The sequence below is a fragment of the Perca flavescens genome, chromosome 12 (genome assembly GCF_004354835.1).
Source record: "Perca flavescens isolate YP-PL-M2 chromosome 12, PFLA_1.0, whole genome shotgun sequence".
In the NCBI taxonomy this organism is placed as follows: Eukaryota; Metazoa; Chordata; class Actinopteri; order Perciformes; family Percidae; genus Perca; species Perca flavescens.
The window spans coordinates 23,359,695-23,469,998 of NC_041342.1; the positions used below are offsets into that span (position 1 = coordinate 23,359,695).

Genomic DNA, 110,304 nt, shown 5'->3' on the forward strand with positions numbered 1-110,304 from the left:
AAACTATGCTACCAACCACCTTTAACATATAGGCCTACTATTGTCATTTCCAAAGTAAACTTTACAAATGCATGGCACATTCATTTTATTTTATGTGGTTTTGCTTTTAAACGGAGAAACCAGAGAGCAGACGAGTCATTTTGCCAGTGCATGACAGAAGTAAAAGAACTCTGGCAGATTCAAACTTTTGTCCACAGAGGGCAGTGCATAACAAGCATATAGCCTACTGTAGTTGCAAATGGCAACATGGGAGCTTGTACATGGGAGTGTATGTAGCTGGTTCAGGAGTTTTTCCACCAATAGGCTATAGGATGTGGGGTCAGAACACAAACACTGGACGCGTGTTTACAGGTACAGAGGCACTATTGCTCACTGACCCCAAAATCTTATTCATCGGTCAGCCAAAATGCAGGTGAAGTGTGTATGTGCATGTGCATGTGTGTGCAGTAAACAAGAAATACAAGCCCAAATCCAAACTCCAAGAGTAATGTGAAATAGCACCTAACCTTAACTTAGCAACTAACCTTCAGTAGGTTAACAGTGAGTGAGCTTTCACACATGCTGAAGACAAATCTCCCACCAACAAGACCGGCTAAAGTTTTCTTTAAAGAAATAAAAAAAAAATTGTATTAGCTAACTAACTAGCGTTACGAGACCCAGCAACGTCAATACAGCTTAATTGCTAACTAACATTTAACAACAACAACATTTAGCCAAAACTCAAATTAGCATATAGGCTACCACACAACAGTCTCTATTAACAGTTAATTTAACAGTACACTACTTTCGGTCAACTCTGCATACAGTAGCTACGTCTTTGTCATGGTGGTTAAATGGCTCATTGATGAGCACACTCAAGCCTTTTTCTACAGCATCACAGGTGCGCCATTTGTGTGACAGATAACATCGGAGTAAAGAACGACCTGTGAAAACTTGCACTTTTTAAGCAAATTTTAGCTAGGCTGCTCCATGTGTACTGGATTTCATGACCTTGTGGAGCAATGGAGCACATGTTTAATGTAAAGTGACCAGATTTCTGAGACAAAATCCAGGGACATTTCAGCTCAGAAGCGTAAATACTCCAAAACAGGTAATGTTTTTATTTTTGTAAAACTTAAAACGGGGACACTGCCCCAGGGGCTACACTGGGGAACAAGCCCCCCTTAGGGATATGGGCATGCTCCCCTGTAAGAACATTTTGTCTATTTTAACATTTTAATGCATCAATCTGGTGCACTTTGAAAAGAAATTCAGAGGTTAGACTTGATTATTCTTATCTATGGATGGAAATATTTGTGCTGTACTACTACTACTACAACTATTTTGCACGTCAGAATTATAACCACGCACACACAGGTGGAAAGGTTTTTTCTTCCTATTTTTGCATTGTCACTAGGAAGCATACCAGTAGAAATACATAAGTAAGTATGTATCTTTGGCTGAGTCTCTACCTGTCAGAGGAAGAGCAGGAGTGCGGTTGTGAAAAAGTTGGTAATTTCATGGTGCAGATTTAACACTTGCACTGCATGCACTATATCCCTGTCACGTTCTCATTAGGGGTTGAGCCCCCCTAAAGGTTTGATCCTAGAATCGCCCCTGCTGCTACTTCATAAGTACTCCACTACACCTCAGAGGGAAATGTTGTAATGTTTACTGCACTACATTTATCTGACAGATTTTGCTTTATTGCTTCACGCTGAGCTTGTTTCTGCAACAGCTCATTTAGTATCGGATACCGGGGACATTTCCGGGGACAGCTCCAGCCGGGGACAGCTCACGAAACCGGGGACGTCTGGTCACCCTAGTTTTATGTCGCCACCTGTGGATGAATCTGAATATGTAGGTAGGTAAGGTAAGCTTAATGCCTCCACACAAATGTCTCAAGTTTCGGTGAAGTTGTACATGGGCTACAGTCTGTGGTGCAAACCGAAAGGTCAGTGGCACTCTTCATATCTGTGAAGCCTCCAGTTCAGTGGCTCACATATTTTTAGTTCAGTATCCTTCCTGTATTTAGCAATAATGTTGTTAGATACAATTTGGTGCCCCCATGTAGCCAATTGAGACCGTGATTTGTTATAAATAACCTAATAACCTAATGGAACCTGTTTTACATAAAAACCCAAAGCAAAATTGTATACATTTCATACATATTACAGGCATTAACAGGCATCTCACTGTATGTGGAGAAGATACTAAACACTAAATACATGTAGTAGTCACCATTATATCACTTTTTCACTCTTATCAGCGGAGTGTACACACACACATTGAATAAGAGTGAATATTTTTTTAATTGAATTGGAAACCAAATTAAGCCTACGACACAATTTCTTTTTATTGAGAACTTAAACAACGTCCACATTTTTAAGCAGATAACAAAAATATTTCACAACTTTAAACCTTGATTACTGTTTGTAATGACCACTGTGATCATAAAGGGCTCTATCATAACTACATTAATCTGCTTTATGAATATATTTCTGTTGCCATAATAGATCTTATTTACAATAGTTATAAAATAGTATTTAAAAAAAAGGTTTTAATAATGTGAAAACATATAGACTTGCAATAACCTCAGTACAATGCAAATGATTATATGTTTTATCTCATTCACTTTCTCTTGCGTGTAAACAGCCGTTTCTCTCTGTCTGTGTCTTCTTTAGATGCTGCCTTGGCTCGCCCTGCCCAGTCTTACGTCATAGGTGACCATGTGGAAGTTGTCCCAAGCGTACAGCTTCCTCTGAGCATGGTTGTAGTCCACCATGCTGTTGTAACGGTACTTGTTCTTGAAGGGCACAGCAACAGCCCCCCCCATGCCGGTGGCCGTGTCAAACACGTAGTTGATGGTGGTGTTGGGTGCAGTGTAGCTGGCTACTGTGTAAAGGCGTCCACACATCATGAAAGCATTGGCCACTGTGTTCTTCCTGATGTTGGTCTCCCAGCTCCTCTTCACAACCAGGCTCTCGGGGTCCAGCTGGGAAATCACAATTGCACCCTTTGCCTTGCTTGTGCTGTAGATAGCCCACAGGCCCTGTTCGTCCGCCGCCAGGTCGATGTCAGTGTAACCGCCCCAGGAGTAAGGGTGCTGGCCATGGAAGCCAGCGTGAGGCAGCTCCACGCGTGACGCCAGGCTCTCAGACGTCAGGTCATAACGGATCAGGGTGCGACTGCGTTTGCGCTGGTAGTAAAGGGAGCCACGGAACATGGTCGCCCCTGTGCTCTCCATAGGCTCTGGCAAGACCATGACCTTCATAGGGAAGCCTTGGGATAATTGATCCATGTCTTCATAGGCGAAGAGCTGACGGACATCTTTACCAACTGTGTCGATACGCCACACAGTCTCGTTTGTGTAAAGAAGGCCCTGAGGCTCGGGATCCTGCAGCCACACTCCATACTTCCCTGTAATGCTGTCAGCCTTCCTGTGCAACACAGGATCTCCCACTGACTGCAGCGCTTCACAGCCTGTTGAAAAAAAACATCATGGTATTTATTCACAATGCCTCCAATGACATTCATTTGCACCAACACTCCACCTCTAAGCCATTTTGAGCAGCTACATTGGCATCAGTAAAACTCCAAATTTATCTGTGAAGTTGTGATTTCCTTCAGGAATGAGGCGGGATGCTGCAACCTCCGTAAGCTCAGCCTTCATCTCCTGGTATGCACCTTTCCCCAAATCATATGCAGGGTCTGGGAGAGACAGAGTGAAGGAGAAATATGTGTGTGCTGGCTCGGAAGGAATTTTAAGTAGAACATGGCAACAAAATGACAATCTATGAGTAGTAATCTACAGTTAAACCATAGACCAGAGACAACATCAAAGTCTAAGTGTCTCATTTATTGGCCTCAGAGCACAGTAGGTTCCCCCTATAACCCTGCTGTTGTTCTCCTGAAAATGATCACGCACAAAAAAACAGAAATGCATGAGTGACAAAGCCATAAAAGTAGAGTCTTTGTAATAAATTCCAATCCCTTTACTCAACCTGGGATAGCTAACTGTAACCTGACCTGTTGCCCTGGGAGACTTTTCATAGCCTATAAGTCAACCACAAAGACATATATTAGAAAAACTAAAACACAGAAGAGCAGCCAAATATCTTTGTTTTCCGATCAGGAGCTTGTTGAATGCCAAAACACATTCACATTCTGATTTGTGTGTGTTTTCCCTTTACTTGCTGATGTACATACCACTTGCAGGTCTGTTTTCATACTGAGTCCCCCCTGAGGTGTGTGTCTGCTGGCAGGGTTTCTGCCTGAGGCTCTCTGCCTCCTGGCTCAGCTCGGCCAGCCTCCTCTGCAGCTCCTGGACCTGCCCGTTCAGACGCTCCTTGTCCTGCTGCAGCTGGTTTTTTTCCCTTGTTACCTGGGAGTAATCTTCCGGGAAACCCTCTTCACCGTTAGCCCTCACCCCACTCCCGGCACTCCCGGCACCGCCATCCACTCCTGCTATCAGACGGCTGACTAAAGCCTCGAGCAGGGTGAGTCGGGACAAGACTCCATCCATCTCTGGTTTCATGCTGCTTCCGGAGCAGCTGGACTCCTCTGGACTGGCCACGGTGAAGGTGTAGTGGCAGCGCCCGCCGTGGTCATTGGATCGGCGGAGGACGGCTCGGTCTTGGGCCTGGCTTTGGCTGGGCAGACTTAAGCAGGACAGACAGAGGAGAGACACCTGGAGCCACATTCTGGAGGGTCAGACTGAGTAAATGATCTTGTGGTTTAGGGAAATTTTGCAGGGATGCAACTGTTTATCCTCCTCTTTTCAGTGCACACTGTCTCCACTTAATTTATATTTTTTCTTTCTTTCTTTCTTTCTTTCTTTGGCTGGTCTCTTCTCACCTGAGTAGCAGTTCGGTGTCTGAATCTCAGCAATGCTGAGAGTAGGATATTTATACCAATAACTGTCAGCGAGTGGGAGGAGATGAGGGCAAGGAGGGAAACAGGCAGGGGTGTGTGGAGTGTGTGTGTGTGTGTGTGTGTGTGTGTGTGTGTGTGTGTGTGTGTGTGTGTGTGTGTGTGTGTGTGTGTGTGTGTGTGTGTAACGGCCCACGTGTGTCTTCTTTTTGGTGGTAGCGGGGTGAGGTGCGCTGAAAGTGACAAACAATGTGAAAATCACTCAGTATCAGTGGAAAAGTACACATTCTGATGTTTTTTCCTGTAGATAATTATTTCATTGTGTCTCTGCACGTTGTTTTGACTTGACAGCATCTCTTTATGTGTCTACTGGCTGTCAGCTGCAGAGCTGTTTACTTCCTCCTTAACTGATAGTTTTGCTATTAAACCACCATGTTTCCACATTTACCGTGAATTCAGTTTATGACCTGGGTACGGGGTGAAATTTGGGCTCGAGGGGAAGTGTGTAGAAGTCTGGGAATCTGAAGCCACCATTCGCCTACCAGGCTCAAGAGCAAGGCAACTCCTTCAGAGGACACTGGTACTCATCTCTCCTCTCCACAGCTGGTCTGGATGTCTGGAACAGGAGGATAGGCTGGCAGTCTGGCTAGGAATGGAGACGCGGTGTTGTTACTCTTCCTTACTTCTTACCAAACCCAAATAAACCCCACGTTGACATCCCCACATGGGGATACTTACTACATTGTGCACTATGTTTACTGTTGGCCATTTTATTTGAGTGTCCATAGTCTGAGAGTGTAAACGTATCCACTATAGAGTGCCTTCAAAAGTTCCATAATAGAATGAGAAAAAGTTGTGTCCATGGCACGTACACTACTTGCTGCAAACAATCCCATAATGCAATACGACAAATTTTAAAGATGCAAAAATGAATTACATTTATAGGGAGTAGTAAATAAGTGAATGAGAGAGTGATTTCGGACACAGCCATGCCAGTGGCTAGCACCAGACATAGTGGTGCTTTGAGGTGAATGGTAACAATGGCATGGCAACATGCTAACATTGACAATGCTAACATACTGATGTTAAGCAGGCACAATGTTTAGCCTACCATGTTCACTCTCTTAGCTTAGCATGTTAGCAACAATAATAAGCTAGCAAGCAACTAATTAGCACTAAACACAAAGTGCAGCTGAGGCTGAGGTGATTAGTTTTTTAGGTATTTAGTCATAAGCCAAAGTATTAGACAAACAAATCATGAATGTCTTGACAAAGTTTTGTGCCAATCCATCAAGTAGATGTTGCAGTATTTCTCAGGATAAATAAAAACGGCTGGTGGCGCTACAAGAAAAGTCAGGTGCTCATCAAAGTCATTAGGATTCCTTTTCTGGGCTCCATGGATATCTATACCACATTTCATGGAAATTGATCAGATGGTTCTCGAGACATTTCACTAAAAAACAGAAATGTCATGGAAAGGTCATGGTATCAACACAGAGTCAGTAGGCTTCATCTTCTAGCGACCATGAATGTCTGAATAAAATGTCATAGCAACTCATCCAGTAGTTGTTGAGATATTTCAGTCTGGACCAAAGTGGTGGACTGATTGTCTGACAGACATTACCAACCCTAGAGCCGCTAGCATAAAAGCCATGGCTTTTTATTAGACTGGACACATTGTAGTGAAAACTAACCCTTTTTATAATAAAAAAAACCCACACCCTTAGACTTTCTTTTATCTATTTACAGGAGGCATCTGGCCCACCTGTGTTCCAGCTGTCTCCATGGGATACATCTGGGACTTTTAGTCTGGTTCTGTGCTGAACAGAGGGCAAAAAGCAAAAACATCACCACTGGAGTCCCACACAAGCGTATCCATTGTAAGTGTGCAAAAAGCATTATTCTGGTCTCTGAGGGGGTACATTTAACAACTGGTCTCCACTGTTCTTTTCATCTGTCTTTTTTCTTAATCAACATGCTGTAATAAAATGAACCACCAGCAATGAACAAGTTAACTCTGAAAAGCAGCTTGCAGCACACATCTATGTTTGGTTTCACAAGATCTCCCTGCTGCCTAGTTAACCAGTCCCTTTTACTGCCTGTGGAACCGGTGAGGTGTGTTTATGTAACATAACGACTCAGACAACCTGTATAAAGAGAAAAGGGGGATCACAACATGCACACAACCTCTTCCACAGGGGTTCTCTATCTTTGTAACAGACACATTCCTTTTCTTTCTCATCTCTCAAGCCTTGATTGTAACTAGTGATGGCGAGATGAGGCCTCATGAAGCATTGAAGCAAAAGCGTTCATTTCTTGAGGCTTCATTTGCTCACAATAAGACCTGTTGGTCAAAGAGTGTAAAACAGGCAGATATATTACAGATGGTATCAGAGACATTTTTTGACTGTATTTTGCGCCAGTAAAGAATTAGAAATAACGATGAAGAAAAAATGTATTTCCACGTAATCCATAATGGATTTTCTTGTGGTGTACTATAATTAATATAACTGTATAATAAACAGATTTCCTTGGGAGGAAAGCGGCTATCAAACGTGTGTAGATCAATCCTTTTGGCCGTAATATAATGATAGCAGGAGGGGCAATTTTAGTAGGCTATTCTAAAACTGGAAAGTGGCAGTGGTTTAACCGGGCAGAGGGCAGTGAATGTGCTCGTGTAGATCATGGATTTATAATAAAACCGCGTAGATTCGAAGCACTTCCTAAACCATTCACGTAGTATGGACGGGCAGCGAAGCTCCGGATGTCATCAATGATATAATTTGTCTAAATGGATGCAAGCCTTGATACGCGCTTCACGGAAAGAATTTCGGGATTTCTTGACACACGCTTTAAAGCCCTTGGCACAGAAAGTAACATCACTAATTGTAACCCTTCAGATTTATCTTGGGGCCCCTTTGGAGGCCCTGACCCCCAGGTTGGGAACCACTGTTACAATGCATTTCCCGCTGTTAGTTAATAAAAATGATGAATAACAAACAAGCATTATAATCAGATGGCGAAATGAGAGAAATATAGTTGACATCACAGTTATTTTTGCAGTTATTTTAAAACCCATTTCAGAGGACAATCCCAAAATTCTTGGCAGTTTTAGATTTTCACTGTTTAATTCTGAAGGGACATTTTACTGCAGCATTAATTTGAATATGAATTGCATGTATTATGCAACAGGAAACAGGGAGGAGGGGGACATTGGCATCACACCGAAGGAAAACAAAACAGATGAGAGAAACAGCGTGATTGCTGAATCATGTGACGTGTGGAAAATAAAATGCTCACCACCAGAGTTGTTGACACAGCAGCCTCTACAATCTGATCAGTGAATTATAAGAAGTCAGGCAGAATGGATTTTATAGAGCAGGAAAGTGGGCTCGGTAGCTGTTAAGCTAACGTGCCAGTTCTCTCACTCTGAGTCGTTGAGACATTGACAACATAAGTTTCCATTGGCTGATGAATAACAAATTTACCCTCACAGAACAATCACTGGCCCGCCAGACGTGCATTTACAGGTGTGAGGTGTTGCAGAACATGCGTTTACATGGGTGCCAGTCTGGCTTGCTTTCGAGTTTGTGGTAGAAATTCTAATACCTAGGTGAGATCTGAAATAAGGCTTCAGTCAACAAAGTCTTTTAAGAGTTTATTTCTTGCAAGAAAGGTTCAATACATCACAGTACAAGCCCTTGAACACAACCTCCTACCTCAACCTATTGGTGACATTTTAACAACGCGCCTCAGTGCTCAGAGTAGAACCTCAGAGCTTGAGCCTGAAGTGAACTTTATGAGACACAATGGAAAACAGAGTCTTTGCACGTGTTTTGAACGGCCGAAGCTCAAGTCATGTCATTGTGTTTGATTCTTAGTAAGCAACTGGTGGCGTAGAAGGAAAATGAGTGTTTATAGTTCCGTCGTGTTCACTGAGTGGGCCCGCAGGGGGTCAGTGTGAAGTGTTTCTTAAAAAAGCATTACAAATGGCGTGCTGTCTGCTGTGACTGTGAGGGTATAATCACAGTGGATCACACGCCCCACACACACGAAACCCTCTTCGGCAGCTCAATACAGGTGTTACACCAGAGGTTCTCATTACTGATACAGACATGGCACCAGAGTGTCCTTTGTGAAAACGTAGACAGTTGCACTTACAGGCAGATCAGATGCAACTGACAACACAGTAGTGATGCAGAGAGCTGTAACAATTCCAAATTTTTCTGTTCAATTAATTGTCTCAGAAATAATTGCGATGAACAATATAATTGTCTCTTTCAGTCAAATAAAAAAAAACAACATTTATTTATGTATTACTTTTGCAAACAAATTCAAGTTTTGAATGAATCCCAGAATATACAGTATTTTTTGGTTATATCACTGTTATGTGACCCAGATAATATAATAACACAAGGACACAGGCTATGAAGTAACCCCAGCCTCTTTATTATCATAAAACATATCTTTTTCATAAATGAACATAAATCTATCAACAGTCATACCCCTTAGGATCTTAGCTCATGTTAGCAATTAATTGCGGTTCAACAAAGAAACGGCAATTATGTAAAAAGAAAAAAAGTAGGTCTTTCCAAGGAGTCCTCTTCCTCATGGTAAGTGATGTGGTTCTTAAAGATCTCATGGAAAGTTGAATTTGATTGAACAGGCAGAAAGGTGATATCGTTTTTGACAATTTCATTGGCTACTAGGGCCGCATTAAATCACCATTGGATGCACTGTTTTCCAGGATGTAGCAGCTTTCCAAATTCAAGTGCTCATTTCATATTTTTCAAAATATGTCTGCAGCAAAACTTGGTGATAGAAGTGATATTAGCCACCATAGCTGGGCAGACAAATAAAGCCGTACCACTCAGAGATATTCAAGAAAGAAGATACTTTGCACTGATCTGAAGTATAACAAGACTCAGAGACTACAGCCATGCTAGCCAAGAGGTTTCAAGAGATGAAAGCTAAGGTCAACATGCTAGCAACGTGTGTTATCATGCTAACATTTAGTAAATAGCACAAAAACAAAAAGACAGCTGAGGCTGATGGGAATGTCATTAGTTTTACAAATTTTGTAAATAATAGTACTGGACACTGGACTATGAATGTCTGTACAAAATAAAAATTGCAATCTGTCCAATAGATGTTACGTAAAACATTTCAGTCTGGACCAAGTAACATTCCATCCCTAGAGCCACGCCGCGAACATGGCTAAAAACATCGTAAGAAGTACTACAAGTACAAGTTAGCAGCAAATACGTCATCAGATGCCAAAGGTAAATGTTAAATAGGCAAAGCGTGTACAGTCAGATGTTTTAAGATTCAAATATGACAAACATAATTGATGTTCAGCTGAGAAAGCTAATATTATATATCTTTATCCTCTAAGTATTGCCTTGTAAATTGTCCACAGCTAATGTTTGTGTCTGTCTTTTGTGACATTGCGTCATCTAAATACACATTGTAAAAATCATGGAACTCCTGCTCATGATAATTCCAGTAATATTTGTCATAGCATCACCCTCCAGACATGTTGGTTTTTTATAAGTATGGGTTTACAGGATTCCTGTGGTTCTAATACACACATTCAATAGTTTCAGTAAATTCCTCTTTTTCTAACAACACAAACTGTCGTTCCATCTGTGTGTGTGTGTGTGTGTGTGTGTGTGTGTGTGTGTGTGTGTGTGTGTGTGTGTGTGTGTGTGTGTGTGTGTGTGTGTGTGTGTGTGTTGTGCAGAATGTGACAGGGCTGTTTAAAGGTGTGCGTTACATAATGGGGCCCACTGTTTTTCCCCTACTGATGACAGTTTAACAACAGGGCCTTATTTCCACTGTGATGCAAGTCAGGCTAAGATTTAGCAACTATGTCACCAAACTAGCTAAAAAGAGGACGATGAAGAAAAAAGTGAGTCCGATCATTAAAATATCTCCCTCACAAACAGTTGAGCCATGAAGACAACTACCGGTCTGTTTTCATCTTTTAATTACAGGAGCTCATATATTTCTCCTCAGCGGCCCTATAATCTCATTTGAGAAAGTAAGAAAGAGGTCAAGTGAATTCCTTCCCTATAAAAAGATTCAAATCTAAGGCTTTATGAAATTCAACATTGTTGTGTCTGTGGGACTGTCTGTGACTTCTTGATGGGCTCTGACCATATTTGCAACAGCAGCTCATGTTCTGGTACTGCTCATACCGGACACTGTAAGGTCATTTAGTGGACTCGGACATGGTGAGCAGCAAACTGGACCATCCTGTCCAAACACAGGGCTGCAATGAAGCATGGGTAATGGATTATTCAGGGCAATGATGGAGTGGCGCAGGGAGACCAACATGTTGATAACTACTCTATCTGGTTTCCCTTTGACCTGATGCCAATAATTTGTTTTCCATTAGCATTCCACCATTTGTCTCAAAACACACATGCACACATACACACCCGCAGGCACGGTGTTCATTTTTAACCTTAATCCATCCTGCTGATGAAACCTACAGTATACTGTACTGTACGTCTGTAATACTGTTGGATCCACTGTACTTTACAGTACACAAAGTCATGTAAACCTGATAAAGGACTTTAACGCTGAAATAATTTATTCACAATTACGGGGAAGACCCAGGACTAGGTGGAGGGATTATATCTCCAACCTGGCCTGGGAACGCCTCGGGATCAACCCAGTCGGAGCTGGTTAATGTTGCTCGGGAAAGGGAAGTTTGGGGTCCCCTGCTGGAGCTGCTCCCCCCGCGACCCGATACCGGATAAGCGGACGAAGATGGATGGATGGATGGACAAACAATCATAGGTTAAAAGCATGTCATGTTTTTAAAGCAACATGAGACAACTAATACATTCTAAATGTTTTGTGCATTTGGGTCCACATAGGCATCAGTTCAAAAAACTGCAATATTATTTTATATGCCAATGAAAACCAACTGAATGAGATATGAAACACAGACTGTTATACATGTGTTATTCTGGTATAGTCCAGTACACTAGTTTAGTGGTGTGCATAGTTGTGGAAAGTACCTAAGCTCAAATACTCCAATACTGTACTTAAGTACATTCATGAGTTACTTACACTTTTCTTAAGTATTTCTATTTTATGCTACTTTATATATCTACTCAACCCCATTTCAGAGGGAGAAATTTTACATATTAAATGATGCTAAGATATGATGCATTGGTTCACATAGATTTAACTACCCCACAGTCTGAAGTAGTTCAAATTAGTTCTAAATCAACAAGACAACCACCGTTGACGTTAAAATGCAGTCAAGATAATCAAATATAAAATGTAACATTGAAAGCATAATGAGTATTTTTTATTCTTGATCATCATCTTGATCATTGTATATTTCTCTGGTAACACCTCTGTATTTTTACAGTAAGGAAGATTTTGAATACAGGACTTGTAATGGAGTATTTTTTACTTGTATGCTACTCTGTTTTACACCTGTTACATGACATGTAGTATGATATATGATCTATAATATAATACTATACTATAGATTATAAACTTTATCGCTTTATAATACACTGTATAGAAATGCAGTACAGGCCTTTACCATATCTAGCATTAGCATATAATGCATTACATGTAGTGCATTGTCTTCTACATATATGATATTGTGTATAATATTAACCATTCTATGGGCGTCCCTAGAATAGTTAGCCCCCTGAAAACAGTTCTGACACAGTAAATAAGTATAATTCCTGGAATGACCTGGGGACCCTGTCCAGCTCTGAATCATCCAGGATCTCAATCTCAACGGTGTCCCTGCTGTTGTTGGACAGGTCACTGTTGAAGTGACTGCCAGGTCCCGGTCTAAAAAACAGGCCCACCTATATGTTTAAGCCTTAAATACTGACCTGGGGACCAACTATCCTGTTAAACCAGATACCTCAGGAAACAGGATCGTTGGCAGTAGATGCAATAGATGGTTCAGAGAGAGCGAGAGAGAGCTGTGGGATTTATGTTGTTACCGGATACCTCTGCTCTCACGTCCTCTCTCTCTCTCAGGTAAAGTCACAGGAGTTGAGTGGTTCAGACAGACAGTTTTTTACGTCAGTATAACTCTTCATAATATCCTAACAACAGATTTGGTTACTTCCACTCCTGTTTTTTTTTTTTTTTAACTGCACATAAAGACCACCAGACACTTCAAAGCAGAATTTACATGATAGGCCTACTGCAGTTTTTTGCAAGTTTATTGAACTTAAAAGTATGTTTTCCGTCTGACATGACTATATAGGCTACCTATTACCCAATCACTTTTTAAGGATTCCGGTCTAAAGTAATTTTTTCCCTTATGTAATGGCAGGTATCAACAGGGCCCACCCTAACCCTTACCAAATACAGATCTGCAGTGGTAAGGTCGTTACTGCCACCTAGTGTTACTCCAGCTCACAACAACATTATGTGCCGACTAGACCCATCTCAAGAGGCCTGACCATAATGAAAAGGGCAAATACTGACTAAATCGATCAGATTTGACTGTCACAGGCAGACTGAGGGGAGGGGGGCAACAGAGCTTTGCCTGTTATGTCCTCGATGCACATCAGACCGCTTTTCAACCTCTTTGCAGAGGAGCTAATTAGATCTCTCCTCATAGATCATCTAATGAGAGGCGATGTTCACGTCCTAGTGGAGGAGAGACACTTGTTATCCGACACCGAGGTTGTACTCCGAGTGGTTAAGGCAGAATGGCAGCGTCCTTTCCGCATGGCCGCCTCCACCAGCCTCGGCCTGCAGTAACAATCTGGCATCACACTTCTTTTTTCTCTCCACTTAAAGCAAACCTAAGGCTTATGTTTTCAAACGTGGGCCGATAATGTGTAAGTCATAAAGCATGCAGCTTATCACCGCAATGTTTTTAACATGCGCAAATCAAGGCGACATAAAATGACTGCCATGCCCTGTGTCATGTATGAAATGGTAGTGTATGGGATTTACGACAGCTGGTTTCTGCTCCTACTGCAGGGATCTGAAGGAGCGCATCCACCTCTTCGGTTTCAGCGATGCGCAGCCGTGCCGCATGACTCACAACGGCAGAAATGGCACGGATGTAAACAGGGGGCGGGCTCAGGTAAGCCTAAACTGTACCTGTCCAGCCAATGGGGCACCGCGTTTCTCTGACTCGTCTCAAATCTTGCGGTTTTCATTGGTCCTCCGTCACGTCGATATGCTGCAAGAGCGAGGCGCAGCTTCGCAATTACACCGCGGAACGGAGGAGAGGGGGGAAAAAATGATTAATCTGTCAAAGGCGAATTGGTGTTTGGGATGAGACCGCTCTAACATGCAGCCGACTGGAACGAAGCCTACAGGCGAACACAATTAATGCACAAGAATTAGAGATCAAGCTGATGCACCGCCATAGCAGGTGGTGCTTGTATAATCGTCCGGGGTCTTGTCACTCGTCTTTGCTGCCTGGTCTGCGCGTCATTTCAGCACTGGACAGCGACCGGCTCCATCGGACACTGAAATCACTGAGGAATTCCTGAGGCGGGGTAGGCTCACAACAATATGTGATTATTGCTGTGATTTATCTTCAGTGGACACTTTTTTAACGTATATCAACGTGTATCTGCTTTCATCGAACGATGCTTTGTTTTGCCCTTAATAAGTGTTATCCGTGTATGATCAGTGGAACCTCGAGCCCCCGGGTTTGTTCAACGAGACTATATGGAGCCTATAGACCTCCACTCACCAAATGCCCTTGAAAGTATAGGCTTCGTGCTGCTGGCTGTATGTGTGTGTGTGTGTGTGTTTGGTTTTGTGCAAAAAAGAGAGAGAGAGAGAGGTTATGGTGGTAAGCAACTGCGCAATTGTCTGTCCCTGTCTGTTCATATCTCTCTTTTCTGCACCTCTCTCTGTCTCTGTCCCTGTCCCTGTCCCTGTCCCTCTCTCTCTCTCTCTCTCTCTCTCTCTCTCTCTCTCTCTCTCTCTCTCTCTCTCTCTCTCTCTCTCTCCCTCCCCGTCCTCTGCTTCCACAGTCGGTCCGACCCTCGCTTGGCTCGGGGCAATGCGCGGCTAGATGACTTCACTACATCAACAAGCACCGCGGTATCCTGGACTAATATAGCAACGTCACACCCCAACCCCCTTCCTCTCTCTCCATTTCCATTCGCTGAATCCGAGTCCACCCGTCTAAAGGCACCATGGGAAACCGTGGCATGGAGGAGCTGATCCCGCTGGTCAACAAGCTGCAGGATGCCTTCAGCTCCATCGGTCAGGCTTGCAACCTGGACCTGCCGCAGATCGCAGTGGTCGGCGGCCAGAGTGCAGGAAAGAGCTCAGTGCTGGAGAACTTTGTAGGCAGGTAAAATTGACCACCAGAAATAGGATAATCCCTTCTCTGGTTAACCTTGAGGATGACATAAGAGGCCTATGGGGCCTATCTCTCTGTGCAGGTTTCAAACCATCTCTCCCCAGCTTAAAGTCACTGCTGTTGCACCTTGTGAAGCAGGGACCTTCAATTATGTTATGTGCAGTATACATATTTTTAAACTCACACCACTGTGTTGTCTTGGGCTACTGACAGAGGAGGAAAGAGGTAGGCTATTTGGGTTACAGCAGCACCTTGGAGATTTCAGCCCAATCAGAACCAACTGCAGTCAGGCTCACTCACAATGCTAGAAATATCCATCTCTTTACAGTTCCCAAGCATCCTTTGTGAGGCATTAATATGCCGTTGACCCCGTAAAAATGACGTCATGTTCTGCGCTTTATAATATGCAGATTGCAGATCACTGCATGTAACCATTTTAAAACACCTTCCAACTGTACATGTCAGCTCCCACTGCAGAAAACCTTAGACTGAAAACACACATGCATATTCATCATCGCACCCTGGGTTTTAGTCACTCACAACAAAAACATTATGAGCAGACTCATTTGAATTGATATCGTTTTTATTTTTCAAGATAAGGATCAAAATCATTTCCAAACCAGGAGTGGGATTATGTTGGCAACACCAATTCCAGTGTTCATTTAATAAAAAAAATAAAAAATAAAAAAGATCAGAAACAGAGGCATATCCATGTCCCACAACTGCTGTATTATGTGCTTTTTTCTGCTCAATAATATGGTACCATACTGTTTTATAGCCCTGTATTTTAAAGAGATAATGAGGGCTAGTTGATCTAAAAATTTCCTAACAAATTTACTCTCTAAATTGATTTACTGTAGCATTTCTTTCGCTGTGCACCACACACATAAAGGTCAGTTTATTTGCCATGGAGAGTGCTACTCAGCCTGTTAAACCAGATGTATAATGTCTAACGCCTTCTGTGGCTCTGGAGGGAGCTGATGATGCCATCAGGGTTATTTATGATGATGTCATCAGGGTTATTTGAGTCAGGCTTTAGACTCCAAATATTTCACAGAAAACATGCATTACAAACTGTGGGTATTGATGTTGAAAGATGAGCGCAGGGAAGTTCTAATGAAAGATGCTATTGAGTTGCACTATGGGAAATGTAAGCTCCAGTGTTTTGCGAGCTTGACACATAGTAGGGACTGCTGCTTTCATTTTGGCCACTATTCTTTCACAAGCTGGTTTTAGTGTGTCCACACAGTTCCTGTGTGCAGTTTTAACATGCATGTGTGCTGTCCCAGATGGATGCATTGATTTTGTCCTGTTCCAGCTCTCATTGAGAGTCGTGATGCTGAGTAATGGTCCATCTGTCCAGAAATGGCTCTGCACAGCGCTGAATGGACGAGTAGTGGGCTCGTCTTTCTTTAACTCATTGAGGGAGCTCGGAGGGTCGATGTGTGTTAATTAGGTTTTCTTGGAACAGACCTTTAGCATAGCAGGGGGCTGTGATGGCTGTCAGGTGTGTGTATCATGCTCATGCGTGCATGCACACACACAGTAGTGGACACACATTCACACACGCACAAAACAAGTTAGTGTGGAACCCCTTAGGAAATGGTGTAGTCATTGTTTTTAAATGAGAAAGCTCCTTGTCAGCGATGCAGCTCTTCATTTTGACCTGTTGTTTATCAGGTCAGATTTTTCTGTCTACAGTAGCTTGCATGCCATTATATAGGGTAAAATTATAATAAATGTGCCCTTCAAGAGTTTCAAGGGAAAAAGCCTGGAGATGAAGATATTATTATGTCACCATTATCCATTTCTACACTCTTTGATACATGTTTACATTGGCTGTGGTTTGATGATGAGTTTTGATCTCTTTTCTTAGGGACTTTCTGCCTCGTGGATCTGGTATTGTCACCCGTAGGCCCCTGGTTCTGCAGCTTATCAGTGCCACTGCAGGTGGGCGCACACACATTTACACACCCACACTTGCACACACACACGCACACGCACACACACTGAGCCTCTCTCTCTCCCCTTTTTAAATGGTACTGTTTTTTTTCTCTTACACTGGCATTATTTTTGTCTCAAACACATGCAGCACAGCCACCACTAATCCTAGTTATATATTATATATATTCTTTTTTTTCAAATTTTTTGGGCATTTTCAGCCTTTATTTTTGACAGGACAGATGAAGACATGAAAGGGGAGAGAGAGGGGGAATGACATGCAGTAAAGGGCCGCAGGTCGGAGTCGAACCCGGGCCCGCTGCGCCGAGCCCGCTGCATCGAGGAGTAAACCTCTATATATGAGCGCCTGCTCTACCAACTGAGCTATCTGGGCTCCCATCCTCATTATATATTCTTCATTTTTCATCCTCAGAATGGGCTGAATTTCTCCATTGCAAAGGGAAGAAGTTCACAGACTTCGATGAGGTTCGCCAGGAGATCGAGGGAGAGACGGACCGTGTCACGGGGGCCAACAAAGGCATATCTCCAATCCCCATCAACCTGCGGGTTTACTCCCCTCACGGTGCGAAGCCATAACTCAGCCTCCTTCCTTTCACTGTCAAGTAACCGCACAATAACACTTTTGCATCAAGGTAGACGGTGACAAGATGTGAGTCATCATACTCTCGCTCTTTCAATTATTAGCTATTGGCTAGAAACAAAGAATGTGGTTTTTCGAGCAAAATAATTATACAATATATGAATTCATTTTTATGTTGTTGAGGAGATAAAAGAGACAGTGTAACAGGTCCTTTAAAGACTCTGTGGTAATATGGCTGAATATAGCATATTCATATTCAATGCTATTCTGATGCTATAGTGATGCTGTACTCATTGTATATTGATGCTGTACTCATTGTATATTGATGCTGTACAGATGTTATACTGATGCTATACAGATGCTATATTTATGCTATAAAGATGATATATTGATGCCATATGTGATGTCCTTGAATTGTTGGCATGGTGATGCTGTCCTTAATAACCAGAGCCTTTAAATGAAGTACATTTTTTATTTATTTTTTACATTTTCTGGTTGAAAACTGATAGCATGCACATTCTCATCTCTTTTTATTCAAACGAAGTTCAGGTTTGAAGTTGGGAGGGAATTGTTTCTATTGACAAAACACTCAGATTATATATATGGTATACATACACTATACAGTGCACAATTAAAAGTGAGCTCCCTAGGGATTCTTACAGAATTTTCAGCAGTTTTGCTCCTAGAGGCAGTTGCACCAGCTGTTAGTAAGTACAAATGTAGCCCAGATATGATGTAGTTGTGACTACCAAATGGAGATTTACGCAAGTTTCATCAGACAAACATAGAGGTTAGTTTTTACTACATATTTACACCAACTAACTGTCAGGTTACAAACAAACAAAAGGTTGGTACTAACTGACAGAACATGCTTGCTAACATGTAACCTGTTTAGATTGAAGAGTATAATATGGAATATGGTCGACGTATCTGACCTCACACTAGATTGAAATGCTATTTAAACTGGGAAGATTTGAAATACCTCGAACTACAAAACATTGTGCCAATAAATGACCGTCCCAGCTAATAAAAACATAAGGGAAATAATAAAGAGTTTGACTAACAATATGCCACAGAAATGTCACACAGGTATTACCAGTTATTCTTAAAGTGCATTCCTCTGTCTGTGCAGTGCTGAACCTGACTCTCATTGACCTGCCGGGGATCACCAAGGTGCCGGTTGGAGACCAGCCCGTGGACATCGAGCAGCAGATCAGGGACATGATCCTGCAGTTCATCACCAAAGAGAGCTGCTTGATCTTGGCCGTCACTCCGGCCAACACTGACCTGGCCAACTCTGACGCTCTTAAACTGGCGAAGGATGTTGATCCACAGGGTAAGGCGAGGGCTTGATGGCATGGATACAATATTAGGAGTGAAGGAGAGATGTAGAAAGCAGAATGGAAGTAAACTAAGCATGTAAAAGGTGGCCTTGTGGGTTTTTGAGACTGACCTAAAAGTCGTTGAATCTCTGTCAGCTGCAGTGACGGTGCTCAGTGTCTGACCTTGTCCTTGGAGCTCTCTGAATGTGAAAACAGAATTTCCCTTCAGGGATCGATCAAGTGTCACAATATTATTAGAAACGAGGGGCGGAGAGAAGGGGAACATGGAGAATAAGGAGGGCATTAAAAGATAAATGAGGAGAAGGAAGGAGAGAGGAAAAGAAAATCATGAAGAAATTTAAAGAAACACAGAGGAAGCATGAGGAAGGATAAGAAAGGACTCGATTTAATGTATTGCCCAAAGAGTTTGTCCTTTAGGCAGGAGAGGAGGATGAATTAGCAAGGAAGAGTAGGACTTGAAAGAAAGTAACCTTGTGGAAGGGATGAATAATATCGGACAAGGAGAGTGAGGTGGAAGAACAGGGAGATGGGATGCTAGCAGCCAAAGATGCCTCGAAAGGATATTGTGGCAGAATTAAATATGAGTAAAGAAGAAGAAAGAAATAGGGGCAAAAGAATGAATAAAGGAAGGAAATGATGCAAAGCTGCATTAGAAAATGGGCAAGGTTGACATCTTCAAAGTGCTAATTTTGTCAAAACAGCTCACATTTAAGAAACTTGTTCCTGCAAGTGTGGCAACCACATGATTAATTGAAAAAATAGTGCCTTTAACCTTCCAAAAAAGCATTTCTAGATTTCTGTTACATCCCTCCTTCCTCTTTTTGACTCCTTTTCTAGGTCTGAGGACTATTGGAGTAATTACCAAACTGGATTTGATGGATGAGGGCACAGATGCACGAGACATACTGGAGAACAAGTTGCTGCCGCTGCGAAGAGGTGTGTGTGTGTGTGTGTGTGTGTGTGTGTGTGTGTGTGTGTGTCTGTCTGTCTGTCTGTCTGTCTGTGTGTGTGTTATACAGTATAGTGAGCTATGCCAGCCAGATTCACTTGTGAACGTCTCTCCCTGTGTTCTTACTGTAATCTCAGTGTCCAATAACGCTGTCCTTGTTCCACCTTCTTTCACTTCCAGTGCTTGTTTTTTTTCTGATTATCTCGCTCGTGCTGTCTCTGCCTTTGTCTCCTGGGATTATCATTGTTTATTTCTCTCAACTTGTGCCGTTTATTCATTCCCAGGTTATATTGGAGTGGTGAATCGCAGTCAGAAGGACATCGATGGGAGGAAAGATATCAAGGCAGCTCTGGATGCGGAGAGGAAGTTCTTCTTGTCCCACGCATCGTACAGGCACATGGCTGAAAAAATGGGCACCCCACGACTGCAAAGAGTGCTCAACGAGGTGATCATAGATTTACTCCCGGTGCCCACAGTGCACTTTATATAATTAATAAGAGGGCGACGTTGTTTTTCCCACGCTTCCATTGTACTGCACATCAGTGTGGGTGATACAAGACTGTCAGTAGGTGGAAAATGCGCTCACTGTTTCTAGTTCAGCTTTTAATAATTCATGATTTCAGTCATTCCACATGCTATCTGCTTTGTTATTGTAAGAATGTTACATTATCTATTGTATGATTACAGTGAAATATACATTCTTGATTGTTAAATCACTGTACATCCAAAATACCAGGAACATAATCTACTTATTGATGCTCCTATGTGATTATAGTTTTTTGCTTGATATAATTTTGCTGGCGTTGTGTCTCCACAGCAATTGACCAACCACATCCGGGACACCCTGCCAGCTTTCCGCAGCAAGCTGCAGTCCCAGCTGTTGGCTCTGGACAAGGAGGCCGAGGAATACCGGGGATACCGACCTGATGACCCGTCCCGCAAAACCAAGCAGCTGTTGCAGTCAGTGCCCCATTTCTTTTCACAACAAGAAAATTTAGTTCATAAAAACTAAGTATTCTGCAAAATATCTGACCTCTGAAGAGATAATTACTTTCTCCCATGGCACCCGTTGCTTATCAGCTCTAATTTTAGATGTCAGAAGTCATTGCTGGTCTTTTATTTATCATATTTGTTGTGGTTTTCAGGATGGTGCAGCAGTTCTCCGTGGACTTTGAGAAAAGGATTGAGGGCTCAGGGGATCAGGTTGACACAGTTGAGCTGTCTGGTGGAGCCAAAATCAACCGCATCTTCCACGAGCGTTTCCCCTTTGAGCTGGTTAAGGTGACAATGTTGTACATAGAAGAAGATGGCACTGCAGAAAACAAGTGAAATAATCTGGCTCGAGTGCAATTATCAAACCTGTTTCAAATACAAATGGTTTTTTTTTTCTTTCAATTTGAAGATCTGTTGGCTTAAAGTAGTCAAAGATACATTCATTGAATCTCTACTGGAATCCCACTACATGTCATTTTTTTAACTGTAGAATTTAAATGCCCTACAGGTAGCTAAAACTCCTTAATTCTTTGAAAAATAGAGTTCTATGTCCTCAATGATAGCTATGGCACTGACTCATCTGCTTTATTCTGTTTTACCCAAAGATAGTGACGCTCATCTCTTGAAAAAAAATCCTGAAACAAAGGAAAATGCACAGGGAACAGTTGAAATAATGACACCCCCAGTAGACTTTTTCCTTCTCATTCTCTTTAAAGCAACACTAGAGAACATTTCCCCCTTCGGTCCCCCTACAGGTTGGAAGCGTCCATTACATTACATTATGCAAGTTTGCCAGATCGGGTAGCGGATCTGTAGTTCGAATAAACTGGACAGTGTAATGTATCCAACCTGTAGGGGGACCGAAGCGGGAAAAGTTCTCTAGTGTTGCTTTAAGGCTGAATATAAAACTAAATGACACTATTTGCAGTCTATTTTCTCATTTTTTTCTTTGTTCTTTGTCCTGTTTCCTCCCAACTCTTCATGGACACTGTATAACGCACTCTTATATTCTCTCTCTTGTGATTTTTCTATTGAATAATCCCTAAACAGCTTCCCTATATTACATGTTCAAACAAAAATTATTTTACAGTCTTACTTTTGTTCCCTGTATTCAGTGTCTACACTCTCCCTCTCTGTTCCCCTCAGATGGAGTGTGATGAGAAGGAAATGCGTCGCGAGATCAGTTATGCCATCAAGAACATCCACGGTATCAGGTAAGAATTTGTCTAGCAAACTGAAAAAAAATGTCATCCCCCCCCCCCTCCGCTTTAGCACTACAGCCACATCATGCTTTACCCAAAAGGCACATAATACCTCCAAATATTTGAGATGTACCAACCAGTGATCCCATTACACTTGTCTTTCTGCCCGTTAGTATTATAAAGATATAAATACATTTATTTACAGCCTGAAGACACTCGAGTAAAATAATGTTGATGTGGCAAACATCATAACAAGATGCACAGAAAACAAAATACAGAATGTGGTTAAAATACATGGTTTGGATGGGAATTTATAAACAAGGGAGGAGCATGTTGTCTTTCTTTCTTTCTTTTCTTATGTTCAGCCCAGCCTCTCTCTGTGTTTCTATATTGGTCCAGCAGCGGTTAGCTACCACAACCAAAAGAATTGCTACCCATGCGAGAAATCTGACATTTAAAGAAAACCCACATTAGCATGAATTCCATCCACAAACAATAGCAGGTCCAATGTCTACCATGACATCAATAAATGATTTTGCACTGACCCCTTTGTTACTGCAAACACAGACTGTATACAGAACCAAAATACAGATAAGATATTGATCTACTGTCTACTATCAAAATACATTTTTCTTAAAGGTGCTCTAAGCGATGTTGGGTGACGTTACTTCTTGTTGACGTTCAAAGTATTTTCAAACAAAACGAAGACTAGCTCGCTCCTCCCTCCTTCTCATCCGTTCCCTCCCTTCTGTGCTTCAGCGCACTAAATTCCCCCCCCCCCACCCCCAAATAAAAATCCTTATTGTCAGTTATTGGCTGAACACTGGAACACGGTTTGTGTATGTTGGCATGGTCCAGGTTGGACCACTTTGTTTTTGTTGGCATGTGTGGACCATAGGCTGTCTACAGAGAGCGCATTTTTTTACAGTGTGTTTAGGGGACCGGCAGCTCGCGGATAGTGAGGAGATGTTTGCTGTATGTGACAAAAAAATTGTAGCCTAAAAAACGCGTGACATCGCTTAGAGTACCTTTAAGTAATGTCACCGAAAAGGGAAACCAATTTTCATCACAATTGTACCCTTTGTTCCCTTCCTCTTGGTGGGTTTCAGGACGGGACTTTTCACCCCAGACATGGCGTTTGAGGCCATTGTGAAGAAGCAGGTCATAAAGCTGAAGGGGCCCTGCGTCAAGTGTGTGGACATGGTCATCCAGGAACTGATTAACACCGTACGCCAGTGCTCCAACAAGGTAACTCATGTGGTTCATCGGGGTTTGGAAGTTTGAGGGGAATCAGGGAGGAAAAAAGGAAGGAAGGAAGGCTGTTTGATAAAGCATGGATAAAGGAAACAAACTTCAACTGAAAAATGAAAAATTGAGCTCATTGTTGAAAAATGATGTTTTCAGTTTGTTTCTGAGTTTGGTTTTTATTATTCATTATTCCACATTCCTCATTATGTTAAGTGAGTGATAAGCCGTGTGATGTGTTTTCAGCTGGAATGCTTCCCCATGCTGCGCGAGGAAACTGAGAGAATTGTGACTAGTCATATCCGAGACAGAGAGAGTCGGGCCAAAGACCAGGTAACACTCATTAGCTGGCAATTATGGCCATAAACATTTGTGTATGAGGGAAGGTCTGTGACATGTATGCACACATTATGTCAGTTTTTTAACCAATATCTGTCATTGTAATGTTGTGGAATTACAAACAAGGTACCAATTAACCAAATAGATTACATATTAATACACATACTGAATGACATATATTACATTTAAAGAAGAGTTTTGGGAAATTAGCTTATTTGAAGAAGATCAATGCCACTCTCATGTCTGTATGGTAAATATGAAGCTACAACCAGCAGCTGATTAGCTTAGCTTAGCACAAAGACTGGAAACAGAGGGAAACAGCTAACCTGGCTCTGTTTGAAGGTAACAAACTCCACATAGCGACATCTCTAAAGCTTACTAATTAACATTACATTACAAAAACAACACGTTGTGGTTTTATGTGCAGGACTGAAAGAAGCTAGCTGTTCTCCCCTGCTCCCATGTCATTATGCTAACAAGCTAACCGGCTGCTGGCTACTGCTACATATTTACCGTGTAAACTTGAGAGTGGTATCAATCATCTCTGCTAACTCTCAGCAAGAAAACAAATTAGAGTCTTACCCAAAATGTCACAGATGGGTACTGTTAAAAATATCAATTCCGGTACCAATACCAATACCCTGACTTCGATACCAGTTCATGAACGATACTTTTTTCAATAACAATTTTATAAAAATCCATTTTGACAAAAATAAATTAAAACATTACAGCAAAAATCTTTTTATATATTTTTCAGCTCCTACTAAGTGAGCACCTGTGCGTAACGAGCAAGTTTTTCCTGCATACCTCTACGACGTGTAGACAGCCAATCACCAGCATGATTAGATCTTGGTAGAAGCATGCTGCCTTAGGTATTGAAATTTGGTATTGAATGACGAGGCATTTTTTTGATACTTGATATTAAGGAGGCAATTCGGTCCGTGCCTAAAAAGTACCAAAGTTCGGTACCCAGCCCTACAAACTAGTGTATTTCTTTGAGAATAACTCACTTCATGGTAAATGTTTTGTGTTGTTACAGGTTCTGCTGTTGATAGACATCCAGCTCTCTTACATCAACACTAACCACGAAGACTTCATTGGCTTTGCTAAGTAAAGACTGCATCTATTAGCTTGGCTTCACCATGATTAAATATTCATGAAAACAAATGTTTAGAAGATCTCCTTTTACCCCTTTCATGTGTTTTTTTCTCCTTCTCTCTCCTTCTACATTCACCTTTCCCTCCCTGTCATCCTGTCTCTCCCACCATCTCTGCTTTGTTGTTTCTCCACCGCAGTGCGCAGCAGAGGAGCAGTCAGACTAATAAGAGCCAGAGTTCAGCAGGAAATCAGGTGAACATTTGTCATGTCTTGTATGTCACACATAAACAGCGGAGCACAAGGTCAAGGGAGTACTGCACACCCACACAGCAGCAGCATGGCTACTGCAGGGAAGATAAAAAGAGAATGATGCTGAAATGAAAGGGATCTGATCCAAGATGCTCTTTCTTTTTAGTCAATCTTTTGCATTGTACACATTTTATGTTACATACATTCTAGCCTTATGTTTTCTTAGCTATTATTATTTTATATTTTAGTCATGCATGGTGCATTACACCAGTTGTGTACAGTGGTTTGTTTGCTTCTTTGGTTTTATGATTTTTATTTCAGTAAAAGAATCACACTGGGTTCTATTACTTTATGCCACCATCATCACCGGTGTTGTTGTTGAGACATTTCCCTTTGTTTGAACCCTTCCTGTGTCATCAAGGTGCCACTTTGCATTTCATCCCCATCCCTTAGTGAGAATCTCAGCTGCACTCTTATGGGTGTCTGTTGGTGAGTATCGCTTATTGTGGGTTATGGTTTGCAATGTCATTTGTGCCTGCAGTAACACTTCTGCCCATTGTGTGGTGCTCTCCAGTGCTGCTGCATAATAATCTTTCCCGTTTTTCACTCTTGACGTGTCCAAGAATGGCAAATTAGCTGAGTAAGCTACTGTTGGGCAGAGGCATTTTCTTTAAGACAAGTTGCACTAGAAAAGTTGCCTTTTTTTAGTGCCACGAGGTTTCTAAATCCCCCACATTCCTTCCTGTTGCAGGCCTCCTCTCCTCCCGCATCAGGCCTGATTGTAAGAGTTTTCTCTCTAACCGTTTACTGTCTAACACCCCCTCCACCCACCAGCGTCCGCAGACTACAGGGGGTTGCCAACTAGACAAATAGACATTACATTATCCTTGGTTTGGCAATTTAAATATCATCTCTAAGACTGAAAGTGTAAGAGATTTCTTTTAGTATCCTGTTATGGATCCAGCCACAAAACAGCCCTATAATGTTTGCCTATGACAGAAAGGCTTTCTAATGATTTGGGTAACCTCCTTAGTGAGTCTTAGGCGGTGCAAGACTGACAGTAATCTAACCTAATAATCACTTGGCACTGTGCCCCAAGGCCTGTTTATGTGGGGCTTGTAGTGTTATTACCCCTAACACAGTTGACACACACACATGCTTTATTGTGTACTTGAAGCACTTAACACAATGGTCACTTAACAAGCTAACACTGGCCTCTGCTTGTGAAGCACACAGTTCCTTGAATGAGACTGCACTGACACACACAGTCACATGCTAGGCTCTGAGTGAGTCACAAAGACACAATGACAGCCCTAACCGGATCTTCACACACATTTCATCGCAATTCATGCATTGATTACCTGCACAGATTAATTTGGGCTAGCTTTAGCCATGGTATGTTTATTTTAAATCGCTGCCAAGAAAAACTCCCGCACACTGTCTTAAGTTTTAATCATAGGCAACGTTTCAGTACTGGACCATCTTCAAGCCAGTAACGAAATGGTGTCTATTATTAAAACTTTATATTTTTTGCAAGTAACACAGTGTGCGGTGAGTTTTTCTTTGCAACTCTTGACCTACTGTCTTACGTTGTAGATGTATGTTTTTTTTTTTAAATCAAAAAAATTATGGATGAAGAGCTCCTGTCATCCTCTTGTCTTCTTGTTTTTTGTGCGTTTCACTTAGTAAAAAAAAGACTGACTTTCTGACCTTACTCTCCCATCAGGTCATTCGCAAAGGCTGGCTGACCATCAACAACATCAGCATCATGAAGGGGGGAGCCAAAGAGTACTGGTTTGTGCTGACTGCCGAGAGCCTCTCCTGGTTCAAGGATGACGAGGTCAGTTTAAAGCTGCAATATTTTTTACAATAACAGTTAACCCAAAGTGCTTTACAGGTAGAACAGGGAAGGCAGAGACAATATGCCTTAAAAATACATAATCGTATGTGCGAGGTACCATGAATATAAATAGGCAAAGAAAGAATTAATAATGTAACATAGAATAAAACAACAAAGGAACGTTTGTAAAAAAACAAAACAAAAACTAGGAATCAAGGGGTCGCTTGTACTGAGTGATAACTGTTCCATAAACACCTCCAACTCAAATCTTAAATAAAAATGTGTTCTTAATATTTAATCGCCGCTGTCTCGCCGTCACATTGTCCGCTACGGAGCGCAGGACGAGGTGATGGCCCGACTGCATGGAATACAGGATATCATCAAATACCCTACCATTAGATAACTGCAAAACACAGTTTAGTAAATAACTAAATATCTGTCTTTAAAACTGTGTATATATCATCAAATGTCAAAGTCTGAAAATACAGCCGTTAAGCTCTCGCGCAATCGTTACCCTTAATGTCCTCATTATCTGCCCAAACTTTAATACTGTTTGTGACAAAACTTGCATGAAGAAAAGTGTGTTTGCCTAAAACACTTTATTTCGTCTTCAAATTGTATCTCGGGGTGGGGGATACCACTAGCTGATGCTGTTATGGCAAGGTGTTAACAATCACAAATATAACATATAAATACTGCGGTGACCCCCGTGCGTAATGCTGCATGATGGCACTGCTGGCCCTGCAGGAGGACTACGTCAATGGAAGAATCAGGAGAAAAAGAGACTTCAGGGACCATGACGATGATTGCCTAATATGCCGATTTAGATTTTCTAAAGCTGAGCTCTTGGATCTATGTACTGAATTGGGTCTAGTAGAGAGGGCAACACGCCGGAACCGTGCCATCCCGGTCCAAATACAGGTTCTCGCCACTTCTGCGGGAAACCGGCTGTATCCAGAGGGAAATGTCAGACAGATAAGTGTTTTTTTTTTAAATACATATTATATATAATCTTCAACTTTATCACTAAGGCTTGTTTGGATATAATATATAGTTCTGTTAAATCTTATCATATACGTCTGATATATCAAAGCTGTGCCCGAGTGCCGTAATGCCTGCTGTTTTGGACGTATTATTAATATATGTAGTCTATAGATCATGGTTCCATACACTGTGCAAGAACAGGCCCGAAATTATAATTCTATTTGCAGCAATTCCTGAACGTCTGAGAAGTTTTTTGCTTTCTCTATGCCAGTCATAATGATTCGTTGTAACAACTGCCAGTGTCATTCATATACTGATCAGCATTCACGAGGTGCTTTGCATTGACTATTTATGGTTAAAAATGGGCGTGTACAGGGCGGGATAAGAGGCTGATCCACGTACGCACGCCTGTAGGTAATCTCTGATTTATAAAGGGAACATTGCTTACAGGTGTGCGTACACACGGTTTTATAAATCAGACTTTTTTTCGCCGTACACCATTTTGGGCTTTTGGCTGTACGTACACTTATAGTAAAGATCAAACGCACAGTTTTATAAATGAAACCCCAGGTCATTTCAAAGAGAGAGAGAGAGAAAGCGTTCCTATTGGCTGTTCTGCGCATGCATTGCCTGCGCGACAAAGAGAAGAGGGGGAGAGCTGCAGGAAGAAGTCTCACTCTACTTCAAACGCTGGCTTTATTTAGCATTTTACCCACTGCAGCTTTAAGGGTGGGTCCGATATAAATATGTGCCAGTTCGATGTTTCAATGTTTTCGGAAGGAAATTACTTATGTGAAAATAGTCGTGAAAATGGCAAAGATATTCTTTGTGGAATTGATCTTTATGTATTTAACTAAATAAAAAATCAACTAAGACTGATGGATGACAGTCGGATGTTCTGCAGAATTAAACCAGCAGTTAACTTTATACATGGTAAATAAATGACTCGTTATAACTTGTTTTTTTTAAAAGCAGAATTTTATTATTCAAATTTTGATTATCATTGATAATACTGTACATCATAAAGACAAACAACGACATACTGTTTTTGGGAGAAAAGCTCAGCATTTGCACCACTCTGCATCGACGGGATGCAGCATTTCATCCGTGCTGCTGGCTTGTTTGACGGGCTGATGTCTACCTGCCTGTCTGTGCCTGCTGTACAGGTTGGAGGATATTCTGCACAGCAAGTGTAGATAGGCAGACACACTGCAACTCCTTCAGCCAGTTGTTGGTATTGTTGCTGCATGGTTGTTTGTTTATCGGACCTTGTTTAGTCTCTTGCTGGAGTGCAGTTCCACGAGAGGTACACAGAGTGGAATCTGTATTGGTGCAAAAAGACAAATTGACAGAGACAATAGTGCTCTCTCTTTTTTATATGTGGTTCCACTTATATGTAGGGCAACTTAATATACAGTTTGGGAGCATTTAGCTTTCGAAGAGTCACTCTTACGTATGTGAAGAGTTTGGCCATGGTTCTTGTCATTCAATTCTCCTTTCCATTCATTTTTCCCTTTGTCTCTGAGTTTCCCTTCTTTTCGCTCTTTCTTCCTTCCCCACCTCTTTCCACTGGGAGTTCAGGCATTCGCTTCTTTGCTGCAAATATGGAACAGTCCCAATCCCAACCAAATGTTCACTCACAGACGCCCAAAATATATGAACGCACACTCAGCCCTCAGACATCACATGGGCCACACAGCACTGGGGCTACAGATTGTCATTTGATACGTTAGTGTGGTAATGTAGGAAATTATAGACTCCGCTGGCTTCGCCTTGTATATTTCATTTATGTTTTACACCCTGTGAACTTTCTATAGTCGCGTGCATGTGCACACTTGCGCGCACACACACATACACACACACACACACACACACAAACACAAACACAAACACACACCCTCCTCCCTCTCTTGGTGTGGTTGGCAGTTACTTTGGAACTGCTCGCATTCGTAGCAGGAAAATCACAAGCTTTTGATCCAAACATCAGCCTCCAATGTTTTAGCAGAGAGGAACCCCTCTATTAAATATCAATATCCTCCTGTTTCGGGCCTTCAACTTCATAAGCAGCTATCACTCTATGACACTGAGTCCCTGTTTTGGCCCTATATAATGGGTAACATTCCACAGTCCACTCTTTGACTTATCATACCACAAACCAACTAACCGACTAACACTCATTTAACTGAGTCAAATGTAACACATCCTGTGTGTACATATATTTTTGTGCACTGTGGCTGTTGCTGATGTGTTTCTTGCACCATCTGCAGAACACTTATCCTACCAGACATTTGCAGTTATTTGACACCACAGCACTATAGTTTGCAGCCTTAAAGCCTTAAAACTCAATTTTGGCCACCCACGGAAATAACTTCACTGGAGGTGTCTGACTGTATATTCAAACTCCACTTGATTGATTGGCCCTCGTTCCTTTGGCCTGTGTTAGATGCTTTGCAGCCGCCTTCGCTCCTCCCCCTTCCAGTGGACCACATCTTCATCAGAGCAGCAGGCCAGCAGCCTGCAGACTTACTCATTCATGCTATAAAAGTTTGTGAGCACGACCATTTTGTGAGTTTTGGCTTTAACATTTTTTTTTTTTTTATCATCCTGGCTCACAATTAAGATTCTTTTACACCTTGGTTTTCACAGCATGTTGTCAAATCTGCACTTAGTGTTATATTGATAATGTATGTTTATTCCAAAAAAGAAGTGAAAAGGAAGTGGTGAGTGTTAGAATGCATTTAGGACAAAATACAGATTAATATAGATCACATACAGATTATAAAATAGATTTAAAAAAAATAGCAAAGGGGGAGAAGGAAGGAACAGATGCAAAAAAAAACACATCTTGGAGACTTCTAGTGCCAACAGAGAGACAGAGAGACAGAGAGAGCGACACAGAAAGATAGACTGACAGAAGAGGGTCCATGCCCAGTCTAACCAATGTGCAGACTACTGTACACCAGTATGATAATGAACAGGTAGTCTGAACACTGGGTGGACGGAGCCGGAGTTAAGAGCCAGGCCTTGTGTGCTGTTTTCTGCCATTCCAGATGCTTGCGGGCGGCTCTGTCATCTGTGCCTTCCCTTCGCCCCTCTCCATTTTGGCAGCAAGGATCCCGTCTATCGAAAACCCCTCAAAACTCCAATTCGCCTCATCCGCGTTTGCCGCCTTCCCCAGCGTTTTGGTGCACGTCTCTTGGCGTGTTTATTTGTTTTGGTAGACGTTTGAGCTCTGGGTCCCCTCGCGGTCCGTTTCGGTCACGCCGGCCATGAGGAGTATCCAGCCTTGACGTGGCATATTCGCTCAGACGACTGGGACAGACTGGCTGCACGTTCAGGGAGGGGATATTACAAAAAAGAGGGAAAGAGAGAGATGGAGAGGGGGTGGGGGGGGAGGAGTGAGTGAGTGAGAAAGAGAGAGGAAGAGGGAGGGGACCTGTGTGACCATATAAGGGCTGCAGTGACCCCTTGGGGAATACAACGCAGCAGAGTCTGCAGAGTTTACTTGTCTTCTCTTTCTTCTTTTCCACTCATCCTCTTTAATTCTTACCTGCGACTGTCTACCACCTCTTCCCGGACCATCAGAACAGATGTGAGCTTTCTTCTGCAAATCTTTTGCAAATCCACTTTTGTGTTTCTTCTTCTTCTTCTTGGACTCTCCTCCTTTCGCCTGCCGTCTCTTTAACTTCTCCCTCCTTCCCTGGTTCTGTGTGCTGCTAAGCACTACCAGATGTGGAGTTTTAACGCCAGGCTGTCATTTAATCTCTCCCTCTCTCGCTCCCTCCAAAAAAAAAAAAAAAAAAAAAAAAAAAATCAGGCAGGAAGTGGGCCCCTCTGGAATGGAAAGAAAAAATATTGAGAAAATATTGAGGGGGAGGGAATAAAAGAAAAAAGACAGAGAGAGTTAAGAAAGATGGAGGCTAGGATGGAGTGTAAAAAGTAAGAGCATAGTTTCCCCAACCTGAGCATCCATCACAGGGCCTCTATGAATGTGTCATAGCCATCCCCGAGCCCTGGACCTCCAGTGCTTACATATACCTGCGTTTCCCCCCGTCTTACTCAGTTTACTCAGCCTTTAGCTACCAGCTCTCCGCGTCAAAACGCACCGTGAAGAACGACTGTGTCTTGACCCACACTCTAATGACTTCCACATGTGCTCTCCTTCTCCCTTCTTTCTGCTTCCCCCTTCTCCACCCACTCCCCCCTCCTACCTTCCACTCTCATTTCTCCCCCATTCCTCCTCCCTCCTGTCACCCCCTTTCTCTTTGCTTACTCCCCCCCCTCCCGCTCCCTCATTAAAAACCTGATTTCACCTTTCTCTTATGGACATATTCTTGCACAATTTGCACCACTTTCATTGCACAATGGAATTCACAATTCATGAAAATAACAAAACGGAGCAAATTGCATTAGTCATAAAATGCACTCATGATCCATACCTTCTGTTTCCCTCGTTCACAGGAGAAAGAGAAGAAGTACATGCTCCCTCTGGACAACCTAAAAGTCCGCGATGTGGAGAAGAGTTTCATGTCCAGCAAGCACATATTCTGTATTTTCAATACAGAGTCAAGGTCAGCTGTGAGATCGTAACATTTTAATTTTTTTCTTTTCATGTGGCTGTAAATAAAACTCTTGAAAGCAATCACATGCAGTCCAAGGCCTGTGTGCTGGTGCGGTGGCTGAAATATGTTTTGGATTATGTGTTTAGTACAGTATGTATGTCTGCATGTACTGTATGCATGACTGCAGGCTGGACAAGCTTCACCTATTTCTAAAAGATCTTCAGCTCAGTTTAGGTTGTCATTTAAATGTAGTGTGTTCAAGAATCACAAAGAAGTTATTTACCTGCCATTTTACAGTGAATTATTACAGGGGATTATTATAAAGGGTCATTTGAAAGCCTTGATGTTGTAATAGTAGGTTGAGGATAATAGAAAAGCTCTGACAGGACTGAAACCTATCCATAATGCGGTGAAACTGTATAAAATGTTTAGTATCAGACCTGAACTTTTAGTAATTGGTGCAGAACGTCCTGGAAAACATTTTATGGTATTTCAGTTTCTTCATCCCTCTTGGCTGGAAACCCAAGAAAGGGTTAAACAACAAAATATCCCACATGGAAGGAGGCACATAACCTAATACTGTCAATACTTCCAGATGTCAGAGTTTATATCTTTTTGTGGAACACTTTTTGTAACAATGGGGAGCACTGTCTCCATGTTCCTAAATAATGAATCCTTAATAAATTAGTTGGATCAAATTGTAATTTTGATTTAATTAAATGCCCTCCTTCACTTGGTGTTGACATATTCTCCCGTGGCATGGTGTTTAGGAATGTGTACAAGGACAATCGCACCCTGGAGTTGGCCTGCGACTCTCAGGATGATGTGGACAGCTGGAAATCTTCTCTTCTACGTGCCGGGGTCTATCCTGAGAAAGTCATGGCGGTTAGCAAACTCATTCATTCTCCATTTAATTGATCTTTTACTGCCTCTGGCAGTCGTCTAGGATTCATAGCACCGTGGTTACATTCGTAAGGTTCTTTTCTGAGCTTTGGTTCCCCTGTTTATGTCTGATCCTAACGTATTCATATTAACTGTATTTACCTGTCCTCTTTTACAATATTATTATTTCATTTCCTACCTCTTATTTTACTATTTTTTTAGAATATTTGAAACGAAAATGTTAACATATTTGCAGGGCCATGCTGGAAATTACGACTTGATTTTTGAAATGGCAAACATTTTGTCTTAGTTTTCTAACATTTACATTTCAGAGTGCACATGCCATTATGTCTGAAAAAAAATGTAAGCATCCTGTGTGTGAGTGTGTGTGTCAGATTCATTCAAAGCACCCAATATAGTTTGTAAATGTAGGCCCCTCTTTTCTCATTCACCTCTTTTTCATTTGTCTCTCTTCTCCTTCCTCCCTCTTTAGGTTGAGAGTGAGACCACCACCGCCACAGAGAACTTCTCCATGGACCCTCAGCTGGAGCGTAAAGTGGAAACCATCCGTAACCTGGTGGACTCCTACATGGCTATTGTCAACAAGTGCATCCGGGACCTCATGCCCAAGACCATAATGCATCTCATGATCAACAATGTAAGAAAAGATTACTCAGATGTTCATTTATATGTGTCTTAAAGACAGCTTTCCTTTGCTGTTACTGTTAGAAAGTAAATATACTAATGCTATTAATGATAATAATAGTGTTAGATGATAACCATCAGAAGGCCTGTACTTTTTAATCTCCATTTTCATAATTTTGAGTCATCATCCTGCACCACCTCTTCCTGCCACTAGGTGAAAGACTTCATCAATGCAGAGCTGTTGGCCCAGCTGTACTCCGCAGGTGACCAGAATGCCCTGATGGACGAGTCCCAGGAGCAGGCCCAGAGGAGGGATGAGGTGCTGCGGACCCACCAGGCCCTGACAGAGGCCCTGGCCATCATCGGTGATATCTCCACCTCCACCATCACTGTCCCCATGCCTCCGCCTGTTGACAACTCTTGGGTGGGAGGACCTGGTAGTCGCAGGTAAAGTTACAAGAAGAATCCTATACATGCATCCTGTAACATTTTTAAATAAAACTTCTTTTAGCTGTTCTCTTTCTTTCCTAAACATTCACGTTCAGTACTATAACTCCTTTTGCTTCTCCAGGTCTCCTCCATCCAGCCCCACTGCCCCAAGGAGGATGTCTTCAGGCCAGCGCCCGGCTCCTAGAGGGGCCCCGCCACCACCAAACCGCCCAGGACCCCTGGGGCCCTTCAATAACATTGCTGACAGCCCTCAGGCTCCCAGTCGCCCTAACAGGGCCCCTCCTAGCATCCCCAGGTAATTGCAACCTTCACATGAACTTGTTATGTCGGGAAGATGCAAAAAATGCTCTTCAGATGTCTTTATGAGGGTAGGGATGAGTAAGACCCCCATTACTGCAATTTTAAAGTAGTATTGATCTTCTTATTTAACTACTCGTTTTTGTTTTTAACAATCTTTAAATCGATAATTTTGACTCTGCGTGTGAGACATTGGAAGTTTTAAAACATAGCATCTGTTTAATTTATGTGAAGACTGAATACTAATCTCGTCTCTTTTGTTGTCCCTTTTGTTTTATTTACTATTCTATTCTCTTTGCCCCTTTCTCATTCTTTTTTGGAATATCTCATCTGTCCTTTTCTCTAACACTTTTCATTACACATTATTATTACATTATTCTCTACCGAAGCCGGCGGCCCCCGCCATCTCCTACAAGACAAGCTCCACCATAAACATCTAAATGGGCTTCTCATCCACTTATCTCCCTCCCTCACCCACTCCATCCCTCCTCTTTTAGCCATGGCTCTGCCATCCTGTTCTCTCCTTAGTGCAGACACAGAAGTCTTTGACCCCTCGACCCTCAATTTCCTGCCAGGTGACGATGCCCATATATCTATGTACAGTATGGTACTTGTCTTGTGGTGTATGTGTATGTGCGGTTGTTGCTCGCCTGTGGTCCGAGTTTGCTTAGCAGATCCACTACCCAGTATCAGTCCCTGGAACCTCCCCCTCACAAACCCCTCACCAAGTCAGCCACTACCCCCACTTGCTGCTTCTACATGAGAATATGCTTAGCAGTCATACTGCCCTACTCATTCCAAAATGCAGCATGGCACATAAGCTGCTTTTATTGCATGGGAGTGTGTGGATGTAGAGTGTGTGTTTTGTGTGTATGTATACACAGGGGAGGGACTAATTTGCCTATATGTAGGCTGGGTTTGATTTAGTATTGTGTACATTTATTGTATAATGCCCCGTTAAGTGTTAATTATCAGCTGAACGTTCTCTTAGGAACAGAAGTTGTATCTTAGTTTGTGTGTGTGTGTGTGTGTGTGTGTGTGTGTGTGTGTGTGTGTGTGTGTGTGTGTGTGTGTGTGTGTGTGTGCGTGCGTGCGTGCGTGTGTGTGTGCGCACTTGTGTGTGTGTGTGTGTGTGTGTGTGTGTGTGTGTGTGTGTGTGTGTGTACGTGTTTGTGCGCAAATAATTCTGTGTACATGTATACAAGTGTGTGAGGAGGACGTGTGCATGTGCTGTCCATCTGCACGTTTGTTGCCGTTTCAGTTGTATTTGTTTTCATGGTCAAAGCTGTTAATGATGAATCATAAAAACCCTCGGGGGTAGATTTAATGTTTGACTTTCGTGAGTTGTCCCTGTGTTGTAGTAGCAGCCATACACACATAGCAAGGCTGAGGAGCACCTTCAGTATTCTCCATATGGAAACAGCCTCAATAATGCATTTAACCTCGTCATAGGTGTCTACCTGTGCTGTATCGATGGTCAAGTTGTGACCCTTGCAGCCTTAAGCTCAGATTCAGATGCTGACCTGTGAAAAGGAAGAAAAAAAATAAACTTTCTTTTTTTTCTTTTCTTGAACGAACAAAGAACATGCATTTACATGTTTCCATTTAGCCTTTTTCTCAGGTTTGAAACATGCAACTCCATGCCCATCACAAACTAGCGCTCTTTCTCAACTCTTCAAGCCTCTCTTATTTCCTCTTCTCTCACAACCATCGAAGCCAGTCAGTCAGCGTCTCCATCAGAGCTTAAGGTGGTATTGTCAATGTTCAAGTGCTTCTCTGTCAGTTTGTTATTGTGTATGTGGGCCTAAACTGTGTTCTGATGTATATAGGTAATGATAAGGAGATACTGTACCTGTGGACTATTAAGACCTCATCACGGATCCTAGCGCTTTAATCGTTATCTGTGTCTCTATTCATAAATGCTCTCTTCTCTCTAATTTAGACTGCCTTACTGGCATGAATTACAATTCTGTATTGCCAAAGCTAAATGTAAAAAGAAAATTGAAAGGTTGAAAAAAGAAATCTGCTGAAGACCAACAATAAAATAGTTCCAGTTGTAGTGAGATGGCATTGTTTAGCAAAAGGGTGCAATGTTAAACTGGGGAATTGCATCAGTTGTTATTTTCTGTGTCTCTGTATCTCTCCTCAATAAACTTCTTCCTCATAATGTCTCACTTTGTCAACAGAGTCTTTATTGTTAAAGCACACTGAGTTTTAGGAACATTATATAGAGGCCTATTTACAAAATATTATGTTGTTTATGAATAATACAGTATGCTATAGCTTGCTTGCTTACTTATTGATAAATACCGAAACAATGTATACTCAGTGGATAAATTGTCTACGCCCACAAGACAAATAAATATAGTAATATTACAGTAAATTCTGTGATGGCCTATTGTATGAATATTACAGCAAAACTAGAATGCTTTATAGGTCAGAAAATAAACGTAAGTAGTATTATTACCACGTTCAATACCAAATTACTTCTTCAAGATCAAAAACTTAATATTGAATCTCACGACTATGAACTAAGTCTATAAATCATGGTAATTTCATTTGGTAGGATTTTATTTTAGCCAAAATATGGCATTAATAAATATGTTTTTAACATTTTGCCACTTCAAACTATTGCCTATAACTATAGTATTCCATACATCAATACAAAAAGGCAGTTGGCCGCTGGTACCTCTACGCTCCCTCATCCAACAGCTGAACTACAGTGAATAATTTAACAGGTGGCATGTTAATGTCCTAAATGTCCTATTTTGACTGCTGTGGTTAGTAGCTGAAGTGCATGTAGGAGGTGCCCCTTTCATAGTAGTGACTCTTGTGACGCCTAACACCAAGGTCGTTTAATCTCCTTTTTGAATGTTGCGTAGATGGCTCCCTCTGGTGACCGCAACATAAACATGCATCTGTCTCATAGACTGTAAATATTAACAGTCTATGGTCGAAGTACTTAATGTACTCTTGCAGAATTTTTTTTCTGAAAAAGTGGAAAGTGAACCCCCACGGCCGAATTACCACAGGTCGCTAATATTGCAATATACTAAAAAACCGCTTTGATGTGCACAATGCGGGTCGCATGACTCGCATTATAACATTATTGCATCGCAGTTACCCATCAACCTCCTCTCTTACTGGTCATGGATGTACAGTACAGTATGTTTTCGTATTCAAACCTTTATTCAGTCTATGATTAACTGATTCAAACCAACGCGGGTTTTAAAACAAATCAAAATGTTTGTAAGCATATTTTTCCCATCAGCTGTTGCTGTTGATACGGCTTTCGATCGTCTGTGTTATCCACCCACTAAACACCACATCTCGGTGACACGTGTATCATCAGTCATATTTATCATATTGTGGGACCATTTTGTCATCATGAGTCGTAATTATCACAATTATAATAACATTTGAAAGCAGGAGTACCTCTTTTTCTTTATACCCTATGCTTATACCTCACTAAGATAAGCACCACCCACTCGGGCAACCAGGGCCGCCGAAACGAGCGCTCCCAACGCACACTCAGTTTGAACTGCGCAACAGCCTCTTTGCCTTTTCATTGGACAGTTGGCCGCTGACACGTACTGACAATCGGTAGCAGGTTGTGCGTGGCGAGCTAGCATCACACTTCACCCGTGAAACAGGCAGCGAGCGTCAGTTAAGTTAACAGGAAACCGCGGGTGAATTTATGTCCTAGCTAGCTCAAGAGACTATTAAGACCGCCTGCTAAAAGGATACTGCAACGCTTTTTCTGAGTACGGCGAGCATGTCTGTCCCGGCAGGAGAGGGATGAAGATGACACCACTGTTATGGCGAGTTGTGTCAGTGTGGCTATGTGTAGCTGTGACGTTATGCTGTTGGTAAGTTGATTTGTCCATTTGAAGTGAGTAACGTTCACGTTATTATTAACATGTAATTAGCTGTGACAAGTAACAAACTATCTGACAAGCGTTACCCAAGGTTTAAATCTATTAACGCATTACATTAGCTAGCTATAGCGTTAACATGATGCTGTGATGTGGCACCTGGCTAACTTCTGACTTGTTAAGAGTTATTAGCTTGAGTTGCTGACCCAATGTCATAGCCTGTTAGCTAAATTTAACACAGCTAGCTAATTATCAATTTATTGTACCTGAGTTAGTAACTATCTAACACATATAACGTTAACAGTTAACCCTCCTCCACCTCATGACATATGTACTACTGAATGATTTAGCGATAGCAGTTAACCCACATACATTTAATCCGCCACCACAAGTTTGTGTCATGCATGAATCTCCTTTAAGCACAAACTGACAAGCATAAAATGTATTAAGTATGTTACTTTTGACTAAAACAATCATGTTGTTGTGCTACATACAAATGAGTAATGCATCTGCCTAGTAATGCATCAAATCAATGGCTGTTGATTCCCACGACCATCCCACTGTCTGTCACAGAGCTAGCCGACGTTACACAGATTTGGTTCACCAGCTCTTGATAGGATTATTGGCCTTTCACGTCAGTCACGCCAGTCCTCTTGAAAGCTGGAGGTTGTTAGGTCAATGTAAGTCTGACAGAACACTGTAGAAGCCATAATAATAATAATCAGTTTATTTATATAGCACCTTTTAAGAACAGGTGTCACAACAGAAAAGAAGAACAAAAAACGTGAAATGCAGACATCAAGCTAAAAACAAAAGACAGTAAAAAGCAAACAAAAGCAAGTCTAAACAGATGGGTCTTGAGCTGCTAAAAAAACCCAATGTAACAGACAGTTAAATCATTAGCAGAGAGGGAGATTATGTAGGATGATTATGTGCTGTAGCCATGATGTAACAAACAAGGATTGTAACAAAACATAACACACACTGACTACTGTACTGTAAGTTGGATAGAGAGAGAAGGGAGGGAGGGGTATGATGATGTAATATGGTATTAAGATCTATGTTCCTGATGTTGACCTGCCCTACTTTCACAAGCAACGCTTTGCCTGTCTTTTTAAAGTGAAGATGTGGGTGATAGTATTTTTGACCTTTTAATGTCTGGTATATATACTCTTGGCAAAGTACAGTTCAGTTACATGCTAACATGTTTAGGCTGCAGAATTGTGTCAGTTAAAGTGGAACTATGCAGTTTTTTTTTTTAGCTTAATTTACCTTAACTGAACAGTTTTGGAGTCATTGGAATGGTTCTATGACTTTCTTCGTGTTGAATGGTGGTCGTCTCGCTCCCCCCTAGCGCCTGTGAGTGGAAAACCCACCCTTGCATCTTTCGGCCGGCGAGCCGCCGGCCACAGCGTCAGGAAGGATTGCGTGATATCATGTCTCGCAATGTAACAAATTGCTTCACGGCACTGCCACCATACTCCCATTCGGGAACCGGCTAACAAGGTAGCGATGCAGTTTTTCACGCTATCGTCATGGCAGAGCCGGCAAAAAAGAAGCAGAAAGCTAGGAAAGCATTGTCGGAGGAACGGAGAAAGAGGAAACGACAGACTGACCGAGCAAGGAGTAAGGACATAAGTAAACATAGGAGCTGCCAAATATCTATTCCTGCGAGCAAAAAGCAAAATGGCCAAAACTGCATAGCGCCCCTTTAATTCACTTATTCACAGCACTCAGACATGTCATAGCCGGAAAAGCAGAGGTGTACTCACAAACACAATCAACAGCTGTATTACATTCATATATATATATATATATATATATATATATATATATATATATATATATATATATATATATAGTGCTAGGAATCAAAAGGTAACACAGGATACAATACGATGACAGTATTTTGCCCACAGTAGTAATACTACTATAGCACCAAGTGGTATGCAATATGCTGGTGTCTCAATATTAATGTGTTTAAGAGACCGCTGCATCATAAATCACTGTATGTGGGAATATAAATTATTTGTTCTACCTCTAATTCCTTTAGGGCATGAAATCCTAATTATCATACGTGTGACACCATTTCGTTATGTAGACTACTAATCTTATCAGATTATTATACAGGTAACAAATTGGAGTAATCAATGATGCATCATGTTAAGTGACGTTGATGTGACAGAAGTTGAGAGAGTCACAGGTCACATGTCAGTCAGAGGTGTGCCTCAAAGACGATCTTGATGAGAGTGGACCTTATACACTCTATGGAGATGACACATACACATGCTCTTTGCACTTGTGGGAGACATGTTTATCTATTTTCACTTCATAGCCAATCTGCTCTGTAAAAGCATTTTTTTTAAATATTGCACAAGGTCTGCTATCTCTAAACACGTACATCCTATTCTTGAACTTAATCTGACCAATTACTCTTGGATATTGAAAAAGTAATTACTGTACAGTATGTAGGCTACAGCATGTTAGGCTTGCCACAAGGGTAATAACCATTTCATCATGAAGGGTACACCTAAAAACCTTTTGCATTTCCTACCATTTTCTTTATTAAAGGCAGTTACACACCAACCAGATGGCCAACCGTTGGCAGAAAAGCCAGTCGGACTGATCAGTCTCCCCAATCAGTCTCCCCAATCAGTCTCCCCGAGTTGGTCCAAAAAGTGCATCAGAACACACCGAAGAGACGAGACGTAATATGTCTCCATAACAGCAGGTGGCGCTAATCTGTATTGTTGCCCAAAAAATGAAAACCGACAGCTGATTGGACGAACGCGTCACGTCAGTTTGTTTTCTCCAGAAATTCAAAGCCAGACTGTCATGGCGGCTTGTTCAGAATACGATCTCATATTGTACTAAAATAGTTCACTGAAACGTGTTTCTGAAAACATTTTAAGTGAGAAATAGGCCGTGCAGTTGCTGAATCTGTCTTCATTTCAGATCAACAAAGGTCAGTTTAAAAGATTTTCCTCAGATTTTGAGAGACTCTAGTCATGCTCATTCCGCTCGCCATTTCAAGGTGAGTCCCGACTGCCCTGTCTCCGACTGAACATGTCAGGTTGGCCAAAATGAACGCCAACAGCCCCACAGACGACGGCAGGGAACACACCGAACAGACTCGAGTCACCAACCTCGCCAGACTGTCCAACGGCCGATTATTAGCCCGGTGTGTAGCCGCCTAAAGTCTACTGCTTTAACTCTTTGTCTGTAACCAGTTAGTTACAGTTAATTAATGAGCAAGCCATGCCTTAACACCACACTGCTCCTTTGGGAGCTTTCAATTAGAAAACAAATGCTCTGTTGTTTAGTAAAATGTCTGTCGCTAGTCTAGCCCCTCGAGTCAGAACAACAAAGGAGATGTGCCAGCCATGCCCAGTGAGGGAATCAAGAATAAAATCCAGATAATGACCTGGATTGTTGACAGGTTTGCAGTCACTGTTGGAGTTTGGCCTTTGAGACTATACGAGGAGGAGGACCCCCCCACAGGAACATTCCATTATTGTTGCAACTATTTAAAGCCTTGCTACGGCTTATTAGTGTTTTCCTGCTAGGAGTGAGCACAGTCACTGTGAACCTGATCACTGTTTCTGACACAGTGTCACCCAACAGAACTGTGGGGTTGAAAACCAACAAATAGGGTTTTAATGATTTTAATATATCTATATAATGCAACTAGAAAACAAACTATAGAAGCAAAAGAAGTGACTGTTATTCATTCTTTTTTTTTCACTTTCATTTGTCTTTTTTCACTGAACACGTGGCCGATACAGATTTCAGACAGTAGACAACAGACGAAAAACGGAACATATTGAAATATAAATAACATTTAAAAAATATTGCGTTTTTACGGCTTTACAGTCTGGTTGAGCAATATGCAACTTGATAGAGGTGTGTCTCTTTACTTGACAACATCCCCTGTGGGCCAACAGATAAGAGAAATTGTCTTTGTTGGGGTACAGGCCGCTGGGACTTTATCAGTGCGTCACACTGGGACATTGGGCTGCAGCTTCCACTGTGTCAGTATGACTCACTGCAGACAAATACGAATGTTAAGTATGCCTAATAAAAGAGTGTATGAATATCCCTATACAGTACTTATACTTTTTTCCTAGATACCAGGACATTTTTCCCTAATGCATTAACAAGTGAAACATATTCAGAAAAATAGGTTTGTATGGTATTATGACACTGATTGTCTTTTACTTTCCGTCTCGTAGGTACCCTAGTTGCTATGTCGGTTGCACAGAGTCGTACCAAGAGGCCCAGAGGCCTGTGTCCTCACAGGACGTCGGTTCGGAGGAAGAGTCAGAGGAAAAGATTCATCATCACCAGGTAGCATCAGCTGTATACTACCATAGTACCACCTCATTGCCCAGAGGTTTCACACGTCTGCTGTATGAAATAGCTCATGTACCATACACTTCATTATAGCTCATTTAACCACACAGGAAACCTGCTGTCATGCTACACTCATATCAGATTATCAGTAGTTGCACACCAGTATTTGAATAAATGAACTAGCAAAAATAATTTTTTCTTATTCAGATTTGTGGATTATTTGGCTTCTGTGAACAAACTATGTGTGTGTCTGTGTGTGTGTGTGTGTGTGTGTGTGTGTGTGTGTGTGTGTGTAGGTTGAGGAAAGCTGGGTCTTACCTGCCCATTCCCCATCTGAAAATGAGAAGTTGATAGAGGATGATCAGCAAGAAGAGGAGCAGACAACACAGGATGTGGAAAAAAAACAGTATTTAGAGGTACAGTATAGTTATAGCCTTTAGGTACATTAAAACCTAGATGTGACTATCGCAACGTATTATTTAGTACAGATAATTTCTGTGCTGTGATCATTTGCTTAATGCAAGTGAGTGATGATTTCAAAGACGTGTTTAAGCTAAAACTTCCAAAGGCTTTACAATTTTGGTTTTCTCCAGAGCAGCACAACCGTTTTAGACCTAGATAAGCAATCGTATGCATCGTACCATCCAGTCCTTTTTATTGATCGTTCCTGGAACATTTGAAGCTTTAAGTGTTTGGCTGATAAATCCAACTCTGGCTAATGGGCCAACCGTTTTAACATTTCCCTCCACAGCTCAAGTATCTCTTTGTTTATCCATCAGGCCTTTGAGGTGGAGGAGCCTATTGTAGAGGAAGAGATGGAGGCAGACAAAGGAATTTCACAACCTGAGCCAGAAACTGAGCAAAGCCCAGAAAATCCAAATCCTGAAACCTCCATCACTCAAGACCAAGACTCAGCCTCCCCGCTGCCTTCCTCTGACCCTGTCTCTGATGTTGCTGCTGAGCTTGAAGACAACTCTAACATCCTTTACCTTCAAGACAACATCAAAGACAGGCAAGATATGATTACCTCCAGTCTTATTTAGAGCGGTTCAGTTCATTTAATCTGTCAGTTATCTGGAAAAATGCCACAAAAATGCTTTGCTGTATCTCATTCTGGTGTTTAAAAATGGTATGTTGCTTTGGGTTACAGCACTGTATGAGAAGAACTTCCTTTAAAATAAAAAAAATTTCTGTGACGTTTCCCTGCAAATTAAAATGCTGAAAAGGTGTAACGTGGATTATTGTTTCATCTCAGTTTTTCAGATGATGCAGCTGACGTAGCTGCACCTGAGGTCACTGATTCTGACCTGCCTCCAGCTGACTGTGAAGAAGAAGAAGAAGAAGAAGAAGAGAACAAGCAATATGACAATGATAGGTGGGTATGGTGAATTCTGTGCCCTACTCAGTGAGCTAAAAATATAGAAATATAATTTCTCTTGCATTGTTGTCAAGTTGGCTTTCACTCTTAGTTGTGCGCCTGACCACCGTAGAATTTGGTTATAGTTCTACCTAAAAGACAAACGGGTCTCTGACACTCCTAAACAAACCAACAATGCTTTTTTTTGTTTGTTCCCGCAGTCCTCCAATGGTTCTGGAGAACACTTCCAATGTTCACACTGCAGGTACTAAAACCCACACTGATCCACCAATGAGTTCTCAGACTGGTCACAGCACACAGCATCTGGAGGCCAACACGTCACACGGGCTGAAAGAGCAAGTAAGGAACTCGGATAGCATGTGAACTATTTTCCTCTCTCTACCAAAGGAGGTTCCCTAGCTCTCCTTTTCTCATTATCGTTGACAGGACCCGAGCTCCCCCGTTACCACAGGCACAGATCCCAGCGTGAGCAGCAAAGACCCCGAGGACATCCCCACGTTTGATGAGTGGACGCGGAAGATGATGGAGGTCGAGAATGAAAAGAGTGAGGTTACAATTTAAGATTGATGATCCAGAACATAACCTATTCTGGTGTATGTGTGAAACTTAAGGACTGAAAACTAAAACTTATTTAAACTTAAACTATATATAAGCTAAATATATATATATATAAACTAAAACTCCCCCATAATTCTTTATTATGTTTGGCCTCCCAATAGCTCAGTCTACTCATACTTCTAACAATGTGGCTCCTCATACGGTGAAGAAGGTCCAGAAGAACTTCAATAACTACGCCTCAGTGGAGTGTGGAGCCAAGATCCTTGGCGCTAACCCAGAGGCAAAGGTAATGCGATACGACATACTACTGAAGAATCTGCTTACTCTGTTGGATGTTGATAAAATGACAAATATAGGCGCATATTGATTTGTGAATTTGTTCCATACAGAGCACTTCAGCCATACTGAAGGAGAACATGGACTTGTACATGCTAAACCCCTGTAGTAATAAAATCTGGTATGTAGTATGCAAGTAGTCTTCTGCTTTCTATTCACAGATTCAACCTAAGAACATTTATTTTCATCTCCACCTGAAGCCAATTTTTAAGGCTTCCTTTTTCTCCTTCTCGCCCAGGTTCATCATTGAGCTCTGTGAGCCCATCCAGGTGAAGCAGCTGGACATTGCTAACTTTGAGCTATTCTCTTCTACTCCCAAAGACTTTCTTGTCTCCATCAGTGATAGGTATGCACTGCAGCTGTGGTGGAATTTCCAGAAACACCACATTGTGGTATGACAAGACTAAAGGGAACGCTTAGATATGAAATGAGTTGTGCTGCTCCTGAGTTTTTCCTTGACAGCAGCTACCATACATACTATATCTACCAGTACCGTATATTACCACTGTTGACATTCTTTAAATTTTTTTAAAACTCCCAGACATACATATCACTAAATTGACTATGTTGCGCAAATCTACTCCTGTAGATATCCAACAAACAAGTGGCTAAAGCTGGGAACCTTTCACGCCCGGGATGAACGCACAGTCCAGAGCTTCCCATTAGATGAGCATCTTTATGCTAAATATGTGAAGGTGAGCTTTTCTAGTCACACAACCATTGCATCTGTCTCTATTCTGTGCTTAAGTATTGCATAGGAATTGCTGTTATCTCTTATTGCAGGTGCGCATTTTAACTGCTGTTTCTATATACTTTCTCTCTGAATTAAGTTTTGGCTCCTTCACTGTAGAATAATAAGGGTATTATAGGAGGTTTTGACCTCTTTATATAACAGTTTCCGTGTGATCATATGATACATTATTCTGTATAAGGGCACCAACACATTTATGAAATGTAAAATGTAACTAGGCCAGTTTGGACAGTGTTTTACATTCTAAAACATTTTAGATTTAATAAATTTTTACATTCAGTTGGACATTTGCATTTTGCCTCTGAAGTGACTCAAATGAAAACCAACCCATACTTTCAGGTCCTGCTTTGAATGCATGTCTCTTTAATTCTTTTCTCTTTTTTTCTGTCTCTCTTGCTTCAGATGTTCACCAAGTACATAAAGGTTAGCCTGCTTTTCTTGTAGAGGTCTGTGATTGTGTATGCTGAATAGTAACCATGGAGGGGGGTGTATTTTGTGTCTTTCTTTCATCTAAGTGGTGCGATTACAGATTCAGATCTAACTTGCTATGCTAGCTAATGACCCATTGTAACTTCAATAAATACTCATTGAACACAAACATATCACACATCATGAACATTTGATAACCCATGATAAAATGATACCCACCATTCAAATAATAAAGCACAGTATGTCAAATCATCTAACTTACCCTCTACTGAGATGTTCCTCGGATGTACTCACATTGGCAATCAGTCCCTCAAAGTTTCATTTTAGGCATTTGTATTGATTTTACAACAAAACAAAATCCCCGCTTTGTAAATGATAGTGTTTATTTGTGCAGGGTGCAATACTGCACCCATTTCCATTATAATATCTGAATAATTTTTGCATTATTATTTAGGTAGAGCTGGTCTCTCACTTTGGCTCTGAACATTTCTGTCCCCTCAGTCTCATAAGGTATGTAATATCCAGCCAAAGTCTTTCTAACCTACTCTTAACACGATTTTAATATTGTAAAACTTTACTAAGGAACATGTAGATTTTGCTATGGATGTGTTGTGTTCTTATCGTTGTACTTTGTATTGTTTTGTGTTGTATGTGTTTTTAGTTGATCATTAAATTTTCTATTTCAATCAACACCAAATAAACCAGCTGGCTTAAAGTGTGTTTTCCAAATGATAGCTTGTTGCATCATGCATGAGCTCTAAATGGTGTCAGGGGATATTGTGTAATATTTGGCATGTAGTCATGGGCAGTTCACCCTTACCACACTATCAAGCCTCTGGTGGGAACAAGGAGAGCTAATGCATATGTTAGCAGCTGTTCTTTCCACTTCTGTAGCATGCCAAGATAAATCTGGCTGAAGCTTGCGCACAAAAGAGATGGCAGAAATCGGAACTTTCTCATGTTGCAGAAAAAGACTCTCCTATTCTACTGTATATGACCTGTGTGGTTTGTGGTCTTTTAGTGTAGCTCTATGCCCCCTACAGGCTGTCAAATACTTGACAATGGATCACTTTTAAGTGGCTAGATAGATTAGATTTCACTGTTACATGAGCTTGGTTATAGATTTCACTGTTACATGAGCTTGGTTATAGATTTCACTGTTACATGAGCTTGGTTATAGATTTCACTGTTACATGAGCTTGGTTATAGATTTCACTGTTACATGAGCTTGGTTATAGAATGAATTTTGATGTCCTTTTTTTGCCAGGGTGTTTGGCACGAGCATGGTGGAAGAGTACGAGGAGATAGCTGATCCCCCAGAAAGGCCAGATGATCAGGATGATGACTTGGGTAAAAATTGAGAACATCATGCATTTAATACATTTGGACATTTGTCAGCACAAAAGACACACTAACCCATTTGGTACAGTTTGTATCGTGTTTGAGGATAATATAATAAACTTGTCACACTGAAATGACCCCATTCATGTGTGTGTTCAGCCATTATGTTTATGGTCACTGTGCTAAAATCAAAGTGGTTTTACGGTTACTTATCATTGTCTTTTTAAGGTTTTGTCATGAGATTGATGTATGTTATTAAGTGCACTCCTCCCTACAGATTATCCAAATGGATATGCACCTGGTGAAGTCAAGTTATCCAATAATCTGATTGGATCAGCAAAGGGTAAGTATACCAAACATGTATTTATATTGCATAACGATGTCTACAATGATCCCAAACCTAGATTACTGTATTGACTTGTGTCTCTGGTGTTTCCATTTTCTCTTCAGATGTCATTTTTAACATGGTAAATAATATTGCTGTCAATGTTCTCGGCGGAGGCCAAGAGTTGCAAGGTATGACCAACACAATCAGCTTGACATTTCTGCATAGCAGCTCTCACATCCAATTTTGTCTCACAGCCTTTACTTTTTTGAAGGAGATCCAGTCACTACTATTATTTATTCAGTTGTTGACCATATGTTGGCGATGACTTTTTTTAAATTATAGATATGCGCGTGTTTACTCTCAATGCTATTTTTCGGATTTACGTTTTGTAGGCAACCTTTCATCACAGGAAGCGAACATGACTGAGCCATCACCCCAACTTGAAACCACCTCTCAAACTGCCACTACAGACCTTACTTCCGTGTGAGTACATGTCATTAGTGTCTTATCTTTAATCACTGAAGGTGCGTTTACACCTTCAACTAACCTTAACTCTGGCATTGTTTGTCAGAGTTGAACCAAAAAACGTAATTAAATATTATTGACCGATTGAAACGTTATTTATACTGCTGGAATGGAGGGAAAGTGGTAAATAATATGACTTGGTGTCATGAATGCTTTATGAGATATCTTTAGTCTTAAAATTGCTTTTAATGTGTTGTATTATGCCATTCCTTTACTGTATCTAATATGTACTATATTGTCTTTCTCCCTCTCTAGTCCAGACTCTGAAGTGAAAGAGATTTTACCAGACCCCGATATCCCTGCAAGTGTAGCCCCGTCCTCAGAGACCCCTACCGCTGACACAAGCAAACAAGAGCTCCCCCCAGTGGAGGAAGAAATTATCATTCCTTTAGAGAAAGATGAAGAAGAACATATCAGCTCTACAATCATCCTTTTGGATAAGGAGGAGGAGTTAGAGGAAGAAAATGAGAAAAGGGATCAGCATGAGCGACAACAAGAAATCCAAAACTACTGTTCACTACTTCCTTCTTTTTCTTGCTCTTGCGCAGCTTCCCTCCAGGAGTATCTCCATCAGCAGTGTTCAGCCCTGCTGTCCCAAAACAGGAAATGCCAAACCATGAACAGAAAGCAAGTGATTCTTCCCATCCAAACACCCACTTGGCAGCTACCCCTGTCCCCCTCCGCTTGCCCTGAACCTCCGCAGTACCACAGTGAGACACATCAGCCCCATAAACCAGAACAAGCTTCTGAACAGGAGCCAGAGAGCCCATCAGAAACGCCACAAGAAAACACAGTAGAATCTCATAAAGAGTCTATGTCCGAACCTCCTCTGCTGGAGCCCAGGCAGACACCGAACCTCCCCACGCTCATTGCCACCGACACATCCTCTGCCAAACCTTCCCCAATTGTGGAGACACCACAGCTGTCTCCTGAGGAACCAGCGAGGGAGCTAAAGCCAGAAAAGAGCCAGAATGGGCTGATTGAAGAGAAGCACATTGAGCCTTCAGCCTCTCTGAGTAACTCAGTCCATGTAAAACCCAGTGTCAGTGCCACAGTGGATGATGCCACAGTGGCACTAACCGAAGAGAAGTCTGACATTAAGGTTCCTAAACCAGAGATAAATGCCCCTGTTCAAACCCCAGATAAGGCAGAGGAATCCCAAGTTCTCCATCCCACCACCTCCCCTCGTACAGAACATCACCCGGACCCACCAGTTGTACCTGACAGTGAAGTATCCCACCCTGCTCCAGACACCATTACAGAACTTGAACCCTCTGGTGGTCACTCGGTCATCACAGAAACTAAAACGGAGGATTTCGCGGAAGACGTCATTACTTCGTCAGATGGCAGGCCTTCCTCGCCTACCTCGCCGTCTGCCTTAGACATCTATGCAGAGCCCCCCAATGGCACGGAGCAGAACGGGAACCCAGTGCATGGCTCCAGCCAGAAGGAGTCTGTGTTCATGAGACTCAACAACCGCATCAAGGCCCTGGAGATGAACATGTCACTCAGTGGACGCTACCTGGAGCAGCTAAGCCAGAGGTGAGAAACAGGGACACGCACCAGTGCTACAGGAACAAAAACATACTGTATGGTTGCCAGCCTTTGTGTATAAACTGAGTAGAGGCTGATGTTACGACTTCCATGTTTTGATTCAAGGTATCGAAAGCAGATGGAGGAGATGCAGAAGGCTTTCAACAAAACCATCATTAAACTCCAGAACACCTCTCGAATAGCAGAGGAGCAGGTGAGCAATGCGAGGGCACACACGTTTGTGCAGCCAGTTGCCATGTAGAGATATATGCTTTTTGTCTGACCTTGAGTTGTCCGAAAATCATTGTTATATTGATTTCAAAATGCAATTAATAATCTTGGTGGGGTGAGTAGAACATTGCCACAGATTTGAGCTGCTGCTTCAGTTTGAAGTGTAGCTTTCCCATAGCTTTCTGCTTTAGGTTTAATGCACTAATCAATATTTGGTTACACTTTACTTGAAGGTATCTACGTAAGAGTGACATGACACTGTCACGAACGTGTCATAAACAAGTCATAAACGTTGCCATTCATTTGGTTTTTGTCATGACAAGTTAGGGTTCGTGTGTGATGACTGTGTCATGACAGTGTCATGTCACTCTTATGTAGATACCTTCAAGTAAAGTGTTACCCAATATTTTTATATTAGCAGTTGCCAGTTGGTCAAATGACTATATGTAATGCTTCACATACCATTTCAATGATGTGAATGTGCGTGTAGTTGCGTCATTTGTTGTCCTTTTCCTCCCATAGGACCAGCGTCAGACTGAGTCTATTCAGCAGCTGCAGGGCCAGCTGGAGGATGTGACTCAGCTGGTTCTTAACCTGTCCGTCAGAGTCAGCCAGCTGCAGAATGAGGTAGATACAATGCTCCAGGCACAAAGCCTTTATATGTAACCAGGGTTTTTTTTTCACCCTGATAGCAAACTGAGTCAATGTAGTCTTTTCCTGGACCAAGCCATCAGGATGACAAATGGGTCCTGACACATAATTTGAGAAACATCTTTAAAGGCTACCAAATGCATTTGCATTTTACTGATCCAACTGATCTGAAATACATTCCGAATGTGTACGTATGGAATTGTTAGACATTTTCTTCACTATATTTTTCTGTCTCTCCTTTTGTCACATCAGACATTGCCGCTGTGTTGTTATTTATAATATCAATTGTCTGTCTCCTAGGTGTCCGAGAGGCAGAACTACCTGCTGCTGTCTCTGGTGTTGTGTCTGTGTCTCGGCCTGCTGCTGTGTGCCAACCTCTGCCGCATCCCCACTATTCCTCCAACCACAGAACCAGAGCCACCCACATCTAAGAGCTACACCTATTGCTGTCCTGAAAGGTAGCAAGACAATCGTACAGTTTTACTTTCTGCTGAAAATTTACACCATGTACAAATACTATCTTCATATTAAGATCCAGTAAAGCTCAGATGTATCTTTACATACATGGTGGCAAGGACAAAGTTCTAGTGAAGAGAGTAATTGTGAATAAGCAGTAAGTGGCATCTCCAAATGGGCTATAACGGCTAATAGGCAGCGGTTACTGTGCCTTCAACAGCTTTTACTCATTAAGCCAGTTTATTGATACGATTAATCATCAAGAGCATCGCAGCTGGAATCTTAAGTGATGACACAGCCGTGACTTGGTGCTTTATGCTGTCTTTTTTTCCTCAACCATTACCTTAATAGGCAGTTCTCTTCCTGTGATGAGACGGGCTTGAAGAGGAGTGCATCCTATCCACTCATACACTCACTCGCCGCTACTGAAGGTACGGTTCTACTACATAAGTGCTATCATGGTAATAATCTGTTTCAAGGGTTTTCTCAAATATCTTCATTTCAGAATTGAACCGTTTCCTATCTTGGTAGAAATTAACATGAATCTTTGGCTCACAGGCCTAGAAATGCTGCACTCAGAGGAGACACAGAGTCTTTGTCCAGCTAACCGAAAGGTGTGTAAAGAAGAATTTATTGCAGTGCAGTTTGAAATACTGGTTGTATCTGACAGTTGATAACAGTTCTTTCTCCCTAACCTTGTCCCACACAGAGGAGACGCCGTAAGATGAAACCCATGGAGAAAGTGGAGACTCTCAAACCCTCTTTTCATGCTGCTCCAGAACTGTGTAATGGAGCTGTTGTATGCAACGGTGTACCTGTCACCACACACCCTTCACCCCTTACAAAAAGGTTACTTCAACCTATGTTTAGAGACTCGCCGTCAGAAGGCAGCTCGGAGGGATCTTCGCATTCAGATGACCCCTCCTTCTGTGGCATCACCACAGGTTGCACCCGAATCTGTGACGGGCTCCCTCCACCCAAGACCCGGGCGGAGAAACGGGCATTAAGACGCAGGCGTTCAAAGCCCAGTTGCGCGGTGGTGGACTTGCTACAGGCCCCGCGGAGAGACAGGAGCGAACCATTGCCCATCTCTACAATACAGGGCATCATGAACAGGAAAACTGAACAAAGCTCTGGGACATTTGGGGTGAATGTTGCCCTCTCAGGTCCTGTTTGATAGGACTCTACTCCCTCTCACTGACTGCCTAACTCTTTCCAAAAGAGGATGGATGTTAATTTCTTTAGCCACAGGCAGCTTCAAAGGTCCAGTGTGTAACGTGTTTAGTTCGCGTTTTCGCTCTCACTTGATAAACTCACAGGTGCTGCTAATGCTGCTAATGGGCAACTTTGAAGAAGGAAACATGGAGGACCACATGTTATCTTAATACATTCTGCGGCGGAGTGGGACAAAAAAATCTACCGGGAAATTTCATAGACCACCGGCCCTTGGGGGGCGGGGGAATGTTCGGAAATAAGAGGCTGCTGCGGCCCACCGTACAGGTTAGTTTGACCAGCGGGCAGTGGCGACCGAAGCGGCCTCGAAACACTACCGGCCCACTGGGAAAATTCCTGACTCTCCCGATTGCCACTCCGCCTCATGCCCATATTCAAAATCCAAGTTTCAGGAACAGGAGTCTTCTTCTTCGCCCAGAAAAAGAAAAAGGATATTGAAAAAAGCAAAAGACTGGCTTTTTGAAGCGTGAAGGCTACCGTAGCTGTAATATGTAATTTGAACTGCGTGGTGCGAGAGAGTTGATTGCAATATACGATCTCAACGCTAGATGGGAGAAATTCCTACACATTGGACCTTTAAGCTTCGATGTGAGACAATCCCTTCACTCTCACTTTTGTTTTCTGTTTATGTTCTCGTCAGACGTTTTATATTTGTAATACTTCAATTCAAAGAAATGTCTTCCCAGCTTTCCATTAAAGCTTTTCTCTTTTGTTTGGAAATGTTGACTGTGACTATTGACCCTACACACCAACAAAATGATTAAATTAAGTTTTATTGTCTACATGCTGCACACTGACCCTGTAAACAACATCTCTATTGCGAAGAAATTCCATTCAAATTCTTTCATTCTTAAATTGCATCCACGGTTCCTTCACTTGCTTCCCTTCCTCGCGTCTTAGTCCGTCCCACTGAGGACGCATGGGAGATACGCGAGGAGAGAGGAAACAGGGAAATGTGTTTCTTTTTTATTTTTATTTTTTTTAGAGGGATGAGATGTCCTTCCCTCTGAAGCGTCACTGGATTTGTGAGCTGTACGGGTGGAGATAGCACCAGCTTTCAGCTGCACGGATTCCGGGAAGGCTGCTCTCATGTATCATGTGTGTGGTGTTAAGCACAGAAGATCTATCAAAATATTTCTATTCTTATATTGGAAGTGGAAAAATAGAGCCACGAAACATACAAAAGAAACTGTACCGTGATATATTCTATTGTTAGTGAACCTGAAGTAGAAAAAGTAAGATGGTCTTTTACACACAACATGAAAGGACTTCAAAGAAGAAGTACGGTACATTGTTTATGTGATTCCAAAGAAAAGAGATTAATTTATCATCAACAGCACTCAAGTCCAGGCATGTAGCTAGTTGTTAGGGGCAAAAAAACAGGAAGTTTTAGTATTAGTGGAATTTTGTGTTTTCCCAAACTAAAATAGTCATGATGACATATTTACTTGCAGAGCAAAACACTGGCGCAGGTTACTAGAGGCCATGGCAGCAGAAACAAGTGGTTTTAGTGGTACTGACTGAGTAATTTAGAAATTAATATAGTTCTGGATTAACATGACATAAGTCAACCTAGGTTAATGCTGTTATTAATCATTCTACATTCCAAGGTCAGTGGCTGGATAGAATGGTTTTAAAATGGCTTACATGACTTGAGAGGCCGCTATGTGGGGAGAGAGCTACATGCTGGCAATGTCAAGTGCCCAGAGTGTGGGAAAACTACAGATGCATGGCAATGAAAGCATACGGCACACACTAATGTCACGTGGAGCTGTGTGTTTCCCCTCTGCAATATGATTGGCTATTAACCTGTTGTCGTCATCTGATCGGCTCTTGTCAGAAGTTAGCATTTCTTGTAAAGAAGATGGGGTCACCCTAAACAATGTGGATTATATTCTACAAAACAACTTCAAAAGTCTTCATTTTGAAGGAAAATTGAGATCAAACACGTAGCTAGGTACCCACCAGCCGCAGGATGTTGTTATAAACCAAACCGCTGGTAAAAACAATAATCAGATTTAGGGTGGAGTGGTTATCCAGAAAAAAATGCTAGCTTAACGTTAGAGAATACGCCTTTTTGCTTCCGGCGTGTGTTATTCGGAGAAGATGGTACCCCTGGTCAACAACAGGCTTTCAAGATCGCAGGACAACGCGGGAAATGGGGCTAAATCATAGCAAACGTTACCCAACTTGACAGCGCATGGGTATGTATGTACCAGTCGGATTACCTGTATTAAATGTATCTATGTGGGGAATTTGCATTATGTAAAATGTATTTAATTTTAAGGTTTTGCATTTGTTCGAAGTAACGTCAGTTGTTGCAACACCATTTTCCCACCTAAAACGCGACTGCGGGTTACACAGTAACTATAGGCTAACTGTAGCCTAGCTATGTTTGATAAATATATGTTTCTGTAAACAATAAGGTTGGCCTGGACGGTTGTGATAAAACATAGCCCATGCTGTACGGCCACAAAGGACATTAACTCTGTGCCTCCATCCATCATCAAAGTTATATTGGCTCAAATTCTGGTCGTTAAAAACCGTGAGAACCGGTGTAACTTAGGGCTAAATGGGTTGTTTAGAAATGTTCAGTCATTGTCGTAATTTCTCAACGTAGCAGAAAAATGTGAGGCAACAGGAAAACGTTGCAAAGGTTTAAAAAGGAAAAAGAAAGTAATTAAGTAAATTCTGCTTTTATGTCCAGAATATGACATGCCTTGGCTTTGAAATGCAAAGTTCTCGCCTCCAGTGGCTGGCCTGCATTGTTCAGTAATCTGAAACACTATTGGTTATATAGTGAGAGGGAGAGTCTGGAATTGTACAACAACTTTACTCATGGATTTGGATATATTCACCTTTTTTTTCTACAGAAGAATGAAGCTTAATTCTATCAAATGCTAACAAGGGGAAATTAAAAATAAGGTCTGGGATGGATTTGAGCTCAGACCTTAGAGCGAGCATCCACCTCAGAGGTACCCTGAGCGGGTGAACGAACCCCCCCCCCAGCCTCAGGAGAGTTGTTCTGTAACTGACCCCGGACCCTGAGCTCTGAGCGGTGGAGGAGAAATAATGTTCTCCTCCCAGAGAATTCCCTTGTTGAGATTACCGTGTTATTGAAAGGTAACACTAATAGTGTATGTTTGTTGCTGACTAGTGTTAGCCAGATCGTATTCGCCTTAAATTGTGTGCCTGTAGTAGGCCTACTGTTTTTTGTGTAGTTGAGTACCACATGTAGCAGGTGTACTTTACAGGAATATGAGCAGTTAATTAACATGAGCACAGTTGATTAACAGTAAAGACTGAGGTGTGTGTGTGTGTGTGTGTGTGTGTGTGTGTGTGTGTGTGTGTGTGTGTGTGTGAAGACCAGCAATACGGCTGATATTTCTTATCAGGTCACAGAATAGAATTTAACAACATGCAGAGTAAGGGTGGGGGAAAAAATCGATACAGCATAGTATCGCAATATTTTCTGTGGCAATACTGTATCGATACACAGACGCCAAGTATCGATCTTTTATTATATATGGGTTGGTCAGTTTGTCTGCTTGACGATCTGATTTTGCAGCAATACAACTGAAGTGAGATGAACAAACAGAGAAATGTATCTTTTTAAATAAAACAGATGTTGACAAAGTTTCCTTTTGGGGACATCATTTGAAATTGGGAACAATTTTTGAAGTTGGAAAAAAGTTAATTAATTGCAATATATCGCAGAATATTACAATATGTTTAAAATCGCAATAATATCGTATCGTTACATAAGTATCGTGATGATATCGTATCGTGAAGCCTCTGGTGATTCCCACCCCTAATGCAGAGGCTTTCCTGTGATTGGCTAAGTGACGTTACAGATTTCTTTTTGTTTTTTTTTATAGCAAATGGATCATTTTGCAAATAAAAGGTTATAGTGTTGTACAGTTAAAGCTGTACACACTATTGAAATGGAGCTGGGGCAAAACACACACACACACACAAACCAATAACAGATATTCATACACACATTTATATGTGTCTGTTTGCATCATTATGACTTTATTTATTCATGACACAGCAGTTTTGGTAAAAATATAGAATGTGTACAATCATTTCACCCTGGTCTGCAGGTAAAACTGAACTACTGTAACCTCTCTTATGTAAGTATTTTGTTGCTTTGTCCAGCAGGAGGCAGTGTTATCTTTGGATAAACATGCATCGTATGACTTTTGATCCAACCATTACCATCATGTTCCATGTGATGAGTCATTACACTCAGGGTGGAAGTAAATTAGTTTAAGGGCTAATACTGCTCTCCGCCATGCATATTCATTTGGTTTTTGTCTTTGCCACCATGGAGCCACTGAAAATGCTGTCCTTTTTATCATATTTGTGTTCTTTTGTTAAAATGTTCTTGTTAGACTCTGAAACAAGGAATATTCAGACAAAATGTGCTCACTGCATTTGAAGTGTTTCGTGGAAAACAGAACACTGGCTGAACATGTGTTTGAAGACAGCTTCTTTTCATGTGCAGCCTCAACTAAAAGCATTTATCATATGGCTCCAGCTGTGTATTTCAAGTCGAGAAAACTGGATTAATTCCATTACTTTTATACACACTGTCTCTTGCTCTCTGCGGTCAGGCATGGTCAGAGCAGTGGTGGATGTGAGGAAAATAGGTTAAAACCTCTTTATTCATCTGACCCGGTTGGGTTGCAGGAGCCTTTCAGAGATAAGCGTGCCTGATGCTCTTTTTTTTTTTTCTCCCTTCATTTTGTTAACAGAATTCCTAGGTTTCTCTTTGCCCTGCCTCATTCCAAAGATAATCTGTAAATGCAGAGCTGCAATCCTCTTTTCCCGGGCACTTTATCCAAGGTCTGTTATGGACTGAATATTCTCAGTGTGCTGTTGTATTTGTATCTATGTTTTTATTTTGGTATACAGGTGTCCGCTCTATACTTTCTGTTAGCTAGCTCACTCTCATAAAATGAAGTCCCTACTCTTGGCAGAAATGGTTTTCTTGTATAAGGGGCATTCCACCAATTTTACACACAAAGGTCAGTTTAATTTAATGACAAATATGACGAAACCCTTAAACAGTTATTTTAATGTCTTCTGTTTCTCTGAAGGGAGCTTTTTATTTGCCGAATGTGTGTTCAAACAGAAAGCAAAGCTACATTTTGCGGTGTGTCGTTTGCTTCGAGTTCGACTGCTGGACTGTTTCGGCAGTCTGTGTTTGTTAGCCCCAATATGACTGATCTCCCAACTCACCAGGAACTCCAGTTCATACTGTTATTTTCATCGCTCTTGCTATTTCCTATAGTCTCTGTACGTTTTATGATTTAACACTAGATTCATAAAGCCCCAGTATAAGTGCAATTATTTTTCTGAAGTCAATTTCAACTGTTTGAAACTGAGTTTTCACCTCCCTGGGCAAATGTACGTCTATTCGCACCTACAGCACTCACGTCTTTCTATTGACTTATCATGGAGTTAGTTAACAAACTGGGAGCATAGGGGCATGGAAATAGATGGGCATTTACCAGGCAGGAAGGGTCAAACGAAGTAACACTGTTGGTTGCACTCTGGGAAATGGAGTGTTTCTTAATCTTGACCTATTGCAAGGATTATAAAACAGGATATCTCTGCCTCTGTTGTTTTGATTTTGACCTTCTTTTTTTTTCAAATCTGTCTCTTGTGAGTTCCCCTACTTTATTGTGCAATAGTAAATTGTTGGAGCATCCCTTAAATCAGTGCTGATATATTTTATTTTTTTTAGCCATGCTATCAACGCGGCTCTAGGGATGGCATGTGTCAGTCTCTCTCTCACTCTACGACTTTGGTCCGGACTGAAATATCTCAACAACTATTACATGTATTGCCATGACATTCTGTACATATGTCCATGGTTTCATCCTCTGGGCATCATGCTGACGTTTAGCAGGTATAAACATTACATCTGCCAAAGGTTTACCTACCTTTTCTGTCTAGCTTAATCTAAACAATCTGACTTTTATGTGCTTATAAAATGAATTAATGTAACTTCAGATGTAAGACTGAACTGGTCACCATCAAGAGTACAAGGTTCACCCTCTTGTGTGTGTGTTCATGTGTGTTCATGTGTGTTCATGTGTGTTCATGTGTGTTCATGTGTGTAGGTAAAGCTTTTTAAAGGCCAGTTCTCATTGGGCCTGATTGCTCATCTGTCCTTTTTAAAGGGCAAACACTCTAACCCTCACTTTCCTTTTACATCTAGCTAGTTTCCTCATTACTTCACTTTTTCTCCACATATCCTTTATGGATCGACTCCTACCTTTTAATTTATTTATATATATATATATATATAAGTATTCTTCCCAATGCTCTTATCCTCCTTTATCTCTCCTCCTTTTTTCTCACCACACACTTCTCTCTCTTAGTGTGGGAGGGGGGTCTGTTAGTGAGGAGTGGAGGATCCCGTCAGTGTGAGCGTATGCAATGCAGGAATAATCCTCTGAGTGCTTTGCTTTCTTAGATTTTCTGTGAGAGGGGAGTAGAGGAGGTTCTTTGATGTTCTGCGGATACCATTTGAGACCGCGGCATTAAATGCGGATTTACTAACTTCTTTCATAGATTCTCCCATCCCTCCCCTCTGTCTTCATGAGTGTTATTGCTCATTTCCTTTTTTTCTTTAAATTGCCCCGCTAATTATATTTCCTACAACCCATTACCCCCTTCACTTCCTTCCAGTGTTGGACATCACAATAAACACACGTGTGGCTGTGATTTGGGTGCAGTTAAATCTTCTTCATGGGTGAGCTACAATGGCATTCCGACAGGGCAGTTTAGCACGGTGCTTAGCAAGAGGCCGATAAGATGTTGGCAGCCACTTGGAATCAATTCGGCCATGCCTTACCCTCAGTAAGCCCACTGTCGCAGAAGTCCCATTCCCATGCACTTATGATTAAGGTGGTGTGTAGGGCTGAAGTAGACATTCAAAAAGCTGCAGCGGACATGCCACATTGGATAAGCCTTTGGTTGAAGATCTATGTATATGAATAACAGTCTCCTCCAGGGAAGCTTCTGCTTAATGTTTCATGGACTTATTTCGTCTGTGCCTCTCTGTCATCTGAAATTTGCTGCTGTCTGATGTGACACTCAGAAACATGAGGTGTTCCCCATGTTCATGGCTCATCTGAAACCCAAGCCTGAGGTGTGCGAGGGGGAATAATGGAGATGCTCTAATATACACCCTCTGATATATGCTGCGTTCATGTGGCATAAGTGCAGACACGGACATACAATATTGAGTCCACATTCACTGGGTCACACTGTGTTCTCATGCGAAGCCCACATGGGTGAGACACAGCTGAGACACACTCACACACAGAGATGAGATGTGACATGTTGACTAAATACAGGATAGAATGCACACCATTCAGCCTAGAGTAAAGAATGATCATGCATGACGTGCACTTTCACAGAAGCGTGTAGCCTAACCTTTCCCCTGCTGATGAATGAGTCACAAACCAGATGCCAAAGGTGACCTTACACGGTGTGTGCCTCTGACTTCCAGACTTTTCAAACCATATCTCACATTGTTGGTTGTTTGTTAGTGTCATTTGGAATCTTTTTATGAAGGCACTTTAAACTAATTTGTTACATAAAAAAAAAAAAGAGTAGAATTGTACATATTGGATTACACACATATGATCTCATTCACCACATCTCGACTGCAACATTTAACACCCATCCAGTGTCAATGTTAATCACTAATACATGGAATTGAATATTAATGGTGATATCTTATGTCATTCATGAATTAATCCTTGACTCCTAGGTAAAAATAAGATACTGCTCTACTTAACATGAGAGGACACAAAAATGGTAGCTAATGGCAAAGTTATCATGAAATAAATATGTATTTCCTAGCAACAATTCAGACCCATGTCCACATTACACCAGCTAAATAAAAAACAAAACAATCATAACACCTTATGCACATACGTTTCGGTGCGAAAACAGTGTGTGTTTAATTCAGCTTCACATTTCTGTCTCTGTTGTAATTAAATTCCCTATTTTAGCATTACAAAGTTATCGGAGAACAGAAACATAAATGCAGCTTAATGACAATACATGTTTATTGATGTAGCTAGCAGATCATTTTGGCAACATATGATATATTTGGCTATATTGACTAAAGGAGTGATTACAGAGAGAGTTACAGGCAATGTTGGGCAGTAGAAATTTTTTCAGTAACGAATAGTTTAAGAGATTACATTGAAATTCCGCAATTACTTTAAAGTTACCGATCCCAGTAAGGCTCTGTTACTTTATCTGGGTGTTGACTTGTTTGTTGTGTCACTGGGAGTTTGATGGGAGGTTGATAATGCGTTCAGTGGACAGACTGGTCTGGGATGTGCTACTTTGCGAGCAGAGGCTAGAGGCGGTTAGAGGAGAAATGTGACTTCTGGTAATTCCAAAGTCTTCTTCACATTTTGTGTGATCTTAGCGGTCTTTCTTAAATTAGCAACAGCTACGCCTAAAGTCTGTTTTCAAAAAGCTAAGTATTAAAAATGGCAGCTTAGTGTGGTCAGAGCGGGCCAGAAAGGAGAGAAAAGATGCATTTTTAAATTAAAGATGGCAAAGTGTGCACAAACAGCACTACTTTAATACAGATGGCAAAAAAGTCCTTACTAATATTATTTTTTTTTTTTTTTTTTTGCCATCTAGCAGCTGATTCAAAGTTGATCAGGAACATTTTTAAAGTGAGTGTAGAGATACACAGATATCAAATAACTCATCTTTAGTCACTGGATCAATAAAGTATTTTCAAAATAATATAAAAGAGCCCTGCAGTAAATGCCATTTTATTGAAGCTCAAATCATTGTTCTCTGTTGAAACTGAATCAACTCTATTATCATAGTTGCTAGGCAAACCTAATTCACCAGGAATACAAATGATGACTCAAGTGTCTCTGTAATGTGCCAATTAGTATTTAAATTAATAAGAGTCTCTCGTGTAGCTGCCTTTTTGTAATTGTGCTTTATTGGGCTTGGAACAAACACTGCAATATTAGGTAATGTGTCTGGGGGAAAAGCCTATGTGTCATGGCAGGAAAACGAGCAAAGAGAAACTGTGTGCGGTTTCTGATATTCTTTTCAACTCTTGTAGATCTAAGTGGGCTGTCTGTATTCACTCATGACTCCAATATAAAAACTATACAGGGGAAATGCGGAGCTTACTACACGAAAGCCTGTGTGTGTCATAAATGTCATTCAATCTCAATCTTACTCCGATTCTCCTTGGGGCGCGCCTGTGCTGCGTTCAGGCTGCCGCCGTGGTTTTGTTTGGTCCTCTGCCACGCGCCATACCACACCGGGGGGCGCCTCAGAAGCGGAGCGTCTTGCTACCCGACTCCCAGATTTTATTGTCTCTACAAGAACTTTACACAACAATCGCGTGTTTATCAGCTAGTATCTACATTCCACTCCAAGTACTCCTGTAATTGAACTCCATGCCTTTTCTTTTTCTGGTGTTGTCCCAAAAAAAGAAAAGGAAAATAAGATGTTTTATGTTTTTCAACCTTCAAGATGAATCTCTCGTTGTCTGTGGTGTTGCAGAGGAGACATAAACGATATTGGGGGGTGTCTTTTGGTGAATTGACTGGATAGTCTCGCTATTGGCGTTTTTCAACCATTTTTTTTGTTGTTGTTTTATTTAAGCCTTCCCCAATGTTTCTTTCCTAAACCCAGCCGTTTATTGTTTTTCTAAGCGTGTGACGTTGGTCACCGTCGTGTTTTTTTGTGTTACTAAAGCCTTTTCCAATGTTCAATGCCACGTGGTGGGTATGTTTACATCCGCTGTATACAGCGTAGACATACACGTGGATAGCTGAAAATGTGTACAGATAACACGCCATTTGGCTTTAGGAAAGTGGCTTGTATGTTTATGCGAAGTCATGATGCCATGTTGCGCTGTTTCACTTCCTGCCCGGCTGTCCAAACGGCTCACATAAAAATAGACTTGGCGCGTAGCGGAGAGCCGCTTCACGCGCTATTCTGGGACGCGCCATAGATCCTTTTTATTAATCCTTTGCAGGAAATTACATTGTCACAGCAGCTTCAAGACAGACATAACCCCACACATTTACTCAAATATAGCCATACCAATAAGTTCAAATACAAAAATGTAATTGAAGGAAAGTTATTTTTGTGCATTATAGAGTCGTAGAGCAGCTGGTATGACATGCCATGGCGTGGCTGGTGGAATATCAAGCGTTGACTTTAATGGCAGCGATTGCTTGCGGGGGTCGCGGCGCCTCCGGAACGCAGCGCCAGACACTCCCGGTGGAAAATAGGGGTTAGACTGATGATTCATTCTACACATACCTAGAACATATTCAGGTGCTAGACAAGAGGGACGCTGTCTTATAAAATCCTCAAGTAGTTATTCTTACATAGCGGTGTAGAGCGGCAGTTTGCAGGCCACTGCGACGACCCTAACACTGCACCAACCTCGAGGGCTGGTGGCCCCCCTCTCGCTCGATTTGTCGCCATGGTTACACACAATGGGGGGTCCTACAGATGGAAGATGTGATGATTATGATGATGATGATGCTGGTGTTGGTTGTCATAGTTTGTCCCCGGGTCTGCATGACCTCTGTCACCTACCCTGGGGTTACACTAGCCAGGTGAGAGAAGCACGCAACAGGAATTAGAAGGACCAGGTCGACTGTATGTGTGTTACCCCGAGCAAGGTTGTTTGGCTGATATGTCTGTCCTTTTTGGTCATTTTATAAATACAGGGCAGGTTATTTTCTTCCAACTAAATCAGTAAAGCGGATGCTCTAGCTGAGCTATAACTAGCAGAATGGAGTTGCTCTTAATGAGCTTTTACTGTCCAATCATATTGAGTTAACATTTCCATTTCACTGTGTTTAAACATCTAAGAAAAATGAATGTTGTCAGGGAGTGGGGACGTTATTGTTTGTGTGACTGAATAAGACCGTTTTTACATTGTTTACAAGGGAACAAGCTAATTTAGTTCATGTAAAATAAAAACTGAGGTTCTTATAACTGAATAACTCTCGCAGACATTTTGAGCCCATTATGCACACTTTCCATAAGTCAGCATTTCTACAGGAATTACCCACGATTCATAGCGTTGTGACATTAAATACAGGGTTACCGGGGAAAGCCAGGTAGCGGAACAATCAAATACGAAGAAAAAATAAATTTACATTTAAGTATTAACTTAAATTTAAATAATTTCGATCACTGGTGATTCATAGCCAGAACTGTGTGTAGTTATTTGTCCTATGATGGCATGATGATGATTTCCAAATATGCTTTTATTAGAACTGATACAACAACATACAACATAATTAAGTAAGTAAGGTTTATTTATATAGCACTTATCAGATGTGTTACAGAGTCACAAAGTGCTTCACAGGCGTAATAAATAAATTATAAAAATCACAATAAATCACAGTAAATCATAGTAAAACACAAAAGCATAAAATACATAGGAATACAGTCAACAATGTGGTTAAACGAACGCCTGAAAAAATGTGTCTTTAACATAGACTGTTAATATACAGTCTATGGTCTTTAACTGCTTTTTAAAGATGTAATTTTGTGTACAAATAGGGAGCGAACAACAAACACTATACAACTACGGATGGAGTACCAGCCTCGCTTTACTGGCCACAGAAATGCTTCTCCTCAAGGTTTCTGTACGGTTTTACTTTACACTGATGATGAATCTTTGTGACTTATCTGGCTCCAGTCCAATTTTGCAATCAAAAGATGTAATGTGTTAATTTAGCCATTTTTCTTACACGCTTTACACATGATCTGATTTTACCACCAACCAGATCAGGGACAGAGGGTGCGGAGGTGACAGCTGGGAACTGGCCTTTCTGAGGCAATGCAAATGTTAAGACATCAAGCCTATATTAAATATGATTGCCACAGCAGTTGATTCCTCTTTGGATATTGCAGAGGAGTCTGATGAGGTGCCCAGTGGCTCCGCTTCAGGGCCATGTACTACCCCAAACCTATCCACCAAGAAAAATGTATGTTGTAGAGGACGTAAAGGAGTACGCAGAATGGCAGAAAAAGAGGGAGCTGGATAATAGCAAGGATGCGAGAAAAGAAAACGGAGGAGCAGCTGGACACCCTCATTGGTATCTTTGGGAAGTTGGTGGAGAAGCACAACTAGCCTTTTCACGTTTTTGGTTTAAAGGTGTCCTGCCACACATATTTAATTACTTTGTGGTAATGTCTGAAGTTCTAATATGGACTCTGTAACATTTTTGGTGGTAAAAATGCCTTGGTTACCTTGTTTCAAGCCATTCTAGCGTGGTATAGAAAGCCTGCAGGAAGACTCAGCTTGATTTGTCCCAGGACTCATTAATATTCAACGAGCTAAGCTGCTTGACTCTGATTGGCTAACAGCCAGAGGTGTCAAGTAACGAAGTACAAATACTTCGTTACCTTACTTAAGTAGAAATTGTGGGTATCTATACTTTACTGGAGTAATTATTTTACAGCATGCTTTTTACTTCTACTCCTTACATTTTCACGCAATTATCTGTACTTTCTACTCCCTACATTTTAAAAAATAGCCTCGTTACTCATATTTCAGTTCGGCTTGTTTTCATTCCGGCTCGTCATCGTTAAAAAAAAAACTATCCAAATCGCTCCATCCGGAGAGAGTGAATTTGATTGTGGTTGGATGAGAAGTATAAACATAGCTATTCCGACACCCTATTGGTTTGTACGCGATCCATAACACCTGTACAGACCCGGTGCTAATACGACACCGGTGCCTTAACGACCGTTATCTACCGGACCGAATAGCAACACGGTTTCGGTGCCTTAGGTGCCTGCGCGATGCTCCAAAACGGACGTTAGAGGGAACTGAACATCGCCCGCCACGGGACGCTAGTCAACACTACAGTTGGAAGCAGCAAGCAGGTTAGCCTAGCGTTAGCTAGAAGATGGAGTAAACATGATAAAATGCTGAGAGCTAAACGGTGTAAAAGTGTGTCTATATTTCACTGGAGAGGAGTCTGACACCAGACTGTAGCTGCCGTTGTCTGAAAAACACAGAAGAGATGTAGCCTACGTGTCACCTTTTTCAGCCCTTCTGAGTTTGCAGGTATGATTTTAATATACTGTAACATTATTATAGTCATATGATTTTGTCCCCGCGTTTTAGAGTTAAGCTGTTGTCCTTAATGGCATTTCCCCCCTTACATCAGGGTCTTGAACGTTTTTAAGCCAAGGACCCCTTAACTTAAAGTGAGATGTAGCAGGGACCCCCTACATATTGTATGAAATTAAGTTGCATATTAAACTGGGCCTACAATAACTGTTAGGGTAACCTAAAGCCTACTTATGTACGTTTTTTCATAAGCTATTAAAATATTAATTGTTGGCATGATTTTATAAATCATATTTTAATGTTACATATGTGGCACAGTAAATCTAGGATTAACTGTATCTGTGGGCTGATATCTTAGGGACTACCTTACCTATAGGCCAGTAAGCCTATCATCAGTGGGAATTTATATTTGCTAATACTATGTTGGAATTATGTTAAGGCATTTTATTTTTATTTTTTTTAAAGACTCAAAAATGTACAATAATTTGGAGGCCCCCCTGCAATGACTCTGAGGACCCCCTGTTGAAGATCTCTGCCTTACATTACTTTTACTTTTATACTTTAAGTAGTTTTGAAAGCAGTACTTTTACACTTTTACTTAAGTAAAAAGCTTGAGTTGATACTTCAACTTCTACAAAAGTCTTTTCAAACCCTAGTATCTATACTTCTACTTGAGTAATGAATGTGAATACTTTTGACACCTCTGCTAACAGCTAGCCAATGAGAGCCTGGCTATCAGCATCCTTTACCCAGCCTAACTGGACAAGTTCATAAAGAGTAATAAGCTGATGCAACAACACGTCAGACTGACCAGCTTTTGTAATTGGCCTGATTTCTCCGCGTATATCTTTTCAGTGGCTAGAGCTGACAGAGGAGGTAGCAGTTCATTTTCACATTCACGACATAACACAAACACATATGGACATATTTGTGGCAGGGCACCTTTAAATATTTTAATGTACGTTATCAACCCTAGGGACTTGTTGGATTCGATTCATTTGATTTGTTTGGTACGGCTATGAATTGCATAGATTTGTTTTTATTAAATCAAAGTTTCCTCCGTTAAAAGCTGTATGACATCAAACATGAGTTGCTTTTCATGAGTCTCATTGCAGTGTTCTTTGGATTAAGATTCCCAGCAGGAATATTGAAAGAGTTTCCAGTAAGGGAGATTTGTGGGTGCAAGACAGAAATGCGTGTTGAAATTTCATTCAACAGAGTATCAAAACACTTACTGTAAAGATCGGTAACAAACAAGAATTACAGAAGGCAGTAATGTAGTTATTTCTAGCTTTATGAACATAAATTAAATGAGTTCAACAAGTTGAACAGAAATGTTTTAAGGGTAAAACAAGGTTGTGGTAGCTGGTATCAGCGCCGTAGAACAAAAGTCCAGACCTTGTACATAAGCATTCTTTATGGGCCCTCCCTGCATCCATGGCTGTTCTTTCTACTTTGTAATAGCTTTGTGGGCCCTCCTCACATGAGAGCCCCAACTACTCAGTCCCCCTTTCCCCCCCAGTTTGATGCCATGGCTGGTATTAATGTAAACTAAAGGGGATTTCAATCAGCCCAACATGAATTGAAATGTACAACAACAATTCATTTGCTGGCACAATCCTTATCCCTTAATGATGCTTGATTTGTGGGCTCCACTCCTCTCCTGGATTCCCTGAAGGTCAAGTGGAGCATCGGGACCAGGTTCTTCGAGCTGGAGCTCTGGTTCTTTCATAACATCTCCATGTGTGAGGCAGAACTTAGGCCTAACCTTCACTGCCTACAATAAGGTGGCCCGCCACTGTGCCTAGATAGATAGATAGATAGATAGATAGATAGATAGATAGATAGATAGATAGATGCCTTGAAGTTGAACGGAATGGAACTGTTTTTAGTTAAAATATCTAACTGGTTATGTTTGGGTGGTTTAATTTGTATGTTACAGCCATCAATGACCCCCACAGCCTTATTGAAGGCCTCATGTTGTGCCAGCTGTCCAAATCCTTGGCCAACTTCTTCCAAGGTGTTTGGACATAGGGAAGATGACCTTAGACTTGCATCTGTGACTCTTCACTCAAGACTCTTGGCTTCCTGTGCACATCTATAAAAATGGTTGACTTTGGCTCATTAGAAGCCTGTGCCGTCACCCAGTAAGACACGCCACGGGCCAGCCAAAAAACAAAAATATGGACCCTAGCCATGATCCTTCCCCTGGTACAAAATGTTTAGAAGACCGTTGAAAGGCTTCCTTAACACCCTTAAGTCAGTCCTCATGTCTCACTCCACATTCATGTACATCCCGAGGACATCCTGAGCCTGGCATATCGGGTGCGCTATATGCCTAAATTTACATTACAGTAAGAAGGACTTAAGATGGTACATAAAAAACATACTAACAATCTAAATCCATGCTATTTGATAAAACTTTGTGGTCTCAGGAGTTGCATTTTGTGTGTGTGTGTGTGTGAGACACACTGAGGTTTCATGTCAAGTCAATTTATTTATAGAGCACATTTAAAACCAACCTAGGCTGAACAAAGTGCTGTTAGTTATGTTATGTTATAAAAACAACAGAAGACAATAAAAATATAGACACAATGAACATCATACAAACAACACACTTATACAAATGTCCTTTAAACTAAATCATACGCCAAAGAATAAAAATGTGTTTTAAGATGAGACTTGCAGAAATAGGCCTAAAGCTGTTACAATCAGTAGGGTCAAGGTTGGTTTTTTTAATTAGAGGCTGAACCACAGCATGTTTAAAGCTAGATGGGACTGTGCCATTCATAAGAGAGAGAGCTATTTATTACAGACAATAGGCTGGGACCAATAGTATCAAATACCTCTTTCAAAAGACAAGCGGGGACAATATCTGAAGATGAATAGGTACGTTTCATGTGTGATACAATATCCATCAGTGCTGACAGGGCCACAGGCACAAAACAAATCAGAGAAGCAGGGCATAGGATTGATTCAGAAGGGTCATGATCAGTAGGTGAAATACAAGATCTGATAGTGTCAACCTTGTTGATTAAAAAGCTCAAAAATTGTTCTGTGATTTCAAATGTAGCATCTTGCAGTTTACCTTTTTTTTTATCCATTTCCTCTCTGCTTTTCTACACTTTTGACTAAGGGCATGAGTCTCACTGTAAAGCCAAGGTTGGGCTTTGACTTTGTGTCGCTTCAGTTTAAAAGGGGCAACAATATCAAGAACATCTGTGACAGTGGTAGTAACCGAGTAATTAGCTCATCTGTAGACAGAGAGGCCGAGGAGAGAAAATTACCTAGCAGTGGACGGGTTCAGTTTTCGGATGTAGCGATCTGGCAAGCAAGGTTTAAGTAATGGATTAGAGAGTGATGCATTAAAAATCACAGGTTTATGGTCGGATAGACTAGCAACATCCAGCTCAATATTTAAAACAGGAAAACCTAATGATTAAACAAGATCCAGTGTATGACCATGTTTGTGTGTGGGACCAGTTACAGACTGAGTCAGATTGAACGAGTCCACAAGTTGTGGAAACTGGCTAACTAAAGGCTTTGATGGACAACAGACATGAATATTAAAATCACCAAGGATTAAAATCTTATCCGAGTTGGGCACAATCAAGGATAGAAACTCCGAAAATTCACTGATGAAGTGCACAAATCAGTGGGCAGGACAAATCATGCCTTGATTAACTAAAACTAAACTAGTGTACTTATCAACTGGCAATTTACAGAAAAAAAGGTTTTGCTCAAAAGTGCACATTCAATAATGTGAATTTGATAGGGATTGTATCCACAGCCCGTGCTGATCATATTCGATAATTTGAACATTCAAGGCATCGGAGATTACCATAGTTGACTCCTCGTCTTCTGCAGCCAGGGGAGTGATGTTTGTAATTTTAAATTTAATCTTTTTTTTTTTTTTTTTTTATATATTTTTGGGGCATTTTGGGCCTTTATTTGATAGGACAGCTGAAGACATGAAAGGGGAGAGAGAGGGGGGAATGACATGCAGCACAGGGGCCACAGGTCAGAGTCGAACCCGGGCCCGCTGCGTTGAGGAGTAAACCTCTATATATGGGCGCCTGCTCTACCAACTGAGCTGTCTGGGCTCCCGTGATGTTTGTAATTCTTGTGGGAATAATAATGGAGGTGGGGTATAAAAATTGATTGCCCTGTTGGACTGAGGACCAGTTCCCTGACTTGTGTAGGGTTTGTTCTTAAGTGATCATGCTCTAACATTAGACAAGCTCCGTGATGATCAGAGCAGCTCATGAGGTGGGTGTTTATAGAAGGTGACAAGGGAGAGTAGGTAGTAACTGACAAGGGTGGCCTGCAGGGGGAGCTCTCAAGGGTAACGTATGCTTCTAGGAAGAGGGGTGTGTGACTGGGGCATGTGCTTGTGCACGTGTGCACAAGGTGTAAACAGTCAGTCACATGTCTGAGTCTGGAGCCCGTGCTGAAGATTACTGCAGAGCATTTGGCTGCCCCATTTATTGGGGTGAATTCCATCTCTACTAAAAAGAGAACGGCTTTCCCAAATGGCGTGCCCAAACAGCGTTCCCATGTGTGCATGTACCTGCTCCAACAGAGACCTTCAGTCTGTTAGACCAAGTACTCTGCTGTTTTTTCAACAAGAATTGGGTCTTCTATAGCCGTTTGCACAAGGAGACATTTATGCTTAAGTTTATGTGTGAACTGTGCTTGAAGAAGAATACAATGGGCTGTCTAATAAACTTCCTCCTGCCAAAATGATTAATTCAGTCTTTTGCCTTCGGGTCCAAGTTCATTAAAACGCTGTGTTAATCTTTTTGTGTGTGGGCCAATCAGAAATAGGCCTATGACTTATTTTGGATTTTGACTCTTTGGCTATGACTAATCACTGCACGCTGACTGGGTGATCAGTGATGTCGTATGTGCCCTTGCATGATACTGTGTCCCTGGGTTGGCTTTAAAAAAACAAAAACAAGAGGCCATGTCAAACATTGAGAAAAACCTTTTTCACTGACTAATGTGAGTCGGTGAGGCCATTCACGGACCCTGTGGGGAAGGAAAAGCCAGGCAAGTGAAATAAAAGACTAACGACAAAAGCTCTGATGCATCATGGGTAGCTAAAACTGCACAGAAGTGGGTTGCTCCACATTGGAGCAGCTACTGTACTAGCGGACTCCTTAGGCTTGCTTTCTGACATACACCATAAGCAATTTAATTCCTCCAGAGTTACTTTGTGCTACAGTCCTATCCACTTGAGAGCCTTGACATCATTAATCCATTAAACTTTAAATTCCAGAGGATTTTTAGCCCTCCTGCTCCCAGATTAGCAGTTCAGTGCGTTTCTGTGTCAGTTCACTGGGTTGAAATTAATTTCTCGACTAATTTGTAATTGCACGCCAAAGCTTTTCTATCTGTGTGGAGGATAAATTGCATCACACTGCTGCTATACTGCAGGCAGGTTAGATGTTTGGAAAAACTGTGACTATTTTACCTCTGCGACACAGGCTTATTATTACTGTTTAGGCATCAATACTACACTAGTCTGCTCATAACACCTCATGCATGGGCAAAGAACTGACAGACCCGACAGAAAATAGGCATTTTTCTATTAAACTTGTGAAATCCAGATTGTAGAATATTGCACGCTGTGATCTGTGCGAGAAAGCAGGACTCACTATGTAGACACTGAAACATGATAATTTGCACAAGCTTTTAACCACTTTCTCTGATAGTCTACTCTAATTGTGAGCACTGTATTATACAGGATGGCTGCTCTGAATAAGTGCTTGATTCACTGCTACAGCCTGCTTTTCCCATTATGGATAAGCTCCTCTGACACACTGATGTAGAGGCTACTTCTTTCATATGTGTGCGTGAGCGTGTGCATAAGCTCGGTGTGAACATGCTCTTAGTTTCTGTGGGTGGTGTGGGCTGTAATGAGGGAGGGGGATGATGTGGGCACATGTGTGATGATGAGTGACTCTCAATCCTTCTCTCTCTCCCACACTCCCCTTCCCATCTACAGTGTGAGTCACTGTGTCTCCCTTAGCGCCCCTCAAGTCTCCAGAGAGGATGTAGACACACACACACACACACACCAATGACAGTTTTGTGCTGGCATGGGACGGCTGGACACTGTCCCCGCTGATCTCCCACCACGTCTGACATCTCTGCCTCTTAGCGTAACTCAAGCTCGCAGGGGTCGGGGTGTTTTATGAGCACATCGCCCAAAAGCATAGTGTCTCATCAGCTGTGGATCCACTAGCTCGCAGCCTCTAAAAAATATATAAATGACAGCGCACCTTGAAATGCACATCGGCGCTGTTGTGACACGGACTAGAATTACACTAAATTACCAGTTTGTAGTGAGGTGTAATAACAGCATTGCTAGTCATTGTTCCCATGACGCCAGCTGCACTGCTTCACTGATATGAGGCCCATCTGCCAGCAGAGATGTGCAGCTCTGTCTTACAAGGTGCACATGAACATGAGGTGTACCCTGTTATCACTCCTCACACACACACACACCACACACCACACACCACACTCCACACACACACACACACACGCGTACTTGCCTGAGGTGTGAGAGTCGTAATAATGGTGTCTTGCAAACCCAGTCATCACAAGTCACTTTTGACAGCCATTGCTCGCCTCCCGTGCCGGCATACAGAGACATGCCGTCACAAATATGTGATTGTTGTCACAAAGGTATGAACAACAGAAGGGAGAAGGGTGACAGGTTTTGAAGAGGAAATTATACAATATAATACAAAACTCAGAGGCAGATGCTGTTCAGATATTTAGGAATATCTTGAACATATTATAGCCACATTGAGAAATGTTTATGTCTTTTCTCAGCCTTTTTTCTCTGATATCTTTAGAGCACATATCCTATCTTAATCAGATAAACGTTCCCATCTGTACTTTTACAATCTGTTGATACCTGGCACAGTAGCCGCTGTCTGACTGGTTAAAACCACCTTCCTGATATGTAATGTTAGTGAAACTAGCTAGCATTAGCTAACGTTTCTCAACTCAGTTAGGCTACATTACGCAAGTATGTATGTAAACTGAACATATTATGCTTTTCCGTATTTTCTGTCATATCTTCACTGTTATGTCAGATTTTAATGTTAAACGTGTAAAATAATGAGGTAAACATATTTTAGAGAAATCCCCCTGAGCTAAACTGTTCTGAATGCTCCGGTTTCAACAGTTTTTTCTACTCTCGGCTAGGTGTCACATAACACTTAGCCGGCCTTCTATGATTGGTCATCTGCTCCAGGTAGGCAGGACTGGAGTTTTTTTTTTTTTTTTTAAGCTACTGCGGTGTTAACATTGTCGCATGTAGCTACATGCTAACGGCAGTAAAATATGTCATCTTTGCTACCAATGTTGTTAAATTCTCCCCAATTCCAGGTCACATTACTCCTGAAACCTTTTCGGTTATGTAATATTTCGTTTAAAAGCCTTTATCTGCAATTTAGTAGATAAAGTAGGATTTGGCCTGGGAACCAGAGGGTCGCTGGTTCAAGTCCCCGTACAGTCCAAGTACGGCGTGTGGACTGGTAGCTGGAGAGGTGCCAGTTCACCTCCTGGGCCCTTGAGCAAGGCCCCGATCCCCCAACTGCCTTTTAATGACCCTCGCTCTGATATCTCTCCATTAGTGCATGTATAGGTCCCGGGCATGTGTGTATTTCGGGGACTGTGTAATAACTAACAAAATAGTGTAATAATGTAATTTACCCTTGGGGATTAATAAAGTGTGTTCTTCTTCTTCTAAATCCCTAAATGCCACCAGACCACACTAACTGAGTTGTATGTGTCATCTTTTTCACTACTCTAGAGTTTGCAGGTCTGCTTTAGGTATGATTGCAGGTCTTGTGGCGGCTTTCTAAGCTGGCATTTGTGGAGGCAGTGCCTGGTTTTGTGCAGTTGGTTAGAACAGGGTTTTCTCTGCCATCATCCATAGTCATCCCTAATCCTGTGACTGCAGCTGTACACACAATGGGTAATCCCATCATGACTCAATTGTGTGTTGAAATAAAGACACACATTGGCCGTGAAGAGGAGTTATTTGTTAGAGCTCAAAGGGGGCAGGGACTGTTGTGTGTTCAGTGGGGAATGGTGAATGGTATTAAATGTTCACCTGCCAATATGGTGGCAGGGGGGGGTCTAAAGGGGGCAGCGGTGGCCTCAAGTTTAGAGAAGCAAGCTTGTGTCGTTGTGTTCTCTGTTCAATCCCCGGACTGACTTTAGTTAAGATCAGCCTGCCCAGGGACTACAGGTGAAAATTAGCTCTTGAGCTAAAACCTGGTACTATGCATCTCTTCCCTTCGGGTTAATGTTTATTGTACGCTGTCCCTGTTTCTTTAAATAAATAAACTAAACTAAGCTAAACTGCCACGATAAATATGGGTGGGGAGAGTGAAAATGCAGCCTTGCCGCCTCCATCATTACCACCACTAAGGTGCCCTTGAGCAAGGACCCTAGACCCCAACTGCTCCAGTGGAGCTGCTCACTGGCTGCTCAGTGAATGTGATCAGGGCGTTCCTGCAAATTAGAGGCTTATTTCTCTCAGTGAAACTTCCCTGAATAAATAAAGAATACGTTTTTTTACTTGGATAGGGTCCAATGTGGAAGAAAGTTTTTTTTTTTTTTTTTTTTTTTCTCATGAAAAGAGAGTGCTGGATAATACAGACTAATGCACATGGGGTTAACAATACTTCTCACATGGCAAACACCGACTTTCCACCAGTCTATTTTCTTTTGCACAATGTATTATTGAAGAGACAGACAAGTGAATTGGACTATTCAAGTGAATGAAATATTTTTGCTAGCAGGTTATGTGCTCAGGGAAAAAAGTCCACAGTGTAGTCAGTAATTTCACCAAGTGTTTTCCTGTTTATAGAGGGATACCAGGCACTGCAGGCAGGCTCAGTGCAACCACAGGCTGTCTATGTTGATGCCTGTTTGTGGTTTACGGAGCCACTGACCATTCTTGAATGTGTCAGCTTGCTGTGGCCTCTATTTCTGCTCCTGCTTCACTGAATTCTGTGCACTGGCTCAGATAATGAACAGACCAACCCAAGGGGGACAATTAGCTTCTAATTGTCAGATCTGATAGACGTTTGCTCTGGTGAGTGGAAATCCCGTGGAGGAGTGAGCGCTGCCACGCTACAGTATAAGGCCATTACAGCCTATGAGGCTGGCACAGTGACACAGAAAGGATCCAACTTAAAACACAAGCCTTCTGTCTGACACCGCTGTCTCACAAGGAACACAAACCCCACAATGCATTTGGGATTTTGCTGTCTGAAGATTTCTTTTTTTTTTTTTGCACATTGCACCCCACAGATTCCCACTGCACTCAACACTCGAAGACGGCAATTGCCTCAAGGAGTTGAATCTAGTACCTTTTGTCTGGAAACCTTCTTGATGCACCAATCTGACTAAGAGGCAGGGCAGACGTCTGGAATTTTAATCAAAAAGAGAATATTGAGTTTGTAGAATTTGAAAATGTGCCTCTCAAACAAAATGCTGCCAACCCTCTTTTGATATGGAAAGCTAGTACTCCTCCCTCCCTCCTTCATGAATTAAATTATTTTTCCTGTCTGTACAATTGTGTAGCCCCAGGCACTATGACCCTCATTACATGAGCTGTACATATGAGAGAAAAGCCTCCACGTCTCTTTATTTGCCCTTCATCTTTTAGACTATTTATTTTCTCCTGAGTCTCTATTGTACAATGACTGCCCAGCCGAGCAGACGGGGTGGTGCTCCGTGCTGACAGGGTGTTAAATAGGTTGTGAGGAGGTCTGGAGGTTATGTAAGATTAACAATTGAGTGTTATTTAATTACTGTATAATTCATGTTGCAAAAATGGAGCAAGACTTGCTTTGTTGTAAGTCAGTCATCCCAGCAAAGTTTCCTTTAGAAGTCAGAACTATTGTAAAAAATCTAGCTTGCTGTTTGATCTTAACTGCTTTTTTTGTGTTCCTGAATGCCTCCAGATTTTTTTACACCCAACTACTATTAAATAGTAATGAGATATTTGAAATATTGTGTCCAATTTTATCTTTATTTCTTTTAATTTTTTTTAATAACTTGCTGCAATATATCACATATTTTTGATTTAAAGAGTCACTATAATGCAATATATTCAGTATTTTTTACACCCAACTACTATTAAATAGTAATGAGATATTTGAAATATTGTGTCCAATTTTATCTTTTTTTCTTTTAATTTTTTTTAATAACTTGCTGCAATATATCACATATTTTTGATTTAAAGAGTCACTATAATGCAACATATATTCATATAATACCACCATATATTGTCCTCTAGACAGGTGCTTCACTGACTGACAAACTCTAAGAGAGCATGTTTCGGCTCTGAGGTGATTACTTGAGGTGATCTATTTCTGTGATATCTGAATTGGCCAGAATACAGAATAGCAATTACTTTTGTCCTCTGAGCCATCTGTCAGATTTAAAAACTGAAGGCAAAGACCACCTCGTACATACGCACTTAAACATGCATTATCTGCCTTTTATGGTGGAAGCGAGCTGCAAACAAAACATTGACTTATCCCCTTTTAAAGGTAGAGTTGGTAACATTTTCCAATACACACTTTCTAATATATTTTTTTAAATGGTCTTTCCCAACCAACAGCTATAAATAACTCTGAAAAAAAGAGTAAAAAAGATATATCATCCGTAGCTGCTGTAATCCTGTAAAAACTATGACCAATCAAACCGAACGGCTTGAACAAAATATAAAAACAAAGGTTACTTTATACAGCCAATTCATCCTGGAAATAAATAAAAAGGGAAATTCCTCCTGGGAATAAATAAAAAGGGAAACTATGTAAATTGTGTAGTTGTATGTAAAATGAAGGAGTTATGACGAGTTGAATCCCAGTCCTTCGCGCCTTGCTTTGAAGTGGTGCGCGTGCACGTCTGTGTGTGTGTGTGGGGGGGGGAGCCAGGGGGAGGGCTTAGACAAAGCCCAGAGGAGATGCTACTTTCCAATCTTGCTGTTACGGAGGACAGAACGGACTCAAACGCAAAGGCTCAAATCAACGTAACAAGTTTATTGACAAACATAAACAAAAGGTTCGCAGGGAACTCAGGGGTGGAAACTGGGAGGGCGAGAGACTCAAGGGGAAAACCTAGGATGGTGAGGTACTCGTGGCAGAAACTAGAAGGGCGAGGGACACAAGGGGAAAAACTAGGATGGCCGGGGAGCTTGAGGAAACCGGGGCTGAAGACCCGAGGAGGAGACACCGGAGAGGGGGATCCGAGGAGCCGAGGAGGGGCTGGCTGGATGGGGGGATGGAGGCAGGATGGAAGGAGGTGCCGTGGTAGGAGGACTGGATGGTGAGGCCAGCTGACTGGATACAGGAGACGTGGAGATGGATACTGCGGAAAACAAAACACAAAGAGGGGTTAGACAAGAAAAGGGACAAGGACAGGTGAAAACAGAGTAGGTTGCGTGATAAAAAAACAGCGAGTGTCACCGGTGGAGCTGAAGCAACAATTCAGCGGAGATGATCTGCTGGACCGGGGTTGGAGTACTGTGCTTGATTGTAGATGGCTGGCAGGTGTGTGTGGCAAGAGAGCAGTGATTGGTGATTGGCAACAGGTGTGTGCAGTCAGCTGGCAGGCAGTAGGCAGGAGGGGAGGAGGGAAAGAGACACAGGGAGAGAGACAGAGCAAACAGAAAAAAACAGAGGAAAATAAACAGAGACTCCAACCATCACACTTGCTAGCTTCTCAACCTTACCAACCCTGCCTTTAAGCTAATACTGTATGTCGAACACGTTAGCTAACAGTTGCTCATTTATACATCTTGCAACATGAGCATTCATTTGGAGTCGGGTTTCTGACCACATGGCAAAATGTAAATCAGCTATGCACTCTACTTTTGAAAATGTTTTGCTCTCCACCAACTTCTGAGGGAAGTAGCTTGCTCTTAAAGGAACACGCCGACTTATTAGGAATTTAGCTTATTCACCGTAACCCCCAGAGTTAGACAAGTCGATACATACCCTTCTCATCTCCATGCGTGCTGTAATGCTGTCTGACGACTCCAGCGGAATCAGGCCAGCACAGAACATGCAGGTGAATGGTTCCAGCAATCCTACTGCTCAGAATAAGTGACAAAATAACACCAACATGTTCCTATTTACATGTTGTGATTGTAGATGGCTGTATCTCATGTTACGTTGTTTTTTGTACACGCTGTGACTCTACAAATCACAACATGTTAATAGGAACATGTTGGCGTTATTTTGTCACTTTTGTCACAATTCAGAGCAGTAGGCTAGTTGGAACCAGTTACCTGCAGGATCTGTGCTGGGCTAAGCTAATGCTGTAGCCGTCAGACAGCATTACAGCACACACGGAGATGAGAAGGGTATGTATCGACTTGTCTTACTCTGGGGGTTACGGTGAATAAGCTAAAGTCCCAATAAGTCGGCGTGTTCCTTTAAAGGAGAATTCCGGCCAATTTTTACGTTAATCTTGATCGCTATAAATATGCGTGTACTTTCGTTTGGAAAAAAAACCGACCCAAATCGGTGCAGGCAACACGGAGTAGCTGCAGCTATGTGTTCAAGCTTCCACTGAGCTAAAACGGCAGTTGTCGGGGCAGGTTTTAGAGTGCCTTTGTGCCTCTTAACAGATACAAAATGCAATTAAAATGTCTGTGCAACATGAACAGGGCCCTTACGTGACAACACGATGTGTTTTCAACTAAGACATAAGACCCTGTCTCGATTCTGCTGGTAGCTAGCTCGCCCTGTTAGCTGCTAGCTCTTAGCTGCTAGCTGCCGTCTGTGATAAGTGTGTTCAGCCAAAATATCATGCAGCAGTACCATGTATATTTGTACCTCATCCATTTTGTGTGTGATCGATCTGGTGTTGGTGAGTAGGAGGCTAGTGTCAATTTGTGTGGTAGTTTTAGCCACGCTAGCAGGCCTGACCGGCCGGCATCCTTGCTTCTGATTTCTCCCCGCCTTCGTCGCCTCCCGCTCCCAAAAACTATCCAGTGAGCGCCCGGTGGTCTGGCTATGTCCTCCAGAGGACAGGTCATGCCTTCGCGACGAAAACTTGAAGTTTATTCCCCCTCAAAAATAGGTAATTGTGCACTGTAGTGTAGGGATCGACCAATATGGATTTCTTTGTGCCGATGCAGATTTATTTTCATCAGCCTTAGCCGGTGACCGATACGGCTGCCGATTTTCTTGAGCCGATATTTAGAGCCGATCCTGCTTTTGCTCCCTCAATTAACATCATAAAAATGTAAACCCTGCCACACTGGATTTGTTTCGAATTCTGCTCTTTAAAAATAATAAACAAAAACACACATCAGTGTCACTTCTGCAATCATCTTACATTCATATCACCCAAATTATGTGTGCAATGTGCATCATATGGATGGGTGCACTGCATGTGGTTAACTTTGCAAGGGTAAAAGGCTTTCATCATCATCTACAACACAGCCTTGATGATGCATTGCTTGCTGACATATTATAAGACAGATATAATCAGGTCATCACAAAATGTCCTTTGTCAACACATTTAAATAATTCTATAATTCCATAAACCAGAAAAGTAGCCATTGAAACAAAGTGCTTGATTTGTAATTTAAGACATGGTGCTGGAAGCCTGCCAGGCCTCAGCAAGTAGGGAAGGGGTAGTGCATGGTCTGCACGTGAACTGCAGCGTTAGCTGCAGCTACTCCGTGTTACCTTCGCCGATTTGGGTCAGGTTTTTTTCAAACGAAAGTACACGCATATTTATAGCGATCAAGATTAACGTAAAAATTGGCCGGAATTCTCCTTTAAGCTGCTAAATGCTTCACTATGTTTACCAGCTAGTTGCTAACTTTGTCTGCTGGTTGGTGCTGGGCAGGTAGAGAAAAGTGTGTTTTTGTATGAAAGGCTTATTTGCTGCCTGCTATATGAGAGTGGTGAGACTGAACCAAAACAGCAAAGTGGCAAGCCGTAAAACCAAAACAATGAGCTAAAATACGCTTAAACTCTCCACAGAGCTGAGGGGAACTGCAGTCGGGTGATGTGTGAAACAACCCAGAAGCGATATAGGCTCCAAGTAGTCATTTGATCCATCGTTAATGTAAAATAATTATTATAGCCGCTTTAAAGGCATTACTGTCATTTACTGGCTTTAACGATGGGCAGTAAAAACTGGGCTGCTCTCCCTATCTGTATGTTAATTATTACGGAGTCACTTGGGTTAATGTAGATCCATATAGTAACTGTTTTTTCACATCATGTGTATTGGCCAGTGTGATAAAGAAAGTAATTTTAATGCATAAGCTGTTTAAACATGCCTACTACAAAATCTTAATTTTAAGCATACAAGAAGCATGTTCAGTTTTTCCACCTTGATTTTTTTAAATTGAAGTTGTATGCAATAGGACCATATCTCCCACATTTTATTGTCCTGTAGTTTTTTAGCTTGAAATTTTGCACCTGGTCCCTACTTATTGCTAAGGCTTTTGCTCTGTTATGAGCCTGGGAGCTTTCTGCAAGTCTCAGTTGAAGCCCTTTTTGCTTTTCCTGAATGGAGACTAAAGATTCTCTAAAGATTTATTTTTTTCTTTGCCTGTATTCATTTGTTATATATTAACCTTAATTTTTGTCTTTTGTTTTGAAAAGGGGAATTCCGTGAAATATGCTGATAATACATCTTATTTGCATATATGGTGTAATGCACAGTAGCACAGTTGTCGTTCCACACCATAAAAGCACAATATGACTCATATTAAATTAATATTAGTTAATGGGGATTCAAGGGGATATATGATTTGGTTGAGGCGAGCAGAAGGCTGTAATGTATTTCAGTTCTGCTCTAACAGCTACAGTATGTCTGATGCTCCAGGTTGTGACACTCTGGAGTTACTGTTGGCGAGAGCATATGGCGGGCTCTTACTCTGGTTCATGGACCCTTTAATTAGCCCAGTGGTCCAAATGAGGTTACTGCAGCGAAGGAAAGAAATATCAAATGAAAAAGAGCAGGGGTGTCTGTGTGTGTGTGTGTGTGTGTGTGTGTGTGTGTGTGTGTGTGTGTGAGTGTGAGTGTGTGGCGATGTGGGGCAGCAGTGGGGGTTGGGTATCCTGAGAGCACAAATGTTACGTAATTCGGTGCTTGGTTATGTAGGGGATCAATAATGTGACTGTATGACAACTCAAGGCGACCCCTCCCCCCCCCTATCTGTACGCTCACATGCTAATCATTGTTCTCCTCTGAAGTTCATGGCTAATTGTTTCTCAGGAGAGGTGCCTGGCATCCTCTGCTGCTCCTGCTGTGGAAACAGGGATGGTGTTGCATGCTGTGTTGTCAGACATGCACAGGAAGATCGGCACGACTTTATTAGACCCGTTTTCCCCTAGTGCTTTTTAACATTAAAGAGATGGGTCATAGTGAATTGGAAGAATTTTTGTGACTGCCCTTATGAGGTCCAACACTGTACAGCATTCATGTACATCCTCTGAGAATCACATGTCCATTGCTCTCCTTTAAAAATAAGAATAATCAGAAACCAAAAGGGAGGCATTTATATTGTGTACTTTTTGTTTCATGATTGCGCGTCTTATCCAGCTACCAAAAATTATGTGGGCCGACAGCGTGAAGGCAGATTCCCCGGCTTCCAGCAGGCAGCTAACGCTGCGTCGCACCCGTTTTGCTAATGCCAACTTTACGGTAGGCAACACGGAGGACTTAAACAGTTCTTGTTTGTCCTTTTTTCAGCATGTTCAGCTGCTGATGTCTGTGTGAAATGAAAACAAAATAGAAATGAAATGAAATAAATCTGGGGGTGTGGAGTTAGGAAGAAGTGAGCGTACCAGACCTCTGCATCCTCATCCTCGTCTCTGCTTGAGGCTAGCAGCTCGAGGCGGCATTAGCAAATTCAAACTGTCAAACTATGACCATGTCATAGGAGTGCAATGCTAAACCAGTGAAGTAACTGTTAACAATACATTTTTGTATCACTTTTTTATATCTGACTAAAAAAAAGGAGTGATTAGTTGTGATTTGAGTTAATGGATAATAATAATAAATTTATTTGATATAGCACCTTTCACAGACAGAATCACAAAGTGCTTCACATGATAAAAATTTGTACAAAACATAGTAAATTATACAACAATAAAGATAAAAGACTAAAAAACAGTCATTAAAAGACAACATTTTACATAAATGAATCAAAAGCAAATTTAAACAAGTGCGTCTTCAGCTGCTTTTTAAAAGCTTCAACAGGGACTGCAGAACGTAAGGCAATAGGAAGCGCATTCCACAGGTTTGGAGCCACCGCTTCAAAGGACCGGTCACCTCTAGTCTTTAAACGGGTGCGTGGGACAACCAGTAGTCCCTGGTTAGAAGACCTGAGGGGCCTATTTGTAGTGTATGAATGGAGCAGGTCCGAGATATACGCTGGAGCCTGACCGTGCAAAGCTTTATAAGTCAGAACCAAAACTTTAAATTTGATCCTGTCATTAATCGGAAGCCAATGTAATGTGTATAAAACTGGAGTGATGTGCGACATCTTGCTAGACCTGGTTAACAGCCTTGCAGCAGAATTCTGGACTAGTTGTAAACGGTCCTGGGACGATTTGCTGAGACAGGTGAAAATAGAGTTGCAGTAATCAAGCCGAGATGAAATAAAAGCATGAATAATCATCTCAAGCTCAGAATGTGAAACAGTTCCTCTAATTTTGGCAATGTTTCTTAATTGAAAGAAACACGTGCGGGTCAGAGATTTAATATGTTGGTCCAAGTACGTGTTATTATCAAATATTACACAAAGATTTTTTTGTTTGGACTGAACAGCTGAGGACAAGGAGCCCAGCTGCTGACTAATCTTCAAAACTATAGGGTCCGGAGCAACAATAAGGACTTCGGTCTTATTTTTATTTAGCTGTAGAAAGTTGTTTGCGAGCCAATCCTTAATCAAATTGAAACATCTAAGCAATTTCAACACTTTGTCAGTGTTTTCTGGCTCAAAAGAGACATACAGCTGGATGTCATCTGCATATAAGTGATAAGAAATATCTCCAACTTGGCTAATTATATGTCCCAGGGGGAGCATGTACAATGCAAACAAAAGCAGACCTAACACAGAACCCTGTGGCACCCCGCAGGAAATGGCCGCGGTTTCTGAGGAATAGGGGCCAAGATACACCAAGAAACTTCTGTCTGATGGATAGGAGGTGAACCAATCCAGGGCGCTTCCTGAGATACCAACCCAATGCTTAAGTCTTTCAAGCATGATGTTATGATCCACAGTATCGAAAGCGGCACTAAGATTCAGCAGCACCAAAACAGAGCATTGACCCTTGTCAGAGGACATTAATAAATTGTTGGACACTCTAAGAAGAGCGGTTTCAGTTGAGTGTTTCTGACGGAAACCAGATTGAAATTTGTCTAAAATGTTTTGTGCATTCAAAACAGCAATGAGCTGTTTAGCAACAACTTTTTCTATAATTTTGGAGATAAAAGGCATTTTCGAAATAGGCCTATAATTTTCCGGCAGTGATGTATCCAGGTTGGTTTTCTTTAAAAGTGGCTGCACACTTGCATGTTTAAAATATAAAGGGACACAACCAGATTGCAGAGAGCTGTTGAGTATAGCGAGAACCCAAGTACTCACAGACCCAAGAACATTTTTAAATAATGAAGTTGGTATAATATCTCCTGGGCTCGAGGAAGATTTCATACTGCTAACCAGATCAGTGAGTTCTTGTAGCGAGATTGGAGCAAAATGGTTCATGATTGGTGGCCTGATTGAGTGAGCCGAAAATGGAGTAGTCGAAGGGATAATTCCATTTCTGACATCACTGATTTTCTTTACAAAGAACTTGAGAAAGTCACTGCAATCCTTGATAACCTACATTATCACTTTAACTGACATCCAAACGTTTATACAGGGGAAAAAACACTACACATTTTGAATGCTGTTAGGAACCCCAGCTGAGTACAGTGCAGTGAAGAATCGTCATTTCACTTTAACTGAATGTCTATATATGTGTCAGAAAGCCAACATCATGCACTGTGGAACTCTACATGACACCTGTCAAGACCGGGAAATGGCTGTTCTCTGTTTTCCAATTCCCCTGCTCAGGACGGCCTTGTTCCTTTTCTCACTGTAGAGAGACAGAAGATCACAGCGTTTTCTTCGTCTTACATCTCTCTTTCATTCTCACTCTCTCTTGTCTTATATCCACATTTTTGCTCTCTCTTTTGCACTCTTACATCTCTTTCGTTCTCCTTTTTTTGTCTTATTTCCTAGCTTTGCCCTCTCTTGCACTCTACTGCCTTCTGTCTCTTTTTGTTTTCTGCTCTCTTTCTTCCGTCCTTTAACCCTTCCACCCATCTCTCTCTCTCTTTTCTCTCTCTCTCTCTCTCTCTCTGTCTTTCTGGCCAACCTACTTCCTCTCAGCTGCTCTGGGATTGTTTCTGATCATTCCACATCAAAATATCTTCTCCTCCTCACTGTTGGCCTGTGTTCCCCTCATCTCGACCATGTAATAATAAAGTCAGAGGGGGCAGCCCTGCTGGTTTCAATGAGTGCTCATTCGCGGTGGAGGAAAAAAGACAGAGATCAGGAGAGGGGAAAGCGATGTCACCCACAGCCGAGCCAGCGAGATGAATGCACTCTGACTAAATCTCCCCTTTAGCCACTTATTATTATTCAGAAAGTCCGAACTCTGCTCTACCGCAGCTCGAAAACTGCATATAAAATGTGAGGGATTTGTAGACAGTCAACAAAAGCTTTTTAAGGCAAAGCTGAGACTGAGAAGAAGCTCAGACCTTTATTGATTGATTACGCACCTTGATTACTACTGCATATCTGCCATAAAACATATTAGAAATGTGAATGACAGGTGTATTATTTTTTTCAAATTTGGATCAAAATGTCACGTTTCTACTGTACTTGACGGGTAACCAACTGTGTTTGGGAGTAACTGAACCACTCACATTCACCCATTGTCAAAAAAAACCACAGGGGACTGCCTGCTATGAGAGAAAACACAGACATTTATTTTCGGTCCCTCTGTAGTGCAGCCCACCAATGAGGCTACATAGTAGCATAGTGCAATTAACACAGGACAGATGGTCCAAGTTCACATCGAATCAATGCCGAGAACAAAGTGATGGGGAGGGAAGCCCGCGTCGCCCCATGAGGCCGCCACGGCTTCACTGTCACTGATGCATGGTTCAATTTGACATGTTTGATCAGGTGACTCCATGCAAGGTGTATCCACTTTGAAATTGAAATGCATGCCAGAGAGTACTTACAGCAACCCTCAGTGTTTTGTAACACTGTTGGATCCGCATTACAAAATCTATAATATTTAATCACTCTTATACATTATGCATGCAAAATGCCATTAGTGAAGACAGGTAGGGGTAAGGCCGGTGGGGGGGGTTTAATGAATTTTTCAGATGATGATGATAGGAGGATTTGCATTTGCGGGAGGTGACATTGTGTTTGTTCTGGAAAATTGGTTGAGATTAAGGTTCATGGTCGTGGGGTGCTTGTACCAGCTAATATTGTAATATTAATGTAATATAATATGTATAAAGAACTGGAAAACATCAGGTTGCGCTATGTGTGCCGTGATCCTTGTATTTGGTTAAATTAATTAATCTCTGCAGTAGCCCTGACCTTGTTAGGTCTATTTTCATGCCGATGAAAAATGTAATACTGATTAAATACAAATATGACATGTTGTGTCACACAACGTTGCTTCACATTGTGTTTGACCATCATGTTATATTACTGTATTGTTAGTATAGTAGGAAATTTGACACTCATGAAACACCAAATGCAGGTTACTAAATTGCCATTAGAGATCTCAAAAATGCAATGGCTAAAAAGGACTAATATCATTATTATTTGACACAGCTTTATTGATTTTATTTACAGTACGTAAGTGAGAAAGAGGGAGAAAGATTAAAAACAGCTCTAAATCTGATTAAATCAAAAATAATGGACTACTCTATTATGATAATAGACTGCTGTGCAACTACACAGAAAACAAGTTCAATGGTTTATTAATGCAAATTTATTTCAAAACTTACTCTGGATGGTAAATATTTTATATTGCCCTGCCATTCTCAGCTGAACCAAAAACTTAATTTCAGACTCTGTCAGTCATAGATTTGTTCTACATGATAATGGTGTAGCCTGCTCCTTCCTCTAACAATGAAAAAGACATCAGAGGTTATAAATGGGTTTCTTCATTTGCTACAGACTGTTAATATTCTACCAGAGGATGTAGTTTAAAATCAAACAGCCTTCACCAAGAAGAACATAACATTTATATCTCACCCTCTGCCTGTACAGCGTCAGTGCTGAGCAGCAGTGATCACAACTGAAGTGTTGCGATAATGACCTTGCTTCGGGTACTAAACAAAATATTAATTAGATGTTGCAGTGTTTATGAGTCAGCTGTGGTCGTTATGCAACCCAGGCGAGCAAAACAGCCAACTGTTTGGATGTGAATTCACCAACAACAACAAAAAAGCTGCTGTGTACAGCTGTTGTTTTCTTGACACATATTCATTAATAATGTGAAAGCTACGAGATGAAAAAATCAATACGGTAAAAAAGAAGGAGTCTGTTCATTGCATAGCGAGCTTGTTGTGTGACTCTGTGGTCCTGATGATTTTCTTCAGCACCTGCAGTCAGCGAGGAAGCTGTTTGCAGGGGAGGGGAGGCGTTAGAGTAGATAGCATTATGAGCATCCTTGCTAATTAACTGTTATAGTTCCCTAACCAAAGCCTCGGTCTTTCTCTCTCTCTCCCTCTCTCTCCCTCTCCCTATCATCCCTGCCCCTCCTTGTGCTCGACAGTCTGATTTGTATTCAGGTGGCTTCCTCTCCTCCCGGTGTGTGACTCTGCCGAGCAGGTGTCCAGGGCTGTGGCTCAGACAATGATAGGCCGCTGATAAGCTGCCTTGCACAGACAGACTGATAGATAGATAGATAGATAGATAGATAGATAGATAGATAGATACCCTGTGTTTTCTGCTGACAAGAATGCCATGTTTTCAGCTGGTGTTTTGCAGTCATGGAAGGTCATTTAAATGCAGGGAACATAAACTTGCAAATCCCTGTGGATGTGTACTGTAGTCATACACACAGACTGGCATGTGTGGTGATACGACTTTTCTACTATGAATTTGAGCTAAATTCACACATATAATAAAGTTTCTTATGTATGTATGTTCAGTGTAAGTCTCTGTGTTTAAGGGCCTGTTAATCAATTTGTGAGTATTAGCAGCAGGTTCCAATCTTGTGTTTAGAATTTTGGTGGTTGGTTGACCCTTTTGTATGCATCTGGATCGCAGACTTATAGCCTCACAGCCTACCTTTAAGCCCTCTGCCACCATGTCTGGCGGCGCAGTGTTATCTTTTAACAGCTGTCGGACATATGGACAGATCCCACCGGTCGAAGCGGCCAAGTATTCCCCAAGTGAACTGTTCTGTATATGATATTGTGCCTCCAGATCCTGACATCCGGCATGATACCACGGCGATTATCTCCTGTGATCTTTAATAACATCCCAGAGAGGAAGACAGAGTGCAATAAGCTGCATCTGCTGTAACTGGCCCTGGCAGAACAAGGTGAGCGAGAGAAGTAGTGTTAGCCTTGAGTTGCCTGTAGGTTTGCTGTGACAATGAATCCTGTAAAAAAAGTCCTGTACCTCTGTTGGTGCGGTTCATTTTGCAGATGAATTGGGTAAAAAAAAAATAAGTTACTGTTTACACAGTTTTTTATTGGTACAAAGCAGTGGCCTCAGTGCCATTAATTCTCAAAAAAATGTTTAGAGTTTATCACTTTTAAAAAATTAGTAAAGGCTTTGGGTGAACTAATGCTCAGAAATTAATTTATTTTGGGTTCTGAGTGTTGTTGTTTTTTAAAAGCAGTGTGGTCTGCGAATTGGAGCTTCAAGATCAATTTTTTAATTAAACTAACTTTGTGACTTTGGTCATAGGTGCGATGTTTGTGCCAAAGTTTCTTTAACACATTGGGCCTCAGGGTTTTCTCACACCCTGCTGAGCTGCAACCTTAATGTCAGTGTGTGCATCTGGGTGTATAATTGAAAAATTACTACATAAATAAATTAAGGGTGTCAAAGCAATGGCATGGAAATGTGATGTAAATGAAAACTTAAGGAAAATACTGACAATTATGTTGTTGGTTTTTGAAACTGAACTTATATTACAACATGTAGTTTGTACCAGCCATCCATACTTTGAAAAGTGTAAAGTTGATTTTCTATTTTTGAGAGAAGCCGTTACTAATCTTCAAAAAAAAATCCAGTAACTAAGCTAAGGGAGACTACTCTCATTGTTCAAAACGCAGATTGACCCCCTAACCCACACGTGTCAAACTCAAGGCCTGTGGGCCAAATCTGCGGGCATATCAATTTAGGTTCACAATAAATTTCAGCCCACCTAGTTTCTTTTTTTTTGGGGGGGGGGCATTTTTAAGCCTTTATTTGACAGGACAGCTTAGATTTGAAAAGGGAGAGAGAGGGGGAATGACATGCAGCAAAGGGTCGCAGGTCGGAATTGAATCCACGGCCGCTGTGGCAAGGACCGAGCCTCTGTACATGGGGCGCACGCTCTACCAGGTGAGCTACCTAGGCGCAACTTTTGTTATTGTTGTTTTTGTTGCTTTATTTCTGACCTTTTTTGGCACTTTTTTTCTATGATGGCTAAGGAACTTTTTATGCTGACTTTTTCAGGACTTTATGTCGACCAAACTATAAGTGAGAAAGCTATATGAGACATGCAATTTTATTCATGCAGTTTTGATGTCACAACTATACTGTATATAGGCAGAAAGTTCTGCTACAGTGCCGTTACAGTCATTCTCCGGCTGCAACGGCGGTGCAGAAACTCCTGAAACGCTGACCAACAAAGAGACAGGCGCTGAAACGGAGCATTTTAGACAGGGAATACAGATATATTCAGACAGACAGCATGAAACATTAAAGCATGTAAACATGTTTTAGTAGGAAACCCCAAATAAAAGTATGGACCTGAAAATGAACTTAATACAGGACCTTTAAAATCCTTCTCATTATGATGCAAACAAATGTCTTTTCCAGTGCTTCCCTGTGCTCAGTTACACTTATATTTGTTTTGTTCGTAACGTAACACTAATTGTTGTTAATGTAGAAATAAGAGAGATTACCTTCATACAGACATTTTGATTTCAGCTACCAGTCAAAATAAGATCACATAAGGTAACGTGCAGGGTACTTATTTTAATTTTCTATTATTACTTTCCATTATCTCATGTTTGGACCAGAGATGGGTAAAGGGTTGCCTGAAGACCTCTACTTAAAATACGTGCAGATACAGTACATAGAAAAGTGTTTGAGCTTGATTTAGTCAAACTAGGAAGAAAAGCCACTGGATGACATGGCAGGCTGTCTGCATTATCTGCCTGTGTGGAAATAAAAATGGGCAAACAATCAACAACAAGCACTTAACTAACAGTATTGATCATGTTGTTTGCTGAGGGGGGAGGGGGGAAGAGGGTGGTGTTTCTGGGTGATGGCGCGGTTTTCAGCCATGCTGATGGGCTCATGTTTTTCTGCCTGTGATCATGGATGAAGATTCATGGTGGCCATGGCTGCTCCATGTCCGCCACGAATCCAGGACTGATATTTATGTTGACAGCCTTCCTTCTCCCACCAAGCCCGGAAGGAGAATCACACAACCTGTCACTCAGATTGATGTCTCCCCTGACGGCACAAGTTAAAAGGAAAGGAGAAGGTAATGAAGAGAGGATAGAGGATGGAGAATGCTCCCAGGGTTAGAGACATGTAAAGATGATCTCTCGCCGCTGCAGTGGCAATGTATCACATTGCCATTCACAAACATACACAAACCATACAGTAATGTGATGGGAGCAGCCTTGTATAAAGTACTTGAAAGCAATACTTGAGTTAAAGTACAAGTGTCTTACCAGAAAATGACGTTGGTAGAAGTTAGTCACCTTTTAGAATATTATTTGAGTAAAAGTCTTACAGTATCTGATATTTACTGTACTTGAGTATCAAAAGTAATTTTCTGATGTTAAATGTACTTAAAGGTCCCATGGCATGAAAATTTCACTTTTGAGTTTTTTTTAACATTAATATGTGTTCCCCCAGCCTGCCTATGGTGCCCCAGTGGCTAGAAATGGCGATATGTGTAAACCGAGCCCTGGGTATCCTGCTCTGCCTTTGAGAAAATGAAAGCTCAGATGGGCCGATCTGGAATCTTCTCCTTATGAGGTCATAAGGAGCAAGGTTACCTCCCCTTTCTCTGCTTCACCCGCCCAGAGAATATCAGGCTCATTCGAGATGAGCCAGGTCTGCGCAGAATCGATCACCGGTGATCGGCGCCCAATGCATGCCGGTTAGATTTGTGTCCGACTCGATCCCGACTTGCTCTGACGTCATGCACACGTGAGCAACGATAATCTCACGAGATCAAGGCGCCCGCAGTTTTTAGAGCCAGGAGCTGCAGTTGCTCTCCACCAACTTCAAGAGCCAGGCGGACCCAGGGCATGCTGGGAAACGCCGGCCTCTCAGCTGACCTAACAGCTGATTGGTTCAGAATCGACTCAACATGATGACGTTTTATATAAACTTTTTATTGATTTTGAATCGGAGGGATTTTAACTGCTATTTGTCTGATTTAAAAGTTTATTCTGTACAGAACACGTTGTGTGGCTGATAGTTATGTTTAGAAGTCAGAGAGACTAAATCTGTTCAGATTATGGATCATGTACTGTGTGTTGTTAATTAAAATCAGCAACAGATCACATGTAGAGCATTTTGAGAGCTACTCTGTCATAATAAAAACATCTGGAGACTGTGTACAAGCTGATATGTGTCTGATAACATTTTATTAAATCGGAATCGGACCACAGTGTTTCTGTCACTTCCTGTTCAGCCTGAAGGCTGCTGGAAACAGCTGGAAAACTGTCCGACTTGAGAGCGGATTTTTGTCACCGCCCCCGGCTGCTGCCGCCTGCTCTCGTCCAATTTACAGGCGAGGCGCAGTTCATCTCGAACGAGCCTATCATGTCTTTCAAATGAGCAAAGTGGCAGTTGGTCAAGGCCACACCCCCCCTCCACCTTGCCTCGCCCCCTCTCTCCTCCTCAATAGCTTCAGACACAGAAATGGCACATCCTAAGGAAAGCTCATTGTGGGACTGGCTCTAGTGGCTGTTATTCTGCACCAAGGCTGAATTTCGGGAAAGAGACTTCAGATCCAGTTTTACGGGACCACTAAGGCCTATATAAAAGCATCCAAAGAGCACCATGTCATGGGACCTTTAATTATTAGAATTCTGAACTTTATTGTGGCATCCTCTTAGTAAAGCATAACATTCAGGGTTTCCACATCCTTCTTGAACATCAAATTCAAACAATTAAAATTTTTGTGTGAAAAAGAATCTTTCACTCCAGCGTGCGAAAACATTTCATGCAAGTAACGAGTTACGAAGATGCTTAGGGGAAATGTAGTGGAGTATAAAAGTGTGCATTTTATTTTGTAAATGTAGTGGAGTAAACATTTCCATAAACATAAATAACGAAGTCAAGTACAGATACGTGAAAATTCTACTTAAGTACAGTAACAAAGTATTTGTTCTTTGTTACATTACAGCACCGACTGGGAGTTGCACCCAGAGCAATATTGTGTAGAGCAAAGCTGCTCTATTTCACAGAGGATTTGTTGAATATGTCTTTGATGTGTAGCCTGTTCATGAGATGGGGAAAAAAGCATGTAGGGATTGTATATGTCATACAATATGGATCAAATGAAAAGGAAATCAAAAGATGCAGTGTAATGTCATATGTGTGACCTCATTGCATATTCTTGCAATATTTATTATTTGCGATATGGTGAGATGGGCAGCTGCATAGAGTGGCGTAACTGTTATCCAGTCCCATCATCTTCAAAATGGCATGTCGTTTGCTTTTGTAGGCGCGTTATTCAACCACGACCAAGAACATATTTTCCATCTCTGCGTGCTTTGATTTCAGAAATGATTTGTTTTCATATCGGGGCCCTGCATTGTGCAACAGGCAATTTTAGTTGCGTGGCGAGGCCCTCCACATAACGGTGAGAGGAAACGTAATCTAATTTCTAGTGTCATTTACAGGGCAGATTGTTCAAAAGGAGTAATAAACTCCTCTGCCTCCTCATCGCCCTCTTTTCTCATGCTCACTTCTGTCCTTCTCTCGCTCTCTCTTGCCTATTTCTGCACTATTCATTCCTTCAAGAATGCATTAGAAACCGTGCAAATGAGAACAAGTGAACAAATGAATGTTTCATGAATGCTTTTATGATGAGAAAATGCAAATTAGGATGAGTGAATGAATGAATGTTTAATGAACGCTTGTTTAATGAAAAGGACTTATTAACTAGAGCGCTGACTTAGCACTGCACCACAGCCCAGGCCCACCACGCATGAAAGGATCGCATTATATTTTGGCAAGGAGGTGATACAACACATTTAGATGAACAAGCGCCGCTAATCAGTCAGACCTGATTGACAGGACGGCGACATATTGAATTAGCAATTAACTGTCACTTTCCCTCGCCCGCCTCTATTTGTTTTAGATAATACTGCACAAACATATCATCTGATGGAGTAAAATTGGATAGGCTGTGCCAACCGAGCCACATTTTTGGCTTCTGTGGCCGAGCTGAGGATAGAGGCCTCACACACTGAGAGAGATATATCATTCGCCTCATTAGCTGTTGTTGTCATATTTCCCCACATATCACACAGAGAGGTAGAAAAAAATAAACTTTCATTTCACTCTGATGTCCTCAAGAAGGCGCTTGGGAGAGTGAGAATTTGTTGTTTGTGTGCTTCCGTCACCTGTGTGTGTGTGTGTGTGTGTGTGTGTGTGTGTGTGTGTGTGTGTGTGTGTGTGTGTGTGTGTGTGTGTGTGTGTGTGTGTGTGTGTGTGTGTGAACGCCTTCAAATGAGTACAACCTTGGGTGTGAGCATTTGAGTTCTATCTCCGCTTGAAAGTACCTTTTAATCGTAATGTTTATAGCCATTGTTGTGCAACCCCCTCCTCCCCACACACACACACACACACACACACACACACACAAATCTTTATTAGCAAGCGGTTCGCAACAATAAAAATAAACAACAAAAAATTTGTTTTCAACCATGCATTCATTGCAGCCGTTGTTGCTTCAGTACCATGGTCAGCTCACGATCAGCAAGTGCGCAGTAAAAGAATAAATGCAGTAAAAGAAAATCAAAGAATGAAAACCTCTAACTGAGCATTGTTTGAAATAAGAAAGATATACTGGGAAGTGGCCCTCACAGCTCCAAATCTCAGACAGTGATCAGCTGCTCGGCAGTGACAAGAAACAAAGAAAAACGAATACTCTGGCACGTTTCCGGAGACTTTCTACAACTTGTGTGAACAGTTCTGTTTTAAACAGGAGACTAAATAAACACACCCAACAAGTCAACAATATGTCAAGTTTATATTTATTTATTTTCTTACATACAAAACGTATTTCGATCAGACTTGGCTGGATGGGCCAGTGAGTAATATTGGTGTGCCAGTGCCTACCAGGCCCATTGCTGGCTACGCGCCTGGGTTTTAGTACATTGTGTCCTTCAGGTCAGCCAGCGAATGTAAAAATAAATAAATAATAAAAATGGCGCGGTGGCACTGTTTTATAATCCTTGAATGAATTTAAACCTTTCCGCTTTAAACGGAACCGTATTATTCCAATAACCGTCATTATCCCTCGTATTAGTTTAGCGGAGAGAACACGCCAAATGGCAAGGGCCACTCTGTCTCCTATTTGACCTTCCACACCCACACTAGCACTCGCTGCATATGCTCCCTCTCTCTCTCTCTCCCTCCGTCCCCCCCTGCCCTCCCCTACCCTCTATCTACTCTCTCTCTACCCCGTTGCTACAGTTGCGTTAGGGGGAAATGGGGCTTAACAAAAATATTGTCAAACTGCCTGGAAAGCCGAGGGGAGGAAGCTGGGCGAGCATATCCAAATAGCCTCCATTTGAATTGCAAATTTGAGCTCCAAAAAAAAAATAAAAAAAAATAAAAGTGTTGACAGAGCTCAGAGCAGAGGAGAGTAGGTCCTTAATAAAGCAACAGTGTTAACTCTTGGGTGAGCGGCTTCAGAGCGAGATCAAAGCGTTTTAAAACAGGGCAGACTTAAACTTCTTTGGGGGACCTTTCTCACCCATACACCCCTCTCTCTCTCTTTCTCTCTCTCTCTCTCTCTCTCTCTCTCTCTCTCTCTCTCTCTCTCTCTCTCTCTCTCTCTCTCTCAGTTTCCCCATAATGCTGTCCCTTTAGTTGCCAGCCTCTACAATCCCCTTTTCTCACAGCTTGGGCTTTTAAATGAGAACCGCTACTACTTCCTCAAAGAGCATGCAAATGCGCGAATGTATGCGCGACAGAGAGTGAGGCAGAGGGGACAGGAAGAAAGAAAGTCGAGCTTTGTTAGAGATGTCTAAATTGGGTTGGCTTTGTGCAAATCCACTGATCTCTTTCAAATGAAAAGGAAAACATGTGCTTTTGTCCCACTAATAGGCTATCCACAAAGGAGGGATCCACACATAACCCCCAAAAAAAAAAAAAAAACAGTTACACACGTTGGTCACTGGTGGAGACACACAAACACATGCATGTGTTTATCTACATGCTTACTTTACAAGTCACCCATGCTGTTGTTTGAAGTGCTACCACGTAACAGTCTGAGGTGTCTTGATATACAAAAATAAATACTCCTCAAAGTGTTTCATCTTTGAGGGTTCATAACAAAAATCATGATGTGCGAGATTTAATGTATGAAGCTTTAAATTATAATTGAGACACCCACCACACCTGCAACATCCCCCCCTTTCAGGAATATTTCAGCCATTACATTATAAAGATTAAAAGCTACACATTTCTGGCATTCGCACAGATCACACTGATAATTCACGCTCACATATCCCAATCCCCCCTATGGGAACCACAACCAAAAGAAATCTGTCTGCTGTGGGTTCAGACAGAATATTGTGTCCAACCATAACATGACTTGAGACTACACTGATCTTTCCTGAATAAATAATGATGCTCCCATATCGTTTTGTGGCAGAGCCATATTGATTTCATTTTGGATCACAGCCCTGATGAGGATAAGAGTTGGCTGTTAAAAAAAGAAGTTGTGAGGGAAGCAACTGATGGATGCTGAATCTGAAAAAAATACTTAAAAAAGTGTTAAATCATTTAAAGCATCGGTCAGTTCTGACTTTAAACACATTTTGTCATATTATGTGTTTAACTGTGCTTGTTTTTCCCAAAACTAGGTAGTTAATGATACCTAGAAACAGCAAGATTCAAATAAATGCTTACTTAGTAGGAATTCATTTGGTTGGATGTTTTTTTTTTTTTTTTTTTTTTTTAGATTCTTATCAATGTGTTAATTATTTAAAAGTAGGCATATAGAGCCGGTCAATTTTGAACAGGAAAGCTGCAAACATGAAAAATCCAGGGAGTTTACATCACATTCTTGACTTAAATGAATAGCACAGATAACACAAGGAATATAACAACAAACTAGTGAAAACCTGTATCCCTTAACCAAGAAGAATAATGTATAAGCAAGTAAAGAAAACATACACATCAGGTCCACTCTCAGTCCAGCAGTACTGTAGCTTATCTGATGTCTTCCAAACTCTTGTCTAGAGACTCCTGTATTCTGGAGCGCAGCTTTTCCAGGCTGCGTGAAGCGTAATGTAGGTCAGATGTGTGAGCCGCAGTGCCGGTTCACAGCGCTGACCCAGTAACGAGCCCTCTGTCCTGTTTTGATGTCAGCCAACCTTACCTGGCACACGAGGTTAGGTTAGTCCCACTGACTGTGTCGTACAGCGGCAGGAGGAGCGACAAGGCAGCAACATCCAGCTGTCTGATCATCTGCACGATCAGCAGATGAAGGCATCTAGGCCGTCAATGTGTCGACAGCTGGTTCTCAGTGTGTGGTCCAGAAAACCCCAGTGGGAGTAGTGGTTATTTTATATACTTATTGTAAGTAATGATCCACTAGATTTCTGATTTTTATTTGTATTTATTTATTTTAGGGGCGTGGCTGTGGGTGTGGTGATATTGGTGGTTACAGGTACGATCTGTCCACATGCTCCCAAACAAAACCATCATGAACATCCTCATTTTCAGCCAATGGAGCAATCGTCTAAAACACAGTAATGTCTGCTTAATATAAATATATCAAGCATGTTTTAATAAGCATATACAGTATAGTATAGGGCAGACACCGTCACCACATTTAAGAGTAAACCTAAAACTCTCCTAAATAAATGACGACAGCCTCAGCTCAGTTGTAGCCTAAAGTCAACAGCCTATCTGCGATTCCCTGAACGAGGGCGCCTCAGTCAGCCTACTGTTCAGTCTGCACAGATAACTTTGGGGAATTCGGTCATCAGAGTATGGCTACTTTCAACCACTGAAAAGGTATGGCTAATGGAGTGAAAGTTAAATCTAATTGAATGAACACATTAAGTATAGGCTACAGGTGTAGTATCTGTGGAACCAATCTGTGATTCCTGATTACAGTGATGGCAATTATATCTGAATTAGCCTAGCTTATTCACCACGCAGTCCAGTTTTATTGTGCAGCGTTAGACAAAATTTCTAACTGTAGGCAAATGTAACTTATGGGTAGCTAGCCTACGACGAGTTTTTAAAGTGTGCTATTAACAGCCTGCCGTAACGGCTTGAGCACCGCTAAAAATAGCATATAGCACCAGTTACCAGACACTTTCTTATTTTTAACTGTCAATACAAATGAAAAATAAATAATTTTACCTGACGGATCATTGGAGTCATTCATATCAGAACTAAAACACTGGGACAACAAACCCTGACACAGTCTGTTTCCCCATAGATGGATACGTTTCTTTTTTTAAGAAAACAGACAGGTTCAGGTGAGAAAGTATAAGATAAGCCTTTAATATTATCCCAGCAACCCCATATTCACATATGTTATAAATAGGTGAATTTATAACCTGGTAGCCTAAACGATACATTCTCTGTTGATTAGTCGAATACATTTGCCTTCTGGTTGACAGCACAAAGGAGCGAGGAGAATAGAGAGGGGGAAGGGCAGAGAGAGAGCACGATGAACAAGGTAAGAAAATGGCTAGGTAGCCTATAAGACACACACACACACACACATATATATATATATATATATATATATATATATATATATATATAGTAGGACTACTGTGTTTTTGTTTTCTCTTTTATTTAAAGATTATTTTCTTGTTGATTACAAAATGTTTTGTATGTGATTGTCAGTGATATGACAGAGGGAGGGAGATAGAGGAAGAGAGGAGGATGGAGAGAGAGAAGGATGGAGAGAGAGTGGACAAAGAGAGGGTCCTGGAAGAACCAGGTGAGATAGTGGACATATATGGGCAAAAACACTTAAAATATTCCATTCACATTGTATTTACATATGCATTTCATGGAGGACTTGGCTCTTAAGAAAAAGAGATGTTGGATTTTCCCCATCTGGTTCAGAGGCATTATTAGATTAGATTAGTCATCATTTAGCTGTATAACCATATCAGTTTCTATCAATGATGTAAATGAAAAAGTTAAAAATTAACAGCAGAAAAAAACATGAATTATTTTGTCTAAAAATATGTTAAGGCTTATTTTACCAGTTCAAGGTATGTGCAGGGGTGTAGCTCAAAATTCTGGGTCCTGTTGAAATGCATTTTCTATGGGCCCCTCCCTGCATCCACAGCTATTCATTCTAGCATCTTTTTTGGCCCTCCTCACATGAGGGCCCTGGGTACTCAGTCCCCTTTTTCCCCCCAGTCCGACGCCCCTGGGTATGTGTGCTGCAATAATCATGCTTTGTAGTTTCAATCTTTTTTCACAGCAGATGCCTTGAATCTGTTGATCGTTTGTCATAATTGCATGTCTCAATCTGTCTATTTCTTTCCCCAAAACTCACCAGAAGTCATGATTTAAGGGTCAAAAATTAAAAGTCTTAAAACTTTTAATTTAACTGCTTTTAACTTTTCACTAGGGGCTGAGCCCCCCCCCCAAAGGTAGAGAAACAGCTAGTCTGGCTATGTCCAAAGTCTCCAACTCTAAAAGCTATATATATATATATATATATATATATACACATACACATACATATACAGTAGCTCCAAAAAATAAGTACATAATAATTTGAATTCAGTGGAGATTTTGTATATTTAACAAATATGAAATATAGAGATTTCATTTTATATAAATCAATATATGTATTTACATCTTAAAGTTTAAACTGTAAAAAAGTCCCATTATGTCATGAAACAGGATAGCAGAAATAGTTTTAGTGGCTTTTGTGATTTTATGGTACGACATTATGTTTCTAAAAACCTTTTCACTTTTTGTCTGTGTCATGTGATATTAACTGCAAACATGGTCTATATTTGCTGCACGGGGGACAAAAACAGACCGCCGATATGAGGAGCAGTCAAACGCAATGTCCCGAAAAAGGTCAACCTCTCCGAACATCCCTGTGAAAAGGTAAACGTGGGGGTTCATGTGTGTTTCACCATACTTGTTTTTTTCTCCTGTGAAAAATTGAATTGGCAGGTGGTACATTAAGCAGCTTATGTTTAGTTTACGATGATTGCCCTCCCCCTCTTTTTACCTCTGTTTCTCGCTCCCACTTTTCTGACAGATGTCGAGTCTCTCCCCGAGCTGCTCCACCTTACTCCTGTACCTGCCTGCGAGGCTCCACCACGGCTCTGTGTGTTTGTCGACTTAATGCTGGAACAAGGCTCTAATCTGCCATTAAAACAGGGGGAGAGAGAGGCTTACTGGTGTTTCTCTTACAAATCCACTTCCAGAAAACCCCCGTCAGAGATGCTGCACTGCATCCCAAAGGATTAGTGATGGGGCTAGCACCGAGAGGAGAGGAGAGAAGATGAGAGGAGAGCAGAGGAGAAGAGAGGATCATAAAAGGTCAAAAAGCAATGATGTGATGAAGGAAAGGTGCAGATAAAAAAAGGTGAATGGATAGAAGGCTGCAGGGACAGCCTAACAGGCACACAGGACACCTACAGTAGGTGAGAAAATGAAATGTGTGTCTGTGTGTACAGACATTGCATTTGTGTATGCTTACACGGGAACACGCAAGAGACGGAAATGAAAAGGAAAATGACACACGAACGCAGGGGAGTAGGTAGGAGCAAGAGAACGAGGACAAAAGGAAGAAAGAGGTGCTGGTGCTGTGTGGGTGTGCTCGTTGTAGAATGAGGGGTTGTGGGCTGTTACATTTAATATCTGGTATCCACACAGCGTTTACATGATGTGTGCAAATGTCAGTTACCAACAGGTCCCCGCTCTGCGTCTTAACCCCTTTCAACCTGTTCAAATACACAACTGATTTACTCCTGCGTGCTCCCTCCATCCTCCTTTCTTGGCTCAGCCTTTGCTTTAATGATAGCCAGAGAGTACAGCCCTCCTAGTGTCACTGTGATGCAGCCCAGGCATGACTAACACCTTTCTGAAGGCTGTCCATCTGTGGTGGGAACACCGGAGAGCCAGAGCAGGGGTCTGAAATGGAGCAGTCCTGACAGGCAGATGGCTCAGATTCTCCGTGCCAGGACTGTGCCCGGTTCCCTCCACCCACGCAACTCACCCCCTCTTGGCTCAGCCCATCTGTGGACTGGCCTTGAGGGGAATGAACGTGGCCCACCTGGGCTGATGGGGTTGCAGTGTCCATTTTGTTCTGAGTCAGAGGTCCGTCAGAGCCTAAAACACACTTAGCGAAGGAGCAACACACAAACGCTCATCCACGGAGCTGCCCCTCTAAAGGTAAGTGAAGGGATTTTTTTCTTCTTCTCCGCCACAACACTCCCGGCATTTCCGCGGGCAGTTGCCATGGCTGCGGTAAAGTAAGCGACCACCTGTGGGCTCCCCTTCTGATGTAAAAGAAGAGAAAGGCAAAAAGAGACAAATCAACAGACTGATTGACCCAGAGTACCCTGGAATAAATCCAACATTTCCAAACCCTCTGATGTTTCAGGACATTCACGCAGGCAGATAAAAACATCTTGATTCAGCAGACAGGAAAGCCTTTCGTGAGCATGGGCAGCAGATATTAGCCCGGGTCAGAGCAGCCTGAACCCCCCCAAAGCAACTGGCTCCACAGATTCCTCTCCTGCTGGACATCAATCTTCAGAGCTGCTGTCTAGGCAAAGAGCAGATTTGATTTCTCCACTGAACAGAACTCAACCCTTGACCTTGAGTTGCTATGGTTACTGTAAAGCGGGTGGTAGCAGTAGCTGCAGCCCTGCAGGATGCAGAGCCGCTGTGAACATTATAGGAATAGATATCAATTTCTACAAGCCCCTCGCAAAGTGTAAAAGAGTCGGGAATCCCGCTGCTGTCAATAAATTACCTATTTATGTCTGGCCTTGAACAAGGTGACTGTGTGTAATACATGTCAGCACACTGTGCAGCGTGATGCTCGGAGTCTCAGCAGAGGTGGATCCTGTTTAAAAACACAGTCATGTCTGAGGACTGTGTGTGTGTGTGTGTGTGCGTGTGTGTGTACGTCTGTGTACGTACATGTGTCCAAGCGTGTGAATATGTGTTGACTCGCTGCCAGTGTGAGTTCCTCGTGCCAGCACCGCAGTCTGGTGAGGCAGAGCGGCACGTCGGCTGCACAGCTGCGCGCGGGCAGCTCCCATTGGTCGAGGTTAACGAGGTAGAGAGCACATCTGCATCGGAGCAGGCCACGGCTGAGGGAGGCCACAGAAGAAGCTGCCATGCTCTCTCTCTCTCTCTCTCTCTCCCTCCCTCTCTCTCTCTCTCTCTCTCTCTCTCTCTCTCTCTCTCTCTCTCTCTCTCTCTTTTCTGTGACTCGCCTGCATGTGTTTTTATGTTCGCGAGAAGTGCACGACTGGGTTTATTTTAATGTCAGGAAGGATGTCAGTATGTCAGTGGAAGGAAAATTTCATTATTTAATTTATTCTAGTACAGGATTATTTGCATTTACTGCATGTGTGTGTACAATGTCTATACACTCTCCAAGTAAGCCAATGTGTAGTTAGGAAATATAGTCATTTAAATGCAAGTAACAGTTAAATTAAACCGAGATCTTACCAAAAATCCTGCCATTTTTTTTTAACCTGCACTCCTGTTTAAACCACATTTATTATTACTGGGAAAGAACAGAGTCATAGATTGTCAGTGTTATTAGTAGCACCTTTGCTTCTCCTACTACTACTATCTATCTAATCCTATCGCCTACTTTTGCTGCTTTTACGCAATGTCTGCAGAATGGGAAGAGTTGGGAGTGCTCCAGCATTATTTCAAGATGGGGACCCCACTGCTAACCTAGTAGTACCAGTCACACAAGTCACTTCGCCTGAATGAGCTACTTTTGCTGTGCTAAAAATTTTGAGCAGTTCTATAACAAGTGAACCCAGATACAAACTTCTATAGCTTCTTGACTGTATTACTATTAATAAAGGATTTTATTCAGATGTAACTACCAGCGGATGTGGCTTTGCAACCATTTTGTGTTCTGTAGTTCTTTTCATCTAGTAGTTACTGTCAGAAATTCCAGACTTTAAAAGTCCCTTTCCGACCGGAGGGATTTTTGCAGTTCCTACAACATAACGTGCCTAGAACCCTTTTTTTCTGGACCAATTTGGGGATTATTAAGTTCCTCTGACAGCAGTTCCTGTAACTCTTTCAGCTCCTTTTCCCTTTTTCCTTTTTCCTTTTTCCGCATAGGAACCCTAACCCCCAATTTCCACCAGTTGCGGAACGGCTGTGTTCCAACTGCGTCCCAGCTCCAGCGATCCGCAGCCCTCCGGAGCAGATAGGCAGAGCTTCTATTTTTGCCGGACGCCGGAGAGCTGCGCAGCAATTCAGCACAGTTCTGATAGTGCGGGACAGGAAGTCGAGCACAGAAACAAAATAAAGCATCTGGTTAATTTTCTAAATAAAATACACCATGCTCACGGCGGATCATATTTCCCTGCACTTCACCTTGAAATCACAGCACAGAGTCATTTCCCCTCTACTCCTCTGGATGGAAACAAACTGTTGTTGGTTTTGTGGTTCTATTCTACGTGAATTCGCGAGATCTCGTGGGTCCTCGTGACTTCAGCTGTCAGTCATGGCCGCAGCCGTTCCGCAACAAATCCGGACCTGGTGGGTATTGATGGACGGCAGAGCACGGAGCCGTACCGCAACCAGTGGATATTAGGAGTTAGTGACCTAGCAACGTATTCTTCACTGTCTGTTGCAATTCGCCTACGTATGCTAACTCATAAGACAAACATCACGCATTCAACCAGCTAATTGTTAATGCTAGTTAAACTTGCCCGTCATTTCGTTGCGCTCTGCTCTTCTATCTTCTTCCATCATATTAATTAGGATCATATTACGCTGGAGCCTTTGTCTTCTGTGTTTCTCTGTTAAATACTCCGGCGTAGTCTTTAAACGCCGCCACAAGCCACAACAGGAACATTCCGATGGCCTCCATGCTGGTTTGTTGTTTCACCTAGGTTCATCCTCAGTCAGTACAGAAATGAACGCAACTGAACGGATACAGAGGATCAGAAACCCGCTTAATGCTGGAATCATGTATAAACAACCAGGCTGCTCTATGTTCCATGTAAATATGATCAGAAACCGGATAAGATTCAAACTGGGAAACCTCATGTGAATGTATGTGTCATCTTCTTCAAAAAGCTCTGAAAAAGAGAAAATCCCCACTTTCATGAATAGATTTTCAACGCAACACGAGCCAGCAAACCGAGTCGCTCCTTGAATTACAGATGCATCGGTTTGAAAATCAAAAGTCAGCAAACTTATCACAGCGAGGGGTGCAGTCATGCAAAGGCAATACATCCTGGGAATGAACGTGCACAAAATGCCATGGCAAAGAAGAAGTGATGATATGCATCCATTCACCTCTCATGAGATCTGGTTTCATCAATTCCAGGATTTATTCTCACACACCTTCAATGAACATTTACATCCCCTCAAGAAGTGGAGGCTTTTATTGTGGAAATGTTGTCCTATATCCTACCACAAACGGACACTGAATGGACATACAGGGAACTTTCCACATTATGAACTTCATCTAAACGAGAGTTCATGCTTTTTTATGCATGTGCTGTCCTCGGCCTCACTACGGTCTGCTGCAAAGCATGAATGTGAGTGTACTCAGTCATGCATAAACATGTCTTTGTGCTTAATGGTGTTGCATTGCACAGTGGTGTCTATCTAGGACAGTAGCATGTAGTGATTGTTGTTTACACTGCCTATTTACATTAGAAAGCCCCGTAACAATAGACAGTCTCACCATGTAGATCCGATAGCCGGGGGTTTTAACGTTGGAGCCCATCGTCCTTATTGTCTGTCTCACCCAGGGAATGTAGAATTAACAGATTAGCCAACTGGAGGGGGTAGAAGAAGAAAACGCCTGCATCTACTGTTTGAATTAGAAAAGGAAAAACAGTGGTGATTGTTTGAGCAAGCATATATGAATCCATATGTCTATTTGAGGACAATGACTGAAATCGTATGTACACGGGACCCGATGAATGTGAGCAGGCCTTGATAATATGCTAAATAAAGTGTGTGTGTGTGTGTGTGTGTGTGTGTGTGTGTGTGTGTGTGTGTGTGTGTGTGTGTGTGTGTGTGTGTGTGTGTGTGTGTGTGTGTGTGTGGGAGAGAGAGAGTGTCTATGAACTGTGTGGAGAGCGAGACGGAGAGACTGACAGAGAGAGATAGCACAGAGATGAGGGGAGAAAAAGAGAGGGCAAACATATTCATCTTTACCTTGGATTCACTGGCTGAGTCACTGCAGATGGAGGGCATTTTTCATGCTGCATTGCTACACAGTTCTCTTTACTGCGTTATTTTTTATGACACTCCTCCCCAAGGATGTCGGGGTCTTCAGGAGGCCCCTGACTGAGATTAATATAACAGGCTGCCCATTCCTGACTGACATTTGAGTTTTTCTCCTTTACCATCACGCAGCTGTCTCATTCTTCATCAGGCAGGTTATGGCGTCAGCCGCATGTCACGCTATAGCACATGTGGATGGTTGGCAGTTAGCAGAATATTCTCTCAATCTGGCTGATTCCTCATATACTGTACCTGCAATGGTTTCCTTCTCCAGGCAGGTTGCAAATATCATACTTGGCTGGCCGGTTTAAATGAAATTCAGCAATCTACCATCAACATCACTTGTTTGCGCTGGGAAAGTTTCTGGTGTAATTATAGAGCAGATTCACTGTTTATTAGGATTTAGAGTTGTGTTCTGAAGCGATGTATCACAGTAACGCCTCCCGTGGAACAAATCAAAACTGGGTCAGAGCCTCAAAATATCAGAAGAGGAGCCTTATTATCATTTCTGTGTATTGTCGAGCTTCGTTTTATGCCAGATAAAAACTGTATAAACAAAAGGTTGGCACATTTAGGATGGAGATAAGGATACGGTCGGAGGAGAGGGAAACCCAGACTCTAGATTCCAAAGAAGCAGGCTCTGTAGTGGCATGTTTGTCCAAAGCAGCCTCCAGCTTCTAAATAACCCATAGTTAACATTTTGGTGAGCTGACTCCTGCATGATGATCAAAGCATCCAATCTGCGCCTTAAACACCCAAATCTCTGCTGAATATCTTGGGGCAGACGTGGAGCAGCGAGTGGAATGCCTGCCTGTGTGTCAGTGTGCCTCAATTTGCATCTTGCGTGTGTGTGTGCCATGTAAAGTACGTGTGGGTGGTTAAATATATATGTCAGTTAGACACAGAGAGGTGTGCAGCAGCTGCACCCATCTGTCTGCATGTGCACAGGGGTGTGATGATGCGAAGATGTGTATGTAGGTGCGCCTGTCAGGGCTGTGAACAGGAGGTCTGAAGGCATTTGGATGCGCTTGATGGAAAATCAAATGCTCCCAGGCTCCCTCTTTCCTCGCCTCGACTCCCTGTATGGAGCTTCACTTTTCTGACGCGTTCCTAAAAGACCAGTGTGGCATCTGGGTGCTGCAAAATACACCCATCTCAGCTTGTCATTTATCTAGGATTGAGTCCTAACATCTTGTTTTTCTAAAAAACAAACAAATTAAAAACAAATTGAAAAAATTAGAATTTTGACTTGTTTACAAAGCTTGAATACCTGTTTCAAAAATGTTAATGTCTTAAAATATGTCAGACTACTGCATTAATGTCAAGTATGAAGGATCCAAGTGCATGCATTTACTTTACTGTTTAGCTCTTTTCTTTTTTTGGTCTTTGTGCACATTTCGTTATTTAACTCCTATTTTCTATGTGCAACATTTCCAGTTTTCCTCCTGCTTGTGTGTGATAATGAGATGGGTGTGACCATGAATGTTCTGGTCAGTGATTGGTCCTGGATTTGTGTGCTTATGTGTGTGTATCATCAATGGAGCAATCGAGAGGGCAAGCAGTGGGTTACCATCTTGGAATAATGCGTTGAACGTTCCCAAATGAAAATAATGTTCTTACTATTCCACCATTATGGTCTGAATGCAGTATCCCTTTATACACTCTTTTAACAGTAACTAAAGCATTTTAGCCTGCACACTTATGCTAAAAACTTTAGGTAGCTAGCACTACCGAGACACCATGCTTATATTATTAAAACATTATCTTCATCTTTAATTGAATGTCTGATAGCCTTTTTTGTCAGTTTCGGGACTCCATACACTGAAGGTCTTGTCAAGATGGACATTTTGCTGTGCAGCAGTGACAAACACGAGGCTCATTTCCCCAAAGTGGAGAGGCATGGCTGAAGTTGTCTGTCCCCTACTGTCCTGCATTTACTGTCTTCAGTGGGTCCCTCTCTGATGCGTGGCTTTAAAGAGCATCAGGGAAACCCATTTCTCTCTTTTTCTGAGTGTGACTGTGTGTTTCCGGGGAATTTATGCATTGAGATGTGCAACACACACCCACACTGAAAACCACACGCGGAGGCGCACCATGTGAATCACATCTGTAAATATGTCCACAAACGCGCCCCCTCTATGCAGTGCAGTAAATACAATAATTGTATTTTTTTGGCTCCATTTTCTCCGGGGTGGTGACAAGTCTTTTTTCCACTCGCATGGTTGAAATGAAATCCAATTATATCTGTAATGGCTCTCCAACTCTTCTTCTCCTTTGAAGGAGTCAGCTTGTTTGAGTCACCACTGTTGGACCCAAATGTGCTCAGTAAATCAGTGATGCGCAATGGCGCAAATGTGCAATGAAGACAGATGTGTGTGTGTGTGTGTGTGTGTGGGTGTGGGTGTGGGTGTGTGTCGGTGGGTGGTTGGGGTCCGTTTTTTTAGGCATCTAATGTTTGGAAGTGACTAAACTCCCATCAAACTTTGTAACTCTTCTGAGTGTGTTGCATCTCACGACGATGGCTGTCTATTTGCATATTTTAATTAAATAGCTGAAATTTAGAATTAATCACTTCCTAAATTTATGGGGTAATTATATGGTATTTGTCCTTGACTTGGCAGCGTCACCCACCCACCCATGAATAAATTCATCATAGTCTTGTGATGGCAGACAAAGTTACGCTGACACCTTGCAAACTTTGTTTCCTCCACTTACCCCTCAATTACCCTCTTTTACTTTCTTTTCTGACACAGTAAATCACATACTGTCACATTGTCTTTGTCATCGGGGCCCCGTGACAATGTGATCACAGTGATATGTGGGTGGAAAGAGCACGGTACAATAAGTACTTGTGTGTGATGGGGTTTCTAAATACTCAGTGCACTTGCTAGAATAAAGGGCCTCTTTGACAAACCGGACATGAGCGGGGTGGCGTTTGTTTCCATGGTACCCCAAAGAAGCTGCTGTGTGCTCAGAGTTGCTGATTGGGCAAAGACAGCGCCACTTGACTGTTTCTTCATTTGTGCAGTAGAATATTCAGACTTATAGCACCGTGAGCTGGGTGACAAACCTGCTAGTTTACCACCTAAGTGCATGACATAGTTTATAGGTTAACACATGACATCATCAATGTCTATGGCCCATTGACACTAGAAAAACAATTGGATAATTGAATTTAATATTATGGAAATATGGTCTATAGTGTTATAATATCTGCTCTAGTGTCATTAAACAATAAGAATGTGGCATGAATGCAGGAACAAGAAAAGATGTAAATGGCACATGAAGTTTGCCAAATTTACAGACAATAATCAAGATGTTCAGATCCCAGATAACTGGCGGAAGATATCTGTACACAATTCCGTATCCAAATAGTGTACAGATGCAATGTAACCACATTGAGTTAGCGCTTCTAATTAAAAATGCAAGCCCAGCAGATGGATATAAACCCATTGTCTTTTCCCTCCCAAAATGAAAACTGGCACCTGTCGTTGTCCATCTGCTTTATTTCCTGTTCTTGTGATTTAATAACAGCTAATAAACAGACACACCCCTTGATGCTGTGGTTAGACTTAGTGCTTTCCATGCTGCACAATCTTTTTAACCTGTTAGGTGGGATTGCAAAGTTGACATTTTGTATGTAGCTTTGTGGGAATGGTGCATTTACACTCAACAAACTTTCGAAATTCAGCTATAATATGTAGGCACATTCAAGAAATCAAGGTTAGTAAAAAGACACAGAAGCTTTTTAATTTTTCTCTTACCAAAAAGAAAAGCAGAGGTCCCATTTTCACCACAGAGTGTTTTAAAAGAACGTATTGGCAGCATCCGAGTTTCTATGATCTGATTATCTCATATATATAATGAGCAAGATTTTCTCCGGGCCTTCCTGGCATTGACAAGACAGCTGGTCTGGCTACATGACATTAAGTCACAGTGTTGTGGCTTTTAGACTCAGACAAGACACAACAATGGCAGAGAGCGTTACACACAAAGCTAAACGTGTGGCACAATACACAGACACATTTTAAAACCCGGGTGAGAATCAGCACTGCATATGTTTCACAGCAGTTTGGCTACATTAAGCCACTGCTTATTCAATACCTTTGCTGTTTCAAAGTAGACGTGATGTGAAAACATAGTGGGAAATACAAGGGGCAAGCGACACCTCTTTCAAGGTGGAAAGCTGCTTAAAGCAGTATTAAGGAATTTTTTCGGCCACATGGGAGCAGTGGGACAGCTGTAAACACATTCGACATTGACATAAAAAGGTGAGATGGTGAATGTGTTCGCAAACAGTTGCCGTTTTACACTTCCAGCAGCCACGGAGCAACACTGGCATTCATTCGGAGTCATGTTGACGAAGGTAAGTCCAATATTTACTCTCCTATATCCTCTTTTTTTGTTCTGCAACAACTGTAGAGGGAAATATTTGGCTCGTTAGCTGCTAAATGCTCCACTGTGTTTGTTAGGTCGTGTCAAACTTTGTCTGTCTGCTGTTTGATGGTGGGCAGGCAGCGTATAGTAGGTTTACCACAACAGCTGGAAATGAGGTTGATGAGAGCTGCGAGACTCAACCAAAACATTGAGATTTTGGCCAGAAGAATGAGCTGAAAGATGCTAAAACGCCCCATAAGGCTTAGGGGAACTACGAGCAACAGCTTTCTTATTACACATGGTCATTTGATACACTGTCAATATACAAATATTGATTAGTTTAGCTTTAGGAGGTTTTAGGAGTCATGAGTTTCTCACATAAAAAAATTGTATGCTAAATGTTAGCATGGCACACGTGAGCGATCTACACATGACATGATAGTTGGCTTGAACATTTGCTTATCTCCCTCAATAAAAAGTGGGTGTATTTCTTTACCACAGGTGCTCCGTGCTCTGTCCCCTGAGGAGGATGGCCTTCAGACCTGCGGCTGTCAGAGTACATTATGATTAGTCATGCTACAGGAAATTAAGAAGCCTGGGTGAGACTGATAAAAGGAGAGGAACTTTTCAGTAGCTGAGGCAGTCGGGGTCAAGGGTCACTTATCGATGTCAGCCTTCTCCCCGCCGTTCCTCTCTGAATACTAATCGTTCACGCGCTGATACAACAATACGATTAGACTTGATTGAAACAGTCCATTAGCATAGACCTGAGCACGATACTGAGAAAACAGCCCTCTCTTCTTGGTAACACGCTGATTCTGTGGCAGTTTTCTTGTGTCAAGAATACAGCTGAATGGCCTTGTCAGTGATCAAGTCTTTAGCAAAATACAGGCCCAGGAAACGTTGTGAATCAGCATCTTGTGTCCGTGGAATAAGCATGTTTTCTGCCATTCACGTACATGTGTCTTGAGCCCAAAGCTGCTACTCTCTTATTGTAACCAGGAACTAGTTATTGATCAGCCTTCACTCCAAGGTTTTGCAAGGGGGGTGATTTTAGGGGGGCACACCAGTTAACCACCTCTCCTCTGGGAGATGGCTAATCATTTGCTGGGGTGCAGTGATGAGAATTCTGACTGTGGTAATCTCTGGATTGAATGGAGATTAACCGCCATGTGGGGTGATGACTCTCCTCTTTGTCTTTTTTGTCTGGATGGGGATCTGCTCTCCTTATCTTATCGCTCTGCCTCATTTCTCCAGGGCAGTTCCTCGCCGTTATCACCACGGCTCCATCTACATGGAAATCAAAGCCTTTGCAGAAGTGGAATACGATTAGGGAGGGGGAGAAAAGTCTAACCTTCCCCCCTCCTCGATTTGTGCTAATAATGCACTGCAGCAAGCTACTGTACGAAGAGCCTGAAAGACAACAAACACTCTGCGTTATTGTGAAGGTGGATGGATGGATGAACAAGGTGGCACAAGAGTGGTGCGTTCATGTGTAACTCATGAAACATTTCATCTGTGAGGCTTCTTTTTGTCTGTGGGCCTTGAAAATGAGGATTAACTATCGCTTCACAGGACACAGCTGCCTGACACTGACCTCCTTTGTTTTTTTAATGACCAAAGAGTAGATGTGTGTGTGTGTGTGTGTGTGTGTGTGTGTGTGTGTGTGTGTGTGTGTGTGTGTGTGTGTGTGTGTGTGTGTGCGTGCGTGTGCGTTTTAGGGGTGGCCGCTAAAGGGGAGAGCGGGTTAAAGCGGGGATTAGAACCCTCACAGCAACCTCACTCCAGAGTAAACAAAAATACATGGTACTGTGTGTGTGTGTGTGTGTGTGTGTGTGTGTGTGTGTGTGTGTGTGTGTGTGTGTGTGTGTGTGTAACTGTATAACATGCCACTGCTGGTGACACCAGACAAAAAGAGGAAGACTGAGTCCATCTGTGAAAGCAGCGGGATTAAGCTGTGCTCGAGCCAAGAGCTACACGTCAATCAACCGCTAAGTGTATGTGCGAATGCGTGTACTTCTGC

General features: G+C 41.8%; 3 protein-coding genes and 2 long non-coding RNA genes across 7 annotated transcripts; 4 read left to right on the forward strand and 1 right to left on the reverse strand.

Annotated features, from left to right (window-relative positions):
* Positions 1-2,531: 2,531 nt before the first annotated feature.
* LOC114565985 (myocilin) lies at positions 2,532-4,841 on the reverse strand. Its single transcript, XM_028594326.1, has 3 exons — positions 4,189-4,841; positions 3,558-3,690; positions 2,532-3,467 (listed from the first exon to the last, which is right to left on the reverse strand). The coding sequence occupies exons 1-3, from the start codon at positions 4,679-4,681 to the stop codon at positions 2,660-2,662; spliced, it is 1,434 nt and encodes a 477-aa protein (XP_028450127.1). The 5' UTR covers positions 4,682-4,841; the 3' UTR covers positions 2,532-2,659.
* Positions 4,842-14,102: 9,261 nt separating this feature from the next.
* On the forward strand, positions 14,103-35,849 carry dnm3b (dynamin 3b). 2 transcript variants are annotated; one of them, XM_028593013.1, is made up of 21 exons: positions 14,103-14,363; positions 14,850-15,175; positions 17,061-17,134; positions 17,559-17,708; positions 18,859-19,062; positions 19,907-20,005; positions 20,303-20,463; positions 20,836-20,978; positions 21,164-21,299; positions 22,158-22,225; positions 23,323-23,461; positions 23,705-23,791; positions 24,837-24,907; positions 25,093-25,147; positions 26,871-26,984; positions 32,430-32,539; positions 33,301-33,415; positions 33,906-34,070; positions 34,272-34,504; positions 34,629-34,802; positions 35,194-35,849. In XM_028593013.1, exons 2-21 carry the CDS (start codon positions 15,015-15,017, stop codon positions 35,234-35,236), a joined length of 2,502 nt encoding a protein of 833 aa, XP_028448814.1. In that variant the 5' UTR covers positions 14,103-14,363; positions 14,850-15,014; the 3' UTR covers positions 35,237-35,849. The 2 variants fall into 2 exon arrangements, with proteins under 2 accessions (XP_028448814.1, XP_028448815.1); XM_028593014.1 differs by lacking the exons at positions 14,103-14,363; positions 32,430-32,539; positions 33,301-33,415; ... (2 more) ...; positions 34,629-34,802; positions 35,194-35,849 and adding an exon at positions 25,566-25,633 and having other exon boundaries at positions 15,015-15,175; positions 26,871-26,976.
* Positions 35,850-38,391: 2,542 nt separating this feature from the next.
* Positions 38,392-53,226, forward strand: LOC114565645 (SUN domain-containing ossification factor). Of its 2 annotated transcripts, XM_028593825.1 has the most exons (24): positions 38,392-38,673; positions 42,912-43,026; positions 43,329-43,448; positions 43,812-44,044; positions 44,288-44,407; positions 44,611-44,749; positions 44,837-44,954; positions 45,130-45,254; positions 45,358-45,425; positions 45,543-45,650; positions 45,894-45,999; positions 46,458-46,478; positions 46,939-46,994; positions 47,752-47,834; positions 48,103-48,168; positions 48,276-48,341; positions 48,546-48,636; positions 48,934-50,220; positions 50,338-50,425; positions 50,965-51,069; positions 51,394-51,551; positions 51,901-51,980; positions 52,108-52,163; positions 52,259-53,226. In XM_028593825.1, exons 1-24 carry the CDS (start codon positions 38,603-38,605, stop codon positions 52,724-52,726), a joined length of 3,948 nt encoding a protein of 1,315 aa, XP_028449626.1. In that variant the 5' UTR covers positions 38,392-38,602; the 3' UTR covers positions 52,727-53,226. The 2 variants fall into 2 exon arrangements, with proteins under 2 accessions (XP_028449626.1, XP_028449627.1); XM_028593826.1 differs by lacking the exon at positions 46,458-46,478.
* A 1,111-nt stretch (positions 53,227-54,337) lies between these two features.
* LOC114565367 (uncharacterized) lies at positions 54,338-97,124 on the forward strand. Its single transcript, XR_003693899.1, has 3 exons — positions 54,338-54,986; positions 87,444-87,561; positions 97,085-97,124. It is a non-coding gene; the product is annotated as an uncharacterized LOC114565367 (long non-coding RNA).
* Positions 97,125-97,368: 244 nt separating this feature from the next.
* On the forward strand, positions 97,369-100,452 carry LOC114565366 (uncharacterized). Its single transcript, XR_003693898.1, has 3 exons — positions 97,369-97,413; positions 98,477-98,549; positions 98,707-100,452. It is a non-coding gene; the product is annotated as an uncharacterized LOC114565366 (long non-coding RNA).
* Positions 100,453-110,304: the final 9,852 nt, after the last annotated feature.

Excerpts from the sequence above, each read along its gene's own strand:
- LOC114565985 (XM_028594326.1), bottom strand. The coding sequence starts at position 4,681 with ATGTGGCTCCAGGTGTCTCTCCTCTGTCTGTCCTGCTTAAGTCTGCCC. Across the intron at positions 3,691-4,188 it reads TGAAAACAGACCTGCAAGTG|ACCCTGCATATGATTTGGGG; the intron begins GTATGTACATCA and ends TGTCTCTCCCAG. Across the intron at positions 3,468-3,557 it reads GGAGTTTTACTGATGCCAAT|AACAGGCTGTGAAGCGCTGC; the intron begins GTAGCTGCTCAA and ends ATGTTTTTTTTC.
- dnm3b (XM_028593013.1), top strand. The coding sequence starts at position 15,015 with ATGGGAAACCGTGGCATGGAGGAGCTGATCCCGCTGGTCAACAAGCTG. Across the intron at positions 23,462-23,704 it reads TACGCCAGTGCTCCAACAAG|CTGGAATGCTTCCCCATGCT; the intron begins GTAACTCATGTG and ends ATGTGTTTTCAG. Across the intron at positions 33,416-33,905 it reads ATCCTGAGAAAGTCATGGCG|GTTGAGAGTGAGACCACCAC; the intron begins GTTAGCAAACTC and ends CTCCCTCTTTAG.
- LOC114565645 (XM_028593825.1), top strand. The coding sequence starts at position 38,603 with ATGAAGATGACACCACTGTTATGGCGAGTTGTGTCAGTGTGGCTATGT. Across the intron at positions 43,027-43,328 it reads AAAAGATTCATCATCACCAG|GTTGAGGAAAGCTGGGTCTT; the intron begins GTAGCATCAGCT and ends GTGTGTGTGTAG. Across the intron at positions 51,981-52,107 it reads CTCACTCGCCGCTACTGAAG|GCCTAGAAATGCTGCACTCA; the intron begins GTACGGTTCTAC and ends TTTGGCTCACAG.